Source organism: Thunnus maccoyii, chromosome 7, assembly GCF_910596095.1.
Source record: "Thunnus maccoyii chromosome 7, fThuMac1.1, whole genome shotgun sequence".
NCBI classification, from domain to species: Eukaryota; Metazoa; Chordata; class Actinopteri; order Scombriformes; family Scombridae; genus Thunnus; species Thunnus maccoyii.
Genome location: NC_056539.1, coordinates 14,690,858 through 14,803,732, shown reverse-complemented (window position 1 = coordinate 14,803,732; position 112,875 = coordinate 14,690,858). Strand labels below are relative to the sequence as shown.

Sequence of the window (112,875 nt, the reverse complement as noted above, 5' to 3'; positions counted from 1 at the left end):
GCAATGCCTTGAAAACCAGTTTTTAGTTTCTATATTTATGTGCCACTCTTCATTATCCCTTTTGTTTGTACATAAGTTTGTATAAACCAAATTAAGTTGTTGAATAAATAGGTTTTTAAAAAGCTAATAACACTTGAAAGCATGTCTACTGTCTGCATTTCCTGTATAACGCACACTGTTTGTCAGTGGAGCAGATGGAAGCTGTGTGTATGTGCCTTGACAGTGGCAGTGTACTCAAATACTAAAAAACCCTAAAAATCTCAGGTCTCTCTTGAAAATTAAGTCACATTGTCAATGGGACGTATACCTGTCCCATAGGATATAAAAATCAAAATAAAGAACAATAACTGTCCTCTTATGGTCGTCTAGTGTCTAATCTGTTCAAATTTAGTGATCATATTGTAGAGCTTTTGTATGTATCTGCAGTTGTACCTGTATTTGGGTATTTGTAATTCTAAAAAGTAATAATTGCACTCAATTTTTTTTCCCTTTATTTTGTTACTTACTTTTTTGAAAGTTTTTCTCTTTTAAGCATTCTTTAGCATTTTCACTTGATTGCAAACCCTCATTTTATTTGTAGCTGCTATCTTTTTTTTTTTTTTTTTTTTTTTTTTTAACAATTGCTTGCTTTCCAGTAGAAAGTCCTGTATGTTGAAGGGTGAACGATTTTGTACCGGACGTGTTTTGTGCGGTTGTGCCAGCTTTCACGCAACCGTCCGCCAATTTTCTTTTCCTAGGACGTTGAAACCATGACCCGCCCTACTCTGCCTCCGATTGGCTAGTACTCGTTGCCTTCGTTGGTTGGGTTAGTTGGGTTGGTTGGGTTAGGCATTAGTGGTGGGATTGGTTAGAATTAGGGTTAGAATATCAGGGTAAGCCAATCAGAGGCAGAATAGGCCGAGTCACGACTTCGCCATCCTAGGAAAAAAATATCGCCTACAGTCTCTTCTCGCGGTAACGACAGTATACTGTTAGCTTGCTGGCTAACCCCATCGTTTCCAGGTTTCGTGTCGACCTGAAAACAGCAAACGCAGAGAGACACAAAAAGGCTACGCGGCCGAATACGCTTCAAACCCCGGCTGCTAAGAGGAGCAGGACAATGCCGCACAACTTCCAGCCTGGAGACTTGGTCTTCGCCAAAATGAAGGGGTACCCCCACTGGCCAGCCAGGGTAAGCAAGTAACGTTAATAGCAGCCGGAGAGGCGGAGGAGGGGGTGGGCTGCTCTGCATGGGACGCTGGAGAAGGTCCTCTGTGTATCCTCGGCACTGTCTAGCATGGATAAATATTAAACAAATATGTAACTTGATGATTGCTGGGCTGACAGGCTGCGTTACAGGCCCACAGTCGGTGTATGAGCAGCATAATTTGCATGAGATGCTGTTGGCCTAATGTGCATGGAGACGTTACAGCAGCGAGGCTAACGTTATTTTGAAAATGACGTTTGAGATACCTGTGCAAACATTTCCAAATAGCAAACACTCTTCCCTCACATAAAACTAGCTCGTTTTGCACCACGCGTTCATTCAAATTAAATAATCTAAATTGAACCTACAAAGCTTTATTTTTTCCAGAATTACCAACAAACTACACAGTAGTTCATGTAACTTAGGCATGTTAACTTGAGTTTCAGGTCCAAAGAAAAGTTATGCGATATTTTCCATTTGCCGCTTTTTTTTTTTCAACTTTCTTACTTAAAAGTCTTGTTTGTTTACAGATTGAAGATGTGGCTGATGGGGCAGTGAAGCCACCCCCTAATAAAATCCCAATTTTCTTCTTTGGGACCCATGAAACGTAAGTACAGAACTTTATTGTTTTTATTTTCACCTATATAATATATACACATATATATCTATAGCTACATCTACCAGAACCATTACTTCTGCACATATTTTGTACAACTTTTCTATCTTTACGATCCTCGAGTCAGGTCATGTAGCCCAAGTATTGTCATGTCTACAATGTTTATCATGTATATAAATTGAATTCCATTTACTTTTTATTTTGTTGTGTTTATTACTCCAAGTTATTATCTGTGACCTTGTTTCCTGCACTGCTGCAACATGCAAATTTCCCTTCTGAGGATCAATAAAATCTGATCTTATTTTATTTATCTTATCTTATCTTATCTGTGTGCACAGACCTGTTTAAGCTGAACTGACTGCAATTGCACTATGGAATCAATATAAATAAGTGGTGAATTAAATCACAATATTGGATGGATGAAATCTATTGACTATAGCACAACAATGCAATCATGCATTGTTGGATTGGCTTTGCCATTTTTAAATTTAGTCTTTGACTCATCTGTTTTTTATAATCATATCCTGTTTGTGAGCAATGGTGTGAGGCATAAAAACACATACTTTTGACTCACACCACTGCTTTTCAGTCTCTTTTCTGAGGCTTTATACTTTTCTGAATGTTTGCTGTTAACCACTTACAGTTTGAGTGTACAGTATGTTTTTGAGAGATGTGTTGATATGTCTGATCTGGCATCAGACACCATCTGTTTGACAAGATGGCACCTGCATTATATCAATCCATCACAAGGTGGCACAGTCAGCTGCCTTTAAATCTTAAGTTAGTGTTGAACATCCTTAATGTGATTACATTTGGCACTTGTTTGGTTTTAGTTAGTATAGCAGTTGAATTGTTCACATTTTTTAAATCTCACTGTTTCACAGTGCATTCCTCGCTGCAAAGGACCTTTTTGCCTATGAGAAGTACAGAGAACGCTACGGAAAGCCCAACAAAAGGAAGGGGTTCAATGAAGGTTTATGGGAGATCCAGAACAATCCACATGCCTCCTACAGTGCCCCACCTGTGGTAAGTTACCCTGAAATCAGAAATCTGAAATCCTGAAGCATCCATAATTCATTAGCTTGGACTCTAAAAGACGCTGTTGATATAGACTCAGAAGTTACTTGAACTTCAGTTGTCAAACTGTATTTATTTTGGTGTTTTCTTATTGTTCAACCTCATTCATTGTTCATAATCCTAATGTCCAATTTTTACGTCCATTGTTTTTCAACTCACAAGCAAGTCTCTGGTAAATGGTAACATTTGAAGCACTTTGAATTGCCTGGTTGTAGAAAGGTACTAAATAAATGAACTTGTCATGCTTTTAGATTAAAAAACTGCACGCAGCAATTTAAGATGTAATGCTTACTGCAACATCTACTACTTGGTTCCGACTAAGGAACTTTGTTCCATCTCTTTCTCTCTGTCCCACAGTTTTATTTCATGCTTCAATGTGAAATGTCAAGGATAGCATAATATGCTGCAGTTCCAACTTCCTAGACTGCAGTGCATTGCAATGGGAAATTCATCTTAATCTTCTTATCGCGGTTTGTCTGCAGCCAGCAAGCTCATCTGACAGCGAGGGCAACAATGCTGGAGGAGGAAGCGATGAGGATGACGACGACGAAGAAGCCATGGTGCCTCAGAAAGCAGACTCGGGAAGTGAGGTTGACTCAGATTCTGGGAGTGAAGACCGAGGAAGGGGAGGAGGGGTGAAGCGAAAGCCACCGGCTGTTAAGGTAATTCATAATATAACCATGTTATTGTAGTGAATGGAAAAATGCATTCTTGGTCAAAGTTGATGGTACAAAAGGGATGCAGCAGTCACAAAACCACTAGCAGCACTAAAGTTACCATATAAATAAGAATGCATGGATACTATGTCTGCATATGTAAGAATGAAAACAGGAGGTAGCAAAAAAGACATTAATTACTGTTAGCTTCCTTTTTTATATCAGTTGTCATAGCAATCATAAAAGCATAATGAGCCATCCTTAATGGAACCCATCATCATGGCAACAGAGCATGTTCGAGTGGTCAGATTGTTTGCCTTATGAGGAATAACTCCATTTATATAATAGACAAAGTTAAGTTTAATCTGTTTCCATGTCTGTAATTTCTATCTTAGCGGCCTCCTCCTCCAAAAAAGGTTCGGCGTTCGTCCAGTGACAGAGATGAAGAGGAGAGCGGATCCCCCTCAGAATCAGAACCCACCCCTTCAGAGTCTGACTCTGGCAAGAACAGTGACCAGGTTATTACACATACACAACATGTCATCAGTGTTGGATATTCTGACCATTTACAGTGAATGAATGTTAACCATTTGTTTTGTCTGATAGGATTTTACTCCAGAGAAGAAATCTGCCGGACGAGGTGGAAAGAAACCAGGAAGCAGAGGGAAGAAAAAGGTGAACTATTTGCACTCTTGAACCATATTTGAGTAGTTTTGACATGGTAGTTTGTGATTTATTCCTCTATCTCCTCTTCTGTCTCTTTTTCTCCGTGACGTTGCAGAAAGCTTCATCTGATTCGGATTCAGATTCAGCATCAGGATCAGAGAAGAAAGTGGTGGACAGCGAATCAGAGGACGAGAAGCCTCGACCAGCTCTGTCTGGCTCAGAATCCCAGTCTGGCTCAAAGTCTGAATCAGACTCAGATCCACCTCCACGGAAGGGTCCACAGGCACGCAAGAAAGGTGCAGGTTGTTAGATTAGAAAACCTTAATGATATAGTTTGATATAGGAACGATTTTTATCTAGTATCTAAATGTAGCAGTGCCCAGTTGTTCATGCTCTTTGCTTGTTTTTCTACCCGTCCACAGAGAAGCCAGCTCCAAAGCCTCGTGCACGGAAACCTAAACCTGCCCCGGCCAAACGAGCACCTTCATCATCCTCCGACAGTGACAGGTCAGGCTGCTATAAGGGTTTTTACTGCACCACACATCAAATATGGTATTAAAAACGTGGATGTACATATAAGCTTGTTATAAAATGCAGCATGATCCTGTTTTTTTGACAGTGACAGTGAACCAGACCGCATCAGTGAATGGAAGAAACGTGATGAGGAACGGAGAAGAGAGCTGGAGGAGCGCCGGAAAAAGGAGGAGGCAGAGGAGATCCGCCGGCTACGCGAGAGAGAGAAGGAAGAAGAGGAGAAAAAGAAAAAAGACAAAGAGGCTAAAAAAGGGAGTGACAGTGACAGCAGCAGCTCGGATGAAGGCGTAGATGATCACCCATTGAAGAAGTCCAAAAAACCCCCTCCACCCCCGATCCCTGCGCCCTCCGACTCCGATTCTCCACCACCGTCTGAGGTACATAAGGACTGAAAAGCATCTCTTATTTAGACAGTGGTTTTATATTTGCCAGATGCAGAAAATTGTTTATGTTGTGTGTGTGTGTGTGTGTGTGTGTGTGTGAAGATTATGTACTGACAAAACGCATTTGTTTAACGTCTCCTCTTCAAAAGGCGAAGAAACCACCCAAGAAGTCAGACAACCAGAATAAGGCAAGAATAAAGAAAGAGAAGGAGAGAAAGGAAAGAAAGGAGAAAGAGCTAAAAGAGAAGAAGGCCCGGCGGTCAGAAGAGAAGTCCAGAGCAAGGTGAGTGCACAACGGGCAACAGAAAACTACACAGTATTCAGACCTCATTAGAGGAACTTCATTAAATATTTAATATACACAGATCACAGAGTTTCCTCTCTCTCTCCCTCAGGTCTAAGCCTGAAAAACCCAAACGCAAACCAGAGAGGCCTCCAGAGAAGAAAGTGGAAAAGAAAAAGGGTCAGTGTTTCATACCGTCATTCAGTTTCACAATTACTGTACATTGATTTTTTTTAAGAGGGAAAGTAATAATTGAGGGTTGTGTGTCCATATGCAGAACCGTCGCCTGAAGAAAAGCTTCAAAAACTCCACACAGATATTAAGTTTGCACTCAAAGTGGACAACCCCGTAAGTGACATCTTTCATAACCATCTCTGGTAGAAAGTCAAGTTTCCCTCCTTTCTGTGTTTTCTGGAAGCATGACAACTGCATTTTTATGTATTGTGTGTTCTCTAGGACATAGAGCGGTGTCTACAAGCCCTGGAAGAGCTTGAAGCTGTGCCCGTCACCAGCCAGATCCTCCATAAGAATGCTGAAGTTATTGCCACACTAAAAAAGGTACATTTTCTTGCCTTCTGGCTGTGTGTCTTATCATTATTTTGTATGTGTGCTTGCATTAGGAATAGATAAAACATATCAAAATATGCATTGATGGTGCTCTAGTTGAATAGTTACATACTTTGTTTATAACATATACTGTATTGAATATATTTTCTGTAAATTTAACTTGTGGGTTCTCTTACATTTGCGAACAGGACATAGATGTCATTAAACAGTCAAAGTCTAACTGCCTGAATTTTAATAATATTTGGATACTATTCCACCGGTTTAAACTGATTTGCATTGAGATGTGAAATGAAAACAGTAGTCTCCAGTTAGCTATGTATATTTTAATTTATATAAATTACTCAATATAAAACTATGATAACATATTTAGGCGTTTTACTGTTCACAGTATTTATTATTTAACTGCAACAGTACAATGTTAAATATGATACATCTGCCTACATTGTTTTATTCAGTGTGCTTCTTATCCTCAGAAGGTCTTTAGTAGGTTAACCTGATTGTAAGACAACTCCCAGACTACTATGACTATAACATCCATTCTCAACTTCTTTCATGTGTTTTCATGTCATGAACAATATAGATTCGGCGGTATAAAGCCAGCACTGCAGTCATGGAGAAAGCTGGTGAAGTCTACAACAAGTTAAAACTTCGTTTTGTGGGCAAGGCAGATGTGGCAGCTAAACCCAAAACAGACAACAAGGAACCTGAAGATGATGTGAAAGAGACACAAGACACAGGTAAAAACCACATTGTAGATCTTGCTGCCATCTAGGTCTTCCATTACATACTTATCTTCTTCCAGCCAAGTTAATTTTCCATCATATCCTAAGTCAGCATAAATGAATGCATTCGATCAACGTGATTTAAAAAATATTTCTATTTCTTTCTAGATTCAACTCCTGTGAATGGGGAGTCAGAACAGAAAAAGGATCATGTGGAAGAAGAGGAAAAGCCCAAATCACCTGCCCAGGAGGAGAATAATGATCATCCTGCTTCAAGCCCAATCAGGTGAACATCCCACTTGAAGCAATGTGTTGTTCATTGGCTCTACAATCACTGTACATCTTGCTTAATGGTCACGTAATTCAGATTTACTAACCAAGATAATACTTATGTGAGTAGCTCTCATGTTTAATATACAGGTAATCATGATCTAATGTACTTCCTCTGTAGACGGAGCCCAGACAGCCCTGCTGAACAACAGACAAACACGTATGAAGAAGCAGACAACTCCATCTCCGCAGAGATGGAACCGTCTCCTGTAGAAAGCTGAAAGACCCTTAACAACCACTGCAATGGACCAAGTGCTAAAGATGGTGGCCTCTGTTTGACTTCATACAGTGCCCCTGGCCCAACACACACAAACACACACACACACACACACACATATACAGCATTTCCTACACTATCTGTTACGCCAATGTTGATGTTTTGGACATTTTGTACTATACAGATATCAAACCAGAAGGCCCTGTTGCTCAAACTGTTTGGTCCATTATTTATCACAGCGAAAAAGGAAAGCTTATTAGTGTGATAGTTTGTGGCGCTCCGCAAATCCCTTTTGTTTCTGAAATGTACGTTTCCTTTTATACGACACTCAGCCCGTCCTGGATCCTCACTCTGTACCCCTACACCTGGCTACTTTGTTCTTTCTACCACGTGAACTCTGACTTTGGTCTTTCATACCATATTGAATGATTACATTTTTAGCACTTCTAACCAGAATTTAGGCTGCAGTAGTATGAGATGGAACTTTAATGATTCTTGTGGGGAAGTTGGGTGGAAATGGAGCCATGCCATTAATTTTTCACTTTGAAGATTTTGTGCAGCCCTTACATCTTTTGACTTCATTTTTCTTTTTTTCTTTTTTTTCTTTTTTTTTTATAAAGCCAACAAAACATCACAAAGGCCTCCTGTCTGTGTGTATGACATTGTGAGAGTGGTGAAGTACTATTTGTGAGTCTTTTATGTTAAGTATGTTTTTTAAATTATCTGGTCTTGATCCAGTTAATCCAGTCTGAAATGTAAAGCCATGAATTGAGTCACTTGCAGCTGTTTTCCAACTGAGGTCCACCTACTTTTTATAGCCTTGTTTGCAGGTATTTTCATTTACAGTTTTGTTTAAAATAATAATTGCCGTGGAGTTACACACCTTGCACTCTCGTCTCCCCATAGTGTCTGCTTTCAGTAACCTGCATAATAAATGGAATAACTGTACAGATTGAAAACTGCCCTTAAAAGTTATTGAGATCTCATGTAGCTGCAGCCTATTTTGACATTTTTCCTGTGATACGCATACAACAGGTGTTTTTAGTGCTATGTAAATTGGTAAAGCATTTCTATCACTTAGTTGAGACTTGAATAAAAATCTCAGCATGGTTTTGTTCCTATCTTGTTTCTTGGTGTGTGAAACTTGCTTTTAATTCATTTGCTGTGTGTAAAAGGAGGTTTTCCAACAACATCACATTGAATTGTAGGTTTATGGTACACTAGGTTAGACAACTTTATATGCAATATAGCCTGCTGCTCGTACATACTCCACTTACTGCTGGCCTGTGAATGACTTGTTGAATTTTATGAGTAATTACAGGATAGGTTCACAATTTTTCAAGTCTGTCTTAAAACAACAGTCAGGTGCCCATATGAACACAGATTGAGGGTTTCCTTGCTGTAATCATTCCTCCTGTTCATACTGGCTATTAAAAGATCCCCTTCAAATGTGCTTTCAGTGTAAGTGATGGGGCCAAAATACACAGTCACAAAAATGCATTTAAAAGTTTATCCAAAGCTTATATTAGGCTTTGGCAATCTAAGTTAGTCATATCAAGTGGATATTTGCCGCATTTACAGTCATTTTTGCACATTTTTGCACAAAAGGAGGCTTGTGGATTTTGGCCTCAATGCTTACATTACAAGTGCATTACGAAGGGATCTTCTAATGGCCAATATGAACAGGACAAATGATTATTGCAAGAAAAAAAAACTATTTTAATGTTCATTTGGGCACCTGATTGTTGTTTAAAGACACGATTTGAAAAATAGTGAACCCATTCTTAAAACATATAATTAAGGCTAGAAAGATCTGTTTACTCATAATGGGCAGAGTTAACTGCCGTGATCGGGGGGACTAGACCTTTAATTCAACTGCTCCCCACATGAGAATCTCGCATAATACTCAAGCAGTCAGCTGACTTTAGACGCCATTTTGTCAGCCATTTCCTCCACTGAGCCATTGCCAGCGTCTCTGCACAGCACAGGACGCCCCAGTCTGGCCCTCAGCTTCAGCTGCCCGGGCTCGGTAAACAGCTGCGGATCCTGCACACACGGTACCCGGGTGGATGAGAGACAGTCTAGCGGGTCGGTCGGCACCCACTAGACCTCTGCACGGCGCTTGGCCCCGCAGGAAGAGAAGAAGAAGCGGTACAAGTCACAGACAGACATGGCTTTGAAGATTGTCAAAGGGAGCATCGATCGGATGTTCGATAAAAACCTTCAGGATTTAGTACGTGGCATTAGGAATCACAAGGAAGATGAGGTAAAACGGCCAACGAGAGGCCAACGTTTTTAAATTCACATTCATTGATGTTTTTAAGTCGACACTGCACATCGCCGTTACCGTTATCGTTGACTAGCTAGCTAACGTTAGGTAAATTAACATTAGGTAGGCTGACCAGCTAACGTATAATTAAGCTAAACAGTCATTTCTCAGAAGCTACAGCAGCCGATTTAATGCTTATTTAACGTTGGCAAAGTAATGAGTGAGTGAGTGGAATATGTGACAATGTTAACTAGCTGTCAAGGTGTTAAAGAAGGAGGCTTAATGTGGAGTTAGCGGTTGTGTTACTGGCAGCTAACCTGGCTAACTTGACAGCCAGTTTAGAGGAAGCTGCTCGCTAGATAATCACAGTTCACCAGGCGATTACTCTCCTGCAAAACGGTGATCATAACAGATTGTATTGCCTATGTGAACACCCCGTACCATCAGGCAGCTACTGCTAACTTTATCTTATGCTGGCTCTATTAGAGTGTGGTAGCTTATATGTGGGTTTTGCCACAGTCACCCGTGTTGACTGCTAGGTTCATTTCCAGAGGTCTTTAATCCGCCAGTGATTTTTTTCCCTCTCCATTTGAGTTGAGGACACCAGAGACATTTAACCACTGAATGAACAATGTGATCATCTGATAATATAGGCAAGAACAAATTGTCACAGAGGCCTTTCCAAGATGGATCTGTTTCACTTTGAACTTGTATAAGCAGAGATGACCGTCCTGATTCTTGCTACCAAAATGGCATATTTTACAAACATGTTACTTTATTAAAATTTATTGAAAAAATTCTGGTATAAGATATAAATCCTCCACACCAGACTCTACAACTCAAAACAAACTAAACATACAACAAAACAATTTAGGCTGCAATTATTTTCATTATCAATTAATCTGTCGATTATTTTCTCAATTAATTGATTAGTTGTTTGGTCTATAAAATGTCAGAAAATGGTGAAAAATCGTGATCACTGTTTTCCAAAGCCCAAAGTGACGCCCTCAAATTGTTCCTGTTTCGTCTACAACTCAAAGATATTCAGTTTACTGTCATAGAGGACTAAAGAAACCAGAAAATATTAACATTTAAGAAGCTGGCATCAGGGAATATGGATTTTTTTTCTTTAAAAATGACTCAAAACGATTGATTACTTATCAAAATAGTGATATAATAATTTGATAGTTGGTGAATTGACTTATTGCTGCAGCTTTAAAAGCAATACCACAATATACTTGTTTTAAATAACAATAATTACACATATAATCACAAATCAGCTTTATAAAAATAAAAAAAAAATTCTTTGGTGACCAGAATTTATCCAATCTGTTTTTAAAAGAGTTAACTGAAGGAGCCCGCGCTACATCCTCTGGAAATTTGCTCCATGCTTTTACAGCACAATGTGAAGAAGATTTTTCTCTTTTCAGAGAAAAACTTTAGTGGGAATCATTTTAAGGAGTTCCCTCATAACTCATATTTAGTATTCCAAAAGTGGATATTGAAGTTGAGAAATGAGTCAGCCAGCCAGCAGCTCCACTTGAACATCCCATCAGTGATTGAAGGTGATGTCATCACTGTCACAGCTCATCACAGCCTCAGACCTGAGTGGGAACAGGGTGGGATGGACCATTAGAGGGCACTGTTTGGGGCAGCCACGTCTCCATCTCTCCCATTAACCTGCCATTGCTATGCGCTGTGTTTTTGGCTGTGTCTAGCCTCGTTCTTGCAGTGAAAATGCTACGTCAGGTAGTAAGATAGGCTAGGTATAATGCATGATCCCTGGGTTGTTGTTGCACAGAGCAGCGGTGCCGTGCACACCTGTCTCATACTGTAGGCTAACTGTGAAATTTAGAGGTAGTGTGTCTAACCTGTGGGCAGCTTTTGGATGTGATTTCTCTGTCAACGTGGCAGATTTGTCCTGCTTACTATCTCATCAGTAAATCAGTTTGCAAACAGGGCCTAAACCAGCAAACCTAATCAGCTGTACACACATTTTGCTTGGATATTATATCTGTATGTGCGTCTTCTTTTTTCGTATATGAAAAATGTACACCTAGCATGGTTAGGTTGTTCTAGTCCATCAATGTTTGATCTCTTGATTCAGCCTATGGCCTAAGCCTTTCGCTGGTGGTAACCCAACCTGGCCAGCCTAGATAAGCTGGTGGTTGCCCAGCCAACAGTGGACAGTTTGCTGAAATATTAATACAGTGTATGTGTGTGTATACGCCTGAGTGTGTGTTGACTTTTTCCTGGCCAGCCCACAGTTTCTCATACACTCTATTTGTTTTTCACGTGTGTGCTGAGTCTTTGCACGGTTCATTCATTCACTCTCCCTCCCACTCCTTCGGAACAGCAGACATATTGGAGAAAAAAAAGGTGTGAGGATGTCCTAAGTGTTATTCAAGGAGATTGCCAGTAAGAATAAAAATGGCTTGTTTGTAATTGGCATGTATTAAAAGATAAGGTGTAGCACTAGTTAGCATCAGCTAACGCTGAACTTCCTCCTCCTTTGCTCAGAAGGCTACAGGCCTCTCATTATATCTTCATTTCAATCAGCATCAGCGGCTTAAAGATAGTCGCTGCTGGCCCCACGACAACTATTTCAGTTATTTCAATTGGTTCTGAATTGGTCATTGAAGGAGAGTGTGATGGGGAAGCACAATGTGTGTCTGGTGATAGTGTGCTGAATCCCAGCCCTGCTAGCCACAGTTTCTCCAGGATCAACAGCAGAGCTCAGTCCTCCGCCCCCTCTACCTCCTCCTGTCACTGTGCTGTCTCATGACTGCACACACATGACCAGCACACTCTCACACTCTACAGAGCTATATGTGTATGTGTTTGTTGTGTAAGGTTGCTCCTCTCAACAATGCTCGACTGGTCGCTCTATCTACAGGTCAAGCTGAGATTGAGCTCCATTGTTTGATGAGATATATCTTCTGTTCTCACTATTTCTGGAAATCTCGTGTATTACAGCAGGGTTCATAAGAGCAGCTATGTGTTTTTTTTCACCTAATCATTCATGTCTATTTGTGAGGCTCCTCATTTGTTAAAATGTTTTAGTGGATGGGAGAGCTGTTAAATCACTCATTACCTTTAGACCTGCATGAAACAACCTGCGGCCAATAACTGTGTAATTAGTGATACAGTTTAATCTTTTGCTCAAGAGCTTGTTTAATATTTTTTTTGCTCTGTAAGCAATGGATAGTTTGTTCTTCAGCATGAGCTGTTTGAACTAGTGTAGTGTGTTTAAGCTTGGTTCAGCCATCGCGCAACACCTGATGACAATCCCATAGGCAATGTGTATCAGTGATGTGTGTTTTTGGTCCACAGGTCAAAGCCATGCCATAAATCATCTGCCACATGGAATAGGGCTTCAAAATGATGTTTTTTAGCAGTCAAACTGGCTAGCACAACTGCAGAGTAGACTTCAATGCAAGTCATAATTTGATGTCTTCAGCCTCTACATAATGCTGAACTTCAATACCAATGATAGTGACCTGTTCTTAAAAGACTCACTGCCCTCCCTGAGCCCATAGTGGAAGAATTTTGGCTGATGCTAGAGGCAATAAGAGATAAAGACTGTGTTACGACTCGATGACCGTAAGTTTAAGACTTGAGACTTGCATTACATGACTTTAGACTTTACTTGGGACTTGCAGAACTAACACAGGTGTATTGTATAGCAACAGCAAACAGACCAGGATTTTTCAGCTTGTTTTTAGGTGCTTGGTAGCAGCCTCCCACTCTGGATATCACTCCACCTAATCTGATCCGGTGTGTGTTGTTTGTCCTCTCCTTTGTCTGCCCTCAGGCCAAGTACATCTCCACATGCATCGATGAGATCAAACAGGAGCTCAAACAGGACAACATCGCTGTCAAAGCCAATGCTGTGTGCAAGCTCACCTACGTAAGATCTCTCGGCGCCCTCCACCGATTCACTGACACTTTCTGCTCATCACTTCTACTCAGTATATAGGAACTGATACATGAACAGATACATGCATAGATACACACACAGACCAGAAGCTGCTTTGGAGCACAACTTACTAAAAATGACACCAGAGTCTCTTTATTCCTGTTGTACTAGCAGGGTAATCAATTTTCAATTATTCAACACCCAAGATTAACAAAGAAAGAAACTAACCAAAAAAAACACATGTGATTCATAAGCAGTATATAATTATACGGTTTCGAATTTGACCTTAATGGGGAAAACACATATGAATAACTAAGCACAATTCATTGTTTCTTAAAGAAAGTTTAACCACCAAGGTACGGGCATTTAATTTGATGCTTTCTAATATACTCAAACAGTTCTATCACCTGTTTACATGCACACACTGGAAAATTATGGCTGACTGTGATAACTGTACAATATATTATATATTTTTATTCACACAGCATCACGTTCAATCAAAGCCCATTGTTTCAGCTTAAGCTTTCATCAGGAGCAAATAAAACTCCCCATTTAGAAACCACTTTATACATTTTTACAAAACATGCACAGAGGTACCTGTACATATTTTTGTTTTATAGCAGAAGATTAGTCACCACACAGCCAAATATGAAGCAGCCGGCTCTTATTAAGAAGACCGCTACTTCTATTAAAATGAAAGCACTCTCTCTATTTATAACCAGGGTCTACATTTAGGTTTAGATGGCCTGTTGCGATTAGCATCTGTGCTCGCTTTAAAAGCTTTCAGCTCAAATCATTTAGCCTCTCTGCGCACCACAGGGACAGCTTAGAGCCCCCCTACCTCCCCTCCTCCTCCTTTTATTCACCCACATCTCTCTTTCTGTCTCCTTTCTTTCCCTTCTGTGTTACAGCTTCAGATGCTGGGCTATGATGTCAGCTGGGCCGCTTTCAACATCGTTGAAGTCATGAGCTCCTCCAAGTTCACATACAAGGTATAAATGATTCATCTTGAACATGCAGATCTCAGAAGACAGATGTGGTGTTCAGATTGTGGTGTATGTCAAAGTGAAGGTTGTTGGTTATTGGTGAGATACCTGGAATCTTTAATAGAAGTGTCAAAGCCTAGTGACAGCCACAATCCCACAAACTGTCCTTTTCTGCAGCATCTAAGTTCAGTTCTCCACATAGAGACTCACCCACAAACAGTGCATTGAAGAGTCACAGCATATTTTATGTACATATATATATATATATATATATATATATATATATATATATATATATATATATATATATATATATATATATATATATATATATATATATATATATATATATATATATATATATATATATATATATATATATATATATATATATATATATATATATACATATGGAGCTGCTGCAGGTTAATAAATATTTTTAATATTAGCATCATACTGAAATATATAGTATGTGGTTGCACAAATAAAATGCAGCACAATATGTAATTCTCTCTGGTTGCTGTTGTTTTTACAGAGGATTGGCTACCTGGCTGCCTCGCAGTGCTTTCATGAGAGCACTGATGTCATCATGCTGACAACTAATCAGATCCGAAAGGTCAGTGATGCTCTTGTTCTGTAAACTCTGTGTCTGAGTATCTCTGACTGCCCCCTCTATCTCAGCCAATCCCCTCTGACTCATTGACTGTTTTTTTTAAAAAAAAAAAATCTTTTATTGCTCCCAGGATTTAAGCAGTCCCAACCAGTATGACACTGGTGTTGCCCTCACTGGCCTCTCTTGTTTTGTGACCCCCGACCTGGCTCGAGACCTGGCCAATGACATCATGACACTGGTGAGTCATGGCAAGGATTCATCCTCTTTTGTTTTTAGTACAGTGCCATGCCATCAAGTAGAGTTATGCCTTTTTTTTAACACTTTAATCACAACTCTCTCTGCCTTTCTCTCACTCTAGATGTCCCACACTAAACCCTACATCAGAAAGAAAGCTGTGTTGATCATGTACAAGGTGTTTCTGAAGTACCCAGAGTCCCTGCGCCCTGCTTTCCCCAGGCTCAAGGAGAAACTGGAGGACCCAGATCCAGGTATCAAGACAGACACCATAAGTTTTTACTGCCGTGAAAGAAGAGAAAGTTAATTTTTCTGGGAGTCTTGGCTTCGGCTCTTGATATGGGCCGGATGTGCCTCTTTTCCTCAGAGGCAGCTAAATCGAAGACTATGCCAATACTCCTGGGGACAGGCGTTGTCTGTCACCTGAACCCTATGAATTATTCAGCAACTAAGAATATGAGATTAAGGAAAGCTCATTTGTGAGCCTGTCCGGACTGTCTGGGAATATTCAGCAGCTCACAGGACTATTTCTGTTACACAGACAGAAACATCTCACAGGACATTTATCTGGCTTTATTGCATGTAACAAGGACTGTGCCTGTGGTGTTGCACTTATTTACTATATGTCAGGGAGCCAATATTTACTGGTCTGACATCGTAGGGGGGTGGTTAATCTTATAAAGCTACTTTCAACTGTTGTCAAAAGGATATTTCAGCTGCGATATAAGGCGAAAAATAAATCTACTCTTTAAAATATTGTGTGTGTTAACCAGTTGTGATACCACACTGAAGTAAACAAGTAATGGCTGCACATGATAATTGAAGAACTAGTTTTACTTTTTATTTATTAAGAACAAATGGCATCTAATGAAATAACTGTTGCTTTTGTTATACTGCTATTTTATCCTACATTATTGCTTTATAGTCATTACAATGTCATTATTTTCTGATTTCTTTTTTTTTTCCTAGTGCTGTTAGTGTTCCAGATCAGGATTGATAGCGATGTGAATGACGTTTGTTCCTGTCTAATGTGTTTTCTCCTCTTCAGGCGTTCAATCAGCTGCAGTAAATGTAATCTGTGAGCTGGCCCGGAGGAATCCCAAGAACTACTTGTCTCTGGCTCCTCTCTTCTTCAAACTCATGACGTCCTCTACTAATAACTGGGTTCTCATTAAGATCATCAAGCTGGTAGGTCAACAGGCCACAGTCATTGAGACCGACTCTCCCTGTGTGGAAAAACGCAGCCATCTCATTTGTTTGAATGAGATGAGTATGGTCGACGCAGAATTGTAAACCACAGTGCAGTGTTGTTGCGTCAGACAAGCCTTCAAACTCTTGTCTGTTCTGTTATTCAAACCAGCCTTCCTGGATCATATTTCATGTCTAGCCGGTACCTGAAACGACACAGGGCGCCCAGTACTAAACTCCGTACCATGAGGGATCGAGCCTTCTGCTCTGCTGCACCATGCTTGTAGAACAGCTTTCAAAACGATCTGTGGGCAGCACAGACCCCAGACTTAAAAACTGCGAATGAAAAGTGCAGTACAGCTTAAATGCATTATTATTATTATGACTAACGCAGCCCCATGTGTTGTTTAAATGCGGAGCTTTTTTTTGGGTCTGAGCGCCTGTTCAGATTTGCTGAATGGATATATAAATATTACACTGGCTTTTAGATATGTCGCTCTACTGCTCAAAGCCAAGGTTTTGTTTGACGCTCTTATAGTGTTCCACTAATCATACAATGAATCCATCACAAAAGAGGAATTGATACTAGTTCCAGTAGCCTCAGTTGGCTCCAAAATGCCATGGAGTCACATGATGGGTTACATAGTAGACTCTTTTTAAGTCATTTGAACTGCCTTGTTATAAAATAAGTCCATGTCCCCTCTGTTGCAGTTTTTACAAATAAATAACACATTCTCACAACATATATTGAGCATCCTTAGTGACGTTGAAAATACAGAATAGGACCCACAGTTACATCATTGTAGAAAAGTGTAATTTTGTAGACTGCAGACTTCATACTCCATGTGTCATAGTACTGTCTTTGTGTCTTACAGTTTGGTGCTCTCACACCACTGGAGCCACGGTTGGGGAAGAAGTTGATTGAACCTCTGACAAACCTTATTCACAGGTGAGATGAAATCTTTTACAATCTTTTTCACAGATGGTTAAAGCGGTCTGATCTGATGAATATATCAATACTAATCTTTCTCTCTCTCTCTGTTTCTTACCCTGTCTTCTTCTCTCACAGTACCTCTGCCATGTCTTTGCTGTATGAATGTGTCAACACTGTAATTGCAGGTCAGTACTGGCGGTGTAATAATGTCGTTCAGTTCAGTCAGTGTGTGTCCGGTATTGTAATTAACCTTACCAGAGTTTGGAATTTGAGTCCCACTGTAAATACTGTAAAGCCCTTTTGATAAAAAAGCATGTAGACATTTAAAAGCACATATGATTTCTTGGCCTCCATGTCCAGGAATAAGCTCATAATTTTACTCATTTACTAAGATATACAATGCAATCACATGTATCACTTCATTTACACACAAACCTTCATCTGTTACTGTTATTCAGTCATACTAAAAGCAGCATTTTGTATACACAACTTGCTCGATTATCTTACAAATATACTTGAAAATGCACCTTTTGGGAATTCTAGTGATATTTTTCACTATCTACCAAATATTAGTTCACCTTCAGATCTAACTGCTTCTTTGTCCTGCATTGCAGTGTTGATTTCCTTGTCTTCTGGGATGCCGAACCACAGTGCTAGTATCCAGGTAAGGCTCTGAGGTCCAACTCCTCTATCTGCACCTTTTATTTGTGTGCTAGATGTTGATTTTAACCCTTTCCACTCCAGTTGGATCACAATGCATGCTTTCACCAATTTCTTTCTGTTCACAAGTCTGTCTGTCTTAATACATTTTTATATTTCCTATATATTTTTAACAGCTGTCAGACTGACAGGCTAGCAAAATTCCTTCCCTTCAGTCTTTGTAACTTTCAGTTAACTCATGAAAAAAAAAGCATTTTTCTCCATTTCCCACCACTTTTGTTTGTCACATTTATTTTCTTTGAAGTGTGCCCGTATGATGAGGCTGAAACTGGTGTGGAAAGGTTTACAGTGATGATAACGGCTCTTCCTTTCTCCCCCTCTCTTGCTCTCTCTCTCTTTCTATCTGTCTCCAACAGCTCTGTGTGCAGAAACTGCGAATCCTGATAGAAGACTCGGACCAGAACTGTGAGCCCTCTGTCAATGCCTGCAGTGTGTCATTTTCTCATTGTCTGCGTGTTTCTGACTATGGAACAGTCCACCCTTTTAGACGACAATTACGTAGATCCCCTGACTCTGGATAACTCGAACTTTATTACCTTCCCACACAGAAAATGACCAATTTAGACTTGTTTTTTTCCTGGGTTGTTGCTCCAGTCTGAAAGGGGTAAAAGTTGCCATTTTGCTACCGTAAAGCATAGGACTTATATGCTCTCTGGCACATTTGCAGGTTAGTTCATTAAAGTTGTGCCAGTTGCAGCTGAAATTACTGAATTCAGCCATTCGAGTTATCTGGACACCCCCCCATATATAGATAGTTGTGTGTGTGTGTGTGTGTGTAGAGTAGATTGTAGATCTCTGGTCTGAATAGAGCAGACTGTGAAACTGTGGTTTAAGGTTTTGTTTATCCTTTAATGGCCCTTCTTGTTGGATGTTATGGTCTGTCTAATACAATGAGTAAAGTAGTAAAAAGTTGTGTCATAAGCATTTTCAATGAGCAGGAATAACCCCGGAAAAGCATTGATTTATAAGGCAGCAGTGTAGTAAACAATCCTTGAAATGTTATCTCAGTTCTTCTTACATTTCAGTGCACAAAGTGTTTTTCCACAACATTTCACTGAACTGCTCCTTGTCACTTTTCCACAGTAGCAGTAGATTTAGCAGAAGCAGTTGCTGTCATCGCCTCCTGCAGCAGCACTGAGGTTGCTGGTCATTTCTGCAATGTATTCACTGCAGCCTTTTACCCTCACCCCCAAGGTCACTACCACACACATACACGCACTCATATTGATCCAGGAACCTAAGAGGCATTTGTCTCTGCCAGATCATATGATCGACAGAAGGCTGTGATTCAGCAGATTTCTGAATTTCGGTGAGCGGGTAGGAAAAGCTGCCAGCGATACGACGGAGGATAAAGCAAAACAAAACTACTGTGTCCAGTGTGTGTGTGTGTTGTCCCGTGCATATGTGTTTGTGTGTCTTTTCCATTGTTCTGTTTGTTTTGTGTTCCTTTCCTTTTGTAACATTTAGTTTGTGTCATTCATATACGTTTTTTATATTATTGCATGGATAAACATGGCAGTAATTTGTTCATACTGTATTTACATACAGATACAGAGTTTTTACAGTGACTAAATGATCATCAACAAGGGTGTATAGTAAAATCTTTAATAAAGACATGTATGTCCTCTGGTGAATATGGATGTCTTAAAAAAAAAAGTACTCTGCAACCAGATATTGTACTTTTTGTGGTACTGCAGTCACAATCAAGTAAATAGATTCTTGAATAAGGGTATGAGTACCATGAACATTGTTGTTAAGGCAGACAGTAATGTCAGGTGATAGGTGATGGGGTACGGAGAGCCAAGGGTGCATGTATTTCAGTTGTTAAGACACTGAGGACGTGTGTGTGTTTGTAATTATGTAGTGAAGTACCTGGGCCTGCTGGCCATGTCAAAGATCCTGAAGACCCACCCCAAGTCAGTGCAGAGTCATAAGGACCTCATCCTCCAGTGTCTGGATGACAAGGATGAGTCCATCCGCCTGAGAGCTTTGGATCTACTCTATGGCATGGTATGGAGTGGAGAAAAGTTTTTAATTTTACACATCAGTTTTTTTTAACATCGGTTATTTTAATCTTAAGTAGTGTTGTTTACTCAGCTTTTTAATGCCATATCATGAGGTGTCAGAAAACTACATTTATTCAAAGAAGGACAAGAAACTGTTTTGCCACAGCTACTGATAAGTTCTCCTGCTGTTTGGGTGTTTTACTGTATAAGACTTGATTTGGCCAGTAGGTTACAGCAGGTGTGTCAGGCAATGTAACAGTTTCTCGTTAAAATGGCCATATCAGTGTATGATAGTTAATAATGCTAAATTATGTGATATATTTTTTTGAAGAAACTAAATTGTGCTGTAAGATAAAACATAGTCAACTGGGCTCTCTACATTTTAAAGCTATAGCGAGGGCATTCTGGCTTTTTCTGTTCCAGTAAAAAATATTGTTGTTTCTTTGTCTATTCTCCCCAGGTATCCAAGAAGAACTTGATGGAGATTGTCAAGAAGTTGATGCTGCATGTGGACAAAGCAGAAGGAACCACCTACAGAGATGAGCTCCTCACCAAGATCATCGACATCTGCAGCCAGAGCAACTACCAGTACATCACCAACTTTGAATGGTCAGTTTTACTCCACAACAGACCGCATCGTCTTAAGTATCACCCCAAGTCTTGTTAACCTTGTTTTCCACTCAATGACGTGACATTCAACTGCATCTCTGCCACATGTGCTTGACAGGTACATCAGTATCCTTGTGGAGCTGACCCGATTGGAAGGCACGAGGCACGGCCACCTCATCGCCTCTCAGATGCTGGATGTTGCTATCCGGGTCAAAGCCATCCGGGTCTTTGCTGTTGCCCAGATGGCCACTCTGCTGGACAACGCCCACCTGTTGACCGGCAACATGCAGCGAAACGGCATCTGTGAAGTGTTGTACGCTGCAGCCTGGATCTGCGGAGAGTTCTCAGAGTATGTTGATGTCTCTATTTGAAACCACTCTTTGATATAGTTATTCGTCATTTTATACACAATAGGGGCGAAATAGGGGTACACTTGCAGTAAAGCAGTAAACCAAATGTAATCCTAAATACTGTATGTAATTGGAACCTTTCTGAAAGTTAAGGGTAACAAACCAGGAATAACATAAATCCGCCTCCTCCTCTTCTTAGACACCTGGAGAACCCGCTGCAGACTCTGGAAGCCATGCTGCGGCCAAAGGTGGCCACCCTACCAGGCCACATCCAGGCAGTGTACGTGCAGAATGCAGCCAAGCTGTTTGCCACTGTGCTGAAGAGCCAGGAGGGGAACACAGACAGCACAACCGCACAGGAAACCAGCCAGCTGATGATAGACAGGCTGCCGCTGTTTGTCCAGAGTGCTAACCTGGAGGTGCAGGAGAGGGTAAGATAGAGGAGGAATCATGTGTTAGAAAAGTCTTTTAATTGGTTTTCTTTTGCCCAAGCCATAATAGAGATGTGGAGCTTTGCCACTGCACACCTCACAGAATTACACACTGAATACAACTCTGATAAATACTTCCTCTAATCGACATATATGTCGGCCTCACCTCCTGTCATTTCTTCAGGCGTCTTGCATCCTGCAGCTGGTCAAATACATCCAGAAACTGCAGCAGAAGGACGTAGAAGTAGCGGAGGAAGTCAACGCACTGTTTGCTGGAGAACTCAACCCTGTAGCCCCCAAGGCACAGAAGAAAGTGCCTGTTCCTGAAGGGTGAGTTAGAAAATGAGAACTTGTTTTAGAGGCGTGGATTCAACTTACTGGTCTTTTTTTTTTCAGGCTGTAGTTTGTGGTGCTGTTGAGTAGAGCTAACTAGAGTTATTTATGTTGAATCCTTTCAATATTTGTAAAGATTTTTTTTAATATTTAGTCTACCATAATTGATATAAATGGGATGGACAAAATATTAGAATCCCTTCTCAGTATACCGCAGTACAATTCATCTCTGTTTCTGGGTCTTGATCACTGATGTGTAACTGACTTTGTTTGTGTAGTTTGGACTTGGATGCATGGATCAACGAGCCTCCATCTGAGAGTGAGTCTGAGGATGAGCAACCCAAGCCTATTTTTACCAAGGAGGAGCCCAAACACTCCCGTCCCCGTCACACAGAGGTGGATGAGAAGGAGCTGGCAAGGGTACGCTGGTTAATGATTGTTGCATTGCTGAACTGAACAAATTGTAGATGTTTTTATTTGTGTTAACAGCTTTTTGCAAGTAATTTGTGTGCTATTCCATGTTCTAGTGTATTCATATATTAAAACATTTTATTTCACCCAAATGCCACATGTAACTGGAAATAGCCAAGACATTCATATAAAATGCAAAAATGAGACATGCAAATGATAAACCATACTTTACTGAACCATAGTTCTGCTGTGAGTGAATTTGGCTTCCCGTGTTGCTTATGTTATAACTGAGGTTGGCTGCGCCCTCATTGATTAAATCTGTTTTTTTCCTGTTTCCCAGAGGAGAGAAGCCAGAAAGCAAGAGCAAGCCAACAACCCATTCTACATCAAGGCCTCCCCATCCTCTCAGAAGGTTTGATTAGTTACAAGTAAAAATGTATGAGCCTAGAGGTAAACTATCATCTTTGATAAATTTAAATGTGCTTTTGTATAAGGTGCATATATCAAAGTTGTGTGTTCAGTGCAAGTTCATGTTTTAAATGAGTGTCTCCTCCGTGTAGGTGTACCAAGAAGCCCCTGGAGTGGAGCACATCCCAGTCGTGCAGATTGACCTCAGTGTGCCTCTCAAAGTCCCAGGTGGGACGCAATGTTCTAACATGACCACAAAACACTAATTTCGCACTCATGACTCTTAAAATGCTACAAAATAAAACCGGCTTACTTTTACTCCTGTCTCACCAGAAGCAATGATATGATACAATGAAGATACTGTTGTGTATGTAATGCTAGTTTTGTTCTTTCTCTTTATGTGTTCTTCAGGTCTGCCTATGTCTGACCAGTATGTGAAACTGGAAGAGGAGCGTCGGCAGAAAGAGAGAGCAGAGAAGAAGAAGAAGGAGAAGAAGAAGAGGAAAGAAAAGCGCAGCGGACGAGGGAAGAAACATGACTCGGGCCCTGAGAGTGAGGAGGACATCACGCCTGCGCACATGGTCGACATTGTTACAGAGGAGATGCCAGAGGTAATCTCACAATCAGAACGCTTGATTTGATATGTTTTGAACATTTTTAAAAAAAACAAGAACATAACAGATTTGAATTTATTGACATCATGACTCATTGTAATAACATATAATTGATTTTCATGATATTCAGTTCATCAGTGCACATTAAGACGTGTATCTCAGTCAGAATCAAACGCCGTTTAATTCCGTCATTGCTTCGTTTATTGGTTTCTCAACTCAGAGTGGAAGTCAATATCTCAACAGACCTCTTCACATGTTTTTTTGTGTCAAGGTTATAGATTTATTTATAAATATATTAACTCTCTTATTGATTCTGCCTTCTTGTTGCTGCAGAATGCCTTACCCAGTGATGATGATGACAAGGACCCCAACGACCCTCACAAAGCCCTGGACATCGATCTGGACAAGTGAGTCCACACTATCTAGATCGATTCCACATATAGACAGACCTTCATGTGAAATTTGACCTTAATTGTAGCACATAATTCAAACTCATCATTTACATGTTTGACTGAGCTAATCAATCAATTGTTGAACCTTTTGATTTTCAGCCTTAAGTTCTAGCTGAGAAACCCTGATGTTTAAGCTTGTACCGTTTCTTTTAATTTGGATGTTTTCTCAGCCTGAAAATTTCAGTATTTTTTCCTGTTTGGCGTATCTTGAGCTTCCCGGCCACGCTGTCACAGCTGATGTGACTCGGCCCTTTCCCTCCTCTCACTCTCTCTCACGGCATTCTGCTTTCTGCTTCCTCTTTTCTATGCATACACACACCCATTACTGCCTCTTTGTCCGGGCAGCTTGCTGGAAGCGGCTGGGCGCAGGTGAGTAGCACCCCAGCCACAGGACCTGGGCTCCGACTGTACATGGATTGCCTCCTTGTGTCTCTCTCTCTCTCTCTCTCTCTCCAATTAGCTATCTTGCGCCTCTCACTAACATAGCTGTTCTTTCTTTCCTCATTTGGAGTTTGCAGTAGCTGCGTCCTCCCTTTGCTCTTCTTTCCTTCTGTTTTCTATATTTATTGTTCAATTGTAGCCTTTAACCTAGTATAATATCCAGTTTGCCCTTTTTCTTACCCTGCTCCTTTTTTTTTCTTTCTTTTTTTTACTTCTAAGCTTGACAATATCAGCAGCATACTGTGATTACCGTTGTATGACTTCTCTGCCCTTCCTGTAACGGAGGCGAGAGAGAAAAATCGTCTAAAGAGATGATATCTCTTTGATAAGAAAAAAACAGTTTCATAAAAAGATCATTTCAACTGGTTGCTGCTGATGTTCTCAGGACTTAATCTTTCACCACCTGTACTCCTGGAATAGACTTCTAAAGCCATTTTGGCACTTGTTTCTTTTATTTTTTTCCTTTGGCATCAGCATCAAAGTGCTTTTAAGAAACCTATCCCAGGGGTTAGGTCTTGGCTCCCAGTTCCCAGATCCTCCTCAGTTGAGCTCGGTAGACTTGCCTCCAGATTCTCACCAGCTGTTTTTAGAGCTGCCCTTGGTGGAAATAACAAGTGCATGTGCCCTTAGGCCACATAAATAAATAAAAAGGAGCATTGGCAAAATAAAATTAAAAACAAACTTAAAGAGATCTTGATTGTGAACCACTAAACAAACTAAAATAAAATTGCAGAGTAAATATCATTTGTTTCCTTTGTAAACATAAGTATACTTAAGAAAATCCTGTGTTTCCTTTCTGTTTTGCTAAACGATAAGTGACCAGGAACCAGATGTCATCCAGTCATTGAACCCTTAAAAAGATCATATTATGCCCCTTTCTCAGTTTAATATTTTCATTTTCGTGGTCTGTTTACAAAAAGCACCTAGTTACAGCTGTACAAGCCATGGATGCAGCCCCTCTGTCTCACTCAGCCTGAAACAGGCTTTGTGTCTGCTCAGTGCCCCTCTCTTTTGATTGGCTGACTGTTTTCTGGGTGACGCATGCCCAGGCCAACCACAGGTAAAGGATTGTAGCACACAGAGAGCAGAGGAGAGAAACTAGCGTGACCATAAATTACAGTAAAATGCAGTAGAGTCGCTCACAATGAGCTGAAATGAAATGAGTACACATAAATTAGTTAAATAACAAAAATAAACATGTTTTATTTCCTTTAGGAGGGGTGAGAGGTCCCGCCCTCCAAGGCATTGGTAGGGGAAACGCTGAGCATATAGTTATGACATCACAACCTTACAGAAGTCCAAACAGCTTGTTTAAAGGCACAGTTTCTGAACAGGGGCTGTGTGCATTTCTCCGAGGACTGAGTGTTTTGACACTTTCACAGTATTTATATAGCACCTAGACCTGCTTTATAATCAAAAAAGAAATGGAAATCTCCCTTTCTACAGTATGTCCCCTTTAAAAAACAAAACAAAACATCCATCTGTGGTCAGTCCCAGAAACTGTTTAAATCCTTAACCAAAGCCTCTTATTTGAAACCTAACACAGGTGTCTGCTGTTGAAGTGGTGATGAATTCAGCTCAGCATTTATTGCAGAAGTCTGGAGAAAATAAGACTGTCTGCACTAGACAATACAATTTAATCTTATAGCTTCCTTTGAATGAAAACTTCCCTCAGAATTAATGAATCTTATGTTTTTAATACTGTTCAATATGTTTCACAATGTTCAGGTTCAAACAAAGATCGTGACTGTTGACTGCTGCAGGTATTCATTTAGATAAGTAAACACAATAAGACAGTTAATTTTTTTGTTCTGAATAGTTCATGAGTATGTGCATAAATAATACATCAAAAGTATTTCTACCAAAGTACGTTCTGAACTTATGTGCAACCGTAGGGAGACAAATGCAAAATTAAACTAACTAAAACAGGGCAAAATAACAACTAAGACTAGTATTTCTTTACAGTTAAAACTAAAACAAAACATCCATCTAGAAAACTAAGTGATATTACTGTGGTATACAGCTGGGCTATTGACACAGAGCATGTGTCTTTATAGAGAATAACCAGCAGGGGGCTGCAGTGCATGGGGTTACTACTTTGAAGGGCCATGCTTTGGGAAAATAAACTTGACAGCTCTTATCAGTTCAATATGGAGGAATTTATTACTGTAGTTTCTAGCTGTCTGGGAATGTCCAGTGCTTCAAGCTCTGCCAGAGGAACGGCTTAACTAAACGCTTTGAATGAGACATGGCTGCTGCCCAGTGCAGAATATGTGCTTGGATATGGTTGATTGCTGCACCTCACAACCCTAGTTCGCCTTTTTTAACAGATTATTGCTAACTAATAACATAAAGGAAGCTAGAAAATATTTTCCAGATGACGGCACTAACTCCAGACAGACCATAATCACCTCACAGATCCTCATCCAAAATGTTCATCTGTGTACTTTTGTTTGTCCAGGCCCCTTGCAGACAGCGAGAAGCTACCGGTCAGGTCACACCGTGCAGCTGAGGCTGCGAAAAGCCCAGTAGAAGATGGAGATGCAGAGAGCAGCGCCTCACAGGAGCCCAAGAAGAAAAGCAGCAAAGAAAAGAGGGAGAAGAAGAAGGATAAAGACAGGGATAGGAAGGTGAGGTTAAAATGCCTTTTTTATATCGCAAGGATTACTCCTCTTTCTTCTCAGAAACCACACTCACCTCATTCTGTCTAGCTACTGTGACTGTCTCTTAAAACCAGTAAATCAGATTTATGGAGCTGTTTAAGCAAGAAGAGAACAACAAGGAGCTGTCAACCGCTGTGAAACGATGACTCAGCAGTTGCGTTTCTCAACCTTAACTGACGCAGAGCTGAATTGATTCTCCTGTTTTTTTTTTGTGTGTGTGTTTTTTTTTTTTTCCCCTCACAGAAAAGCAAAGAGGAGAAGAAGAAGAAAAAACACAAACATGAAGAAAAGGGGGAGGATCTTCTCGGGGGTCAGGCAGACGAGCCTGTGGTCCAATCGGAAGAAACCAGTGAGGTGGCGGCACCGCCCACTTCCACCAGTGCTGAGGTATGCGATCACAAAAAGGTAGAGCAAGGCTGTTTCCTACCTAGCAACAGAGTTTGTAGCCAAGATTTCATTTGACCCCGAAATTTGATTAAATTAGAATCTAAATCTAAAATTCATGATGGATTAAAAAGCTTAAGAATATCATCAAGTGTAATCTGCTAAAAAATATTACATGCAAACAGATATCTTTGATCATTTTCATTGACTCAACACTTCCATCGCTTCTTCCCAGCCGCGCTTTCAATCAGCTTTAATGATCAAGTATCAGTTTCCTCTGAGCTGACTGCATAGTCTCTTGCCAAATACTTGATTTATTCATGAAATAGAGCAGCGTATTCTCTGTATCCATTTTCATGAATAGTAGTAAGATTACAGAACCTGTTTGGCCCTCACCCTCTCACCTCCTCGCACTCCTCTCCCTCCCTTCGTCTTCTAGGTATCGGATCTGGATTTCTGGCTCTCAAATGCTCCAGTGCCCTCAAACACCCAGGTTGAGTCGCACCCCTCTCTCCCTCTCTCTCTCTCTCTCTCTCTCTCTCTCTGCCTCTTCCCTTCATCTCTTCAATTTACTCATTCCTCTTTATTAACTCCATGTTTTATTCATTTACCTCATACATTCTGCCTTTGTTGCCTCTCGATATGAAATTTTTTTTTTTTTTGCTTTTGCTCTGTCCCCACACCTCACCTTTTTTGACACAGCTTCCTCTCTTTCACAGGTCACACAACACTTTCCTCTCACATTCTTCAGCCTTCCTCTGTTTCCTAGCATGTGTGTGTGTGTATTGTGTGTACACAGTATGTGTGTATTTGTCTCACAATGCCAGTGGTTCTCTACCTCAACTTTTATTTTGCTCGCTGGGTGTCTTGTCGAGAAGTGACAGTGGATGTTGTTGTTGTTGTGTTGCTGGTGGTGGCAAGTGAGTGGAGGTCGTCTGAGCTTCCACTGGAATCTGGCCTGGAGTCAATTCCTTTTGTTCCTGTCGCCACCGCATCACCACATGTGTTCTCCGACTGCTTCCTTCGTGGTCACATGTTGGATTGTTCTTGTCTTTGTTTCAGTTTGAACTTTGTAGTGTCACAATAGTACACTAAGAAACAGAAAACACCTTTTTGTAGAAATTATAAGAAGTAGGGTTTAGTTAAAGGTACCCCGTGGACTTTTTGCCTGCTAGTTAGGTTATAGAGCAATGTTTTTATAAGTTCGTTCCCATTGTGTTTGTACAGACATGCGTACACGCTGTCCTCCCACAGATTTCATGCTATTTAGTTGATTGACAGTTGCCGAAAGTAACACACAAAGAAAAGTTTCAGTGCACCAACAAAGGCAGTGAAGAGGAAGACTGCTGGTACACATAGAGGTGGTGAGAAACACTGACTGTAAGCATAAACTAAGTTACTCTTCCCTTATGATTCACCAAATTACATTAATGTCATCATTTAATTTTGAATTTATTTTTTAATAACAAAGAAAAGCATTTTTTTCTGAAAAAGTTTGTTATTAAATTTTGAACAAAACCCACTTCCATGATTGTTTGAGATAGTGCAGTACGTAACCACCAGTAACAGGCAACACAACACTTAAACAACATGGTAGACAAGCTTTTTCCCAATGCTTCCAGTGTTTTATGTTAACCAGCTCACTGGATGCACATATAACAGACAGACATATGAAAGTGATCAGTCTTCTCATCTCTGCAAGAAAGCGAATAAGCACTTTTCCTAAAATGTCAAACTATTCCTTTAACCATACAATATATCTGCGTTAAAAGTCAAAAGCTGTTAGCACAGACATCGTTCTGCATCTTCCATACCTCCTCATCTGTAGATTGCGGGTGTGTTGATTAAAACCAGGTCTGTCTGGGCATTTTAACTTTGGCTTCGAGGAATTCTGTTTTTAATCATGTGAGCTGTCGGCCCCAAAGTAAAAGCTCTCCTGACCTAGAAACACGACCTCTTCAAGACACGCCTCAACATGTCCTCGTGGAAGAGTTGTTTTTATATTGGTTGTCACACTAGCATAACAGATCAGAATTTGACCTATAAAGAGTTTACTGTAACATGTAAGTAGGCTGTCACTAGGATCCTGTAAATCGGGCTTTACTGTCTATGACGAGTGTAGCTGGTTGATACAGTCGATCCAGCACAAAGTGCAGAAACCTACAGGCAAAACTTACACTTGTTGATTTCTCAGACAAACTCATTTGTGTCTCGCATGTGACACTTTTGGTTTAGGAATTTCGATTTTTGTATTTGGTGTCACAGAGCTCAGTAGGTTGCAGCTGATCAATCCCTTTTTACTTTAACGAATGATTGAGTGAACTCACTAACTCCCACTTACCTCTATCGACACAGAAGTGACAAACACCCTGTATGTGTTGCATGCTATGGTAGCTCCCTGCTAATGCCTTTTATGTGTTTATGTGGTGGTGTGTGTGCATGTGTGCGTGAACAGGAAGCAGCAACAGTAGCAGCAACAGCAGAAGCAGCCCCTGTGCCCGAGGCGGCCTCTGGCACGGCGCCAGACTCCGAGCCTGACGAACCCAAAGACACCGAGATGGAGGAGATTGTGAGTCATCGCTGATGATGTGATAATTGCTAAGTAGATATTTTGTCTGCGGTGCGAGAGATTCCATATCACAGTGATCTGAGAGGATGTGGCAACTTTTATTCACACAAGTTTGTGGAAATGATGCACCAGGGACCTGCCAGTGCTCAGTCGGTCTCTGGAGGAATATTTCTACTAGTATTCATGTTTCATGAATTTGTGTTAATATTAGCCTCCCTGTGATATTCTAATATTATTTGTTTCACATTTGATTGCGCTAAAACTTTTAATTAATTCTGTCTTCTTTCTTTTTTTTGAATGATAAGAAGTCCTCCAAACACAAGAAGAAGAAGCAGAAAAAGGAGAAGGAAGAGAAGGAGAAGAAAAAGAAGAAGAAGCACCATCACCATCATCACCACAGCGACGGTGGAGAGGGGTCAGTGCAGAATGGCACTGTGGAGGAGGAAGAGCCTCTGCCGGTCAGTGTTTGTCATCAGCCTTTTAACAGGGACTGTCTTAACCACTGCAAGAAGTGTGAATGAAAACTTGCTGCATACATGCTGAGTGTATGCATGTTTTTATTTTCTGCATTGTTAAAGGGCCAATATGTACAGTTTCTTGATTTAATATTGCTTTTGGGGGAAGAACAAGTCACTGACCTCAAACCCACAGATAACCTGATGTTGCATGTAGGCAGTATAGTTTATCATAATTCTGATCTGTGACTTCCTAGCTTCTCACTGACTGCTGCAGACACACACACCCACAAACTGCCTCACTTGCTATGCATCAGATAGGTAGAACCAGCTCCAGTTGCCTAGTTAGCATACCGAGTGATGGAGAAGGCTTGATCTGACCTGAGCTCTTCTCTCCTTTCAGCCCATGTCCAATTACTGCCTGCTGGCCGAGAACTCCTACATCAAGATGGTGAGTAATGACGATTGGGATGCTGCTGAAGGAGAGATGTTTCTAATAACATTTAATTCACTTATTTAATTTCTGATCTCAATAACTTCATTTATACTTCTCTATGAAGATTGCCCCACCATAGATAATGTGGCACTACATGAATGTGTCGGGCAGTATCGTACATTCTTTACCTACCTGTTCGGACCATGTTTACATTCTTCCCTTCACTCTATGATAAAGAGGGATGATGTAATGGTTTGCACAACAATAGATTTTCTCACTAGATCACAACATGCACATTTGTCTCTCACATATCTGATCATCTGATTGACCGCATATGATGTTTGGCCTTAATCAACCCTGTTGTGTTGCTGTGACACTGCTCTACTACTACTCACACTCAGCAGAACAATTCATGAGTGAAGATAAGATCAAGGTTGTAATAAACCAGAGTTTTCCTGTAACACATAGCAAACTCTTTGTGGTTTCTATAGGAAGCAGAATGTGAAAATCATGCTAATTTTAATGTTTAGGTCATTTAGATTTATCTGCAAGTCATTTAAGACACCTCTTAAAATAAGAATAAAACATAGTATGCAGATTTCTTTTTTTTTTTTCTCCCTTTCTTTAAAGATGATGGAAGATGCTGATGAGGTACTGGTTAAAATTCTGTCAAAGACAGAATGTCTTTAAAACTCTCCTAGACGTGTTTCTCTGTGTTTTGTTGCTCTTCACTCAATGGCCTGAGCTTTACTGTTAAAGGAAATGTTACGTTTCTGTAGCACTGCAAAGCTACATCATTTTCTAAGAATGATTCTGTCCTTGTGATTTTCTCCTTGTGCTCAGACTGATTTCTTGGAAACAGTGATGTGTGCTTTGGTGTTGGGATGATGAGTGGATTTGTTGTGTTTACTGATGAAATAATCATTGCTCAATTTTTAAAATGCAGGGAGGGAGGTTGGGACAGCTTGAGCAGTTATTCAAGGTATAAATCTTTTTTTTTTTTTTTTAATTAAAACAATTTTTCTTTTCCTGCTACTAAGGTTTATGACATCCAGGGAAACCTGCAGGATGGCAGTCAGGTAGTGGTGTCTGTTATATTTGAAAACAAGTGTGACAGCTTCCTTAAATCCATGGAGTTCAACGTGCTGGACTCTCTCAACTCCAAGCTGCAGAGGCCAGAGGGGGCAGGTCCACATGATGGCCTCACCGTCCCCTTCCAACTTCCACCTGGTCAGTCATCATCTGCAAAATGCAGCTGTTTTAATATAGGATTTCATTTCCAAATTGTAATGAGATACTTCACGTCAGTGCTAATTTTCAAATTGAAAGCATACATCAGCTGAAAGGTTTTTGTTGTAACTGCAACAAGATTTCAGACCATTTTCAAACCCCACTTTGGGAAGTTATGTTTAGCCTGATGACTTAATCATGAGCTTCTCTCTTGTGCTTCAGGGGTGTCCAATGAAGCGCGATTTGTGTTCACCGTGCAGAGCATCGTAATGCCACAGAAACTGAAGGGAACCCTCACCTTCATTGTCAAGGTTGGTAGGAAAACACACTCAGACACCAGTTAAGACAACAGTATACAACAAATAAAATCAAAATTGGTTTGATTTTGCAAGAATAATTGCAAAAATAGCAGAAAAACAAAACAAATTGGTTTCTTTGGGGTTATTTCATTATTATATTTAAAAACAAACATAGCTGCCATGTTTTGCTCAACTTTTTACGGTTGTTGGCTTAGTTGTGTAAATGTGTAACTCTTTCCATATATCGGCTATGACAAAAGTCATATGATGGTATTAAGCCTGTGGCTGTTGGACAAGGTCAAAATCAAGCTCACTGATTAGCAGAGTGTAGATAAGATGTACATTTAAGCAACACAAAGATCAGTTTGTTAACTGACGCTTTTCCCAGATCTCTCTGCAGGTCACCAGGCCTAAAGGGAATCAATTCAGTGCCACGTTACTGTTATTGATTATATTCATATGTTTTTGTGTTGTGTCCCCACAGAATGACGACTCCTCAACTCATGAGAAACTGGACTTCAAACTGCACTTTACCTGCACCTCCTACCTAATCACTACTCCATGCTACAGGTGGGTGTATTAAATCTCCATCTGAAACACCTTGCACACCACATTACACCCCACAAATTAGTTGTCAGTAAGTCATTAAAATCAGTGGTGATTTTTCTTTCGGACCATGATTGTGATTAGTAAATGTCACAGCGGTCTGCCTATTGTATGAGATTTCGTAGGTAAAGCAGTGGACAGTTAAGTCTAACGATGCTAGAGAAAAGTTTGTAGAGTTTCCAAAATGGAAATGTGTCATCCTCAGGGGAGCAGGAACACATTTAATAAATTTCAGGACAATCGTCCCATTAAATTTTTCTGTTTCCTGTGTAAACTTGGAAATTTTGGCTTGATGGTGGTACTGCAGGAAAAGTCAGTGGATCATTAAAAATCTTATGGGGACCATGAATATCTGCAATGAATTGAATAAAGATCCAACTATTTGTTATTCAGGTGTCTTTGTCCATTGTAACATTTCAGTCAAGGAGGAATTAAAATGTGTTTTTTTTGTGTTTATTTTGGCCAGTGATGCGTTTGCAAAGCTGCTGGAGTCTGGAGACCTGAAGGGCAGCTCTGTCAGACTGGAGGGTGTCAACATGCCCTTTCACCACCTACTGGCCAGGATCTGCTTCCATCACCACTTCTCTGGTACACAAACACACTATTTATATGTCTCAAGTGCCATCAGATGTGTGGACTGTTCCACACACAGGACACTACAATACACTGATTACCAACAATTTAGTCATTTTTCTGTGAGTGTGAGCTTAACTGGCAGGATGCTTACGCTTGTGTTGTTTTTGTCTTGTTTGTTCAGTTGTGGAGAGGATCGACTCCTGTGCCTCCATGTACAGCAGGTCTATCCAGGGTCACCACGTCTGTCTGCTGGTCAAAACTGTGAGTGAACCAATGACATTCCTCACCTATCCTCTGTTCACCAGTGGACTGAGATATTCATAACCAAATATCTAATGTTGCACCAGTTATTATTCCTAAAAACAAGTAGAGTTTCAGGTTGTAATTTTGACGTTGTCTTTCTCCTCCCCTCTTCCTCTCAGTCTGATCAGACAGTGTCTATCGACGCTAAATGTGACGAGCCGACGCTGCTTGGGAATGTGCTGGACGAGATCAAGCAGACCTTCTCTCAGTGCTGATTGTGTCCGACAGCCCCAGGGTGCCCCCGACCCCTCCACGCCACCCCCCCCCACCCCTCCCTTGCTGAAACACAACATAATCATGTTATGAAACACTGCGGCTGGCACTTCCAGTATCGCCCTATTTATTAGTCCTGAGATTCGCAAGATTTCCTTCCCCTTACCTTCTTCTTCAGTGTCCAACACTCTGTTGTTCCGCTGCACTCTGAGCTCTGTGATCACTCCCTGACACTATATGTTGTTTTACAGACTTACTTTGTATTTGCTACGTCTTCTTTGCAACGCACTTTCATTTTTACTCCCTGGTTTTCCAAAACCCCAACAGCCACCCCACCTCTGACTCTGTACTGAGCTCCTCCTGTTTCTGGATGCTCTGCATCCTCTGCTCTTCCCTGTGTACCTTTCTGCCCTCCACTTGTCGGCAATTCAGTCTGTGACGGTCATATAATGTAATGTTGACAACTGGACTTTTGCTGTTGATGGTTGAATTGTGTTTTTACTGTTTTGAAGGGGTTTTTTGTCTTTGGTTTGTTTTTTGTTTGTTGTTTTTTTGTCTCTCTCTCTTTTTTTTTTTTTGTCTGAAGCCTGTCTGCGCCTTTTTCTCCCCCCCTCTTTCTTTCCGCTCACTAAACATCAGTGTGCGTGCTGCTCTTCTGTGTAGAAATGGAAACCATGTGACTGGCGCTTTCTCAGACTGGTCCTAGCTGGATAGATGGGGACTCAATCCTGTTCACCCTCTACTGACCTGGTGCCTGGAGAAGACCAGACACTGGGGGACTGCTGTGAGAATAGTGCAGAGATGAAACCAAAGCTACACATAAGGCATGGGTCTTTAACTAGTATCAGAGCTGGTGCCCTACTTGCCTTTTGGCAAGGCTCAGAGTAAATCTGCTAGTGTTAGTTTAACAGAATCCTTGTGTGGCACCACGGGTGATTTGTACAGTAGGTCAGTGGTTTTGCTCTGTGCCTTAGCCTCGCAGTCTGATCTACTCCAGCTCCTCACGAGTCTCGTAGAGCCCCACCTCCCTCCCCGATATATCTGCTCCCAAATCCAACCGTGCTAAACTGCAGTTTGACAGCTACTTGCTACATATCACTCCATCCAAGAATCAAACAAGAATTGGAAGACGGGAGAGTGTAAAAGTGATTGAAAGAAACTCTGGCACCGGAGTGCACAGTGTAATGTGAGATTTCTGTTTCACCTTGCCGTCAGGCCATTGACACCTTTCTCAGCCTCCCCTTCAACTGACAGATGGGGTAGTTAGTTGTATAGAAGTTGTTATATTGTAAGTACACAGAAGGATGCTGTTATTCCTGTGAAGTGGTTATGGTGCTGAAGGCCCACATTTTTTTTTATTAGTGATAGAATAATCTGGCATAAAGAGAGCTGCCCATGTTACATCACTGTTCTGTCTCTTTCCTTTTAAAAAAAAAAAGTCAAATTATTACTGACTGAAGGATGACAAAGTTACACTATCAACCTGCCTCCATTTCTTTAAACCAGCTGGTTTGCATATCAGGTTGCTCTCCCTGTAAAGAGAGACTGTTTAGTGGTCAGTGGTTTTAGGTTTTCTTTCAATCAGTATTAGGCGACGGGGCTTCCACTGTAAGGAAGCATCTACTCTGTCAACAGCAAAATGCAGCTTTGTCTGTCTTCATGTGAAACCTTTTTGCGCCTGTGCCACTTTGACGTTTGCATTACAGTAGCCGTGCCTGGCTGACACTCAGCTGGCGTGTGCCCAGATAAACCCCATGTTTCTTCTCCCTTCAGGAACTGCCTTGCCACTTTTTTTTTTTTTTTGTGCATTGACATGCTATGATGAACATGACTGGTCATTTCAAAAGAAATGGCCTCCTCTTAGAAGTTTCTCAGAGTATTTGATGTTTTAGTTTGTGTCATTCATGTCTCAAGTCACTACCCAGTCCAGCACGACTTAATCTTGTAGTAGCAAGCTCAAAAAACTGACTCGGTAGCGTCTCTGTTCATATATACTGTAAGGCCCCCTTCACACCTGTCTGCTATTGTAGATAACGACTATGATAATGATGTCTGTGGCCTGAAGGTCAGGTCAGCCATTCCATGAGATCTTCTCTCCAGTAGTAGAGTCTGAATACAGAGGTGATCAGCTGTATTTCAGGAATGTCAATAGAAAATAAGTATGTATGTATTCCCTATTCATGAAAATGACTGATATCAGTGAAACTGCAAAACAACTCCCCTAATCATACATTGTCTTAGTTCTGATCATTTTTCTTGTGCATAATATTTGATTAAAATTTGTATATTGCATGATTAGGAATGTACACTTTTTTTATTTACCTTTTTTTCTGTTCCATGGACATGCTAACACAAACGAAAACTTGTCATTCCAATTTTTCCTTTTTTCTTTCTTTTTTTTTTAATGAAGTTTACTTGACCATTTTCTGTTTTGATGGTATCGTGTTTTTATCTATTCTAAGTTCGGACAATTAAAAAAAAAAGTGATATCGTTGAATGTTTTTAAATTATTAAACACAGGGGAAGGAAGGGGGTTCTGTTTGGTGTCATGACACTTGAGGGCGTGGGGCTCCGAACAATAAGTTGAGTCGAACAGGTCACGTGAAGCAGTGTACTGAGAAGCAACCCACTCTGTCTTAATTCTCTATTGGTTCAGTTGTAGTGAGTTGTTTTACCAAGTTTGGCTTGTGACATTGAAATATACTCTCATATGGCTCTGATTTTTGAAGGTCCTGTCTTTTTATTTCTCCATACTCAATTCTCCCGCTGTACAATGTAATATGTTCTAAAGGGGACAACATAAATTATCTTCATTCCCTTTAAAGAAACTCCACCCAAATTAAAAAAAATAAAGGCTGTAAGAAGCTGTTGTAGTCTTTTTTTGTGTGTTTTGGTGAACCAATAAACACCCACATATGCCAAAATGTTTATTTTCAGAGTATGACTGATGACAGCAGAGATGTGTTGCGTTTTTAGTAATCAGTTAAATATTTTCATTAGTTGTTTATTATGCTTTTTACACAAAAAAACATGTAATTGGCACATTTGAGCAACATGGCAAAATGTGTTGCTTTAAACTTCGATTCCCAGAAAGCCTTGCGTGACAGCAGACGTAACCGAGACCTTTTTTACTGACTGACAGCGAGCAGCTGAGTTAAGTAAAGTTCAGCTGACAAAGCCACAGGTTTTGGTTTTATTTTACTTTATTTATAACTAGTTGATTTGAACGCAGAGGTCGCACAGCCGACCTCGTTTTATGTTTGATACCAACGTACCCGAAAAAAACAGAGACAGAGGCTAGCCATAGTTAGCATCACCGTCAAGCTAACCGGGATAAAAAGAAAAAGTAAATTTCCCGTGTAGACTTACAAAATAAACCCACACTCGAAGCGTTAACTAGTTTATATTATTCAAAGTTTAACGAACTGACCAATTTGACAAAAAACACAGAGCAAACATTTAGCTTTATAATATATCAGAAACAGGTTACGTTTTTGGTGTAACGTTAATGGAATAACGTTATTTGACTAACCGAAAATCAACAGGAAAGTGACGTCAGTCATTTCAAATGACATGGACTATAAAAAATTAGCAATATTTGGTGGTAGCATAGTGAACTATATAACAACAAAAATATACAGTAATGCTGTGAACTGGTAAATATGCAGTGAAAACATATTTTTCATCAGATTGGGGCTCTATTTCGAAACGTTTTTTCCCATCCGCATTCAGCGAAGACCCGCCTTACTCTGCCTCTGATTGGCTCTGACCGTGATATTCTTACCCTAACCCAATCATCTCACTCCTCATGGCTAAATTTACCCAATCTAACCAACGAAGGCAACAAGTACTGGCCAATCAGAGGCAGAGTAGGGCGGGTCTTTGCGGAATGCGGGTGGGTAAAAAATAAGGCTATTTCGAAAGCTGTAACCGGAAACGGATTAGATAATATGTATGACTTGACACCAGTAGGTTTAGATGATCGTTAATAACTGGGGCTCCCCGGGATTGTTCACAACAACAGAGGAAGGCGCACCAGCTCTGACCAAATACAGCCGAGTCGCGTTTGTCAGGTCCTGTTTTGGAAGCAGACAAACGGAAACTAACGTTAACGCGTTCCTGCTGCTTGTCCTGCTTCTTCTTTTCTGATAGCTATTGTTTGTACCGAGCTAGCTTTGTCCTTGGGTTGCTGAAATATATTTACACAAATCGTTGTGGAATATGGCTCAGCATGGACATCATGTAGCCAGTTCCCAAAAAGCACTAATGCTGGAGATGAAAAGTCTCCAAGACGAGCCAGTCGAAGGGTTCAAAATAACTTTGGTGGACGAGTCGGACATGTACAACTGGGAAGTAGCGATATTCGGACCCCCAAATACACACTACGAGGGTGGTTATTTTAAGGTGAGTAGCTAATGTTAGCTAGCAGTCGATCTATTGTTCTTTAGCTAGTAAAGAAAGGTTGATTTAGCCCACATTTCAGAAATGTAGTCATAAAGGAAAACCTTAATGTAACGTTAACCGTCTTCGTGAACAGCACGTAACAGTTAATAACGTTAACTTAGCTAACTGGCAGTTCCCCGTTTACAGTGATTAAAAAACAGTTTTTCTCCTCTTTGTCCAACTTAAAATCTACTCAATTTAATCAGAAAGATCATATTTTAGTGCTCCCACATAGTAGACATCTTTACTTTTTTTGGTCTGGCTTATTTTTCCTTTAAATGCAGATCAATTGAGGTCCCTTACACTGAGGGTCGGCACATGATCACGTTTGACAGAGTTAACTTTGTATTAACATGAAACAAAAGGTTGTTAGCTTTAACCGCCTCAAGCTTTAACGTTAGTATGATTAGTCAAGCTCATCATCTAACTGATTGAATCATTTCCTTTGTGTTCATCACTGCTTATTTCATCAACAGCCTTAGGTTGAAGAGGCTTTTTTTTGTTTGTATATTCAAATCAACTAAATGGAGCCAATCCATTAAGCAGGGTAACCTTGCTTTTGGAATGTAGATAGCCCCAATCATTGCCTGTCTCATTTATAACAACTCATAATCTTTTTAATTTGTTTTCTAGCATACTCCCCCCTCCTGAGAGTGAAGATATGTCGGTTTCACAGATCTGTTGTTCTGTTGTATGAGTCTTTGTGATACTGAAAAAGAAGTATCAACTATTGAAATGTCCTGGTTGAATAAAATCTAGGTAAAAACTCCTTTCTTTAGCACTTAGGTTAATGCTGAATGGTAAGATGATTTTTTAAGTGACAGGAACATCAGTTGTACACTTATTGTCATGGCTCTGACCCTTGACCTGTGAACTACTGGTTGTTTGTAGTTTTTGTTCAGCTAAAAGTTGGAACCTGCGTATGGACTCATTTTTAAGTGCTACTGTGAGCTACACACCCTGCATTGTAAATATAGAATCGCCTTGCATGTGTTGCCACAGCAGAGAGCCTACTGTTGATTTAAGTCGAACGTAAACAAGTGTGTGAAAATCAACTTCAGATGTGCAAAACACTGAAGGGATTGTTTGTTTTTAATACATGGCATATGTATGGTCAGATATGTAATATTTTTAATTTCAATCAGTTTCTTTCAGCTATCACAGCTAACTGGAAAGGGAAACTAAAAAATAGTGGATACAGACAGCAGGTCTGTGCATCTATTACATGGTGTCAGAAATGGCTGTCCAAAACAAAGATAAATAATTTATAATGTCATTTTACAGAGCAGAGGCCTTACTGCTTCTCTGCATACAGTCTGTACCTTTTGGGTACATTTAATATTTTAATATCTTGGAAACAATTTTTCAGAACAATTTATAAAACAACAATCTATTCTTGCTCTAGAATCTTTCAAATGAAGATATTCTACAAAGTTACTGCCACTAAAAAACAACTTAACATGTTAACATTGAACAATTATCATTATGTAGATTTTGTAATGAGGAAGAGGAAGACCAGTTGCATTTATTATCATCCACATGTTGCAAGTTTGTGGACCAATATCCGAAATGAGCTAGAACCACTCAACATTTATTTTAAACTTACCTTTAGACATTATGTCAGGGGTTCTGGATGACAACGGTCCCCACATAATAAATAAAATTATTCTGTTAGGTAAAATATTTATATTAAAAGCTCAATCAAGAACTAACCTGAATCTGAATTTCTTTAAAAATACATTGCAAATCCTGTTTCTTTTGTGAAAATAATTGCTACAAAGCATTACAAAGTAGCACAAAACAATATGAAATGGGAAAAATTTGTTCTAGTGTTAAATACACTCTACCTGTCATATGTATACTTTATTTTCTAAATGTAATGGTAATGTCAATCTAATTATTTGAACTACTGAGAGGATCCTATTAATTTTATTTAGACATTTTTTATTTATTCATTCTTTATTTGTTTTGTTGGTGAGGTTCTGTCATGTCATCATATCGTTGTGTGTGTTCTGTGTATTATTTGCCTGTGCTGAGGAGATTGATACTCGCTGGAGTTTCAAGTCCTATTATTTGTCCTATGAAGCACTTTGATTCATTACCTCATTCCAGCAACGTCAAATAAACCGCTGGTTGGTCTGCTTCAAATGTGCCCTAGATTATTTTCTTGTATATTAAACAAAAGATAATGAGTTTCTATTAAAGTGGTACAATAGTGCCATCCTACTGAGAAAAAATAATATAGGTCAGGGCCTTAAAACAAGATTTAAATTTGTCTTATAAAGTAGCCGAAAATAATAATAAAACACTACATACGTACATGGTTTCTTTACAAAGGCTTTTTGTTATGGGCTCATAATGCTAAGTCTCGCGTTAGCCATAGTTGTTTTCATATAATAGCTCAATTGTAATGTATAAGTGACGGCTCCCACTGTGTTCCAGCATATTTCAATGGCTCTCAGATTGTAAACCATCACTTAAGCTGTACAGTGCTCACTGCTCTGTGAGTCCAGTAATTTTGAAGCCTGTTCATTTCGCCCCTGGTCTTTTTCAAGCCTGTAAACACAAGCAGAGGGCCACAGCCAGGCTACCGTAGACGGTGCAGTGTGTCTGTGTGGGGTGCTGTGTACAGGATTCCTTTGTCGGGCCAGGAATGCACAGCCTGCCTGTGAAATCCACCGCATGGCTGTGACTCATTGTTCTGGGCTAGGTTTCCATCCAACCAGTTTGCCATATTCCTTTAAAAAAACCAAAAAAAACCACCCTGTCCTGACCAGGTTGCCCAAACAGACACTCGTTATGGCACGTCGTAGCTGCGTGTTCATCAGAAACAGGTCACATAATGACATCACATGAAACCTGGCTGAGTCAGGTGTTTATTTTGGGTGTTGTTCACAAAGAGTCACGCTGACGAATATATCACGTCTGCAGGCGCACAGTGGACTGTGACGTATCGAAATGTCATTCAGACAGCGTTGGATAACTGTTTAAGATCCACCATGTATAAATAAACACTATATAAACTGATCATTAATTGGTACTGACTGAGACGTATCTTAGCTTTAAGGTCCTTTGTGTGTGTGTGTGTGTGTGTGTCTTCAGCTTCGTCATGTGAACTATCCCTACAGGCTCTGGGTGTCTGGTGATTACTGGCAGGGGGCCAGTCATGGTCCTGGTCCTGGGACATGTATGAAGCAGAGCAGGCAGGTTGCCTTTCGCTCAGAGTATTAACAGTGACTCACTTTGCGTGTTGTTATTCATGCAGTTTGAATATGCAGAAGATCCAGTGATTATGATATTTAAACCGCCTACTTTATGTAGTCAAACACTGTTAATCCGAGCCTTAAATATGGACATGTTTTTAAAATGCTGCAGAGATTAGTTGATTAATTGATCGACAGAAAATTAATCTGCAACTATTTTGATAATCAAATAATCATTTCAGTTATTTTTCAAGCAAAAATGCTAAAATTCTCTGGTTTCAGCTTTTCAAATTTGAAGATTGGCTGCTTTTGTTTGTCATATATGACAGTAAATTGAATATCTTCACGCTTTGGACTGTTGGTTGGACGACATCACAGTGAGCTCAGAGAAATTGTAAATTGCTTTTTTTCCCCACATTTTTAAAAACATTTCCACATAGACTAAAAGGTTAATCGAGAAAATAATCAGCAGATTAGCCAACAATGAAAATCAGTAGTTGCAGCTCTATGGACAAGCATGAACTAATGCTCCATAACACACACAACATTTATAGCCTTGCAATAGCCTCTAAAATACATGTAACTCAACAATAAAATACATGCAGAACTGCACAAAATGCAAAACTCACATGAAACAGCACAAGGAAAAAAAAATGACGCAATAAGGATCACTCATGACTACATGACCGATTGCTCTTTAAAAACTGTTTCAGTTTGAGTTTAAAATGATCTAAGTCATGATCCATATTGAGCTCTGTGCATGTCGATCCAACCCGAACAGAAAAAGCTGTCTGTCCAAGTGAAGATTTACCAAAAGACACCTGACAATTCCCCGTAAACACACCTCATGTTACTGAGCTAGAAACCCTGAGAGGACCCAGTAGGTCACTGAACAACTTAAGGAGCCTGGTGTATTTAGGGCATTTATAGATGAGATTAAGATTAACGAATTTCATTGAATGATCAAAAGTTAACACATTTAATTTCTTAAGAACATGGTAGTAGTGTTATCTTGTCCGCTTCCTGTCCAAAATTTGAACTGCTCAGTTATAAATCATCATAAGCTGCTTGATTGTTGTAGATTCTACACACAGTAAATGTGAGAAGATCATGGATTGCATAAACGTATTTGCAGCATGAAACAGTAAACAGTCACTGAGTCTAAGTGTATGGAAGTTTGCCGTTTTAACATCCAAATTTTAGGTGTGAATCTAACGTAAGGCCGAGATATTTTACTTCTAAAAACTGTTTAATACGTTTTAGTACTAGGACTCCTTTATTCTCTAAGCTCTTTTCTTTCTGTTCTGCTTCTATCTGTTCACATTTTTTGATCCCAGGAAAGTCTTGCAAAATCAACAAGTGCCACTTCGTGTTTTTATTAACGTCACTCCACAGTCACAACTGCTTACTTGGCTGCATTCAACATTTCATCTGGAAAAATAATACCAAGCATACTCCCTTGCTTCATTCATTGTTTAGTTGTTATAGCTACTTATTTTTGATTTGGATCCCAATTCTGCCTCCCCAAGATTTTGCAATCTTGCTGTTTGTGAGTGCTTGCAGTTTTGTCCAATACTTGTATTTTAAAAGTTGGTGAGTCATAGCTCATAATCTACATGGTCCTACTTAAAATCAACTCACTCCACAACAAGCCAATACTAATTACTCCACTGCTGTAGGGGCCCAGGTAGTATACTGGCTCTTTGTGTCAAGTATTACGTTTTCTGGTATACAAGGCCAAAGCACTAGCTAATCTCAAGCAATCATGCATGTTTAGGATTTCCATCTTTATGGCAGAGTACCATAAAACATAAAACCTCCTTTTTGATCTGCTTCATGGGTTAATAAAACAAGGACAGCCCTTAAGACTTGTGCAGCCCCCATAAACTCCACTTGAGAAATATGACATTGCTTTTTCTGTGACCCCAGAGACTGTCAATTCAGATTTGACCTCCTCCAGCTCTGTTTTGTGTCAGGACAGCAGAAACAGATACACTATGTTCTAGCTATATCTACAAATATCAGGTCATCTAGTTGTGTTTCAGAGAGGTTTCTCATGGTGATGTACAGCACAAACTATATTGTGTGTGTGTGTGTGAGAGGCAACATGGGACTTTGGCTAATTTTTGTAGGATGTGATTACGATGTAAATAGGGGTCTCTGCAGTTTATACTGTGAAAGGAACACGGTGCTGCAACCTATGATTATTTTCATTATTCATTAACCTGATGATTATTTTCTCGATTAATCATTTTGTCTATAAAATGTTAGAAAAATGTTGATCACTGTTCCCTGAAGCCTAAGGCGACATCCTCAAATGTCTTGTTTTGTCCCGACCAACAGTCCACAACCCAAAGATATACAGTTTACCATCATAGAAGACTTAAGAAACCAGGAAAGATTCACATTTAAGACCTTTCTTTCTTAAAATATGACTCATAATGATTAATCGATTATCAAAATAGCTGCTGATAAATTTTCTGTCATTTGATTATTCGACTAATCGTTGCAGCTCTAGACACCTTCACTGTGTGCTGGCTTAGTCACTCCCTCACTAAACACTGACACACCACTGCTTCACAGAAAACACAAGAAAAGGTGTGTTTCCCTTCGGTTAAGGCCCAGGCCTGCCTGTCTTTTTACACTTGTCTTTTTTTTTGACAATCAGTTGACATTTGTGCTGAGCAGCTGACTGTGTCTGAGCCTGTCTGCCTTCCTTCCTCCTCTGGTTCACACTGCTTCATTCGCACAGGCTCCATGTTAGCCTTGCAGCAGCAACAGCAGCAGCAGCAGAGGGGAGGGTACAGGCAAGAGGACCCAACCCGGCTGCAGAGGGCTTGGCTGGGCTGGCGGAGTCATGTTTCCCCCCCTCTGGCTGTGTCGCACAGAAACGAGAGCAGGGCAGAGGAAAAGAGAGGGGAATACAGAAACAGCCAGATCAAGAGAAGGCAGAGCCCTTCCTTGCAGTGGTGCCCCCTTGAAAGGGGAGCCTGCTGCGAGCAGAGGTGAGTGTGAGGCCCCAGCAGACAGTTATAACCTTCCCCCTGAAGCCCCGGCCGTGTGTTGTTTCTCTCTTCCTGCGCCCATGTGGTAATCACACCTCTGAAAACAACGCTGCGCTGAGCTGTTTGTTTGAAATTTCAGTTTGTAACAAAACTCCAGCGTTTGATCCTTTTTACCTTCTCCTCCACTTCCTCCTCCTTGTGGTTGGAGAGCTGTGTTAATGAGGCAGGGGCCTGTTGGGTATGAACATGATAATCTCTGGGACCCGCGTGTGTGTGTGTGTGTGTGTGTGTTACGCTGTGGAATTTGCTCTACATGAGGACCTTTTTCCTCATCGTTCAGTGTGAAAGTGTGGGGTGGGTGCAGGATGTGTGTGTGTATGTGAGAAGGTAAGGAGGTGCACCGGGAGAACAGAATGATTTGTTCTGTTCAGGGTCTTTGCATTGACCTGGTTTACTTCGCTTGTCATTCTCCACAGGGTGGGCACGTCCTCTCTCCTTCCTGCTCTCTCTGTCCTTCTCTTCAAGGCAGTTTTTTTTTTTTAGGTCACAATCCAAGAAAGATGTTTCATAGAAATAGATCAATCTGGTGTTCTGTATTCTTTGTCTTTTTGTTTTGTTTATTTGTTCATTTTGCATGCTTGTCAGGAAATTACCCACACCTTATGTCCACCGCTTAAATGAGATGTTTAGAGTAAATCACCTTTTGAACACGGATACTGTTAATTCTGCGCTCAATCCACTTACGAGGCGTGACATGCAAGCCAGCGGTAGCATGTAGCAACAAAATGTACTGAGGGCTAGCGCTTTGTGATAGGCAGAGATCTCATTTTGAAGCGACACCTCCTTCCCCGCTACCTGCTCGATCCAGAAACCTCACTTCCAAAGGATGCGGAGAAAAGTGAGCACATTCAAATGTGAATGACGGAAGCTCAAAAGAGAAGCAGAAAACTGGTATTAGCCTACTAAGACCCTGCTGCATCATCACGACCCCTCCTTCGTCTTATGTTCTTACTCTTCAGTCTGGTTGTTGAGATGCTGCAGAGTGAATGATCCAACCATGCAGCCTGAATGTGTGTGTAGGCCTCAATGGTATTTGTATGCATTGCTTTTGTTTGCATACAGTTAGTGGCATTATGTTACGAGGAAAATTGTTTTAAAGCCTCTGGCTATAAGCCGCATTGTGAAATCATGCTCTTACCTACTTACAAGGATCAGTGCTTATCCTTTTAATGTATATCCCCCTCACCTTCCTGCTTTAGTTGTTTCTCACACTCAGGCATGCAAGATTGTTATAAATGAAGCTATTTTACTGGCGGTGTTGATGGACAGGTCTCCCAGCAACAAGCATGCAGTAAATCAGTTTTTTTAAAAATGTAAATACATACCATTTCAGCGTAAAGATGTTTGTTCTTCACAAGTCTGAATGAGCGGTACGTTTTTTGCAACAAAGTTGGACATAGTGTATGTTCTCTTCCATGTTTGATGTCTTTTTGTTTCCAAGATAGCTCAAAGCTCACAGTTTGTGCACTAAAAATGTCTCAGTCTTTCAGGTGAAGCAGCTAAAGAGCTTTTCATTCACTTACTTTTTGTGGAGTGTTTTTTTTTTCTTGGAAAATCAAACTTGGAATACAAACAACCCCACTTTGCTCACTGGAATCGTTGGCACAGGTTTATGCTTCTAGTTTTCTTCTGCACCATTTCCATCGTTTTCTGAAAGTCATGCTGGATGGCTACCGATGACAGAGAATCTTGTATCTGTCAACTCATCTTACCGGGGTCAACAGAAAGAGTGTGTTTTGACGGTGAGTTGGACATGATGTGGAAGGATGGAGAGAGGGACGTTTCCCTAACTATACAAGCTAGGATTTTCTTTGTCCAGTTCTCAGCCAGTGCACAGATATGATCTTGATGCTTATATTGTTTTGGAAGACAGACCAAGCCCTCACTGTGGCCGCCTGGCCGCCCTCCTCCTCCTCCTCCTCCTCCTCCTCCTCCTCCTGGCTGCTACGGGCCATGCTGCTGCCAGCCTGTAATGTGTACAATGTTGGCTTGAACCCTGCACTCTGAGGGCCGCCAGCTTTCTGGCAGGGTCCGTCAGACCCAGGGATTTTTTTTTTTTTTTTTTTTCTTCCTACAAGCGGCATTCTCTCAGGACTGTGTCAGTGTTTCCTCTCTGCTCTGGTTTTATACGGTGAGAGCAGGTTTATTCAGCTCTTAACAGGCATAGTAAACAACAGCAGATTCTGTGACTATTACTGTTCCTACTTCTAGCTTTTGGTTCGGAGCATTGATGTTTGGTTCAGGGTTTAAATGCTTCAGTGCATGCAAAGAGGGATAAGAGCTTAATGTTAGAGCACAAGTATTATATAGAGCACAACCCCCTTTATTCCAAGTGAAATCCCCCCCCCCCCCCCCCCCCCCCCCCCCCCACTCCCATCCTCCTCCCACTACCACTCCACCACCATCTCCCCTCCCTCCTGCTCATTGGTTCACTGTGGCGAGGACCAGCTGACCATGCCGAATCAGCAAATGTGGGCAAGTGTGTGTGTATGTGTATGTGTATGACAGGGGGATCAGCAGAAGGTTTCATGCTGTGAGTGACGTGCATGTGTGTAATCAGTGTAGTCGGTGTGCGTGTCCCCCTCCCTCATCCCTGCCATAGCACGCCTTATGGAACAGGAGGAGGGGTCCTTCACACACACACACACACACACACACACACACACGTCTCATAGTTGTCTTTTATACAGTGTGTGTGAATGCGGCTGAGTGGGTGTGGTGTCAGTGCGAGCACATATAATAGCAGAACACGGGTGTGAGTAGTGGATTGTCTTGGGTTGCAGTGACAGCTGGAGAGGACAAACCCCCACAATGTCTTTATACCGCCAACCAGCCCCCTCACCCACCGGTGCTTCTCTAAGCTGCGCACACTCGGCAGCTGAATGCACTGCGAACCTCCCTCCCTCCAACACCATATTACATTACACTGTCATTAGCTCCTCCATGCCCAGCCAACTCAGTAGGGTTTGCCATGACTCCACAGCCACTATTTTTAGGTTTCTTTCAATCACTATTAAGGTCGATCAGCATGATCGTGGAGGTGTTCATTCAGAAGCCGCTTGTTGCAGCCGGAGCTGCAAACATAGGTCTTTGTTGAGAAAAGCTTTCAAAATGAAGCCTTCACTCCTCAGCAGCTGTCCGTGTGTGTGTGTGTGTGTGTGTGTGTGTGTGTGTGTGTGTGTGTGTGTGTGTGTGTGTGTGTGTGTGTGTGTGTGTGTGTGTGTGTGTGTGTGTGTGTGTGTGTGTGAGTGTGTGTTTGTCTGTGCTGCTTCTGCGGCATTGTACAGACTTGCATTCTGGATTCAGCCCTGGGAGGCTGTGAGTGTGTCTGTGTCAATCAGCAAGATAGTTTTAGCATAAATATGTGTGGAGGCAAGCCAGTACACACTGTTGGTTTTTCTGTAAGAAAGCAACACCACTAGCGGGCTAAAATTATATAAAGGATTCCCAAACGGTAACAGTTTGGAGTGAAGTAGTCATGACTTGTCTGTTGGAAAAGAAGAAGCATAGATGAACTGCCTTCCTCTCATGTTGCCTGTATGTGTCTTCTCTCTTCAGGCTCGGATCAAGTTCCCCGTCGACTACCCATACTCTCCACCTGCTTTCCGCTTCCTCACCAAAATGTGGCACCCAAACATTTATGAGGTAATTAAAAATGCTGAGACAAAATGTAACTCCTCAAAGCTTTTGTTACTTAGTAAGTAAGTAGTAACATTCCCCCAATATAAGATTAGATTAAATTATAAAATATAGAAAGCATTCAGATATTAAGATATTCAATAAAGACTGTATACAAGGGTGTCCAGGTCCTGATATTTTACCTGGCTGTATTTGAAGTATCAACTGCATCTAAGTGGTAGCAACTAAAATATTATCTAAACATGCTGGTATATGATCTTGTGTCCACAAGAACGGGGATGTGTGCATCTCTATCCTGCACCCACCGGTGGACGACCCACAGAGCGGGGAGCTGCCCTCAGAGAGGTGGAACCCCACACAGAACGTCAGGTACGCAATGTGATGTCCCCCATCCCAGTTTATGTACAATGAAACATAAACAGCAGGGTTACTATTTTCTTTTCTGTCACATTTCGGCATCTTGACCAGACAAAATTCTGATTGGGATCGAAAAGTTGTCTCTCGAGATAATTTTGTGGTTTGGAGTCAGCGTGCAGGTGTTTTCATGGATGCTGATGTGTATAGAACCACGTTCCTTCTACTGTCTCATCGTTAATCAATCAATACAGACTGAAGGATTAGCAGAACATGCCAGTGTTTATTGCAGCTCGAGGCACATTTTTAAGCATTACAAGATTTACTTGCAGCCATTGTGCCAACTGCAGCACAAGTTTTCAGATTGATGTCCTACCTTCCTTCCAGGATTTAGATAAAGTTTTCCTGCCTTGCAGATAAACCTAGTTTACTAGTAATTATCTTGTTGTGGTATGACAGTTAGCTTGAAACTCTTCCTTAGTTTCCTTCCTTGTAGTAGAGTAAAAATAATGTCATCTTTTGGTTTGCCAAAGTTAGCATTATGCTAATGCAGCTGGTGGCATCAGCTGTTTTTGAAATGTCTTTGTTGTGGATGTTTTCAGTGGCTGATCTGAACCAGACTTTGCCAGTGAAATTACAACTTTTGAAGAGAAACATTATCCAGATCATAGTTATTAAAAACTGCTCATGTGATGGTTTGAACTGAACAACTTAAAAGACACACACAACAATCCAGGTTTGTTACCAGCCTCCAGTTATGTAAGATCTAGTGGGAGCAATGCTAAGTAGCTTATGATCTGCAGGTACTGGCTCTGCTTATAATATAAAGCTAGACAGTTGTTTTAGATCTTCCAAACATGATGTATAATTCATATCTATGTATTTCAGATATTTACTCGACACACATTAATTCATTCAACTCCTGACGCTTCTACTTGTACAGTATACATTCTTTACACGCACAAACTCTCATAGCTGGGTAGAACTATGTTCACAATAATGTGGCCTCTGGAGCTCCCGAGCTGGTGATGACAAAAAAAACAAAACATTCCCACATTTTGGTCCAAGGAAAGAGAAAAGCGGTTGAGAGAGCTGGGGGAAGATCACATGTATGAAAACAGTTTAAGGGACCAGACAAACTGTACCTGGCAAGCCTTTTATTTATTTATTTGGTGATCAGTCTCTTGGTAAAGTATAAATAATGTCTGTATCTCTAATGAGTGACTCTTGGAGTTGAGAGCTAAATTCAGCAGATGAGAGCAGAGACAAATGGATTTTCTGGGGTTTAGGGGTTCATCTCTCACCCTCCTCCTCTCTGTCCATCTGTCTTTGTTTCTTTCCATCTCCGTACACCTCTTTGTCCTGCGTTCTCAATGTCTCCTGTCTCGTCTTACCTCCACCTTCTTCCCCCTCCACCACCCTCCCCACCCATTCCTCTGTTTCCTTTTCCTCCTCCTGTATTTGTTTCACCTTTCCTCTATTTTAATCTCTCTCCACGTTCTCTCAGGACCATCCTGCTCAGCGTGATCTCTCTGCTCAACGAGCCCAACACCTTTTCCCCAGCCAACGTTGACGCGTCCGTCATGTACCGCAAGTGGAGGGACAGCAAAGGCAAGGACAGAGAGTACATCGAGATCATCAGGTACATTGAGGGACACACACAGAGGGCACTCTTCACACCTCATATGGGAGCTTGTCAGTGCCGCAGGTACACAGAGTACCAGCGCTACCTGAAGCCTCATCCGATTGTTTTTTTTAAAAATTCTCTTCCACTCTCTTGTATCTTTCTGCCTCGCAGGAAGCAGGTGCTCGCTACCAAAGCCGACGCAGAGCGAGACGGCGTCAAGGTCCCTGTCACGTTGGACGAGTACTGCGTCCGCACCCAAGTCCCACCCACAGACGACGGCTCCAACCTGTTATACGACGATTACTACGACGACGAGGACCTAGAAGACGATGACGAGGACGACGACGAGGACTGTTGCTATGACGAGGACGACTCGGGCACCGAGGACTCCTGACCTCGCCTCCCTGTGATGTCACCCCTGCCCTTCGTCGCCCCCCCGAACCCCACCCCTCCCACCCTCTTCTGTCATGGACTGAACTTTAATCCCCCTCCCCCCTCCCGCTCGTTCCTGAACCCCATCATCCTCACTTAGCACAGGCCCCCTGTCCACCTGTCACATGTGCAGTCAACAGTATGCACACTAAAACCAGATGCATTGAAGAAAAGAAAGCTACAGAGTTGTTTTTGTTTGTTTTTCATGTTTCTTTTTTTTTTATTTTTCATTTCTGAGTAGAGGTTACACACATGAACAGATTGAGTTTTGACTTCCTTGCCTGCACTGATAACGAGAACTGGTTTGAATTCCCCCCCCCCCCTCCCCCCAAAGTGTTTTATCTCAAAGTCCTTACTCCCTTTTGGCTTTGAGTTGAACAAAGCCTGTCTGATGGCCAAGTTTCTTTTAAAAAGTTTGGCCAAGGATTGGGCGCGCCTTTTTATGATATCATCAGTCGGGAGGAATGCAACGTCACGAGTCAGATCAGAGTAAAACAAAGCAGAGGAAGCTAATTTAGGGCAAACCGGCATACAGTGCAATTTTGTGCGTGTGTTTAAAAAAAAAAGAAGCTGAGTCACTTCCGTCTGAGCCGTGCGAGTGTGTTAAATGTGTGTATGGGTGTATGTGTGTGACCTCTGGTTTGAAGCCCCCCGTCACGCTTCACCTCTGACCTTTTTGAGCCGCAGGGCTTGTGCTGCTCCATACAGGGAAGTTATCCATTTCAAAAAGCCGTTCACTCCCTCGTGCCTTCCCTCACTCCCTTTTTTTCCCCCTCACAGACCTGAATGACTCGTATCGGGGGTGTTGGTGGGGGTGGGGTGGGCCTCAGGCTCATAAGGTCTCAGGTGGGGAGATACTTTGCAAACAGCGCCCTCCTGATGGAACAACTTTTTATTTATAGCAGCACCTGTCAGATTTGTTCGGGGTGTGTGTGTGTGTGTGTTCGTGTGTGAGTGAGAAAGGTAAGATCGAACAGCTGAACTGAAGAATGGAATGTAGATGAGAATCCCACAAACGTCCTCTACCGACCACCACGCAGCCTTCGGTGTACAAGCACGTGCTCCTAGAGGCCCGGACACATTAAGAAACGGCTCGCCAAGGCTGCCGCTCATGAAATCCAATGTACTGTATTCAAAAACCTATGCAGTCAGTGCTTCAATCTACTTCATATGCAGTGCTTTAAACGTGGCAGTTGAGCTGAGCCTTTCAAACAGCGGCCGGAACACCTCGAGCCAGACCGACCTGACCGCTCTCAAGTCCAGGTCTGTATCTGCTGCAAGGGGCTTCGGACCGACTGCGTCCTTGGTTAGAGACAGACATGTGCAGTCGTATCCGTTTTTCTGTTTGTTCTTGTCGGTTGGTTTGTTATTCTAAGCCAGAGTAGCACAAGTCTCCCAGAGCAGAAGAAAGAAGATTGTACACCAGCCTTCACAGAGCACACCCCCTAGTGGTGACTGCGTGTACAGGATGTTTTGTATTTTTTTTTTGTTTTGTTTTGTTTCTCCCCCCCCCCCCCCCACTGGGCCGCAGCCATCTTGACTCACCTGAATCGATGAACCTTGTTGCCTCACCGGAGATCAGGTAGCAGCGTGAGTGATTCACAAGAATGAAAAATGTGCCCGATGAATATGTTAGACTGTTTTTCTTTCTCTGGCTTACTGTCAGGATAAAGACAACCACCACCCAACAGTATTTCTGATGAAACTCTCAACATCATGGCCATGTGACCATTTTTCCGTTGTGCGCGTGTGTGAATATTCGCTGATAGTTTATAAGATGTGCTCATTTAACCAGGCGAGAGGTGTGGAGGAGAAGAAGAAGAAGAAGCGCAGAAATGGGAAAAGGCATGGGGGGGGGCGGGGATAGAGGGTTGATCTTCGAGCATGAACAGGAGAATGTGGTTCTTCACTAGCATGCTGTTATGACGTGTTTGTGGTTTTAGATCTGCTATAAGGGTCCGGGATTGTGTCCAAGGACAAAAGTCCTCCCCTTGATTTTTATCTAAAACGGTTGCATTGTGAATGGGCTGAGGGTTGTCAGTTTGTTTTTTTTTTTGGGCTTCTTTTGCTGTTTTGATGTAATCTTTTATTTCCAAATTGTGGTGTGAGCTGCAATGTTTTCTATCTTATATGTATTAAGTGCTAAGAATATTGACCTGATTGTTAAAAACCCAGGATTGTTTATGGAAGAACAAATAAATGTACGGATGGATCACAGAAATATTAAAAACAACAGACGTTGTACAGTACCAAACTGACACAGCCCTGAATATTCAACACTCAATAATTGACAGATTAGCATTACACGGCCTATGAATGATCCTACTTCCCCCTGTGTTTCAATGTTTTCGGGTGAATGGTATTTCATTTTTGTCAAACTACTGTTATTTCTATCGTCTTTCCTCCCTGCTCGTCCCCCCAGTTCTCTGAGCTCTGATTGGTCGCAGCATCACTGAGGAGGGAAAAAAAAAACCCAGCAGTTAATTACAAAATAACAACAACAAGCACCTCAGGAAAGAAAAAAAAAAAAACAGCAACCAACAAACAAACAAACATCCTTTTCCAACTGAGTGAACCTGACCCCGGGGAGTCTCACTTTCTGGCTTCGCCCGGCTTCAAAGGACTGTTTACAATCTCTACCTTGATATGCACATGTGGATATTTTGACGATCACTTGATGTTTTTTTTTTTTGTTTTTTTTTTTCTTGTTTATATTTTCTTTTTTTCTTATGGTTTGTAAATCTATTTAAAATCTGAAATAAAGATCTTTATTAGATGTTGATTGATTTTTATTGGATCAGGGGGGATAAACGGCTGATAGTAATAATGGAGAGTTTTAAAGGTCTTATTTCTCCTTTTCCTGTGTTCTCTTATAGACACTGAATGGTGCAAGTGAGTGAGCGATGTGAATGAAACTCAGGGCTAGCTCTGAGAGGTAAGACTCATGTCCTTCCTTTTCACTTTCACTTAATGGTTTCTGAACCTCTAGTGGAAATACAGTGTGAGGAAAGTGCATGATGAGATCTGTACCCAGTAGTCACCCCTGTGAGACTCAGAGGGTGGTGGAGACTATAAAGGATTTCCTGATGCTTCCCATGTTTTTTTTTATCTGACTGTCACAAGAGGGGATTCAAGAAATCGACAAGGTCTCTTCTTTTTTTTTTCCCCTTCTTCACTCCAGGAAATGTGAAGGCTTGGAAGAAGCGATGGTAAGACTTTTCTGTGTGTTTTGTGAAGTCTGTCCTTTAGATGTACATTGCATGCTTTCTGAGATATAGAGAAAAAGATTAATAGCAAACTTCAGACTCTCAGAAGAGCAGGAGTGGAGTTTTGGTTACATGGCTTGTTCATAAATAAATTTTAAAAACTAGCGGTTTCAAACGTGGCAGATCACCATCATCAGGTTTTATCTGACTATTAAAACTCCACAACTCTTCTACATGTAAGTGCCTGAAGTTTGCTGATTTGTAGATGTTTGAACACTTTTTAAACCCTTTTTCTTCGAGAGCTATAATGTTTACACAAATCAGATTGCCAGTTATGGTACTGAAATATGAATTTGTGAGAAGCTTTTCTTTGGTTTGATAATCCACATATTGTATGTGGTGAGTGTAAATATTTCATGTCATACTGACAGGACATCACAACGTGTTTGGATTATGGATCTTTACAGACACTTCAAAGTTAATGCATTATGATATTGGTTAACAGAAACCACATGCAGTGTTGTTGGAAAACAATGTATAAATAGTTACCAAACGCTAGAACTAAAAGCAATCTGATTTGCTTCTGGAGTTGAATGCAGGAGTCCAGTAATGAGTTGTGCTTGTACTGAGGGTGCAAAGCACAACTCTTGTAATCCTGCATTCAGCAATCACACAATCTTTATTGTTCTTCTCCCTTTATTGTTCCGCTACTTCTTCTTCTTCTTCTTCTTCTTCTTCTTATTCCACTTTCCCTACTTTTTTGGACCTTTTCAACTGCTGCATACTTTGTGCAAGAAAAACCATTCAAATGTCAAACTGTGCAGCTCATTCAACAGATGTGTGCTATCATTTTTCTGTTTTCTAGCATATTCCAGCAGTTTTATATTAATTTTTAAACATCAAAATTTATAATGGGAGGAATTGTCAAACTGAGTTGGAATATTTGTCACTTTGAGACTCAACTGCTCAGACATCCCTTATCCTACAGACCCCATTCAAACTGTAAAACGTTCACAAAACTTTGAATTTTCAAAGTTGTATTCTGTGTTGTGATACCTTTTGTACTTTTGCAGCAGTTTACGTCTAAAGTGAGAGCTTTTACAGCAGTCTTCAGATCTCACAGTGTGTCGTGATCAGGCAGACGGGAGAGCTGGAGATATTTTTAGACCAGAAAAAACAATTCTAAACACTCTTGTTCCCACAGTTTTAACTCCTCAAGCACATATCATACCTTAAATATCATCCTGTACCTTATGTCGCCACAAGCCTCCTCTTTCTCAAAATATAATAATAATAATATATAGTTATATATATGTATAGTTTTTGAGATCTAAACCTCTCCTCAGTCTCCCGTTTCTTAAACTTACAGATTCTCTCTTCCTTCAAACACTTTGTACACATGTTGTGATTCCACAGGCTCAGCTGGTCCTGCTGCCATCTAATAATGTTCAAATCTCTGAGCTAGAAGCCTCATTTTAGGCAAATCATTTTTTCCTCAACAAAATGTGAATTTGTTCTCCGTGTTTCAGGGATCCCTGCTGCTTCTGTGGTTAAGCTCTGGTAACAATCAGCTTTCCCCGTTATATAGCAAGGTTCTGGGTTTGATACCTGCTTAGATCAGCACTCTTTAATATTATTATTTAATATTTAGATTGATATGCATGTTAAAAAACAGTCATCTTTTGCTGTCAGGTAGCAGTATATCTGAATAGTCCAGTGAAATGCTTCAATCCAAATGATTGTGCTCAAAGATGAAAAGACTTAACAAGATTAATTTAGACACTGAAAAGTATCTTAGTTTAACACTTCACACTCTGCATCCTGAAATCAACAACATGTCAGACCTTTCTCTCCTGTCTGAAAGACAGCATTAACACCATTTAAACCCTTTTGAAGTTCATTCTTGACCTTGGAAACTGTGTGTGTGATGAAAATACTCTTGATTTAGAGGTCCACTTACTTTTTCTGAGCTTTCATCAGCTGATGAAGATGTTAAAAAGGTCAGAATAAGTAGACCTTTGAATTGTCACATTTAAATCATATTAAAGGCATTGCTGTATGGCCTGATTACTTTCATCAAAACAAACAGAGCTTGATGGCATCAGTGAATGACCGGCCTTATATTAGACTTATCTGAAATAACAAACACAAGCCTGGGAAAAGAATGCAAATCACCAAATCAGAGATGTGAGAACAACTCACAGTTCTTATGAGAACAACACACAGCTATTTCCCTCCTAGATCCCTTGAACTCAGACCCATTGTGCTTCTTGCTGACTATTTCCAGCCTTATTGTCTTGATGTGGTCATTGGAGAACTCAGAGGTCAGTGTGGCTATAGGATTGATATTGTGATGTTTTGCTGCCATCTGGTGCTAATGTCACCAGCGCAATTCAAAGGACATAAAGATACAGTACATTGTACTGTACAAACCAAAAGGTTTGAACACATCACGCCTATTTTATCTTCTCTTCACTGGCTCCCAGTAAAACACAGAATTGATTTTAAAATACTTCTTATTGTTTTCGAATCTATGAATAGCTCCTTCCTACGTTGTTAACATGCCCACTGAGTCACACTGGACAGATCCCGTAGATCATCAAGCAAAGGTTTCCTAATTATACCTAGAATAAATTCTAAACCAGCTTATGGTGCCTTCAGTGATTATGGTCCTACTCTACCACATGAACTCAGGTCTGCTACAACGGTGTCTTCTTTTAAAAGTAGATTAAAAACATCTTTTTTTTGCCCGTTTTTAATTAGGTTTTAAGTATGTGGTTAATGGCTAAAACTTTATCTTTAAATCAGTATTATTATTATTATTATTCCCTTTTTATATAATAATAATTATTATACCTTCTTATATGTTTTTATATATGTAATACCTTCTTATCTTATATGTTTTTGTCATGTATGATGCCATTTGTTTTTATTTTTGCTTTTGATCTTGAAGCACATTGAGTCTATGCCTGTCATATGAAATGTGCTTTTGAAAATAATGACAATTCCTAGAAAAACCTGGTACACAATGTCAAATCTAGTTTATTTATAAAGATAACTAACTGAAATAAATAAGGCCATGTCACCTCACAGCAGTCACAGAAAGCCTGTATGCACCTACAACAATACATTTACACTGTTATTGATCCTTTATGTAACAAGACGTCCATGGTTTTTTTCCATGTCTCAAGGGGAAAAAAAAAAACTTTACTAACAAGGACATGAGAAAAAGTGGGAGGACTAGCTGATAACTGGAAGATAGGATTAACTGGCCTTGCAATGGCAAAACATATGAAAACACAGAAGAGTTTTCCCATGCCTCTATCTTATCCTCTGGCTCATTTCAAGGTGTCTGTCTTCTATTTGTTCCAGCTGCTCTCGATACAAGTTGATGGTCCAGACTCCATGGACAAGAAGGTGGTGTTGATCACAGGCTGCTCCTCGGGGATCGGTCTCAGCCTGGCTGTCCGGCTCGCCTCCGACCCGGACAAAACATACAAAGGTAACTAGAGCTACCCATCAGAGAGGCTTCTTTTATTCCTTATGTGCAAAGGTGTCTTCTAAAAGACACTGCAATCCATCTGACTTCCTTTCCACGTATATTCTGCAACAGATAATTTGAATGTTGTTTTTTTTCGTCTTTGATAAAACATTTGAGTCTAGTGTGTGTGTCCCTGTCTGTTTAGTGTATGCCACAATGAGAAATCTGGCCAAGAAGGAGCGTCTTTTAGAGTGTGTGAAAGGCCTGCACAAGGACACTTTGGACATACTCCAGATGGATGTGACCGACCGGCAGTCCATCCTGGATGCGAGGGACAGGGTTGTGGAGAAACGAGTGGACATCCTGGGTATGTGAGTGCGATCTCGTGTCAGTGTGTTCTGATTAGGACTGTAATTTGTGTGTGTTAATGGGCTTTCCTTCGGTGCATGCAGTGTGTAACGCTGGTGTGGGTTTGATGGGGCCTCTGGAGATCCAGTCCTTGGACTCGATGAGGCATATTCTGGAGGTCAACCTCCTGGGTACCATCCAGACTATTCAGGCCTTCCTGCCTGAGATGAAGGCTCAGGGTCAGGGCCGCATTCTGGTCACTGGCAGCACTGGAGGGCTTCATGGTGAGACGAGCCAATGGTTGAGCAGTAACTGTAACTGAATGTCCACACGTGTTCCGCATGTGCAGTTTTTGTGATGGTTTGATGGAAATCATGATGCTTGCTGCCGTGCATGAAATTTCCAAAATAACCTATCTTGGCACTTCTTGCTCTGTCACAGGTCTCCCTTTTAATGAGGTGTACTGTGCCAGTAAATTTGCAATAGAGGGAGCATGTGAGAGTTTGGCTGTCCTCCTGCAGCACTTCAATATCCAGTGAGTTTGAAGGTTTTCTGCATCTTGTTATTGTTGTTTAAAGACTGTTGAATGTTTAGTCTGTCTCTCTTTCTCATAAATGTTGATTAAGAGGAGACCATTGACTGGATGCTTTATCCTTCAGTGTGAGTCTCATTGAGTGTGGTCCAGTCAACACTGACTTCCTGGTCAACCTGCAGAAGGCGGAGCTCGGGGACACATCTCTCCAACAGGTTGATACCCACACGGTCAGCCTGTATGAAAAATACCTGCAGCATTGTGGCTCCATTTTCCAAAACGCGGCACAGGATACTGAGGACATTGTAAAGGTATGTTGTATGTCTATAGAAGATCATTGGTTAACTTAATGTTTTAAATATACTTTAGATAGCATGGCTACTTACAATTAAAAAAACCGACCGGTTTCAACCATAAAGGTCTTCATCAGGGTACAAGGGTGAACAAACAACAGGCAATCATTTTATAAACTTGGCAGAGGGTGTCACCCAATCCTGATTATTTATTGAGTGAATGCAGGTGTTTGACAGCAAATGGATCACAATGAGAAGCCATGTTTAAAATAGCACGTTTAAAACAGGATATACCATTGCATCAAGTTTGAAAATCCAAAAAAATTCCCTTTGGAGAAGTCTGCGTAAACGATCGCCGCCCCTGATGGACGTCTTTAATAATTCTAAACCCTCTATCCTCAACAAGGAATCATTACTATTATGTACCTCTTTGACGTGTGTGGCCATGGGGTAGTCCACATTCTGGGTTCTGATCGCATATTTGTGTTCTGAAAGTCTGTCCTTAAGGCGTCTTTTGGTGCGTCTTATATAAAAACAGTTACATGGGCATGTGAGACGGTATACAACAAAAGTAGTGTTACAGTTAATGAAGTCTCTCTGATTGTACTTTCTTCCTGTTTTCAGATCAGTAAATGTCTTTGTTTGAATCACATTTGAACAGTGCTTGCGTGTGTTAATAAAACACTTGAAAGTACCCAAAGGCCTCTTTAACCACATGTCCTCTTTATGTGCTGGTAGATAACTGTGTACCAGTTTTTCTTTTATGGTAGGAGCTGGTTTGTAGGATATAACTGGTGGTTCTGGGAAAATTGCTCTCAGGTTAGGGTCACCTTTTAAGATAGGCCAATTGGAATGAATGATATGTTTAATTTTCAAGCTGTCAGTAATTGGTGAAGTTGAAGATACTTATCTAGTAACTCTTGATGTAGAATCTTTGTACACCAATATTGTGCATTCAGAGGGCATACGTGCAAGTAAATACTATTTATCTTGCAGGCAGGAAACTATGTCCCCCACTGCTTTTCTTCTGGAACTCATGGAGTGGGTCCTCAATAATAATGTATTTTTATTTCAAGACAAAATATTCAAACAATGTAAAGGTACTTGTATGGGAGCGAGCTTTGCTCCAGAGTATGCATGTTTATTCTTGGGTCTTTGGGAGGAAGAATTCATTTATACCCTCAAAAGAATATTTTTTTTGACAAGATCAAATTCTATTGTCGATTTATTGATGATATTTACTTACATTTTTCAGGTAGTGAGACTGAACTATGATCCTTCCATGATTATTTGAATTCTACCAATGCAAATATAAGACTAAACATGGAATACTCTAAAGAAAAAATACATTTCTTGGATCTCACTATTTATAAAGATGATGACAATGGTTTACATACCACTTTATTTAGCAAAAAAACAGATCGAAATTCTCTTCTTCATTATCATTCCTTCCACCCTCCACATCAAAAAAAGAATATCCCTTATGGACAGTTTCAAAGAGTCAGGAGGATTTGTGACTCTGACTTTGAGAAGCAGGCCAAAAGCCTATCAGAGCGACTCAAGGAAAGGTGTAATAAGCCACATATTATTTCCACTGCCTTAGAAAAAGTCCGACATGTAAAAATAGAAAATTAAACATATCATTCATTCCTATTGGCCTATCTTAAAAGGTGACCCTAACCTGAGAGCAATTTTCCCAGAACCACCAGTTATATCCTACAAACCAGCTCCTACCATAAAAGAGAAACTGGTACACAGTTATCTACCAGCACATAAAGAGGACATGTGGTTAAAGAGGCCCTCGGGTACTTTCAAGTGTTTTATTAACACATGCAAGCACTGTTCAAATGTGATTCAAACAAAGACATTTACTGATCTGAAAACAGGAAGAACACTCAATAATCAGGATTGGGTGACACCCCCTGCCAAGTTTATAAAATGATTGCCTGTTGTTTGTTCACCCTTGTACCCTGATGAAGACTAAATAAAGGGTTTTTAACTTAATCCCTGAGTTTTTCCATTCCTGCTCCACACATGAGTGCCTGACGTTTGTTTTTTCCTTCCATGTGATGACTCTTATCTTCAAGAGCACCTGCATTTTTCTTGAGTTTTATATGATCAAGACAGTCCTCGAGCACACCACTACCTCTTTTTCACATAGTTTAGATAATTTGGGTGTTTAAAGGCTGTTATTGATGCCAGTATTTTTGGACAAAAGGTAATTATTGCGCATTTTGTCCGAAGATTGACACATAATTCTGTATATAAGCGTATAACTTTTTCCAAAAAGAAATCCCCCAAATTATAAGAATTCAGTATTTTCTCTGGAATTGTTTTTAGTGTGGAAAAGAATACTAAAAAGCATCTAAAGAGCATCTTAGAACACTAAAATGTTCCCATGAAACAATTCAAGGTGTATGAGGGAAGTCTAAATGTTGGTTTACAGACTATTATAATCCTTTCACACCAGTCTGAATCAATATCTCTGGACAGCTATCTGAAATCAAAATATATGAAAAAAATGTTCACCAGCTGCCGCATTGAGCATGAGTTTCAATTCCTCCTTTAAAATGAATATGCATATATTGCACAATTCCAGATTTGCATCTATATAGAGCCGTGATGGAACCTAAGTATATTTATTCAGGTACAATCTGAGGAACTTAATCTGAGCACTTCCATTTTAAGCTAATTTGAACCTGTACTGCGCCATATTTCAGAGACTAATGATTAATGTACACAATAGTATATAAAGTAGTTCCACTTCAACCAACCACAACATTAAAATTCTGCATACATGTAAATATGTCAATAATAGTCATCTAATAATGTAATAATGTAACACCAACAGGAACCATTCTGCATATTAAGTACTTAAATTACATTTTTCTGTTGATACCTACATACATAAAACACATTTTTGAATGCTGGACTTTCATTTTCCTACTATTAGTTTATTCTTCTACTGATATAAAATGAGTTTATCACAGCAAGTATTTATGAAGTCAGTGTGTCAGTATACGAGCACCTCTACATCTAGCCGCTGGGGCGTGTTTGTTTTTGTCTCCAAGGTATTTCTAGATGGCATCCAGTCACCCAGCCCTGCATTCAGATACTTCACCAGCGGTGTCGTGCCACCTCTTACCAAACTGAAGATCACAGAACCAGACGGCTTGCAGTACATCACTGCCATGAGCAAACAGATTTTCTCAGCTGAGGAAAAATAACTTTTCCATGTTTGCACGTTTTGCTCTCAGCCAAGCCGTTACTTTAGGTGCTGACTGGCGCCTCTCTGACTGCTTCTATTCTTGTTCGTCACTTATCACAAGTTCCATATCACAAAAAATCTAAATACAGACAATTAATAGGTTGATAAATGAGTAATTGATAAGAATTATATTTTGAGTGATACAATAGCTTTTACACCTGTAGGCATATCTTCACTGGAGAAGTTGTTAGCTCAAACTTTAGGCCTTTTTCACAGCACACATTTTGACTTTTCATAGTAGGACAAACACAGGTGCTATTAATAACATTAACAATGGCTCTGTTCTATCCAAGTGTCCCCGTAAACTGTGAAGTTTTCCCACTGTGACATGTCAGAGTGTCCTCTGTAAAAAAGGCCTATTGTTAATGCGAAAACATTGATTTTCTTCTGTAATTTTTGATTAGCGAACAGGGACAACTTCCTCATTCCAAAACATGAAATGAAAACAAAATCAGGCTCACAGGAGTTTCTCCACTGGCAGTGAAAGTAAAATGTGAACTTGTGAATGATATTAGATATTGTATGTTGTCTGTTGTTTGCTTAAACGCTTGCCTTACATAACCCGTTCAGGGATAAATGAATAAAGTATTTGAAATGAACTAAAATGACTCAAATAATTTCTTTTTTACGCTCATTGCAGGTTGTTCTGTGCAGGGTTCAGATTGTCGTGAGCACTGTACCTTAATGTCTCTCTCTTTAGCAGTGGAAAACAATAGTGAATCTTTAGCAATAGAGGTTATGTGTCACAAGGCATTAATATTTAGTTGAATCAGAACAGACACTTTATTAATTTTTTAAAGAGAGGTAAACAGAATACTGTTTATAACAGTTTTGGAAACATCCTTTTACCTAGAAGATTCTCTGTCTGTCCTCTGCTCTTCTCATCTGTCTTTATTTTGGATGTTTGCATGCTTTTGACAAGTAATCTTATATATCTTTGTGGTTGAAGGACTGTCAGTGATTACTAGAAAATGCAATTTCAGAAGAAATTGTGTGTGATTGCTGAAATTAATTGTGCTACATTGCTAGAAACTGAATTGCATTGAAATTCTACCAAGACTAATGTTGCCTGCAGGTGGGATCAAACCTATGACCTAGTGTTTTGTAGGAAAGCAATGCTATGGACTGTGCTAACATGTGACACAGCAAACTGTAAGCAAAATCAGATTTTCATATTCAGCTTTTAATTGCATAAAAATAACCCTTATTTCTTTACATAGCTATATAAAAATCTATACTACTTACTTTTTGTTGTGTCATATTAAAGCTCAGTGCATCACTTCTACAAACATGAGGTCAAAGGTTTGATCCCACCTGCGGGCCGTACTAGTTAGTCTTGGTAAGTTTTCAATACTATTCTGCTTCCAGTAATTCCATCTAAATAAGCTTTCAGCAATCACACAAAATTTCCTCAGAAACTGCATTTTCTAGTTCCACTACTTCTTCTTCTTCTTCTTATTCCACTGTCCCTACGTTTTTTGGACGTCTTTTCAACTGCTGCATACTTTGTGCTAGAAAAACCATTCAAATGTCAAACTGTGCAGCTCATTCAGCAGATGTGTGCTATTACTTTTCTGTTTTCCAGCATATTCCAGCAATTTTATATTTTTTTAAACATCAAAATTTATAATGGCAGTCTATGGGAGGAATAATCTAACTGAGTTGGAACCTTTATCACTTTGAAGTGCAACTGCTTGGACATCCCTTATCCTACAGACCCCATTCAAACTTAAAAATGTTCACAAAACTGAGTTTTCAAAGATGTATTCTGTGTTGTGATATCAGTTGCACTTTTGGAGCAATTTAAGTCTAAAGTGAGGGCTTTTACAGCAGTTTTCAGGTCTCACCAGTGTGTGACATCATCAGGCACAGTGCAGAGCAGAGATTTTTTTTAGGCCAGAGAAAAAAAAATCCTAAACACGTCTCACTCTCACAGTTATAACTCCTCAAGCACATAAAATGTTGCCACATGCCTCCCCTCTCTCTCTCTCAAAATGTAAATATATTTCCCATAGGGGTTATAGTTTCTGAGATCTAAACCTTAGTTGATCGGGAGTCACTGTTTGTACACATGTTGTGATTCCACAGGCTCAGCTGGTCCTGCTGCCATCTGATAATGTTCAAATCTGTGAACTAGAAACTGTCTCAAGCAATGCTATACCCCAAGTAGCTTGTGAGGTCAACCTATGACCTCACAAGCATGAGGTCATAGGTTTGATCCCATCAAATATGCACTTGATTTGTTGTAAAATAATAAATAATAATAGTGTAAAATTATTTATAATTGCTTTTAGTAATGCTTGTCTGCTTTTTTAATTTGGCCTAGCAAAAGTTTCTGTGTCTCCTTGAACTGGTCTCATCTTCAGTCCTTCAGTGCAACATGATATGGAAACTTTTACTGCTGTTGTTTTATAAACAGACAGATCATGTTTATTATATCATGTTCAGTCGCACTGATGTCTGTCTAGACTGTTCTGGTCGTCCTCCTTCACCTCAGACCTCCATACATCCCTCCTCTGGTCAGACTGCAGCCTCAGCCCTCAGCTCAGATAGGACTACAACCAGGGGCAAACTTAACCATTCAACAAGGTAACTCCCTGGGTCTCCCAACTAAAAGGGCCCCAAACAGCTATAGATTATTATGATGTTTAGATATGAAAAATATTGAATTATATTACTATTTTAACTCATTGTACCCTGAAATAACTTACAAAAGGTGCCTAAAAAAATGCAACTGTATATTGCTTACTTACTGTGTACTACTTTAGAGGAAAACATTGTACTACTACAGATGGTTGGTAAAAGAAGGTTTTGAGTACTTCTTCTACCACTGCCAACACCAACATTCCCAGTTAGAGAGAGGGTGAAAAGTAGAGCGAGACGATGTTTGCCAGCTGCAGCACCCAAATCACTAAATCCACTTCTGACTTTGTTATGCATGACTTGATCTAATGTATTGAATTATAAACCCTATAAATGTCTTGAATCTGTTGATTTATTGTGTGAATAACATTCACTATATAATGCTTATCAAAAATTATATATGTATATATATATATATATATATATACACACACACACACACACGTTTTCTTACTTACTTCTTATTTTCTTACTTTGTCATTTACAAATGATAAGTCACTCTGGGCCTGGACACTGCTAAACATCAATTAGGCTTTCCAGGTTAAATAAAGGCTAAGTAAAAAATAAATGAATTTATAAAAACTACAACAATAATAATAATGTATTTAAATGGTAAATGTCATAACTGTGTCATGGTCAGACTTTTATTCAAGTCAGAGCAGTCCTCTACATTTTGCAGAAAATAATTTTTACTGTGTGAGTATTTGAAACACTGGAAATGATCTGAAAAACATAAATTTGGACAAATTCATTAATTATTATTTTTCTTTCTACTGTTACTGTTATCAAAATTATATTTACACAGAACACAGTGATAATGGTAAATTAACATAAATCAATGCCTGCAGGGGTAAATGTTTACATATTTACTAATATATTTATTTACTATAAAGAACAAAATATTTAAAATAACTGCACTTCTATTATCATCACAGGATTGATACCTGGTGCAAAGGCGTCCCCCATCTATCCGCCGGCATATTAACAAGAGAGACTGACTGCGCCACCTTGTGGTCATTTATGGCGCGCTTTGACTTTGGCCTTTCAGCCTACGATTCAACTGCTATTCTATTTATGTTTAATGTTATTGATTGATCACAATATTGAGCTGGTTATACAAGTAACATTTTAACAGTTACCTGAAAGCGAACCTGAAAGTGAACCTAGAACAGTCTGACTGTGGAATAAGGGAAAAATAAATAACTAATCAATAGGAAATAAGAAAAAACACAACAGAGGAAGAAAGGAATTGACACCATACCAGTCAATTTCTTTCTAAACAAACCACTGCAGGGCCTCTTCATAGGTCAAAATATCATTTAACATGAATACTGGGCTTCTATATGAATGCTACTAGTAATCACTGACAGTTCTTCAGCCACAAAGATATATAAGATTACTTGTCTAAAGCATGCAAACATCCAAATCAAAGACAGATGAGAAGAGCAGAGGACAGACAGAGAGTCTTCTAGGCATATTTTACTGTGTATTGATAAGTATTAGATAGATTATTTCAACCTTTAAACCTGCTGGTATATTTCTGTGCATTTGAAACATTAAGAATGAAAGAAATCATTTGATCCAAACATGTGAGAAGCACAATGATTTGTCAACACAACATTTATCCAACAGTTTAGGGTCAGTGAAGACTCAGACTAGATAATTAACACCTTTTTAACTTCTACTGTAAATGGTATGAAACATTTAAAAAATAGTCTCCTGGCATCTGTTTCTTATTGCATCTTCTTGCTTGTCAACTTCTCAGCTGCGTCTCTTCTGTGGAGACACTAATCCGATACAAACTGCAAATAAGGAAACAGACTTTAATCCAACAGACACAACAGTGAAAACTTTTCAAATATGCTGTTGACATTAAAGTTTCCAGCCGCCTGCCTGAATGAAACATTTCCTGTGTCTGTGCAGCTTTACTAGAAACCAAAAAAGGATGTTTTGTTGCTCCTGCAGACAGCAACACAGATGTTTTTTTTGGCAGATCCTACTTATTGGACTACGCAGTCATTTTCAATTTGTCTTACAGATGCTTTAAAAATTAATATGATCCTGCAAGAAAACTGAAGTATGACTCGGTTTGTTCTTGCTTGAATAACTGCACAAACGCCAAAGAGCAATGAGTTTTTCTTAGAGAGAGCTTTAAGACAAATCATCTCATATTAACTACATCAAGGGGAGCGTTTATCTATGATTTTTCCTCAACTTTGATGGATTAAATCCCTTGTTTTTTTTTTTAAAAAACTACTGAATTACAGCTTTCTGTTTGGTGTGTCATTGACTGCATTCAGTAGCAGCTTTTGACAAATTTTGGGGGTTTTTCTTTCCTGGTTTGGTGTGTTCAAAGTGCGAGGAGTGTGTATGATGACATCTGTACCCTGCAGTCACCCTGATAACCAGGATGATGGAGACTTAAAGGATTTCCTGGCACTCTCCTCACCTGAACACTCACACCATACAAAATGCTTTTTTTCCCCAAGAATTTATTCTTTGACTGCTTCCTGCCTCCAGGGGGCAGCATAAGCTTGCTTCTAGTTAAATGTGAGCTCTTTGTCAGTGGTCTGTACAAACCTGATTCACTACATAGATAAAAGATGAATAGATGGGTTGAAACAATCACTAAAATATTAGTTTTGTTTTTGCACCAGTGTATTAAAAAATGTGCTTTTCTCTTGTTTGTTTTCGCAGCTCACACTTCAGTGATTCTGCAATTAGCATCACATGCTGAAATCCACATTTTTCTTTCTCCTGCCTTTGTTTTCCAGTCAAGGACACTGGCAGCATGTGTGAGAGTGTGTTTGTGTGTGTGTTATATGGGCCATTTATTTAGCTCTCTCATATCAAGGTGCCAAAGTATCCTCTGGTCATTTCTACCTTCTTCATCACCTACTGCGACTCCCTCTCTCTCTCTCTCTGTAAATAGACTGCCGGTATAACTCACATGCTGTGCCCTTACATGCTGCTCCTGCACAAGAGTTATATGCTTTATTATCTTCACTTCCTCGCTTCTTCCTGGTAAAGTCGACACACCTATGGCCTCGTGTAGTCCGGTGATTGAAAATGAAACTCATCAATCCAAAAGAGGTTTCACCTGACAAATATGTAGATCGATATACACTGGCGTTTCAGAGCAATCTCTCCTTTCTCTGATCAATGTTGGGTTTTTTTGTTTTGCATCCTTTTACTCATACTCTCCTAAGCTCCTAGGTCATCCTATTACTTCAACCCCCACCCCCTCCCCAACCCACCTCCCTGCAGCGATATACCATCTTCGCTGCCGAGTCCATCAAATTTGTTTCCTGTGGCGACAGGTCTGACCTTTTGCCCTGCGTGTGTCCAATCCAAATGCCAGTTCAGCGGACCGAAAAAAGCAACACACTCAAATGGTCCTGGCATTTGGAGAATTGCCTCCCTCTCTCTCCCTCTCTCTCTCTCTCTCTCTCTCTGTGGTTCCTTTCATACACCACACACTGTTTTTGAGTTTGTCTGAAAGGATAACACTTTGTTTAAACTGCAGGGTATAAACCCAACTACTGGAAGAGAGCCAGATGTTACAATCCCTGTCTCAGCGGTATCACACTGAGATTGTGAGTCACACGTGTTACTCCGTCCCCTACTCCAGCTGGCACTTTGGCAGCGATCTCCGGGCACCCATGACTGGAAGGCACTGAGTCAGAGCCCGCGGTGACCAGCAGATAGCTGCATGGTCTGAGGAACGAACAAATCGGGTGAGGTGAAGAAATGTAAGATGAGACGAAGAAAATACAGTTGGGGAGGGAAGAATTGATCCATATGACAGGATATGAGATGTCTCCAAGGCAACAGAAGTTATGTGGAAGGTGGGGAGCGGGTTGTCAGGAGGGAGGAAGATGGATGGCAACAATATGAAGGAGTGGGGTAAAAATGGACCATATGACGTGTCAGGCCTCTTTTTTTCCCTCCTTGCTCGACCATAATGAGTGACCTCATGTGCTAAGAGTCAATGCAGACACACACATACAAACCTGGAGGTACACTAGACCTCCTGCTGAGCTTTTGTGTAGATCTTGTTCGGTCTGGCAGCCACGTTTCTGCGTACCAGCCCCAACTCCTCCTTCCTGTCCTTCCAGGAAGCCAATCAGACATCAGCAGGAGATATTGCTCCACACCGGTGAGACACTGTATCGACTCCTTCAGCTGCTTTTTTCCCCACATTTAATTGCTTCCGTCACGGCCGATGTGTAGCTACATCTGTCTATCCAAGACTGAGCAAGCAAGCACAGCCTCACTGATTCTGATCTGCGTTATTCAATGAGGAAATGCACATGTTCTCACACACTTTTGTACATTTTGGGGTGTGCAACAGACTGCTTCAAGTGTTTCTCACATTTTCGGACAGACAGAGATGTAGAGTCCAGCCCCTTAATGAGAGCAGAACAGACACATTAACCTTTTCTCAGGTTGTAGCCTCGTCCTCGTCTCACACTGAAGATTCTCAGACACTTTGTGTATCGATCTCATTATTTTTTGAAGGAAGCTGTTAACAGTGTGAGCCTGGGGTTCAGCCATTCAGATAGTCCTCTATAGATAGTTTCCATTCTGATAAACTTTCATTTATTTATTTATTTATTTTTTTTACAATAATTGGATTTATCTCATATTGAAACCTAAGGTTCTGTGGTTAAATGCAGTTTTGAAACAATTAGTTGATGAGTTGATGGACATAACAACTTCTCTGCAGCTTTGTTTTGTGACTAATTTTTATTTGATTTTTTTCATGTAATGATGGAGGCATAAAGGAGATTTTAAAGCTCTGTTGCAGAGAACTGAATAATTAAATACCTACATACATTTTCATCAAAAACTGAGACAAAATATGCAAACATCAGTAGCCACTCATGCTTTTCTCTGTTTTATATATCTTTATATTTTCACATATTTGGATTTTGTCACACAAAATAAATAGATTGAAGGTATCACCTTGGGCTCTGGAAAATTGCGATGCACATTTTTTCACTATTTTATAGACTAAAAGATGAATCAATAATGAAAATAAACCTCAGATAAACCCCTAGTAAACTGTCAATCTTGGGACAGCATTGCATCATTGTCACAGATTCATATTTTTTTCAGCTCTGAAACCTGTTAAGACGTTAAGATGTTTTACTTGACTAGTGTAACAGGTCTAGTGTCTATAGGGAGCAGCTGAATGAGCATGACTGCCTCTCTGACAGCTTTCAGGCTTCATGGATGACAGACAGAAGTGGGTGAAGAGTTCAAATGTGCTTCTGCAATCTATATGGTAAGTGACTCTTTTCACAGGTTGATTACATCAGACAATGACCTCTGGGATGACCTCCGAAGAGAAGATGTATAATTATCTCCACTCAGAGATTGAATAGCTGACATGGTTTACATGCTATGCTGAGGCTCTCCTGATGTTTATCCCTGAAACTATATGTTGTACCATAACGTTCTCTTTCACGACCTGGTGAGGAATGTTGAAACAGGTTTATCCTCCTCTTTGGACCCGGATTTTTGTTTGCATGTGGGTCAGTATGTTACATACTTATGCACCTTTGTTGGAGTGTCTCTGAATGTCAAGATTAATGTTATACAAAAAGAATTTATTACTGTTTCACATGTTCTATGTGTCTGAGAGCTCGTATCCATACATTTGGGTGTAGCTAGATCTCTCTGCAACAGAGCTATCCTGACTTAAAGGGGCTATAATTGATGTTTTTTATAATAACAATGTATCAAATGATAGTGTTTAAAGTCATAGGCGTCGCTTGAAGTGATGAACCTACAGAGAATTATCACTTGACTGTGCAGCTCCCCTTGGCTTTGTGGAGTTTTATAGCGAGTTTCAGCTCATTGTTTAGCAATCTGGTTGCAACTTTACTGTTGGTTCACTCTCAGCGCTCTCATAGTGTTGTTTTTGGCCGCAGCATGCAACTGTTTTGAGGGAAAAAGCTCTAAAAACCAACTGTGCGCTACCCACTCAGGTAACAGATACAGTTAGTGACTAGCTAGTGAACATAGTGAAGCATTTACCAGCTAGGGCCAGATATTTCCCTCAGGGGCTCATGAAAACCAAAAACAGGGAGAGTGAATATTGGACATACATTCATCATGTGGACAGAAACACGACTAAATGAATGATAATGTTGCTCCGTAATTGCAGGATGTCTAAACTGTTTGCTAACAAGCTTGCCATGTCAACTTAAAGGGTTATTGCTGCCTCAAATGGGGTCACGTTTACTGTGTTCATGAGAAGAGTCCATATGAACATCCCCCTCTTGTGGTATTCACGGAAGTGGAAATTTTCTGAAAGCTCATAGTTCACAAGTTGTGACGTGTTGTTGATGTTTTCAGAAATGGCGGACACCATGGGTGTTAATTTTTTGGTGGATGGTAAGTTAATATACTGTGATTTTAGTCACATAGAGTTTTTCTTAGTAATTTTATAATATGTCTGAAGAAAATATTTAAATTCCCAATGGCCTCATCCTTTTCCTCTGTCATTATGCCTTTGCATTTCCTGCTTTGTTACCTGCTCACTAGCTAGCTAAATTGTTAGCCTTGGTGGCTTCTGGATGCCGACAATCATTTCTTGGAAAGAAGCGAAGAATGACAAGAGAACAATGAGGAGTCTTTTGGTGTCCATGTTTCCTAGCAGCGTTGTTCTCATGACTTAACTACTTGAATGCCAAACATATTGTAGATATATATATTTTATCCATTACTCCCACGTTAGCTTTGGGCCAATAAAAACTCTTATATGATTATGACACATTACGTCAATCTGTCATGAATTACTCACTTCACTCAGGGCACAACGAACCATTCCTGCCGCTGCTTAGCTTGGCTTATTAACCAGCTAGCTAGCTGGTGAGCATCTAGAAATATTTGAGTCAGTCCACATCGTCAAGTGACACAAAGCCCAAACTAGCTAAACTGAGAAAATATGATGACATTTATTTCAAGTTTGGTTTTACTGAGAAAAGTGATGGAGGACCAAAATTTGTCATGTATCTTAAGGTGCTAGTGAATGAAGCCATGAAGCCAGCCAAGCTAAAGCAACATCTGATTACAAAACACCCAGAATATGAGGGCAAAACAAAATATTTTTTCTGGAAGGAGAGCAAAGAATACACCCAGCAGAAAACATGTTTATTTAGACAACTTTGTAGGGAGATGGATGCTGGGTATGACGCACAGCAATATCACACTGAGGTGTGATGGCTCTCTCGTGGTAAAGTTTTGCAGCAGGAGTTTATGAGAGAGGATAAAACTGACATTGCAGAGTTTTTCTTTGACTCAGACTGTGTAGCCAAATTGTTCTATCATGCCAATGTATTCAACTTGCTCAACAGCTTAAACCTCTCTATCCAAGGAGGCTATGCATCTATCCTGGAAGTCAGCAACAAAATCACCACCTTCATGAAGAAAACAGAGCTATGAGGAAGAAGGGTACAAGTCGGAGTAACAGATATGTTCCCCTAACTGACTGAGTTTCTCCAGACAATCTGTTTTTAACTATAGTGAGAGAAGTAGCCACCTCTCACCTCACTGCACTGAGTGAGCACTTCAGCTCACACTTCTCCGACGTGAACACTGATGCCTGGGACTGGGTGTGGGATCCTTTTGCTCCAGCTGCAACAACAAGTGGCCTTATTGGTAATGCAGAAGAGGAGCTGTTGACTTATCCTGTGGCAGGATATTGAAGGCCCAATTCCAGCAAGTGTCTCATGCAGACTTTTGGCCCTCCCTCTCACATGAGTATCCTGAACTCACTGCCGAGGCCATGCAAAAATTGCTCCCCTTTCCTACCGCTTACCTCTGTCAGTCATCATTCTTCACTTTGACTGCAATGAAGACTAAGTAGGTTGCAGGGCTCGTTTGCATGCAGAGAACGATCTTAGAGTCTGCCTGTCATCCATCACTCCAAGAATGGAGAAACTGTGTGGTGTGAGACAGGCTCACCCATCTCATTAATTTAGGTGAGCTCATCAAGTGAGTTATTGTAAAATTATGTAAGTTGTGAATGTGATGTAGCCTAATGCAAATGTTCCAATCAAAATTTTCTGAAGTACCAGGCCTAATTACTATGATGTGTTACTGTTATACTGTTATGATTTGTTCAGAGCTTTCTGCCAATGATTTGAATAAGGAGCGATAAGTTCATTATTTTAAAGCTGAAGCACTTACTGAATGTCAGCTGTAAACTGGTCAATTTAAATGTCTTGGTTTATCTTGCTTGTTGCTTGCTTGTTCTTTTTCTGAGAGCTTTTAAGATCAAATACTTGAAAAGTATAAATGCTGTCAAGTTGAGTCCAAATGAAATATAAATAAAATGACCCTCTGTTTAAAAGTATGTAAGTGGTATTAACATGATTCAAATTGAAATGTGTTTCTGTTTATCACTATGAAAAAGGTCTGAATACTGATAGTTCCAATGGTATATAAGAATACAAATGGTAGTAAGCATAGGATAATCAGTGTTACAATTATGAGGGGGTCCTTGGAAAATTTTCTCCCCTGTAAGGGGTCCCTGAACAACTGGTGTACACGACTTCCCATGTCGCAACCACAAGCTCACAAACTCCATTTGAAGGCAGCATAAGATATGTGAGTGATGTGTTCAAAACTTGCCCCAAAGTGGCCAAAAAATTAGTTAATGCAGGTTTAAATTCCCTGAGAACATTTTTTTTCAGTCATCTTCTGACTATGAGAGATGGCTCCTACATGAACACACAAAAAAAGATTTGTTTATTTCACATGAGTTTATTTCACAGACCAATATTACATTTCCAGGGTCTTAAAAAAGGCTGAAATTCAAATGCAAGGTAAGTCTAATCGCTCATTTATTGTAAAGCTCTGCTTGTTTTGCTCTGCGAGCTCCCAATTAGCTGTGATAAGAAGGCCAACTCCATCCACAACAATCAAGCTCCTTTCATTATCCATCAGGGTGAGGCAGAGTCAGGCAGAGCTGACACCTATTCAAGGGCTATTCGCAGTAAATATTTGTTAATGATCAGCATGTAAAGCCGATGTGTGAGCGTTCCTGCCACTGTCCTCGCTGTCATTATACAGAATATTGACTCACAGTCACTGAAATCTACATTTCTAAATTCCTCCCAGACCAGCTGCAGTGGTTGTTGACAAGTAAATGCAGTGCTATTATTGTCTCTGTGCAACTGATCTCTGATATCAGGCTGCATGGCACTTGACTCAAAACTAAGCAATCTGGGCAAATAAAGTGCTTTTTGTGCTGCAGATCAATGAAGTCAGTGGGGCCCTTCCTATTTTAGACAGACAAATGTATTTGTTGCTATTGCAAAGTTTCCAGGGAAACCGATCAGTCGGTTTGAACCTGAAGACAGACAGACAAAAAGAGGAGGGAAAAAAAGCTGCTGTAAATTGAATCAGACCACACAGCACAAAGGGGCATGCATTGTCTGCTCAGCTGCATGTTCTTTTCCTGGTCAAATAGGCACAGTCTTATTATATATAATGATTTACAAACGCACGAAACCTCTGTGCTGTGTGTGGTAGTGGAAAACAAACAAATAAACAAACAAACAAAACAAATTGGATGAGGCTGGAGTAAATGAACAAAGTGCCAAATGTCTTCTGATGTTCATTTCCCTGTTGAAAAGTTTGAGATTTGAGTTTAGAAAGTGAGAGAGAGTCAGGCTGCAGGATTGTGAGGTAACAGTGTAAAAACAATTTTTAAAAATTGTAAAGCCTCAGTTCTTATACTCAGATTATAAAACAAAGTATACTTGCAGCTGTTTTAGAGCAACACAATATTCTCATAAAACATCTGTTTTGTTCAGTTTGGAGCAGCACTGACTGTGAAATCCTGTGACTGAGCCGGTTAAAACATGTTAAACTCACCTGTAAGACTCCTCTGCCTTTGATCATATAACCAGTGTCTCTCTAGCTGGTTCTGCTGGGAAACACGGAAACGCACAGTTTGATCTTATTGGTCAGCTGGAGCCCTGTGCCGTCTATAAAACGCACGACAGGCGCTCCGGAGCGGAGACAGTCTGAGGCGCAGAGCAGCGCCGCGGAGCGCAAAGAGGAGGACCCGAGGAGAAAACACCTGTTACTGAGGGAGCAAAAGGAAAAAGAAGAGTGTGTCCCTTTTTTATAGCGCTGTAAGTATATTATTCTCTTAATTTGCAGACAGAAACAGTGTGTTCATGACGACATTTAATTTTTAGGCGTTTTGGAGAGCAGACTGGTGCGCAACGGGAGGAAACCTTCTCGCACCTGTTGAACTGATATTAAATTTGTAACTTTTATATAGTATTGTCCCTCAACTTATTCGATGAAAATATTTAGGTCCATATGATCTAAATAAGCAGAAAGATAATCTGTTATTGGATAATTAATGTCTGGATCATTAATATGAACAAAACTGACTGTAAATGATTATTTTCTGCCATTCATTTTTAAAATAACACAGAAACACCAGTATGAATTTTCTTAGATTTAAGAATAAAATACACAAAACAGCTGTATCAAGACAGAGGAGCATAAATACTTTATGTTGATACAATGTGGGTTAATAGAAAAAGTGTGACTTTAGATTTTGTCCTTATAAACATTGAGAATCATATGGAAATAGTAAAATAGCTCCAGCTTTGATCTTAATCTATTCCCATTGACTCTATACTTATACTACCAATCAATTAAGCCACTCTGCTGTCTAAAATCAATTGTTTTTTGTATATTGTAATATAGTTGAATTCTGGTTGATTTTCTATCATTTGTTAAGATTTCACATTGCTGCTTATTAAAGGCATACTATACAGGACTTGTCTGTTGGTGTTTGTAAACACACAACATTCAAAGTTGGCCCCTCCTCCGGTTCAGGGAGTGAGCAAGTGAAAGATAGAGAGAGAGAGAGAGAGAGAGAGAGAGAGAGAGAGAGAGAGAGAGAGAGAGAGAGAGAGAACTAGAAAGTGAATGAAGAGAGCGAGCAGTGTTGGCGAGAACAAAGCCGTGAATCAGATAAATAAAACTTTATTTTCTGATTGTTTCACAGCGGTTACATTCTAAAGCACAAATAAACACGCCCACACATCTGCACAACCCTGCGGAAAGGTGTCGCATTGCTGGATTTTGTCTGAATGCAGCCGAAGTGCAGCTTCATCCTGTCCAGTGTGGCCTCTCTGCTCTGCAAGTGTGTGTGTGTGTGTATGTGTGAGTGTGTGTGTATGTGTGGAGCTCAGCCCCGCCCACGGTCAAGCAGAAACGCAGACCTGCAACTCTTTATACATCCATGACACAGAGACAGAGAGCAGAGCAGAGCAGAGGAGAGAGACGGAGACAGCGATGTAACCTGGTCACTACACTACCAGTCCCGACCTCACACCCTGCGTGCTGTTATTGGCTGGTGGCTACATACCCACTGCCCAAGGGCTGAAGCCTAGAAACATCTGAAACACAGCAAAATAATAAGAAAATACAGGCAGAGTGCAGGGTCTCAGCTGATACATACACCACCACACACTTCTAGTGGGTCATAAGTGATGATTGAGAGGGATTATTTTTGTATGAGTCTATACATTGTCCTGCATAGTATACTTTTAGGATCTGTTGGCTATTAGTCCATGTCCTAGAATGTAAGCAGCCTACAGTGGACTTCTTTATATAAAGCTCTTTTAAAACGGCAGTATATATCTTTGAGCTTTTACTACATAACTTCTCCAGTCAAGAGCTCAGATTCAGTGGTGTTATTTCACTCTTAATCCTTTAAATTCTTGAGGTTTCTTAGACAGCATTTGCACCTTGGAGCTACGACACAGAGGTGTTATTTTTTTCTCTCTCCTCCCTGTGGACTAACCATCATCTGATCATTTACACCTCCTCCCTGTGTGTTATTAATTGCAGATACACCTGACTGCATCGACTTCACACGCCCACACACCCCACTGTCTGGTGGGACCATGTGGGTTCTGGATAAGATCCGCGGGTCGGTGGAGACCGGTGTGCTGCGACAGGGCGAGAATGGAGACAAGAAAGGCGTTGCGCCAGCCTACAGCAACGTCCTAACCCCTGACAAGATCCCAGACTTTTTCATCCCACCGAAGCTGGTCAGCTGCCCTCCAGAGCCTGAGATTCCGATTGTGAAGCCCAATGAGGGATTGCAACCTTCCACTTCAGAACAAACCATTGGCAGCGGGAAGAAGATCAGCAGCCCAAGAAGCCCGCGTCTAGTAGCCAAGATCGCAGGAGACACCAAGAACTTGTTGAGAGCGGCAAACCGCCACATCATACAGATAGAGAGCGCTGATGATGTTGTGGCTGGAGACACCAACGCAGACCCCGGGTCACAGACAGCCATGTCCCTACCTTATGTTCCCAAGACCCAAACCTCATATGGCTTTGCAACCTTGAAGGAAAGCCCCCATACCCGCCGTAAAGAGTCACTATTCCACTGCGACATTTCCAGTCCCATCACCTCCCCAAACACCCAGAGGAAGACTCCAGGGAAAGGCAGCGAAGGAGGAAACCATCTGAATCCAGCTGACTTCAGCACTTCTCACATGAATCCGTATCGATACTTCAGCGGCGGGGAAAGTGACACCTGCTCCTCAGCCGAGTCCTCTCCCTTCAGCTCTCCTCTCCTCTCCCGCTCCGCCTCTCTGCTCAAGATCTTTACCCATGAGACGCAGGCAAAGGTGGTCAAAGCCAAGCGAACATTCGCTCGCCACAGCTCCCTCTCAACTGACGAGTGCAGCTCGGCCGAGCCCAGCCCCAACATTCAGCGACGTCTGCACGTCCCCTCCTTCCACGGTGGTGCAGGAGCGTCAGACCACGGGCTGCATCGGGAGCACACCATCAACCTGCACAAAGGTGGGTCGGTGAGGATCAGCGCCAACTACGACGCCAGCACCTCCCGCTTGCTCATCCGAGTCCTGGCAGCAGAGAATCTTTATGACAAGCACTTTGACATCAAGAGCATCAACTGCTGCGTGTCCGTCTACCTGAACCCAGGCAAGCTGCAGAAGCAAAGGAGCAACATCATCAAGAACAGCCGCAACCCCGTCTTCAACGAGGACTTCTTCTTTGACTCGATAAGCTCGGTGCAGGTGAAGAACCTGTCAGTGAAGTTCAAGGTGGTAAACAAAGGCACCAGCCTCAAGAGGGACACACTGCTGGGAGAGCGAGAGGTGCCGCTAACAAAGCTGCTCGCGGGGCTCTAAAGCCACAAGACCTGGAGGTCGAAGGTGGCAAAAACCAAGGACACTGATTGAAAGTTATACTAGATGTTTGCACTGGTTTCTATACAATCCACTGTTTTTATAGATGAAACATGAAGATAAAGGGAAAGGAAAATGAACGGTTTCCAAGAATTGAAACAAATTCCTTAAAGGAGAAGATGCTTTATTCTGAGATCTAAAAAAGAGCCGAAGCTCAGAAAATAAACTTCTTGATGTTCATGGACAGATGAGGGATTTACGGTGGTCGAGATTTGCCTGGTTCCTTCTCCTAATAAAGAATGCTCATTACACCAAGCTGGGCTCAACAGCAGCAGATGAATTTTGCATATGAAAGGTTTTTTTTTTTCCTGGACATGTCTCTCAGCCAACTTCTTCAGCCAGGTCTGGTTCAAAGGTTGGACGACACCTGTGCATCAGCCCGTCTGTGTCCCTGCCTGCACTGTGTACGTTTCATGTGGCATGGTTTTATTATTGTAATGTGACATAAATCCACAGCAGCACAGGAGGCAATTCGACGCTGTGCCGTGTGTTCAGTACAAAGATGCTTTTGTGAATCAGCGCGTGCTTTGAAGTGGCACTACATCCTGATGTGCAAATGACCCTTTGATCCCAGTTGCCATGGCCCACCCCTCACAGTGGAGGGTGAGGCACAAACACAGCAGGCACAATAGTCACATTTACATCCACAACACAAATAGAATTATAATGAGATTGATCTGATTCTGATAGGGTAATCATGTTCTCATTTATTAGAAAGTAAAGACTCCAGTAACATAAATTTAGTTGAAAAATCTCTACCCTTTGTCTATAATTTAGTACTTAAAGGTTCCCTGTGGAGTTTTCTTGTGAATGAACTTACATTCAGATCTAACAAACATGTTGAATTCATTCTCTTCCTCATAAAACATTTTTTTAATATTTTAAATCATGCTGTGTTTACATCCATTTTTGTTTGATAACAGTCTTCTTCTTCACTGCTTTTGTTGGCACATTGCTAAGTTTAATGGTGCGTTACCACCACTAGCTGTCAATCAACAGACAGTTGTTTTTGTATTGTGTATTCGGATGCACATGCACAACACAAAAAAGGGAGGGGGGGGGGGGGGGCACTCATAAAAACATTGTTCCAGACCACTGCTAGTGGTCAAAAACTCCACATGGTATCTTTAGGTTTATTTATCTTTAAACACATTCAAAAAATCTGTCTGTGCAGTAAGAATATTGCCAATGCAAATTAACTTCAAGTAAAGCATTAAAAGTAAAATCAAGTTTAATTTTTATTGATTCTTTTGCAACATTCCGGCACTAATATATAGAAAAATCTTGAAAGAGGATTGATTTTTATTGGAAACCGGCAGATTTCTTTACTTGTTTTATAAAAATGTGGTTTTTAGAGCTCAGTCATAGACAGAAATGTAGGCAGTGCTCTTTAATGGCAACCACTTACATCTATACTGCATGATTGTCAGCTCAGTGAGTTAGTGTATGTGGAATGAATGGAATGAAAAATGAGAAATTGGACACACCTTCCCGTTCACTTGAATGAAGTGTGTCCAAACTTTTGACTGGTACTGTATATATATGCATGGACGTTCCAGCTGCAGCCTGTCTGTCACGTATGCCTCATCCACTGTGGGCATCTTGATTAAATCTTGTGCAACTGGGCAATGGGCTTAGTACACCAATATCTTTACTCTGCATTCAGGCCAGTTGGCGAGTATTAGATTCTCAACATCTCAACACCATGAATACAGGGGCAGTTATAACTTTGCACTCAGTCACACAGACACATGAAAGATCTTAACATTTCTTCCCACTCTGCTTCACTCAAACATTCAGTCAAACATGTCAAACTCTTGAATTTAAATAATCTTTCTTCTAAAGTGAAGGGTGGCATTTTAATTTTAACAGAAGTATCCCTGGTAGGCATGCAGAATTCTGGCTGTTCAAGGTTATTAAAGGTCCCATCCTTTTTACTGTGTAATCAAAGTAAATATGTCAGCCATGTAAATTTAACAGTCAATTTATGCAACCAGGCTGTTGCCTTAGTCACAGTATTGGCAGTGGACAAATACTTGTGTGCATGTACATGTATTAAATGTCTCATATGAGAGAAGAAGAGAGCACTGATGTCACAGTGCAGAGTACCAGTTGCATGGCATGAATATGTCAAGGACACACTGGCGTTTGCATGACATGCTCAAAGTTTTATGAAACCCTAAAGCCTTACTATGTGTGAGAGAGAAAAGAGTGTGTGTGATTTGATTATTAGCATGACATTTTGTCCAAAGCTGTTAATTTTCTATGTACAACATGTAGTATTTTGTAAAATGACTATGGATTGTTTGAAAAGAATTAATACGTGTGTTGAATTTGTACTGTATACAACTATATATGTACTAGTTTCTACAATTGTCAGCAAAATGCCAATTATGCACCAGCAAATGACTGCTGATGAGAGGCATTTTAATCACCTAGGGGATGAGGCAGAAATCTCAAGAGAGAAATACAGAAAATGAGGCAACAAGGAAAACAATATTATGTCTTTTGACACGAACAGCAGCCCTCTCTTCTCTCGGTGTACTCTGCTGTCCTTCTGAGGAATTCAAAGAAATTGCATATGATTGCAGCCTCGAGTGCTCAGCGGAAGAGAGTCACTGCAAAGAGAGAAAAGAAGTCAGAGACATCAGAGTGATGCAAATTACTGAGGTTTCTTACACATTGCCTCAAAGCTTCAATTTCATTCTACGAGGATTACTCTTACCTGGTGTTTGTAGCTCATTTGTAGCACTGCTATTAATATGCTCTATATACTTTATATACAGTGACACTGCTGGTTGACTTTGTTATGGTGTGAAAGTCAGTGATCTGTTGTAATCCCTGTTGCATACTTGGCTTTGTGTGCAAACATACAGTGCCTGCTCGTACAGTTATTGTATTTTCTACTCAAAACTTCCTAAATTGTACTCAACCCTGTTGTTACCAAACCCTCTCTGAGGTTTCTTCTAGCATGACTTAAGTATGTGTCAGTACTAAACGTCAGTAGATTCTTATTGTGCAACTAGTGAGTCGCCTTGTGCTCTGATTCTAGAGGAGGATTTGCTGCCAACGTTAATGTTTATAATAATACACCTGAGATATGGGTGATGTGTTCGACAGATTTTGTCCAACTGAGTCCTATTTTTATAACTTACTGCTTTGACTGTTTTCATGTGGCTTTGATAGAGTTGACAAGATGAGCGAAAAACAATAAACAGTTATCTGACCACTTCTGGCTGCACTGACTTCAGTCAAAATGTGGCCTCGTCACAGATTCATACTCATACTGCCAGTGGTGAACGTTTTGGTAATGTGTGAAAAGAACAATGTTATCAGTAACCTCTCTGAAGAAATAATATATTCTAAAGGAAAATTAAGTTTAATGTGTCTTACTCTTGACTTCCTTTGACTAAAGCTTTACCACAAGCTTCCAGTGTATTTGAAAATCGACAGGTAAACATCTGATAAGAAACTCATCTTGGACTCAGAGTTTCACTTTCTCTTTTTTATGAATGGTTTCGAAAAAGAAAGAAGACAAAGACTGTGGAAGAAAATGTACACTTTATGTTTCACATTTGAGAATGCAGTAGAGTTAAGTTGTGTCTCTTTTTCCAGCTGTGAACAGGGGATTTATTGAATGTGTGTGTGTATATATATATTTAATATATTACATAAACAGTTGTTTTACAACATATGCTCTGCCCTGTTTAACACAACAATAGACATGCTAGCAGGGTGTCAAGCTTTAATGGTCGCAAAATTAAAAATTAAGAAGTAACTTTGATCCTTAGTGAGCAAAAGATTAGTGCTAGAGGAAAGGCCATGTTGTTATGTAAATCTAATCAAAAGGGTTCATCCTGTATAGTGGATATTTTAAGACTAAGTGTGTTTGGCTCAGCTCAACCTCCATCACTGGCTCTTGCTACTGTTAGCATGCTGTGGATGCATCAACTTCAAAGTGCAGCTGAGGCTGATGGGAATTCAGTCGTACATTTTCACAGAACAGACAGTTATTTGGAGTAATTTGCAATTGCTGAGAGTTAGATGAGGAGATTGATATCACATTCATGTCCATGTTAACATGAAGCTACAGCCAGTTGGAAATTAGCGTAATTTAGTATAAAAACAGTAAAAGTAATGCGAAACAGTTAGCCTGACTCACTCAAAAGTTCAAAAATACCTAAAAACTCACAAATCAATACATGTTATCTTGTTTGCTTAATCATTACACAAACCAAAATGTAAAAATAAGTTTCTTGGTGATGATTGGCTGGGCACTGTTACTTCCCTGCTAGGTTGCAACCAGTGGAGTCTCCAGGAATCACTGCGCCGGGACGCTGATCACCAAGAAACAGTTACAAAATATTTCCCAAAATGTCAAACTACTCTTTTAAAGGTGTTCTGACATCATTCTGACATGTTGGACAGGTGGGAATTTTTACCAGTTCAATCGACCACCAAAGTCATCAGGATTTATCCTCTGCGGACTATGAATGACTTCACCAAATTGTATAACAATCCATCCAAAAGTCATCAAGACATTTCACTTTGGGCCAAAGTGTCCACAGAGGAATTATCTGAATTAACTTTCCCATCATCCAGCCTGCTGTTGTGGTGAAAATCAGTCCTTCTATCCCTGCACTCAATAGCTGTTTAATTAGGTACACAGGGCGAAGAGGTTTGACTGATAACATTTAAAATGAGAGTTGAGGAAAGCATCAATTCCTGTGTGTTTATGTGTGTGTGTGTGAGAGAGAGAGAGACTGTGAGTGATGTTGGGTATTGCTTTTTGTTGACAGTCACATTTATTTCCTTGAGTTTTTATATATATATATATATATACTGTATATAGCGTATACTGAAGTGTCTCTCAAGTCTTCCTGTCTTGACAGGTTCACTCTGAAAAATGAAACTGAAAAGTGCCGGTCCGATACTTGACACTGAAATCTTTAATTTCTCTCCAGACTTAGATAAACAATAGGAGCTGGTTTCCATGTGCTGTTGCTGTTGTGTGAAATACTTTAATTAAAGGAAAAGTTCCACAGCATTACTGCTTATGTCGTTATTGATTTGTGATTAATCAGTGTATACAGGAAATGGAGGATATTTGAAGTCAATATATTATTAATGTTTGAGAATAATAAACATTTGACAATGATATATTGATTAATATTGTTTTGCTTTATAAAAGTACATCAAGTATCCCTCAAATTAGATAAAGATGTATTAGGTCAGAATATTTCACAGTTGAACAATAAAGTTTATTATCAATGATATTTGCAAAAGTAAATATAACATTACATACTAAACAGTAAACTTTAGAAATTATTAGAATAACGATATAACAATATATTTCACTTGAATTAATAAGAATGTAGGACAAAAATGCATCAAGATAGAACCTATCAAACATGTATTGCTGCTGTTTACTGCCAACATCTTCACAGTGACAATATATCTGTAGTAAGTCAATATTGGTCGAGAATCCCATCTCTGTTAGTGTATCATTTGGGCTCCAGTTACCTTGTGCTTAACTCTCTTAACGCTTGTCACAACTCCTTTCCCTACATTTTCTGCCCTTTTTCTAGAAACTATGTGATGTAAATGCTACAAAAATGATCTTTTATAGGGCACTTTCACAGATATTTTAAGATGGTCTGAGGAAGATATTTTTTCTAACTCATAGCTTTTAAAACTTTAATATTGAGGTTTGTACAGTGACATGCACAGATCCATTGTTTTCTATTTAAAATTATGTTATTTCAAGTCATATGAAATTCAGTATTAAATATAAGTATCCCTGACAATTTGTTTACCTTTTGCCAGACTCTTCTGTTACGAATGTCTAGACGTGTGAACTGTTGATCACCACCTGTACTGGCCACCAATATCAATTGATTCAATTGGTTACCAATAGGTTACTGTAGCATATCCATCCAAAGGTTAAATCAGACTCAATAAATGATCTAGTGTGATAAATTTCTTTTCAATATTAACCTTTACAAACTGTTCAGGTCAAATTTGAACCATCTTTACATTTGAGAACAATAAAAACACACTGAACACTCTTTATTTTGCCTGAAATGTTATGACTTTTCTGAAAGTGACCCAGAATATTTTTTTTTGTGCAGCTGATACAAAACGTTTATACACAGAGAGTGTTCCAGGTTAAATGTGACCAAAATCAACATTCAAAAATTGAATTCTTCTGTTTCAATGACCTGTTTTAGGTAACAACAACCATGTACTGAGAGGTTGTGGCTCTTACAACTTGCCTCTCTGAGTAAATTCTCAACAGTTTCAGTCAGGAGAGCATCATTGCCATGTTCCCTCAACTCTAGCTGCTCTGCCGCTGTCCTTTCGGTCTTTCTAATTACTTGATTCACCACAGTAATGTGACACTCTTGCTCCCTCAGAATAACCCAAAGTCTTGTTAATGACATCCTCCCACCTAAAATCCCATTATCAAACTGAGTTTTCAGGCCTCGTGTCCTTCTCAACCCTTGTCCCTCTTCTGCCCTAAATTAGCATTAATAGCATACACAAGCAGCGACGGTAAGCACCTCATCACTGCTTGCTGTCATTAACTCACAGGTTAAAAATACTGCACCATCACCATTAGCCTCAGGGAGGAGTCATTCTTGGTGCTGCCTGTTTAGAGAGGAAATGCGTGGGAGGCGGGAGGAGACAGGAGCTGTTACCCATCAGGGAAAAACCGGTAATAACTGCTGCCAGTGTCACATTTCTATTCCTCTGCATGCATATTTCACTTTTTAAAAAAACATCTTTAAAGCTGCATTAATTTATATTGTTATATCGATAATGGCTCATGTGACTATATGTTATGTGAAAGGTGTTGCTTGAAGTGACAAACCCACGGAGAATTATCACCCAACTTTGCAGTTCTACTCTTTCAGCTCATTGTATTGGTTTTACAACCCACAACGTTACTGTTTTGGTGCAGTCTCACTGCTCTCATGAACGCTGCTCCTGCAAAACAGATGCAGCCGATGTTTTTTAGGGCCGCAACTAATGATTATTTTCATTATTGATTAATCTGTCAATTATTTCCTCGATTAATCAATTATTCGTTTGGTCTAAAAAAATATCAGAAAATAGTGAAAAATGTTTCCCCATATTCCCGAGGTGACGTCCTCAGATGTCTTGTTTTGTGTCGACCAACAGCCCAATGATACTGATTTTACTGTCATAGAAGAGAAAAGAAACCAGAAAATGTTCGCATTTTAGAAGCAGAAATCAGAGAATTTTGGCATTTTTTCTTTAAAAAATGACTGAAAACAATTAATCAATTATCAAAATAGTTCCAGATGAATTTTCTGTCTACTGATTAAGCATTACAGCTCAACTGTTTCAGACAAAAAGCTCTGAAAAACACATTGCACGCTGCCTTCCCAGCACTAAACAGCAGACAGACAAAATTAGCAACTAGCGGATGAACATAGTGGAGCGTTTAGCAGCTAAAGAGCCAGATATTTAGTTACAAACACAACTCTTATTCACATTGTAATGTGTTTACAGGTTGTTCTGCTGCCCCCAAGTGATAAAAAAAGACTTTAGAGTTTAGCAGGTGTAATTTTGACCACATTCACCATCTTAGTTTAGCATGTTAGCGTGCATTTGTTGATTAGCATTAAACACAAAATAGTTAGTTAATGTTGCAAGAATGTGTTCATAAACCAAAAGACACACTGATGGTGGTGCTGAAGGAAAAGTCAGAGGATCACCAAAGTCATTACAATTCATCCTGAGGGAAAATGAATATCTGTTCAGAACCTCATGTCAACCCATCCAATAGTTGATGTTTCACTCTGGACCAAAGTAGTGGATTGACCAACTGACCAACTTGCGTGGCTAAAAATGCAAAAATAAAATATTTGTCTTTAAAGTTGAACTTGAAGTTGAACAGCCTCAAATGTAAAAAATCAACAGGTTGGCCAGTTGGCAGCGCAGCGTGGTGCTCACAGGTTCGATCCTATGAGACAAAAAGTGTCTAAAGCCTCTTTCACACGTAATTCCTAGTAAATTACTGGGATAACCTTTCAGGCACAGCAAATTATTTTCACTATTTACACATGCACTCAGGAACATTTCCGTCTTGTCATCTATGTGTGAAAAGGGCTAACATGTGGCTGAAACCCTGTGCTCTGACCTCATGTGTTGAATAGATTCAGCTTTTGAATTTCTGGCGGTCAAATGAGGTGATAATCTCTAAATCATTCAACTCCATAAATCCACAGAACCAACATCACAGCACTCTTGCATACTGTACGTATATGCACTCATGAAAGCTGATGTAAATCTGATGGATGGTTTATCAGAAGTGAAAGCACTTTTTTTTTTTGTCACCACCTCTTTCAACAATTGAGTTACCCAAAATAACTTTTCCTTCTATGACTGAACATTTCCACTATTTATTATTCATCACATTTTATCCGCACAGGATCTCACACTCATACAAATCCCCTTCCTCTCTCCTCCCCGCCACTAATTCATCGCACACACATGCACACGCGAAAATACTATTAGGTTTCCTTTTCCAACTGCACATGAGACGCTTCCACTGCCTACACCCACTTGCCGTGGCGGCAAGAAAATGTTTTCCAATATCCTTCATGTGCCATTGTTCATTTCCATCTTCTGCCGAATGTCTCTCACAGCTTGTAAATTGATTTATAATGCTGTCTTCTCCTGAGTAGGGTGGAGGATGGGGGTCTGGGAATGGGTGCAGGTCCTGTATGTGACACTGCTGCATCAATGAAAACCTATACTCTGAAGGGCAAATTTGATTGGGGCAATTTTCATCCCCAGCTTCCTTGACTTCAAGGAGGAAAAATTTCAAGGTGTTATTGGCTTCGGGATTACTATGGCAACCACAGAGAGGAGTGATCTCTGAGTGAAGGAATGAGGCGAGTGTGTGTGTGTGTGTGTGTGTGTGTGTGTGTGTGCGAGTGTGTGTGTCTAGTGGGGGGGTTGAGTAGTCTATTGCTGCTTAAATTACTGTCCAGTATAATTGTAGCACGCTGTGTTTTTCCTTTCAGTGTTAACACTGAAGAACAAAATTTGTTCAGCTCTTTAATTAGTGTTTGCAATGTGAGTGTCCAGTCACAAACGATAAGTATCCTACAATCAGAGGTACGGTGTAAACATACGGATGTTTAGAATAGAATAGCGCTCCCTTGTTATTATATCAGCACTTCTAGCAGTTCTGAGCAGTTCTATATTTCCTATAGACATATTGCACTGAGAGCATCTTAGTAAGAAATAGGACAAAAGGATAAGTTCACAGTTTTAAGTCTGTCGTAAAACAACAGTCAGATACCCACTGAAGGAGGTTTTCCTCGCTGTAATCTTTCCTCCTGTTCATACTGACTATTAAAAGATCCCCGTCAAATGCAATTTTAATGTAAGTGATAGGGGGCCAAAATCTACTGTGCCCACACAGTCATTTTGTGCAAAAATGCATTTAAAAGTTTATCTGAAGCTTATATGAGGCTTCAGCAGTCTGAGTTAGTCATATCAAGTGGATATCTGCCACATTTACTGCCACATTCGATATCTGCCGTCTTTTTGGCATCAAATTCTCTCTTTGTGTTTCCCTGTTGAGCTGCAGTGGAACTATAGTAACAAAAAGAAAGACTTTGGCACTGAAAAGACTGTAATGTTGAAAGATATTTATCTGATATGACTAACTGGGATGGCTGAAGCTTCATATTAACTCCAGATAAACTTTTAAATATATTTTTGCACAGAAGGATTTTTCCAGTGGATTTTGGCCCCCATCACTCACATTGTAAGTGCATTATGAAGGGATCTTCTAATGGTCAGTATGAAGAGGAGGAATGATTACAGTAAGAAGAAAAACCTATTTTGAAGTTAATTTGGGAACCTGATTATTGTTTTAAGACAGACTTGAATAATTGTGAACCTGTCCTTTACATCTATCATATGGACTACCATCAGATTTTGTACATTCAGGGTCCCCAGATGATGAATCCAACCAGTCCATAACGGCAGGACAAAATAATTTGTCTGTGCCTTCCAAGACCACAACAAATCACTTTTGATAAAGAAATAAGTTTTATGGTGTGACAACACTATGGTTAAGATAAGATAAGATAAGATAAGATAAGATAAGATAAGATAAGATAAGATAAGATAAGATAAGATAAGACACCATCATTTAGGTCTGGTTACGGTCTGGGTGAAATGTTTTGGATAAAATAGACGATTTGGTTTTTCTGTAATGACATGTCAAAATGTCTGCTGTGAATAAAGGTCTTTTGGGGGAGTATGTTTATAAACTCATACAAGTAAATCAGTTTGAAAATACTTACAGAAAATAAAGCTGATATAAATCTCATGTATTTGGTTTGTCTCGCTAGTTTTGCTATAGTAGACATCTAAATCAGGGCTACGTTAGAAAATACTTTCCCTCTAACTGTTAATAAGTTATGTTGGTGTTAATTAGCTCTAAAACAGCGATATGATAACAAGCGCTGCTTCTTCATTTTCATGTTATATATAGATTACATCACTTAGCATGATCTAATGTATGTTACCATAAAATGCATAATACACTTATAATAAAAACACTTTTCCAGGGTTCTCATTGTCTTGGAATTAATGTTAATTGGCTAAGAGCTGCAGCTGATAAATTTAACAAGCCACTGTCAATTTCACTTGTCTAATGTTTGAAATCACGTTCCAAAAACTTCTTATATTGTAGCTAGGATTCAAAGTTTGATAGGCACAGCAACTTTAAAAGGGACAAGACTTAGCAAAGGGTCAGTATTTATTTATTTACATGTTAATTAATTCCCTCTTCGCCACAGTGAGAGCTGTGAGACTGACTTTGGTGTTAAATACAGTCTATGGGATAAACACAGAGAGGCACAGCTTATACGGTTGTGTGGAGCCCTAACAAAGGCAGGGTATCCATGAGAAGCATTCGTGCTGTATTTATCACCTGGCAGCCAGCACCATTAATGATCAGCGGCTGCTCCTTTGTTGGCCCGGCCCTCAGCGACCCTGTCAGCGTCAGCTCTGAGTGGCCCTAACCAGTAAGACGGCCAACCCTCAGCCTCCAGCGCTGCGGCTCGACCGCTGTGATCACAGGAGACACTTCGGCTCTAAACTCTGTCGAGGCAAACAGAAGCCAACTATGCTGTCAAGCCCACCATGTCAGTGTTCCCATAGCAACCCAGGGGGACCACAGGTGAGGGGGAAATCAAGGTATGTACGTTTTTTTCTTTTTTTTTGAGGAACATCAGGTGGTCAGTGTTGCAGAAAAGAACATTTATAAGTATTTGGAGTGAGCTGAAGCATGCAGTGTGTGTGTGTGTGTGTGTGTGTGTGTGTGTGTGTGTGTGTGTGTGTGTGTGTGTGTGTGTGTGTGTGTGTGTGTGTGTAATCAGCTACAAGGTTTCTAAACAAACAACTGAAAGGGGAACCCATCTTATAATATATGGAAAGTTTGACCATGATAACTCTGTAAACATACATTTGATGTAAATCAATATTCACTGTGTAAACAGTTCATTTTAAAATAAGACATTTACAGTTCAAAAAGGTTGGCACCTGCTCTCGCAGAATAACTGATGGAATGAACATAAAGCTCACCAGAGATGATTATTGATGTCATTATTCATGTTGACTCATAACTGCATCATTTGAAAAGATATAATCTGTTTAGTTATTGAAATATGGAGTGATAGGGATTAAGCGGTAGATTGTAGCATCTTGGAATGGAACAATCAATAATTATTGTCATTTTCCAACCTTTTATTTACCAAAACATGGCTGCAGCAACGGAAATTGTATGCATTTGTCTTTCCTGATCCATCACTGAGTAATGAAAGACAGGAAAAGCCCAACCTCTACGAGACCATTGATTTCTATTATGAAAATGAAATTGCCACAACTTTCCGTTTCCAATGAAAAAACAATAAAACGGATGATAGGAAATGAAAGTATTTTCATTAACTAGTCATCAACACCCTGTAGACAAGGTGAGGGCTATTTTCCTCCCCAATTTCTGGTCATATTAGGATGATATTAAGGGAAGCACTGTACGGTTTGTTCTCTCACAGAGCGGCAAATTATTCATCTCTCCCAACAGAATGACAACATCCTGACATGATGTTCTTATCAACAAATGCACATGACGCCGTTTCATTTCCGTAACTGTTGTTCTCACTCTCACCCTCCTGCTGCTCACCTTCCTCTAAACCTGCTTCTCTTCTCGTCACAGCTCTGCAGGTAAAAACAACATCACGTAAAGATTTTCTGATTGACGTGTCTTGTCTTGACCACAAGCTGTGAGCATTTCCCCATGAGCTGAAGATGAAAGAGGCTCTTTGTGTGATTGTGCTTTTGTGTTTTGATTGCACACATTTTTGTGCAATCAAAGACAAAAGGTGCTGTACAGAGCAAACTGTGAAATGAACATAAAGGGGCGTTTTAAAAAAATTGCCTAACAGAATAAAGCTGGGGAAAGCTTGACGTCAGCTCTTTGAGAACGAGTCTTTAGAGGTTGTCAGTGTCAGAAATACACTCAAGCTTTTATTATTGTGGCGTGCAAATAACTATGCCCAGACACCACAAAATAATGTCAACCGAATATATTCATTTTCAAACACTACCACAAGTCTACAAATAAAGAAGGTCTATACTTTAATGTGGGGCTCTACTGGTATGTCTTTGCATGATTTACAGTTCAAAGAACTCCTTATTCATCTTTTACTGGCCCTTTATTCAGCCCCTCAGTACAGCTTCTGTCTGAAACAGGCCGTTTTAGCTCCTTCCTCTTTATGCAACCCTGTCCCCTAGAAATTACATTCATATACAACTAAATTACATTCCCAATTATGTTGCTTTGGCAAATGTAATCACTGCCTGGATTATGTTTTTTTGAATACATTTATATAGTACTCTGAAGTCACAGGGAGGAGGCTGGGGTGGATGGAGGGATGGAGAGACCCGAGTTTGCATCCTGAGTCCTGCGTGTGGTTAGGTTTAGGCAACAAAAGCACTTCGGTTAAGGTTAGTGAAAGATCATGGTTTCGCTTAAATGTTAATAGATATGTTGTGCTTCGAGTCATTGCACACTTTTACTGTATTAAACCAAGACCACGATCTTTCCCTAACCTTAACCGAGTGCTGCCAGTGCGTAAACATAACCATAAAAAGTTTAATAATGCTGTAGTTTCTTCCAGCGGATATTATACTTCAAGATTGGATATTTTGGTGGGAAAAACCCCCAGCTAGGTATATTGTCTATGAACATTTGACTCATACGTTCAGTAACAACATTTTTGCAACTTGCCAAATATGTTAATTAACAAAATTATCTCATTAACTTTAGAGAGAACGTAATTCAGCCAGCATTATGTTTCTAGCAAAACGTATATGCTGTTGCAATGTAGTTGTATATGAACGTAATTTCTAGGGGACAGGTTTGCTTTAAGGCCCCCTTCCGGGGAGCCCGTAGTAGTAGTAGTAGTAGTAGGATTATCACTAACCCTAACCTGAGCTGACGTCAGCTTGTTGGAAAGGTAGAAAAAAACAAATGAAGTGTTCAGGGCAGGTTGAAGCCTGGGCTTTTGACTTGCAAGGAACATTTTTACATATGTTAACCTCAAGTTTTGGAACTTTAATCATGTTTAGCATAGATATCTGACACCATTACAGTATATCAACAAAAAAATCACAAAAAGCATAAAAGACCCCTTTAAAGTTTGACATTTTATGAAACGTTCTTCACCGTTCATTCACTTTCTTGCCCAGAGTTAGGTGTAAAGATCAATACTTGTACGGTAAGTGTAAAGCTAATTAAGCACAAAGGGGGTCTAGCCTGGCTCAGTCCAAAGGTAAAAAAAATCCATCTGGCCAGCACCTCTCAAGCTCACTAATTAACATGTTACAAATTTTATATTAAATTTGTACATAGGCTGCAGTGTAACAACAACATGTTGTTATGTGCCAGACTATTTCTTAACCCGTTGCAGTCATTTTGTGAAGTCTCAGTTGGCTTCCTGGCAACCTGGCACCTCACGATGACGACAAGTCTCCAGGAAACAGTCTGATACATGGCACCTCATAAAACCACAGTGTCATTTTGGCTTTTGTACAAATTAAACAATTTAGATACAACGTGTTAATTAGTGAGCTCTAGTGGTGGTAAGAGGATTTTGTTTTTTACCTTTAGACAGGCAGGCCAGCTGTTTCCCCTTGATTCCAGTCTTTAAGCTAAGCTAAGCTAACCGACTGCTGGTGGTAGCTTCATATTTACTACAAAGACAGCTAGACATGTACCACTGTACACCACAATATTTCAGGGTTTTATCAAGCCATTTAATGGCAAATGGACACTCTTAAATTATTATACTATGTTCAACACAAAAGAAAAAGGGACTCACTTTCCATTTCTCCCAAATCACACAGCTCATGCATTTTGTTTTCCTCCTGAATATTTTAATAAGAGTACCAGTTTTCAACTGTGCAACTTAAGACTTTTGGCAACTAAATAAGCCAGATGTAACATATGATTTAGAGCCATAATTTTGTGTAATAGGCATTATGGATTTGTGTATCACTGGGCCTTAACACAGACAGAGCTGGAAATGAAGAGATTAATAAAGACTGCAGACTTCTGAGTGATGAAAGGGTGGGATGGTGTGTTGAGATGAACTGTAGATGTGTAATTAATCAACCTCGAATTCCCACAATAGCTCATCAATCTGACAAGAACAGGCTTTTAAAGCAATATAGCCGGTCGTCATGACACTGAGCATTTACGCTCCCATTTGTGGTGATCCTCTCTTCATGGCCTGAGTAAACATGCAGGGAAGTTAAGCAGCTAAGGGGCTTTAGTGCTCTTTCACTAACAAACCTTTACGGTTTGTTTACTATCCAGAATGCACTTTAAGATCTGACTTTTTGCAGACAGCCTCAATTTCCTGTTCAGGAGAAATCAGCAGCAGGTTGCCCACGCCACAGCAAGCATTGTTTGCTGTCCAGATTAATCAGTTCTGATAAGAGGAGGATTGTGTGTGTGTCTATGTGTGTGTGTGTGTTACGGATTAGACGGCATACCTTGAGGTTGCCATGGTGACTGGCAGGCAGCAGACACCTGTGAATTAACATGCTGCAGCACCAGGATCTTAATTAGAGATGCAGGGAAAGAGCAGGACGGCCGAGCGATTCAGTGCGTTATCCCGGCCCTTTATCAACGCGCTCCTTCCATAAAATCAAAGAGAATTAGCTCTCAATTGAACAGGTGTTAGACAGAGACACTGTGAGAGTGTTAGTTTAAATGTAACCTGCAGCAGACAGGGTAAATAGCCTGCAAAATGGAGGATTGGCTGCATCCCAAGTAAGACTTTTTCATGTCTGCTCCTTTCGGCTAAACCACATCTGCTCCATTCATATTTCTGGTGAAAACAGATGACGCCAGTGGAACATTAGCATCTCTGCATTCTGTCGGGTACTTCTGAGTCAATTTTCATTTCCTCATTGAGTTGTGAGTCTACTCTGACTTTCACAGAAAACGACAGTAGAGGTGTCATCAGTTTTAGCCCAAAACAGATACGTGGAGCCGTTCACATACTTTGATATTCAACATATTTACTAAACTTCTGATGTCTTGTTCTTGGGCTGATGTATCCTGACCTTCACACACTCACAGCTGATATTGTTTTATTACTGTAATGTAAAAGCAGTTTAGCTTCACTACATGATGGTGTGAAAGCTGTTGGCTGAGTTTTCTTCACTCCGCCAGGAATTATATTCTGTTGCGGAAAATTGTTGAATTGTTGAATTATTTATATCTTTCCTCATTTTCTTTGCTCAAAAATAGTCAAATATACTGCAATGCCACTGAGTCCAAATAATATCACATTTAATGTCACATCACAACATCATAAAAAGCTACAGAATACTGTACTGTATGTTATTTTCATGCCAGAATGATGATGAATGTTTGAACACTTGCCTCAAAGTAAGACTAAATATAAATACTCAGTATGTACTGTACATTTATCTGACTCTTTCTGGCCTTTTTTGCCCCACATACACCACTATAATCTGTCTGTCTCTCTTTTCTTGTCCTTTATTGGCAAACCTCTAATCCTGTGATTTAAAAAATATGTGACTGATGTTAGTATGATCTTGACTGAGTCTTTAGATTAAAAGTAAAATCTTACAGTAACTTTTAATTTAACTTTATTACTGTAAGAAGTGATTGATTGGCTGAATGAATAAATAGATGCTAAGTTTTCTGTAGTCTGGTTGAGCTATTGTACCGTTATTATGGGACTGAGCAGCTTGAGCTAAAAGGTGAAGGTTGATTGGTCTTTGCTGGAACACTGAAGTTTGTAATCTGGATATAAAAGCAGTTTCTGAAATGTAACTGTCTTAATAAAATGATGTCTGAACCTACTCTTGACTCCGTCCTGGATTAAGATGACTCGATTTCAGATGCTTTATTCCCTTTACTTAAGTAACTCAGCCTGTGGAAAAAAGGAGGTTGTTAAAAGTGAAAATGTTTCATTTATATTGAACTATTTCAGGTGAAATAAAATGTCATTCCTGCTGAAGTGCTATTTTGTGGAATTTTCTTTCTTCTTTTCACATATGACTCATGTCAGGGTTTTTTTCTGATTCATTTGCCTCACAGTCCTGCTGATTCTTTCATTGATCACAGAGCTCTACCAATTTCTATCTTTCAACACATACAAAAGCTCTCAAATGCTCAAAGTACAGTAGAGAAAATTCTGAGACTATCACCTGAGGACACAATGTTACTGAAATAACACAAAGGTATCGGTTGTGTCATCCTCACCTGATCAATTATTCATCGTTATTATTGTCAACAGTTAATGATCTAGACGATCAGGCCTGTGGGTAGATGTATCAGAACATGAGATCATTCAGATTCAATGGCCAGAGTTTAGTTTGCAGTCAGAGTTTATTACTGCCTTAAAACTCTAGATTCTTAGTTACTTTACCTTCTCAAACACGAAATTTAAAGTTACAGTTAAGGCTGTAAGAATGAAGTGAGCCGCTGGATTTATATACGAGCAAACAATTAATTGTCGTATATTTTTCCCATTATTGCCTTATTAATTACAAGCGTTGTGAAGCAGGAAATGTCAGATCGGTGCCCCTGATTCTGCCTGTCACCTCTTTTAATGAGCAAGTAAAGGAGGTTTTTTAAATTGACACGAAAGCTCCTGCTGAGAAGGTTTTCATGGAAACTCTGGAGGGTGCTTATTAAGACAGTTTATGTTCTGGACAAAGTATATAGAGCTGTTATTTGCAAACTGCAAGGAGACAGACAGCAATTTTTTCATCTTTAAAACCTATAAAAGAGTAATGGTTTATCTTTTTATATTAGCTGGTGGAAAATGGAGAGAAAATGGGCTTTTTAAACATATGTAAACGGTGGAATTTTTAAAAGCTTAAATGCTTTCTAGAAATCTTACATGCTAATGATTTTTAATTTAGCAGTACTTAAAGTGAGATTGATGTTTAAGAGAATTTAAGGGTTTCTTTGCTTGATTTTTGCAACATTTGTTTGAAGTATAGGTATTATAGGAGCCACATCATAGTAAAAATGCATCAAGAAATCAGAAATACATTCAAGGCATCATATGGTAGACAAATGTTTTCTATATTTAATATAATCATATCTCACACTGGCAGAGAGCAAAGCAGGGTTTTATTGCTCTTTAATTTAGGCACCTAAAATAAACATTCATTTTGTACTTCTGTGGGTTTATCTGAATGTTTGCAGTCAGAACCTGTGAACACAAACTGTACTTAACTGTATTTAGACAGACCCTTGCTTTACCTCGCAGATTAATATCTTAGATTGATGATTCAAAGTGAACAGTCTGAACTAGATATCTTTATTTTGATTGAAGGAGACAAACATGATGTGCAGGCCTCCACCGTGCTTGACTGATCAGCATCTAATTTGACAGCGACAATACTTTTTTTTTTTTTTTAAAAGTCAGTTTAAGTCAGTTTTTATTGCCACTTCTTTCTGCAGGTGCAGGAAACAGCAATTTCTGCCAAAGAGAAATTCATCAATCTTCTGCTGAATGTAATGAACATCTAGTTTGCTGTAAGCTGCACAGTGTGTTTATGGTTGTGAGTTAAACAAAGATATTCATCGTTAGGGTGCAGTCAAATCCACCTGTTTTCCCATCATACACTGTGGACATGCATTAGGAGTATGTTATTCACTGTTGATTCACTATGTACACTACTCTGTGTGGTCGGGTGTGGCAGTGCAGGTAGTGATGTTTGCAGAGTTCACTCAGGGATACGGACAACGAAAACTAACCTCTGTGAACAAGAGGAATGTGTTCAAAGAGAGAAATGAAAGAGACTTCTGTGACAAAATAAAGACTGAGAGATAGATGTTTTGTGATTTGTTATATCTAGTATTTTAATATCAAAGTCATCAACTCATTTAATTACATTATTGTATGATAATTTACAATTTACATGTTTAATTGGCTGTTTGCTTTCTAATCATAGCTCAGCAACGGTAACTAGGCACAGCAGGTCTGTCAAGCTTTGTCTGTGCAATGTGCCTTTGTAACTGCAACTTTTGTTAGTGTTGTCTATCTTATCATCCCTTGGATATTATTGTCTTTTGTCATTTTTTTTATTGTTGTGAGTTTAATTTTTATTTTTCTGTATTTTTGTAAACAGGAATATGTTGATTATCATATAACTGATACTGTGTGCTGAGGAACCAATAATTTAGTAGGTTAAAAAAACAACAACTTTTAACTGGTGCTGTAATTAACAGTTTATTAGCACTTTCACCTTATTTTTCTCTAGTTTCTATTACTGTAAGGAGTCAGCATTGCAAAAGGGACCCTCTTTCCTGGAAACTGTAACTTTCAAAAGTGCAGGGACATGAAATGTGGCTGAAAACTGTCTCCATTATTAAATATTATTATGCGGTGTGTAGTTGACTGATGTCCTCTTACTGCCATTTGGAGCAATGTTCCCCTGTGTGGCTCATTGACCTTGCTTTCCAGTTTGAACATCATCATCATTAAGAATATTCTCTTGTTATTTTACAGTAACAAAGCTTCTGATTCCTCCTCCTCCTCCTCAAAAAAAGAGAAAGGACATCAAAGACCCATTATTTCACAAATTACTACAAATCTTGCAAAAGTGACTACAGTATGGGAATCCTGGCTTAATGTATAGCAGTGTGTTTATGTGCCCTCTGTTACACATATAGTGCGGCCAAATCTGAAAGAAGAATTTAAAACAAAGGAACACAAGCAGAGAAAATAATAAAATCTGTTCTAAAATGATTGTCGTCCTTAGTTAAGTAAAACATAAAACATAAAAATGTAATCTTAAGAAACATTGCTATGATTGACAGAAAAGAAGATATAGCATTTGACAATGATGTTTGAAAAGCCAGTGCAGTGTTGATGTGTGCTTGTGCTGTCGGGGGCGAAGAGCTGAAAAGAGCCAAGAAAAAATGATAAGGTGTTGTAGCCAAAAGAAGGCCAGTGATGATAATATGAGGCCCAGACACAGGGAGTGTGATTACCACAACAAAGACTGTAATGGAGGGAGTAATCGTGAATAAATCCTTTAGAAAATCTGCTATACTGCCATCATATGCAAATAACTCACATGACATACTGTATGACATACTCACACATACAGACTCACATAAACACAGACATTAAGCCTTAGAAATCATTGTTTTTGCTTCTGAATAAAGAGAATGCATGATAAACACTTACAGGGACAGAAATAAAGTGTTTGGTGGTGATGAGTGTTTGCATTTGTCTCGCCCAGCGTGACGTGGAGATGAAGGGGAAAGCCTGAACAAAACAAACCAGTTGACACAGTCGCCGACCATTTACAGGATGTTATGCATCTCCAGTCTCCTCCCTGGTTAAATGTTGTCCTCTGAATTGTTATGATGAGATACAGTCATTATCAAAGTGAACAAACACTCACATCGTCTGTTGACAGATGGGAGTTCCTTCCAGATTAAATTATCTGTATCAAGAGCTCGTACCAGAACTTATAAACAGGAAGGTACTTACATGGAGCACTGACATTTCAGTTTTAAATGTTCCTCTATGAACTCAAGGCGAAGTCACACAACCATTATCAACCAGTCAAATAGGTGGACTTTGTTGGATTTAATTTCAACTTGAGAATATAGAAAATAGTTTTTGATAATAATAATAAGTGAAGACTTCCACTGGGGGTTGAGGAAGGCAAATCTTACTTGTTTTCAGTGTAAATTCATTAATTTCAAGAGATTCCTGGAATCAACTGACACTTAAGTCTAAAACAGGTAGAAATAGAAACAGTTACACAAATTTCAGGGTTTTTTTCATTCTTTAGAAATAAAAATAAGATTCGATCACTTTTGCAGTGATAAGCACTGACTGTGTATCAATTATATTTTAGATACTGACATTCACATGATTTGATTTAACACTCAGTCAGAAGTTATATGTCTAGGGGGCTTAACTTTAAAGTTTCTTTAAATGCTTTTTGGGGTGGGTGGGATGGGGTCATTTTGCATGTATTCAATAGTTTCACAACAGAATGCCACCTTACATGGACCTTTTGCTGATCATGTCAACCTTCCACATATTCTTTACATTAACGTTGAATCAAATGACTCCCTGTGATGTTGTGGTTTCACTGAGAACGAACAGGAAGCTGGAAGAAACAAATCTGAGCCCCTCTGCAATCCACGGTTGTTACGTACACTAGCAGTCATTAAAATGGGTGCAGAACTGAAGCTGCTCCACATCACAGACTATACAGCTCTGCATGCTTAATGAGAGCAGAGCAGAAGCTAATGTGTATCAGGAGAAATGACAGGAAGAAACAGATATATGTACAGTAGGGGTCCTTTCTTCTATAGGTGTCAGGATGAACAAATCCTTACATGACGGGTTCACAAATTTTCAAGTCTGTCTTAAAACAACAGTCAAGTGAACTGAGTGAATCATCAATGTCTCTGAACAAATCAGTAGCTTTTAGCAGAGGAGCTTTCCTCACTGCTGACTTAAAACACAATTATCAGCCCAGCTGTGATATGTTACCTACTGAAAGTAACCTTATAAACATTGCTTGAAAAGATCTTGACCTCAACAAAACAGTCTGAAACAGCACCACAGTGTTAAAAATGGTGACATGATCGCTTAGCTTAGAAAAACAAACCACATAGTGACTGCAAACTGAACTGAACCCAAAAAAATGACTCAAATCTGCAAAGTTATTTTAAATGTACACTTCTACTTTCTCCTAAGAAGGGAGTTCGGCAGAGGCTAAAGCCCCTCACACCTCTTTTAATCTAGAGTGGGCACAAAAGCAACAAAACTAGATTACCAACAAGGCAAATGGGCAACTGCCCTAGACTCCCAAACCTCCCAGGTTCACTGTGTGTCAGTTGGATTTTGGTTGTTTAATTAATTTGTTAAGAAATGTGAATGCCCTTGGATCCCCAAAAAAGGCTAACCCAGCTGTGTGAAGCATGGATGACTGTAGTGCTGGGTGAACTGTTAGGAGAAATATTTCAAAGAATGTATACAAACAAAAATAGAGCACATTTTAATAAATCCACTGAGGACAGAGTCACATAGGCATGGTAGACAAAAAGAAAAAGCATCTTTGTTGCTTCCCCTGAATGTCATGGTCTGGACCTACATATTCTCAGTTTAAGAGCTATCTCTCCTCACTCTCATAGGCTATGAGTTGCAGAAAAACATAACGTCTGTGACATCACCTATAGGTTACCGAAGGGTCATTTTAAGTGGCACAGTGGGTACCTGCCAACGGGATGAAAAAATCTCCCATATTCATTGTGGTCTCAGTCAGTAGGAGTCAATTACAGTAAGCTCACTGCTTCAGTGTGGGTGTTCCTAAAGTACATGTCATGGTAACTTCACAAGAAGTGGAGGAAGTTTTATTTCTTCTTTAATGAGTCACTAGAGCCTAGAGTCTTTTAGATTATCTAGAGATGGACACGAAGGACACTCGCTCTCATCATCTGTTTCCTGTGTGTGTTGTTTCTATTTTAGTCCAGTTACCACGACAGAAAGACAGTAAACATGAAATTGACATTTTCTAACCAACATTCATTTTGACTACTGCATTGTTGCTGTCTAAGGTATTGATGAAAAGTTATTAGTATATGTGATATTCATGCGTGTTTTTGGGGAATAGTCAGGTTTCCTCTGAGTTATGTTTACCGGATTACAGCCAGTGCATGTTCCGAGGCCAGTAATTGGCCAGTGTGTTAAATTATGCTCATCTTGCCATTTTAAAAACCAAAAGCACACAGCTTTGAAAAACTCATCATTTCAAATGGACATTCTGTTGAGAGAAATGAGAAATCAGGCCCTACCAAATGCGTGTGTGTGTGTGTTTGTGTGTGTGTGTGTGTGTGTGTGTGTTTGTGTGTGTGTGAGTGAAAGACAAACTGCCATGTGTGTCCTGTATCTGTAATCAGTGCTGCTCAGACTAGGTATTTTGTGATTGATTGCTTATATATTGTTGTATGTCAGAAAATAGTGCTAAACTGTACAACACAATTTCTACAAGGTGGTATTGCTTGCTTTGTCTGACTAACAGATCAAAACCCAAAGATCTTCAATTTACAATGCAATAAAACAGAGAAAAGCAGAAAGCAGGAAGCTGGAATGGTGAATGCTTTGAATTCGGTACTTGCTAAATGATTTAAAGCTGCACTAATCAAAATGTTTATATGATTAAGAGTGCTCTGCCAGCTTAGTACTGCACTCTTTCTACATGATGGGCAGTACAAATAAGGGATCAAAGTCAATGCAGCAGAACCAGAGATATCATCTTTTTTATTCCATTCATTCTTCTTCCTTGTCAAAACCTGGTGCCTACATTACCCAAAATGCAACTCAGCCGCTGACAGTTCAGTCAGAGATTTGGGTGTGTTATGCTAGTTGCGGCTAATGTAGCCTTGAGCCACAAGCCCAAGCTGAGATGAGGAGCGGGCTATGGCTATAGAGCCACAAAGACATTTTGCAACTTTCTCCACATGTGCAGTTATGCTCCCCAAACAGAACTTGATTTGTAAAATTGATGGAGGTCCACTTGTACAGTAGTGACGAACTCAGAGAGTTCTCACCTTACTCTGTTGTTCCCTTCAGTGTTTTAACAGTCATTGTTTTTGTTTTAAGGCCCACAACTTCACTGTTTTGATTCAGTCTCACAGCTCTCATCAGTGTCGTATTCCCACTGTACACTACTTGTCCAGCACCAAAGACAAGAAGACACAGTTAGCCGGTGGTACTAGCTGGTGAACATGATGGAACATTTAGCTGCTGACGTGTCATGGACTCCGTGTTTCTGGACTTTTTGTGTTTTGGGGTTTCTGGTGTTGCTCTATGTGTGTTTTGTGATAACTGCATTTGCCAATTGTGTTTCTTTGTGTAGTGCTTGAGCTTGGTATTGTTTTACTCTGAGTCCAGGCTTTTCTTTAGTTTTAACTCTGCTTTGCTTTGGTTTTATTCTTGTCAGTTTGTAACCTCTTGTGTTCTTCATGTGTTGCCGTAGTCCTGCTCAGTCTGTTTTCCCCTGCACACCTGTTCTGTGTTTAGTCTCATTAGCCTTGCCCTGTTTGCTACCTGCCACAACCTCTTTGTCTTTGTTAACCAATCCATGTGTTTCCTTCCTTATTCTAGTGCCTGCCCCACTCCAGCTGTGTCTCGTTCTGTGATTAGTTCCTTGTGTATTTATACCTGTCTGTTTTTTTGTTAGTTTGTGGTCAATGTATCCTGATGCTTGCAGCTGTTATTTTTCATGTTTCAAGCCAGCCAGTTCTGTTTTTGTCTTCTTCTGCCAGTAACTGTAGTCTATCACCTGCCTGTTTTTTCTGTATTTGGGTCCACTTGCCTGTGTAACCGTGACATGCTGAGCCAGATATTTCCCTCAGGAGTTGGTGGGGGACCAAAACAGAGATAAAAGCAGAGTGAAGATTGAGCTTACATTCATTGGTTGAGCAGAAACTCAAATCCAAATAAATGCTAATGTTGCTCTGAGTGTGCAGGATGTGTGAATCAACAACACTTTCACCATTTCGCCATTTTGCCAACTTATAAGCTGATAATAATCAGTGTTGTGTTCACAGCTTGTTTGCTGCCTCAATGTGGCCGCAAATTTAATAAATGCTGCTTACAACTATCAAAATCACTGGAGATTCATATTTTGTCAGTTGATTAAATCACTTATTTGACTAATAGTCTCAGCATTAGCTCAGAGTCTCATGCGGCGATGGGTCCTGACAGACAGATGCACTGATAACTCCACCCTGTCTACTTCCAGCTGTGCCAATTTCATGACTTTCGAGAGGAAAATGAGCAGCCTTCGTGCTCTGAGTATATTCATTCATTCACACTGGGCCGAGGGCAGAGAGGCTTAAACGTATTGATTGGTCACAGAGCTGTGAGAGACACAGATAGGAATCAGATCTCCAGCTGCATTTGGGAGATTGAGTATGATGGGGATGATAGTGAAGGTCTCAGCTCGCTGTGTCTAATTTTCCTTTTTTGATTACAATAGCCCGGCACTGCGGTTCATGTATTTTGATACACTGCTTCTTTTTCTATCTGGAGCCCTGTGATGGACAGGCGCACTGTCCGAGGTGTTTCCCTGCCTTCTGTCCAGTTAATGATTGCATGAACTAATCTGTGCTTCTATTTCGGGTTTGCATATTTATTCCAGGCTCCAGAGGCTATTCTGAGATGGTTACAGTTAGTCTGTCGTGAGTCCTTGTCATACCAGGCAGCATAAAATTAACATGAAAGAGAGCAGGGAGAGATGAAGAGTTGTTGAAACCCAATTACTCCCTCAGCGCCATGTGAAGGACATGGATGGTGTTGAACTATGATAGGCCGGTGCAGCATGTCAACATCCACAGAAATCATGAACACATGCGGAGACAAATGGCAGCACGTTTGTTGGTTCATCTGATCTCTCAGAACGTACTTGATGAAACAATTGTCAGTCTGTCTGTGTGCATAAAGAACGCCACAATAGCTTATGATCATATTTGAGTATGAGACGTTCTGTACTGCGCTCTAGATCCGCTGTATAAGATTTAGAAAATGTTTCAACCTGTTGCACTCCTGATTTGTCAACTTTTTTCTACCCCTCTTATTCAATCACCTCCTCCTTTTCTCTCCTTTCCTCCTCCTCTCCTCTCCAGCCTCATCTGATCACATGGTCTGCAGCTTCAGATTTAGGAGAGCGATGAGAGGATTAGCTTTAGATTTGGTTTGCTTCTTCTCTGCAGAGCTGAGGGCCATGTGCTGCTAAAAAAGCAGACAGACAAGCCAGTATAGATTTCCTTTGCAATCCGGCTCAATAAATCTGTCACATTTACTCTGCTTTAGCACTCACACTATATGCTTCACACCACACTGCAGCAGCTTTTAAAACTGTTTAAAGCTGATGCGTACGAGCCGGTAACGTGTAGTACCTTCCACAACTACAAGCGCCAGTGATAACGGTGAGCCAAAAAGACGGCAGCAGCTGAGTAACACGAATAATGAGCTGCGCTTTTCTTTTTTTTTTAATTTCTATTTTTTTGGAAGCAGATCTTCAGATGTGCTTTCACGGTGTGCAATAACTGTTCTTAAAAGGTCACACTTTGAGGCACTCTTGAGAAGCTAATTAAAGTCTTCAAAATTAGATGAAGAGTATATTACAAAATTGTGTCTCAGTATTTCAGATGAAAACCCCCCATGGATCAACAAGCCTGTCCTTTGTACTGCTGTCTTAAATTTTAATTAAACTTAATCGATTTCTTCGTATCATTTTATCACCAATTGTTCTCTCTAGTACCACGCTGAGGAAATATCATATTACTGTGACTAAAGTATTTAAGCCTGAAAGCATAACTCACATGTGACATTATATCAAGGTCAAGCTCGTGCATTTCCTCAGGTTACTATTGATCTCAGTGTAAGGAACACAGAGTGAGAACTGCCTTTGCAATGACATTATCTCCAGGTTTCAGCGACTTCACATTTCAGAGACTTTTCAAATATTGCGTATTAGTTTTTGTACTAATAGGATTCTTAGTTTTATCAATACATATCAGAGTTAGACACACACGTGAAACCAATATATTTCCTTCAAACCTACATCCAACCAGCAAACGTTAAAAAAAACACCTTTAGCTTAAAAAGTAGAGTGAATCTCCCATAAATATTCACTCCATATCAATGAAGAGGGATGTAGCCTCAAATTTGATATATCATGAAAAATATTTTACAACTGTGACGGGCCTTCTGACTCTACCTGATTGTGTGCCTTACTCTACTCCCATTTTTTGCAGATACTGGGAGTCAGCTAGCAGGTGGAGCTGGGAGGTTTGCCTTGTACCTGCCCATCTGGGTTGGGCTCTCTCTCTCAGCCGGGCCTACTGCAGGGGCCTCAGCTTTCTTCTTTTGTTTGGTTTGTTGCACCATCCAACACTCTTTACACCACATTTTCACTCATCCATACATTACAAACACTACTGATGTTTCTCCGACTTACACACCCCACCAGTTAGTTGGTATATTATTACTTTGAGTTAAATAAATTACTTCTGACTGATATGTCTGTGTGTGGCCTCCCTTCTTGTTGCCAGCCTTGAGCCAGGTGGTAACAAATGGGGGCTCATCCAGGATTTGAACCCAGGACCTCTCACACCCCAAGCAAGAATCATACCCCTAAACCAACAGCGAATTCAAGACTTCACTATAGTTTTACATCTCATTTTTTGTGAGAATGCCTCATAGAAACATCTTTTCTTAGTAAACTATATGCAAATATAGTTAATTTGTGTTGATAATTTTGTTCGGTCTTTTGGCCAGCAGAGATCTGGCTGTCAATTAAAAATACAGACAGTCAATTATAATAAACAATAGGACACACGACATGCTTCAGGCTTTGTTTATCGTCTGTGAGAGGCAGTGTGGCGTCTTAAGGATAAAGGTCTTACTCAATATATTTGTGACCTCCATGGCAGGTTTGACGTAATATCTACAGCTTGAGCGCTAAAGCATAAACTCTCAAACAAATGGGCAAATAACAGACCAGTGTGAACATAAAATATCAACAAAGAGCTGTCAACAAATCATGCTCACTTTTTTTTAAAGTTTTAAATCGCCTTTGTCTGTTTTTTAAGGCAGTGCTTCAACATCTTGTTCTGCTTGTCATTTTATAAATACTCAGTTTAAAACGTAAATTCAGTTGACTTTGTTAATAACAAAGCTGTCACTTGAGATAATGACCATTTTTCATGCCAAACAAGTTTAAGAGAGGAGTCAACTGCTGTCAGATTTCCCATTTAAACAATGAAATGTACCAAGTGAGAAAGTTTGTGTAACAGAGAATGTTTTTGTCAGCATGATAAACTCTCTGGGCAGCTGTTTATCTGGATGGAAATCCATTTTGACTTCTTGGCCACGTCTCCAGAATCAGGAAAAGGAGCTTTTTGTGTTGTTTAGTTCTTCATGGTGTCTGAGCTTTTGTGGGTGAATCTGGGGAATAAGTTGTATTATCTCAAGTGACCACAGGGTGAAATCCAGCTCATGCAGTTCATGCAGACATTAGCTGGTAGTGAACCCAGACATGATCTCACTGATGGAGCAGGAAAGCGAGGATCCGATGGGAATTGGTGCAGCTACTCTCTTTAACAATAGGACCTAAATCTGTGGTCAAGAGGTGTTAAAACCCTCTAACCTGACCTCAGCAAAACTCATTTTGGTTACAAGGGAAAAGTAATTCAGTTCTCTTATCAAAATAAAGTGGGCCAAGCAACTCTTTTTTAAACTTTTTTTCACACAACACAAACACACACATACCAAGCTAGCTGTGTACATGCTACGTAATCACTGTTTTTCCATTTCAACTGAGATAAACACAGATATTACAAAAATCTCCTGAAATACTTTGATTGCTTTGTAGGGATTGTAACCACTGTTTCTTATCTCCCAGCTGATTTTGTGGAGTTGAAGCTTTGATCAGAGTTACAGATTTGTTGTACTCACACAGAATGGCTTTCTCTCATCAGGAAGTGCGCTCTGCTGTAACCACACCCAACAGTGATGTCACAGGGTACTGAAGTACACCTGTAGATCACAACAGCAAGGTGAGAAGTTAAACCACCGGAGGGCAGCGAAAAAAATGGATTTTAGGGGGTGTTAAGTTATTCTTAAAATGGGGATATATCATGCTTTTTGTGATTTTCTGTTATTTTTATACTGTTTTGATGTCTTTGTCCACTCTCATATCTCAGATCGGGCTTTGGCTGAAACATTTATGGATGTATTTTTCAAAAAGTTTTTCAACATTTTGAGTATAGAACAAGAAAAAGAAGTGACATCCTGCTATTATAGTTGGTTTATGTAGCCTCTCGAGCCAGCGTAAGTCTTCCAGAAACTAACAAATCAGAACAGAGTGGGATCATTGGGAGGGAGACCTAAAGAGACAAGAGCTAAAACAGCCTGTTTCAGACAGACGCTGAACTGAGGGGCTGCATAAAGAGCAAGTATAAGATAAATAAAGTTTTTTAAACTGTAAATCATGCAAAGATGTTGGTTAAAAGGTAAGAAAGATATGTGTATTCAGGGGCCTCATGTGCTTTAAAACATCAACAGCTTATGCAAAACAAATGCATTGAATACGTCACTATTTCTCGTCACTTGTGAAATGATATGCCTGGAGATATGATGAATACCTGCAGGCAGATTTTTCATTAGAATCTAATACTCGTCTCTCTCCAGGTCCCTGCTAAGATTTTCTCAGTCCATCTTCCGTCCCCCGCCTCCTTCCCCCCTCAGGGAGCATTATCTCCCTGCTTTCTCAACCTTATCCCTCCTTTTTTGCTCTATATCCCTCCGTCTCTTCTCCCAATCCCCTCTTTAATTTCACCTCTAGTCTGCTGACACACACACACACACACACACACACACAGATATCTCCTATCTCTTCACTGGGTCATGGCTGGAGGGTATCTGTATTGTGTTGAAATGACATCATTCTCTCATTTGCTCACTGTTGACGGTTGCCATGGTAACACTGTGCTAAGCTTATAGCTGAACGTATAAAATAATTTATTGATGGAAATAAAGAATCTACAGGTAGACAACCCTTTATGCAGCCACCCGCCGCTCAGGTTAAAACAATTCAAAGCTATAATATGTAACTATTCTGCATTAAAATGTCTAAAAACGAGTAAACCTATGTTATATATATTTTTTGAGTTATGTACTTACATTATCCCAAATGATCAATCATCAGCGCTATCTGCATATATTGTGGCAACCAGTTTCAATTATTTCAACTTTGTTTTTGAGAATTCATGTTTGTTCCATCAGTTTGGTTAAACCAGTGGCTCTAAATACTGCGATACCCATGAGAGGACAGTTCAGATCTGTGTCAAATTCAGAATACTAGTTATAACTTAGAACAAAACATCGCTTTACCCTCAGTTTCCCATTAGAGACGCATGAAAGAGACGTGGTGATTGGATATTTCGTACCAAATTAGGAGTTAGTTAAAGTGTTTATATGCACAGGCTTGTACCTTAGACTCAGGAATCAAGAATCAGATTTTTTTCTAATGTAGTTACTCATCTGATGATCTAACCAGGACAGTTTCATGTCCATCCATTTTCATTTGTAATCCAGAATGATCTGTAGTAATGCAAACCAGGTCTACCATGAATTTATTTAGACTATTAAAAAGTATTATTTGGAAAGTTGGACCAAAGAAAACAGTTTATATTACATCTTGGAAGTGGAATGGAAAAGATGATCCACATTATTGTTATTAAAACTACTTTTGATGGTGACAGTTGTGTGTACAGTACATGTAACAACTAAAAGGTAATAACAAAAGCTCTGAGTAGTGTAATGAATGACCTACATTACAGGTGCAACTTCACTATGATCATCTCTAAAACCTCTGAATTAAAGTAAAAAATTGCCTTTAACATAAGTTTAGTCAGAGTTTTTCTTTTTCTTGTGTGTGTAAAGGGCTAATATTGAACCTGTTAGTGTCAACATTGTATTTGCTTTGGGGGAAAGAACCCTGGACTTCCTTATTGAACCTTTTTGTGAGAGTTTTTTTTTTTTAAGTGTAGTGGTGGTGTCCGTACTTAAAGGATGTTGTAGATATTCTCTCACAGTTGGGTGTGAGTAGTCCAATAGCCCAAATTGCCACACTGATCTGTGTTGATTGCTAATTTGCACTGAGTCTATTTGGTGTCTTTTTAATGTCTTTGTGTACTTTCTCTCACTCTAGACCATATTGATCCATCAGCTGTGGATCCAGCCAATCATAGTCCTGTATTAGGCAATTTACGTCTATCATTTACACAACATCACCATCACGATGACATTGATTTCTTCCGATTGAATATGACTTTACTGACTCATTTATACTGGCTCTACAATATCTTGTTTTTGCTTCTATCAAAAGAAAATTAGTTTTAACCTCAACATGGAAACAAGGAGCTTTGCCGTCTTTCCTTTAGCGCTCGCAGCTCATGCTCAGCTTGTAATGCCCATCCTTAAGACCTTAAGTCTAAATATTCTCTTTTATTACAGTGTAAAGCCCTTCAGTTCAGTCACTCAGCCTCAGCTCTTTAGTCTCTTAAGTCTTAGTTCCCTGTGTTTCACGGCGCTGCGCTCCCCTGCTGTTGTCTTCACTGCAGACAGCTTCCCCATGCTTCACTGCCTGTCTGATAAGAGGAAGAAAGAGTGAGACTGACAGAGGGGAGAGAGGGAGGAGCAGAGAGGTAGAAAGAGAGACATAGGTGAAGGAAAATGAAAGAGGAAGACTCAGAGAAGTAGAGACAGAGAGACACTTTGTGAGAGAAAGAAGGAGTGGGTGGACCGGCTTTGAAGGAGGTGGGCAGCAGGCCAAAAGCTTCAGCACTCACTCATTCTCAATTCTTATTTTATGAATCCAGGGCGACTCATAACTTTCCCCCCTCCTGTGATTTAGGAACTGTGTCTCATCACCACACGTCTGAATTCACTGTCTCTGCGGTGCTCCCTGTGTCTCTCTCCTACTTCAAAAGTTAAAATGATATCAGTCTTTCAGGCATCTGAGTCAACAAAGGGTCAGTATTTGCATTGTTATGACTCTTTTGATTAAGAAGGATGGGCCCCGAGCTGCTCTTCTCTCCATTACCTGTCTAATTACACCTCCGATGATGAAGGAGAGCAGGGGAAACCTTGTTATCTCTAAAAGCCTAATGTCATTCTGGTTTGGAGCAGTAGCAGACTGTGAGGATTAGACCATGAAAAGTGTCAGTGTTCAGTGAGATTATTTTAAAACTGAATGATGACAAAACATTAAGATTTTAACATGAAATATTATGTAATATTAACTGCTATGAAGTGAAACATAAGTCTTGTGCATCCATGCAGCCATCAACTCATTAGTTAAGAGAAGATCAGGGAAGTATAATGTATTATTATAATGCATTAATGGAAAAGACACAATAAACATTTGTTATTTACCAGTAAATACTGCCTTGTGTTTTAGCATACTGTATAGGTGATTGTGTACTTAAGAGAATTGGAAAAATAACTAAATAAATACATTTTGTAGTATCACCCACCCAAAATTAAAGTATCAGGGTGAAAACACTGTACGAAATCAAAAACTTTACGATGTAAAATCAAACCAGCTGCAGTCAGTGGCTTCACTTGTAGAGGTTAGGTCAATTTGCACAGTGTGTTTAACCTTTCCTGACAACTTCAACAACAAAGTGGAGGAAGCCATCACATTAGCTGTGTCACCCCATCCACTTTTATATAACCCAGATCTGCCTGAGAACCAGTGATATAAAGCTTTCTTCTTTGCATCTATTGTGCCACGAATTAAACTAGCCATGCACAATAGTAGCCAATGCATGACTCAGAACACAGATCAGTCTCTAAACGCTTCGCTCATAGAGACCGAGGACAATCTCACAGGTGTCATTGTTAAAACTGGGTGCATTGCAGAACCAATCCAAAGTCTTTAGGGCAGCCCTTCATATTTGGGCGGACATGCAGTTCACTTCAGAGGAGAATGAGAGGCGAGCATCATTTCTGGTAAGGTGTGACCTCGACAAAATGTAAGCGGTGTAGGTTTGTTAGCAGCTGTTCTCGTTTGTAATGTGTTTTATGATGACCCTGATGAAGGCCACAAGCCGAAACACGTCGGTCAAATAATAATAAATACTACAAATGTTGCGGGAGTTCTCATCTTTTTAGCAGCCGTTCTCGCCACCATTCAAGCAACTATTGTGAATTTAGAAATCCTCAGACTTCAGTAGGCAGAGATCTCCAATGTCTGGTATCGCAAGACTACTACTTCAAGCTTCCAGCACTGATTGTTTCATGGAGACAAGCAAATGATGGTTACACCATTTTCTGGTGTGACTGAGCACTTAACAGTGTATTCTAATGAACATGGTGGTATATTCAAATGACAGCAAGCCTTTAAAATGAACACTGGATGTGTTTTTATTATTACAAAACAGGCAACATTTTCAATAAAACAATTTGCTTTCTTGCCATCTAATAAAATAAAAATGTACTCACTTACAGATGGAGACGCTGGCCAGTGAGTGAGGAGCAACTCATGTACAGCAAGCCGTAAGACTTCAAAAGTGAAAGCCTCTTTGTCTGAAAATTTCCCCTCGGCTAATTTCATTGATCCACAGCTTTGTCAGACCCCGACGGCTGCAGTGATTGCTGTGTTTTGACAGTAGAAAAGCTCATCAAGTGATGGAATCAGCTGCTTTGCTAAAATTGCAAACTCCCCCAGTGTCATCAACAGAGAGAGACTCCTTAAATCTCATCCCCTCAGGTCCAGAGAGATAATTGTTTTTAAAACAGAAGGAAACAAGAACATTTTGATTGCTTTGCTTCCAAATAGAAGCAGTTTCAGTCGCTCTTTAATAAGAATTCATGTAAATCTAGTACAGTAATAGTATTGAAACATTTATTTTACACATGTATGTACCCTCACATGTGCTTGTTCTTGTCACATCAAAGCTCAGTGATCCAATCACTGCCATGATAGCTGCCTTAATTGGCCCTCAGAGGTTTGTTACGGTGCTGATAGGGAGTAGGACAGGAAACAGCAGCCTATCTGATTCTCTGTTCTCCAGGTAAACTTGCTAAGTCCTCCACCTCTGGCAAAGTTAAAGGGAGAATGAGAGGTACCACTGCGTTCACTCATGGATTTTAGTGATTACATGACGTGGGTGCATTTGCATCCTGAAGAGTCTTTTAGTCAATCTCCTTTTTGTTTTCCATGCCTGTCTCTCTATACAAGGGTTCATTTGCACAGTGCTGGGATTTCTCTCTTTGCTGCAGAGGGATTCAGCACTGCAGGCGAGATGACAGCTGTAACCGCGAAACACTAGATATTAAGTGGCAGCAAAAACATGACCTGGAGCTCATTATTCAACATTTGTAAAATAAAGAGGATCCACTGTGTCATAATTTATCAACCAAGGGTTATCCTCTTTCATCAATGTGCCATTGTTAGTTTGGGCTAGCAGCACAGAGGAGGAAGAGGATGGTGAGAAAGTAGAGACAGTTGTGAGACAAAATAGTTTTTTTTCATTAGCATTAAAATGAGATGAGCAATGATTTAATGTGCAGGTACATAAAGCCTTCTGTTTCCAAGATGAGGATGATGAAAAACCCCTTTATATTTGATATTATGGCAAAACATTACTAGCCAGCACTATACGCTAATATAGACATAATGTATAATGTAACAAGTTTACACACAGATACACAAGTGCACATCCAGGCAACGGGCACATCCCTGCAGGTCACCCAGAGCCGCCTGGAAAATGTTATTACAGTGTTGTTTGGTACGGGTAAGTGCTCTATAATGTCTTGTTTTGAAAGGTCGAGAGTGCATTTAAATACCCATCCCAACCCCCTCAATCCCCCACTCATCTGAAATCTCACAATGTTCCTCCCTGCATCACCCTCTCTTTTCTCCATCACTGTCTATCTTTATCTGTGTGTCTCTTAATGCCTCTCCCTCACTGGTTTTTAGCCAGAATTAGCTGAAATTAGCACGTCCATCACCAGGAATGACTCTGTGATGCCATTTTTCTCCTCAGTAGCAATATTGTGCTTGCTTATGCTGCTTAAAGGAAGAGTTTGTGGAAATATGGTTGTTCTTGTTTTCTTGTAGTCAAGTCTATTTTATTTGTGTAGCACTGCGTCACTGTGTTTTCATACACAGTGACGCTTAACATCAGCATAAAAGCAATTGGTCAACATGATGAAATCATTTTAAAGCAAAGTTTAAACATACAGAAATACAACAATTAAAAATGAACACCAAATCAAGCACACAGACATACACATACACTCACACAAAAAATAATAATAAAAATAAATAAAAAATAAAAATGATAAAAAGTTGAAGAACAGTTGTCTAGCCACACACACTCTAGTTGCTAGTCACAAGCCTGAGAAAACAGAAAGGTTTTAAGTTTTCTTTTAAACATGGAGATAGTAGTGACTGATCTCAGCTCATCTAAAAGCTCCTCTACAAGCTCCATGTAGATATAAATCTGCAGGCGATTAGCTTAGTTTAGCGTAAAGACTGGAAGTAGAGGGAAACAGCTACCTTGGCTCCGTCCAAAGGTAAAAAAAAAAAACCAAGGTTGAAATTTTTACACTTTTTACATTGGTTTCATCTCAGTCACATCGAGCAGGTATTGCATTGTAAAATTTTCATTATCAATTATAATCGATTAGTCATTTGGTCTATAAAATGTCAGAAAATGGTGACAAATGTCAATCACTGTTTCCCAAAGCCCCTAAAACTGTCTTGTCCCGACCAACAGTCCACAACTCAAATGTATCTACTTTACTATCATAGAGGACCAAACAAACCAGAAAATAGTCACATTTAAGAAGCCGGAACCATTTATTTCTTAAATAAATGACTAAACGATTTATTAATGATAATAACAGTTGGTGATTAATTTTCTCTCAATATACTAATCAATTAATCGACTAATCGTTGCAGTTTGAAAAGATACGCGGCAGTTGGTGAACAAGGTTTACAGCATTTTTC

At 39.9% G+C, this 112,875-nt stretch overlaps 5 protein-coding genes across 11 annotated transcripts; all 5 read left to right on the top strand.

Moving 5' to 3' along the window:
- Positions 1-888: 888 nt before the first annotated feature.
- Positions 889-8,358, top strand: hdgfl2 (HDGF like 2). Its single transcript, XM_042416689.1, has 16 exons — positions 889-1,171; positions 1,717-1,793; positions 2,687-2,828; positions 3,362-3,541; positions 3,931-4,053; positions 4,142-4,210; positions 4,317-4,497; positions 4,624-4,708; positions 4,821-5,112; positions 5,268-5,401; positions 5,514-5,581; positions 5,679-5,749; positions 5,858-5,959; positions 6,549-6,705; positions 6,859-6,976; positions 7,142-8,358. Exons 1-16 carry the CDS (start codon positions 1,100-1,102, stop codon positions 7,239-7,241), a joined length of 1,971 nt encoding a protein of 656 aa, XP_042272623.1. The 5' UTR covers positions 889-1,099; the 3' UTR covers positions 7,242-8,358.
- An 803-nt stretch (positions 8,359-9,161) lies between these two features.
- Positions 9,162-36,753, top strand: ap3d1 (adaptor related protein complex 3 subunit delta 1). 5 transcript variants are annotated; one of them, XM_042416677.1, is made up of 34 exons: positions 9,162-9,503; positions 13,321-13,416; positions 14,337-14,417; positions 14,947-15,027; positions 15,155-15,262; positions 15,383-15,512; positions 16,307-16,446; positions 17,322-17,395; positions 17,516-17,565; positions 17,995-18,044; positions 18,457-18,505; positions 19,965-20,110; positions 20,567-20,715; positions 20,834-21,064; positions 21,265-21,496; positions 21,681-21,826; positions 22,108-22,249; positions 22,581-22,652; positions 22,801-22,876; positions 23,060-23,259; positions 23,596-23,669; positions 26,617-26,785; positions 27,062-27,205; positions 27,642-27,695; positions 29,658-29,771; positions 30,077-30,229; positions 30,630-30,677; positions 31,293-31,313; positions 31,703-31,892; positions 32,115-32,203; positions 32,676-32,761; positions 33,264-33,385; positions 33,555-33,634; positions 33,796-36,753. In XM_042416677.1, the coding sequence occupies exons 1-34, from the start codon at positions 9,408-9,410 to the stop codon at positions 33,889-33,891; spliced, it is 3,789 nt and encodes a 1,262-aa protein (XP_042272611.1). In that variant the 5' UTR covers positions 9,162-9,407; the 3' UTR covers positions 33,892-36,753. The 5 variants fall into 5 exon arrangements, with proteins under 5 accessions (XP_042272611.1, XP_042272610.1, XP_042272613.1 ...); XM_042416676.1 differs by having other exon boundaries at positions 22,801-22,879; XM_042416679.1 differs by lacking the exon at positions 31,293-31,313.
- Positions 36,754-37,788: 1,035 nt separating this feature from the next.
- Positions 37,789-51,966, top strand: cdc34a (cell division cycle 34 homolog (S. cerevisiae) a). The gene is made up of 5 exons (XM_042417463.1): positions 37,789-38,293; positions 48,159-48,245; positions 48,511-48,608; positions 50,101-50,235; positions 50,392-51,966. Exons 1-5 carry the CDS (start codon positions 38,111-38,113, stop codon positions 50,612-50,614), a joined length of 726 nt encoding a protein of 241 aa, XP_042273397.1. The 5' UTR covers positions 37,789-38,110; the 3' UTR covers positions 50,615-51,966.
- A 1,790-nt stretch (positions 51,967-53,756) lies between these two features.
- hsd17b1 (hydroxysteroid (17-beta) dehydrogenase 1) lies at positions 53,757-62,385 on the top strand. 3 transcript variants are annotated; one of them, XM_042415580.1, is made up of 7 exons: positions 53,757-53,861; positions 57,231-57,360; positions 57,545-57,706; positions 57,792-57,971; positions 58,129-58,222; positions 58,347-58,530; positions 61,584-62,385. In XM_042415580.1, the coding sequence occupies exons 1-7, from the start codon at positions 53,859-53,861 to the stop codon at positions 61,737-61,739; spliced, it is 909 nt and encodes a 302-aa protein (XP_042271514.1). In that variant the 5' UTR covers positions 53,757-53,858; the 3' UTR covers positions 61,740-62,385. The 3 variants fall into 3 exon arrangements, with proteins under 3 accessions (XP_042271514.1, XP_042271515.1, XP_042271516.1); XM_042415582.1 differs by lacking the exon at positions 53,757-53,861 and having other exon boundaries at positions 57,152-57,360; XM_042415581.1 differs by lacking the exons at positions 53,757-53,861; positions 57,792-57,971 and having other exon boundaries at positions 57,150-57,360.
- Positions 62,386-74,496: 12,111 nt separating this feature from the next.
- Positions 74,497-77,727, top strand: LOC121901030 (C2 calcium-dependent domain-containing protein 4C). The gene is made up of 2 exons (XM_042417660.1): positions 74,497-74,580; positions 76,322-77,727. The coding sequence occupies exon 2, from the start codon at positions 76,378-76,380 to the stop codon at positions 77,635-77,637; it is 1,260 nt and encodes a 419-aa protein (XP_042273594.1). The 5' UTR covers positions 74,497-74,580; positions 76,322-76,377; the 3' UTR covers positions 77,638-77,727.
- Positions 77,728-112,875: the final 35,148 nt, after the last annotated feature.

Coding starts and splice junctions, on each gene's coding strand:
- ap3d1 (XM_042416676.1), top strand. CDS start 9,408: ATGGCTTTGAAGATTGTCAAAGGGAGCATCGATCGGATGTTCGATAAA. Junction 20,111..20,566: donor TGGATCTACTCTATGGCATG/GTATGGAGTGGA, acceptor TATTCTCCCCAG/GTATCCAAGAAGAACTTGAT. Junction 21,497..21,680: donor ACCTGGAGGTGCAGGAGAGG/GTAAGATAGAGG, acceptor TCATTTCTTCAG/GCGTCTTGCATCCTGCAGCT.
- LOC121901030 (XM_042417660.1), top strand. CDS start 76,378: ATGTGGGTTCTGGATAAGATCCGCGGGTCGGTGGAGACCGGTGTGCTG.
- cdc34a (XM_042417463.1), top strand. CDS start 38,111: ATGGCTCAGCATGGACATCATGTAGCCAGTTCCCAAAAAGCACTAATG. Junction 48,609..50,100: donor AACCCCACACAGAACGTCAG/GTACGCAATGTG, acceptor ACGTTCTCTCAG/GACCATCCTGCTCAGCGTGA. Junction 50,236..50,391: donor GAGTACATCGAGATCATCAG/GTACATTGAGGG, acceptor TCTGCCTCGCAG/GAAGCAGGTGCTCGCTACCA.
- hdgfl2 (XM_042416689.1), top strand. CDS start 1,100: ATGCCGCACAACTTCCAGCCTGGAGACTTGGTCTTCGCCAAAATGAAG. Junction 3,542..3,930: donor GAAAGCCACCGGCTGTTAAG/GTAATTCATAAT, acceptor TTTCTATCTTAG/CGGCCTCCTCCTCCAAAAAA. Junction 5,582..5,678: donor GAAAGTGGAAAAGAAAAAGG/GTCAGTGTTTCA, acceptor GTCCATATGCAG/AACCGTCGCCTGAAGAAAAG.
- hsd17b1 (XM_042415582.1), top strand. CDS start 57,174: ATGCCTCTATCTTATCCTCTGGCTCATTTCAAGGTGTCTGTCTTCTAT. Junction 57,361..57,544: donor CCCGGACAAAACATACAAAG/GTAACTAGAGCT, acceptor CTGTCTGTTTAG/TGTATGCCACAATGAGAAAT. Junction 58,223..58,346: donor CTGCAGCACTTCAATATCCA/GTGAGTTTGAAG, acceptor TTTATCCTTCAG/TGTGAGTCTCATTGAGTGTG.